The 136,860-nt window shown below is 39.2% G+C and overlaps 2 protein-coding genes across 9 annotated transcripts; both read left to right on the top strand.

The window, feature by feature from the left end:
- Positions 1 to 15,705: 15,705 nt before the first annotated feature.
- ROPN1 (rhophilin associated tail protein 1) lies at positions 15,706 to 47,801 on the top strand. Its single transcript, XM_027845131.1, has 6 exons — positions 15,706 to 15,777; positions 30,518 to 30,644; positions 33,527 to 33,644; positions 41,105 to 41,266; positions 47,154 to 47,329; positions 47,644 to 47,801. Exons 2-6 carry the CDS (start codon positions 30,529 to 30,531, stop codon positions 47,708 to 47,710), a joined length of 639 nt encoding a protein of 212 aa, XP_027700932.1. The 5' UTR covers positions 15,706 to 15,777; positions 30,518 to 30,528; the 3' UTR covers positions 47,711 to 47,801.
- Positions 47,802 to 51,169: 3,368 nt separating this feature from the next.
- CCDC14 (coiled-coil domain containing 14) lies at positions 51,170 to 98,498 on the top strand. Of its 8 annotated transcripts, none has more exons than XM_027845124.1 (13): positions 51,170 to 51,270; positions 58,589 to 58,644; positions 59,982 to 60,057; positions 62,082 to 62,148; positions 62,247 to 62,381; positions 70,126 to 70,326; positions 70,445 to 70,530; positions 71,624 to 72,140; positions 74,085 to 74,226; positions 85,009 to 85,091; positions 93,825 to 94,043; positions 94,116 to 94,248; positions 97,374 to 98,498. In XM_027845124.1, exons 1-13 carry the CDS (start codon positions 51,199 to 51,201, stop codon positions 98,353 to 98,355), a joined length of 2,769 nt encoding a protein of 922 aa, XP_027700925.1. In that variant the 5' UTR covers positions 51,170 to 51,198; the 3' UTR covers positions 98,356 to 98,498. The 8 variants fall into 8 exon arrangements, with proteins under 8 accessions (XP_027700925.1, XP_027700924.1, XP_027700923.1 ...); XM_027845123.1 differs by having other exon boundaries at positions 58,586 to 58,644; XM_027845122.1 differs by having other exon boundaries at positions 58,586 to 58,644; positions 59,961 to 60,057.
- The last annotated feature ends 38,362 nt before the right edge of the window (positions 98,499 to 136,860 follow it).

The following is a 136,860-nucleotide window of genomic DNA, read 5'->3' as shown; positions in this document are numbered from 1 at the left end:
AGAAAGAAAGAAAGAAAGAAAGAAAGAAAGAAAGAAAGAAAGAAAGATAGACAGACAGACAAGGGGGTCTGGATTCAATCACCAGCTCTATTACTATGTTCAAGAATTTTAGAAACCTCACCAAACTTCAGTGCCCCCCTCTATAAAATGGAGTTGATATAGTTGAGCTCCAAAGTTCCTTCCTAATTTAACACTCAAAAATCTGGACCACTAGAAGAGGCCATGTGACTTTGGGGGAGTCTGATTTAGTCCCATATTGATTGCCAATCGGTTCAGTCATTACAACTATTTCTTGTTTCTGTGAGGACAAAATTTTTAGGCTGATACTATGGCATGAGGAAGAAATTCCTAAGGTTTGCAAATTAGATGATTATTAAGCAACTAAGAGAAGCCATGGGGTCTTCTTTATCTGAAGATTTATGAGTAAGGCTTATTTCTTCTTGGAAGGTGATGAACTTTCAGCCTTTCTCTTCTACAATGCTATGATCTCAGCCTTTGTTATCCACCAACACCTCATCTCTGACCTCCTGCATTTATTGGAACCAGAAGAGAAGATTCCTTCACAGAGAGTCCATGTACAGTCTACAGCCTCTGTAGAGCCATGTAAGTACTCAATTATTACTTCCCATGATTGCCTTGTGCTAAGTGTATCTCTGCTTTAAACTGAAGGACAGGATTGTTTTCTGAGGGATAGATGGAAAACTCACTGCCAGTCTCAGACTTAGACAGATGTTTTTTTCATACACCAGCAGAAAAAGTTATCCCTCCAAGAGCAATATGTACTTGGAGCACTGAGGAGCACCCTAACTTCTGTCCTTAAGATATCCCTCAACCAATCCTCATATGCTGCCTTAAAATTCTACCATTAAATGCATCACTTCTCTCAATTCTTTTTAAAAAGCCAATAGTCCTTGGAGTACTATTAGAGTAACATTAATTGTCTATGAGTAATTTACCCCTTCATGAGACATGAAATAGTATGCCAGATTTCTTTTAACTGTTCTAAGGAAAGCTGAAATGGGGCATTGATATAATGAGAATTTTAATGAAAAAGGAAGAAGTGTAATTTGTATAGCACAAAGCACTTGAAGACTGGTATAGGCAGGGTTCCATAGCAGAAAGATAACACCAAGTAGGGAGATTTGTGAAGAGTTTACAAGTCAATGAGGGGGACATCTCCAGTCATTCAGATCTAGATCTTGCCACTGAACCCAGATGGCTCTGGAGGAGAAAGTAAGGCTGGTGACTTTGCACAGCCCCTCCTCACTTAAATCTAATTCACTTGCAAGTCAAGACATCACCTTTCTGATGTCATGGTCGTCTTTGAGAAGGAAGGATAAATAAAAGCAACATGTCAATGAAGTAGCTGCCAAGCACTCTTGGTCCCAACCAGCTGTGGAGAGGAGAAATGAAAGAAATCATGGGAGATAAATTTGATGGGCTTTGTTATGCAAAGATAAAAGATGTTTGCACTACAAAAAGCTATTTATATATGATAAAAATCTGACATTCAGAATCTACAAGGAAGTACTAAGAAAATTCCCCCAGTAGAGAATTGGTAAAAGAACATGAAGAGATCATTTTTAAGAAGGAAATAAAAGTGATTGATAATTACTTGACAGGTATTCCCATAGCCCTCAAGCTTTCTAATAGCCAAAGAAATGGAAATTAAAACGACTTTAAGATGTTGGCCCCTTGTGTCTATCAAATTGTAAAAGGTAGCTAAAAATATAAGATAAAATTTAATGTTGGGAGGGTTCTAGGGAAACAGGAACCCTATTTACATTATTATTAGTGGTATTACATTATAGTAGTATTATTATACTATAGATTGGTGCAAGTTTTTTGGAAAGTAATCTTACACTATACAAGTCATATAATGATCATGTCTTTTGACTCAGTGACCTTACTGCTGGGCCCATATTCTAAGAGTGTTATAAAAAGGGGGGAAGGAACTACCTTTAAAAAATATTTATAGTTACAACTTAGTTCACATTAGCTCACCTAAGCTTCATCAACTCCATATCATCTAGACCAACGTTGGGAAGTATTGAAGTGGTCTATGCTGCAAAATGTCCTGTCTCCTCCATCCCCTAGTCTTCTCCCCTCTGCCCTATTAGAGAGAATAATGCTAGTGCTGACCTTTGACAGGGAAGAAACTGGAGTCATTAATATATGGCTGGGACTAAAGGGTTAACCAGGTATTCAGGAAGGTTGAGAAGTACTGACCACCAAGCAAAAGAGATTTCTTTTTCAAATGCAAACACAAACAACATGAAGGGAAAATAAAACGGCCTTTTTTCCCTTTCCTTAAGAATTTCTTTTCTTCTCTCAGGTTAAGGTTTCAGTGACTATAACTATAGTTCCCACTTTCTAAACTATAAGTATAGTAAGTATTCTAGTCTTACCCAGAACAAAGCCAGCTATACCTACTCCTCAGCATTCCAGAGGTACTCCTGAGGGATTGTATGTCTTTTATCTAAGTCTCAGTTTTGGTGTGGTTCCCTCACTGGTAATTACCAATGACCAGTACCCCAGTTCCATTTAACCAATTAACCCAGTTAGCTTTTACCAAGTATAATATTTACTTTGTAGATATAGCAAGAACAGAAGTACAAACATGTCCCCCCAACACCTCAGCAGGACACTTTCCCCTATACTATCTCAGTCTTTGGAGAGTGGACTCAGACTTAAAGTTTCCATATAGCATTTTTCCCAGAATGAGTTCCTTTCTCAGTTACTGCTGAATTGGGTCCCAAAGGTCACTCCTTGATCCTGGGGACCTTAAAGCTGGACATATTGGCTACAAACACCAGCATGGACTCTACTCCCAGATCTCTTAGTGACTAGCTCTCCTGACCTTTCAATATTTTCTACATTGTAGCATCCAATAGCCACCATCTTAAACAAAAGGACAAACACCGACGTAAAGAACCAAGGCTCCTGGGCCACATGTTGGCCTCAGCTAGGGAAGGACCCAGGTCTCTCCCTTTACAGCATTCTCTCTTCTCTCACCAGAACATTGCCATGGAAGAAGAAGTCAAATGAAGAAAAGAAATTCTGGTCAACTCAGGACAACTCAAAATGACTGGCGATGGCTCAAGATACAGTGGATGACCCTGGCACCTTCAATGTCTAACCAAACTCTAAACGCTCCAAGCACCTGCTTGCCGCCTTCCTAGCCATTGAAAGAAATTGTTCTCATCCACCCACCCCACCAGAGGAAGTCTTCACATGCTCGAGGTAAACATCCTCCTAACCCACAGGTTTGAGCACCGCCCCCCCCCAGCTCCGCCCCCCCCCCACCTCCCCACTCCCCGCCCCGGTTACCCTCAACTTGGTTTAGCTCGTCTGCTGAAACAGTTTACTGGGGTGTGGCCACTTTGAATGCTACAGTTCTTGGAGCCACAGGTGAGAGTTAGGTGGAACAGGTGGACACCAAAGGTGAAAAGCAGCCCTGAAAAGGGCTCAGTAGCCATCACACCAGAGGTACTAGTCTTTCCTGAACACACTTGAATGCAACCCCAAATCCTGTTAGGCTTTTCTTTACCAGAGTTAGCTGATAGGAACCAATTATAGAATGTGTACACATGCTACAAGATTCATGTGGGGATTACATCAGCAGGACACTCTGCACAGGCTCATCGAGCCTTACATTACTGACCAGCACAATAATAATACATTTTAACAGTGTGCAATTTGCCAAACTTCTGATTGCATCTAAGAGTTTTCTTAAGATCTCTAAAGAAGGCACTCACTTTTAATATTTCATCATTGCAAAAAATACATTATGCACCCATTTGGCTGTGGTGCTGTGCTATTATTTGTAGAGATCAGAGTAGGTCAAAAAGAACATTTTCTTCCCGCAAATAACCACTATCATAACCCAATGAAGAGCTCTGAAGAACGGAAGAAATATCTTGATTCCCTACTGAGGAGTTACCATCATAACACTTCACTTAATGAGAAGACACAGTCAAAACTATAATAGGGTGCCTACAACCCTATCATTACACAGCAAATAACCAAAAATAAAGGGAAAAGTTCTTGGAAGATCTGAAAAAGTGATGACAAAATCCAATCCTTTTATTCCTAGGAGAGCCCTTCAGATCCTTTTGGATCTTATTTAAACCCATTCCAAAAAGTTTGATTATCTGGTGTCCCAACACACATCAATTTTAAAAGAGCCAAGTGGGAAGAAGAGGTATATTATTAGATATAGATATACCGAGAATAGCCTAATAGCAAGAGACAAAAAGAAAAACTAATTTATCCACCCAACAAATATTTATTGAGTACCTATTATTTTGCTAGGTGCTCTGGTTGAGTTTCTACCCTTAAAGACAGGGTTGGGGAACCTGCAGCCTCAAGGCTACATGTGGCCTTCTGGGTCCTCAAGTGCAGCCTTTTGACTGAGTCCAAGCTTTACAGAGCAAATCCTTTCATTAAGGAGATTTGTTCTGTGAAGTCTGGATTCAGTCAAAGGGCTGCATTTGACCTAGAGGGCCACATGAGACCTCCAGGCTGCAGGTTCCCCACCCCTGCTCAAAGAACTTAGAACCTAAAGCAGGCATAAGGACTCTAAAAACACAGGAGTCTACAGTCATTTAGCATGAGGGAAAACTAATGTATACATCTCAATAGCCTCTGAGATCACCACTGCATCACATACATGGTATAAATCAACAAGTCAACAAGCATTTATTAAATGCCCAGAATGTGCCAGGGATACAATGAAAGGCAAAAACAGTCCTTGCTCTCAAGGCTTTCACATTCTCTGGACCATCTCCCGCTATATTGACTTTTGTTTTGCCCTGGACTCCAATGACTCTGGAAGAGAGAGTGAGGCTGATGACCATGTGCAGCTCTGCCTTACTTATATCAAATTCACTCGCCAAGTCAAGATATCACCCTCTCTGGGGCAGCTAGGTGGTGCAGTAGATAGAGCACCGGCCCTGAAGTCAGGAGGATCTGAGTTCAAATCCGGCCTCAGACCAAACACTTGACACTTACTAGCTGTGTGACCCTGGGCAATTCACTTAACCCCAATTGCCTAAAAATAAAAATAAATTAATAAATAAAACATCACCCTCTCAATGTCATTGGTCCTCTTGGAGAACAAGAATGAACAACACTCACATTCTAATAAGGGAAGCAACATGCAAACAACTAAATACAAACAAGATGTACACCAAATACAGTGGAGATAGTCTCGGAGGGAAAGTGCTAAAACTAAGGAAGAAGGTGGGACTTTAGCTGAAACATGAAGAAAGTCAGGAGATAGACATGAGGAAAGAATTCCAGGCGTGGGAGACAGCCAGTGGAAATTCACAGAGTTGAGGGATGGAGCATCATGTTTGGGAAACACGAAGGAGGCCAATATCACTGGATTGGAAAGTATGTGGAGGAGAATAAAGGTGTGAGAAGATTGTAAAGTTAGGAAAGGACCAGATTATGAAAGGCTTTACAAGCCCAACAGAGGATTTTATATTTGGTTCTGAAGGTAATAGGGAGCCACTGGAGTTTATTGAGTAGGGAAGTGATATAGTCAGACCTAAGCTTTAGAAAGATCACATTGATAGCTTCATGGAGGATAGGATGGGGAGAGACTTGAGACAGAGAGATCATTCAGAAGGCTGTTCCAGGGGCTGCTAGGTGGCGCAGTGAATAGCGCTCTGACCTTGAAGTCAGGAGGACCTGAGTTCAAATCCAGCCTCAGACACTTACTAGCTGTGTGATCCTGGGCAAGTCACTTAACCCCAATCGCCTCAGCAAAAAGTAAAAGCAAAAAAACAAACAAACAAACAAACAAACCAAAAAAACCAGAAGGCTGTTCCAATAGTTCAGGCATGAGGGCATGAGAGCCAACACCTAAGTGGTGGCAGTGTCAAAAGAGATAAGAGGATGTATAAGAGAGATATTACAAAGGCAAAATTGACAAGATTTCGCAATTGATTCCAGTTGATGTTCATAAAAACAGCCCAGAGATATAAAGGCATAGGTCTATAATATTCAGAATAGTATATTTAAAAAGGTACGTTGTCATCATCAACAGCAAATAAATGTGCATTATCTACTTAATACAGAAAGCATAGTGCTAAGTGTTATAGACAGCAAGAAGTATAAAATAATGACCCTGGTATGCACTGAGAGGCCTGGTAGCCAGGATGAGGACAGTAATTGTAATCTCTCCATTGTACTTAACCCTCATCAGATATCTGAAATATTCTATTCAATTCTGGGCACCATATTTTAGAAAGAAAATTGACAAGGTGATATGTAACCAGAGGACAGCAACCAGGATAGTGAGAGACCTTGAAAACACATCAACAAAGATTGATTTTAGGACTTGGGAATGTTTAGTCTGAAAAGGATCGAGGGGTGCATGATAGTTCTCTACAAGTATTTGAATGTCTGTCATGTTAGAGTGCTTCAGGAGCCACACTAGAAGCAGTGGGGTTTCATCCATTTTTGTAGGTTTCAGAGAGGCAGATTTCAGCTTGATATAAACTTCTGAACAGTTATGACTACACAAAAGTGGAATGGGCTGCCTTGGGAAGGTAAAGAGCTTCAAGTCAAAACTGGATGACCATTTGTTAGAGAAGATGTTATAGAGGGATTCATGTTCAGACTGTGGTTAGACTAGACAGTTTCCCTTCCAACTCTGAGAATATGTAACATAGTTGCTGGGCTGGTGGATAAGAGGAATGCCCTAGACCAAGGGTGGGGAACCTGTGGCCTCAAGGCCACATGTAGGCCCCTAACATCCTCAAGTGCGGGCCTTTGGAGCCACATGTGACCTCGAGGCCACAGGATCCCCAAACCTGCAGACAGTGAGCCTGAATTTTATTAAGGAGTTTGGCAAAGTCTCTCACAATATCCGTATGGGCAGGATGGATAGATATGGTCTAGATTAGGATAAAACAGTAAATTCAGAACTGACTGGCTATTTGCCCTATTTCTTAAAAACATGAGAAGACACTTCCTCCAATTTCTTTGCAGAGGTAGAAGCCCAGGGTGTGGAACATCTCATATAATGTCAGGATCTCTCCCCATGCCTCCTGCTGCCCAGCAGTTAATGTTTTGCTGAATTTTTTCTCTATTTCTTTTTTTTTAAATTCTTTATTATAAGGGCTAATTCTCTGAGAGAGAGGAGGAAAGATCCATGAGGGAATCTGTAAGATATAAAAACAAAAGATATCAATAAAAATCTATATATTTTTTAAAAGAATTGACTGGCCAGATGCAAAGAGGTCTCTGATGAAGAGTCACTAGAATCTGTGGTTGGTCTTAGTCTGTCCCACATTTTTATCAACGGCTTAGATGAAGACATAAATGACATGCTTATTAAATGTGATTTCATGAAGCTAGAAGGGATAGCTAGCATGCCATGTAACAAAATCTGCACTAAAAAAAACCTTGAAAGTCTAGAATGACATGCTAATCTAATAGGATAAAATTTAATAGGGATCAATAAAAAATCCCACACTTGAGCTTCTTTAAATTGGACTTGTACTTAAAATAAAGGGAAGACATGATTAAGCAACAGTTTATGTGGAAAAGATATGGGGAGTTTCAATTGACTAGAAGCTCAGTATGAGCCATTAGTGTTACGTGGCAGGCAAAAAAAAAAATTACTGTGATCTTTTGCTGAATTAATAGAGACATTGTGTTCAGAATAACGGAGCTGAAAATACCACTGTTCTCTGATCTGGTCAGTTCTCATCTGTTCAGGTCACAATGCCACATTTTAGGAAAGGCATCAACAAACTAAAGTACTTTCAGAGCAGAACAACCAAGAGAGAGAAGGGTCTTGGAATCATGCCACCCAAAGACTAGTTAAAGAAACTGGAAATGTTAGCTAAGTGAAGAGAGGACATGAGGGGTGGAGGTGGGGGTGCAAAAATAAACTGTGTTAGGTGCTAAGGACACAGAGACAAAAATGAAAAAAGAAATCCCTGCCCTCCAGGAGCTTACATTCTGCTGAATGAATACAAGTAACTGCAAAGTATTTGGGGAAGAGTAAGAATTGGGAAGTGAGGGGATAGGGATCAAGAAGGACTTTCCAAAGGAGGTGGTAGTAAGCACAGGCAATGCATGTACAATGATGAACAAATGTTTGTGATGTAACTAAGGGAACTCAGCTGATATGCTGCACCAGGTGAATGACTTTACTAATGATTGTACCACTGTTTTAACATCAGTAAACAGCAAGTAGTTAGGGTACTTAAGAGGATGCCTTTGGTTGTTTCATTATTTTTTTCTGTTTTGTTTTTATTTTATGAAATAAAACATGTATTTCCATAACATAAAAAAGATGTTTGCACATGAGACTGCAAATCTATTATGTACAACTTACTATTTCTTTTAACTATATAATAAAGTTATTGTATCATGTAAAAAAAAAAAAAAGGAGGCGGTACTTAAACTGAGCCTTGATGGAAAATAACAATTCTGAGAGATGGATATGAGGAGGAAGCATATTCCAGATACGGAAACAGCCTGTGCAAAAGCAGTGAGATAGGAAATGGAATGCTAAGTTTGGGAAATAGAAAATTTTCCAGGGTAACTAGGATGTAGAGTTTGTAAGAAAGATTAATAGAAAATACAGAAAAATAGGTTTGGCGCCACATGGTAGAGGGCCTTAAGTGCCAAGCTTAGAAGTTTTAATTTTATACCAAAAATAAGAGGAAGTTACTGAGGATTTTTGAGAAAGAGAGTGATATGGTGAGACCTGTGCCTTAGGAAGATTACTTTGATGGGTGTTTGGCAGATGGGTCGGAGAAGGAATAGGAGGAAAGACCAATGGGGAGACCATTTAGGCATCTACTCCAATAATCCAAATAAGAGGTGATGTATGCCTCTTGCCACATAGGCGTAGAGAAGACAACAGATGTGAGAGATGTTGCAGAGATGGAATTAATAATATTTAATTGGATGGAGAGATGGGACATGGGGAAAAATATTAAAATGACTCTAAGATTTTTCACCTAGGTGGTTTGAAGGATGATGGTATTTACAAAAGATGTATGAAAGTTTGAGAAGTAGAGCAGGTTTAAAAGAGAGAGAAAACAATGAGTTCCATTTTGACATGCTGTGTCTGAGATGCTGATGGGGCAAGCAGATGGATATGTCTAGCAAGAGATGGCAGTGCTAGAGTGTTATTCCAGTGAGAAATCAGGACCAGATATCTAGCTTTGGGAATTTTATGTATAGAGATCACTGAATCTATGGAAGCAGATGAGATTCCCAGGAGAGAAAATGTAGAGAGAAGGGACCTAAGAACAAAACTTTGGGAACAAAAAAGAGATAGATGGAAATGAAGAAAAAAAGCTGGGGTTGGGATTTTCAGAAAGATAGGAGAATTAGAAGAGATCAAAGTCAAATAAGCCAAGGGAAGAAAGAGCACACATACAGGAAGCTGTTAAGACATCAAGCAAGACAATGACTTTAAAAAAAAAAGCACTATTAGGTCTAACAGTCAAGAGATTAGGAGAAAAAACAAAAAGAATCGTTTTAGTATGGTGGAAAGGATGAAAAATCAGGTTGCAAAGAACCGAGAAGTAGATAGGTGATGAAGACGTTGAGACAGTGAATAAAGACAACTCTAGGAGCTTAGCAGTAGAAAGAGAAGAAAGATATAAAATGATATTACCATCACATGATGACTTTTAAAACTAAGGAAGACCTGATACTGTTTTGAGGCAGCAAAGGAGAAGACTTCAAGTAGGGTAAGATTAAAGAGAGACAGGGACAGACAAATAGAGAAAGAGACAGAAAGACAGAAAAACAGAGAGATAGAGACAGATACAGACTAAGAGACACATAGAGAGAGGGAGAGACAGAGACAGAGAGAGGGAGAGAGACAGAAAGACAGAGACACAAAGATAAACAGAAAGAGAGAAAAGAGACAGAGAGAAAGAAGGAGTACAGAGAGTACAGAGTAGACAAGATGGGATGGACAAGTAAAGGTGTACTGAGAGATGTGTAGCCCAGAGGATATTAGGAAGCTTGGGAAAGATGGTCTTGATTTTCTCAGCTAAGTAGAAGATCTGCTAAGAGAATGGGGTTGAAGTTGGCATCGAAACCTTCAGAAGAGAGAAACTGTGAGATAGCCACTACCAGTAGTATGACAGTCAATCAGGGAAAAATAAAAGGATTGTTGTACAACAGTGAACACCCCATTGAGATTAAATAAAATGAACCTGTACTGGGCCCCAACCAGCTTGAGTTTGTGATTTCTTTCAGTAGTATTCAGCAGTTCAGAAGTAGGAGTGGAAAGGCAGATAGATGGTGGCCTATTTTGTGTGTACACATATGAGGAGCAGGGGGAGCAAATCTGGAATTCGGTTCTATAGAGTGAAGACTGTTGAAGAAAAAAAGTGAGGTCGGGGAGAGGGCAATGGACAAGAAGAACTGGAGATCATAGTGTTGAGGAAAATTAGCTTTCGGAGAAGTGAGACACAGGAAGAGGTGGAAGAGCTAGCTATTATGATCAGAGTGGTGCATTTCTGAGTTCTAGATCATGGAACTGGTATAGTTAGGGGTAGAAGTAGCAGCAGCAATTCACATTTATATATCTCCTTAAAGTTTGCATAGCACTTCACATGTTGTCTCATTTGTTACAACAATCCTATAAAGTAGATGGAAGTATCATCCTCATTTTATAGAGGAGGATACTCAGACTCAAAGAGGTTCAGTAATTTGCCAGGGTCACACAGTTAATAAGTGTCTAAGGTAGAACTCAAGTACAAGTCTTCCTGACTCCAAAACCAGTATCCCATCTAAGCCACATTGCCTCTTTCTTCATTACCTTTTGTGATGGTGAAGTCTAGAGTCCTGTCGGTGCACGACATGGAATAAAGATGACGTTCACAGGATTCAAGGAGGCTGATTAATTTGGAGCCTTGGGTGTTTGGGGCAACAGTGTGAATACTGAAGTCCCTAGGCACAAATGCAAAGTGTTAAGGTGGAAAGGAAGACTGTAACTCCAATACTTTTTTTTTTAAGGCAATTGGGGTTAAGTGATTTGCCCAGGGTCACACAGCTAGTAAGTGTCAAGTGTTTGGTCTGAGGCCAGATTTGAGCTCAGGTCCTCCTGACTTCAGGGCCTGTGCTCTATCCACTGCGCCACCTAGCTGCCCCTGTAACTCCAATACTTTGAGAAAGAAGGGATAGTGACATGGATGTTCATACATGTAAACATCAAGGCTATGGATAAGAAGTTATAGATGGATGGAGCACACCAAAAGGAGAAGAGACGGTTGGCCAAGGGTGAAAGAAGAAGGGCCTGGAAGTGGCAGTAGGGAGCAAAGAGTACACCCATTATTATTCTTGGTCTATTGTGTTAAACAGCCTAGGAGAAGGAGCAACCAGAAATATAGAAAGTGAGGAGGTACCATCTGGAGAAAGCTAGGCTTCTATATGCACAAGAAGATAGAAAGAACATAAGAGGAAGAGACCCACCATAAGAAGGCATTTGTTAAGGATATCATTGGGGTTCCAGAAGGGACAATGTTAGAGGAAGGCAGACAAAGACAGGGATTGGGCAAGAGTAGTACTGAAATGGATGGAGACAAGATGTACCTTGGAGAGGGGCTTGTACTTTGGCCGACAGTGCCTCTGAATACCAGATTTAGGGGAGCAGGTTGGGGAAACTTACTACTCAGAGGATGAAGTAAATACAAATTGATCAGGTTATCTCAACTGACTAAAATATGGGAAGTCAATGGCAATGGTAATCAAGAAGATCACATGGTTAAGAATCCTGAATACTCAGCTAAGGGAACCATGTTCCTCCCCATCACAATCTTCAAGGGGGCACAGTGCTGGTGCTGACCCCTGGTGGCTGAGGGCTGAGGGCTGATATATAAGCAAGTAGTTAAGGAAAGAGGATTTGTCTAATCTCTGGGGTGTCTTTGGTCAGATGCTGTGATTCCATGACATATCGTCCTCAAACAGATAAAGCACAGCACAAGGCAGTGCCAAGAATGGTAAAAATTGATGCTATGGATTAGAAGTTCAGAAGAGAGGATAGTCACCGATGGTTGATCTGAGAAGGCTTCTTAGAAAAAGTGACATGTTTGGGACTTGAGGAGAAAGTCTTAAACAAAGACAATTAAAAAATATTAGGGGAAAGAAGACAATCTAGGCTAAGAAAAAGGCTAGAAGCAAAGGTAGAGTTAGAAATCTGAGTGGTCTATTCAGGGAATAATGAATAGGTTGTGTTCAGCTGTTTGTGTAGAAGAGCATCAGGGAGGTAGCTGTAAACACTCTTCAATGCCAGGCTCAAGAGTCTGGACTTAATTGCGTATTAACAGAAAACTATTGAAGCCTTTCTTTATATTCCCAGGTGTTATTTAATACCCCCTCCCAAATTGCTTTGTGCATAATTTGTATTTATTTATCTATGCACATGTCCTATCTCTTCCTCTCTTCCCTACATGAGTAGAGTATAAATTCTTAAAGGACAGCTGCTGCTTCATTTATCTCCAGTACCTAGAAAAATGCTTCACCAATAGGTGTTTGATAAATCCTTGAACTGAATTATTGAGGGGTGGAGGGGAGGAGGAATAGGCAATGATATCTGCCAAGTAGTGTTTCCTAATCGGGTAGATAGAATGGACTGGATTATTAAAATGTAAGCTCCTTGAAGGCAGAGAGGAGTTCACTATTGTTTAGTACTGCCAGCACTTAGCACAGTGCCCAACACATAGCAGGTGTTTAATAAATGCTTGTTAATTAAGGATAGATGTTGTTTAGGAGATTACTGTAATAGTTCAGGATGACAGAGACTGTGAAAGAAGTCAAAATAGAACTTTATAACTGATTAGGCAGATGAGAGAGAGAGAGAATAGTTGACTCTAAGACTTTAAGCCTGGGTAACTGGGAGACTGATAACCACTGACAGAAACAGGGAAGCCTGGAACTGATTTAGGGGGAAAGTTAAGTTTGGCTTTAGACATGTTCAGTTTGAAGTGATGGCAGGACAACAAGGTGAAAAGACTGGTATTGTGGAAAGAGCACGGAATTTGTAGTCAGAGGACCTTGATCCAAAGTCTGACTCTGCTATTAATTACCTATGTGACCTTGAGCAAATGATTCTTTGGGCGTCAGTTTCCTCATCTGCATTATGTACAAATTGGACCAGGTGACGGCTAAGTTTCCCTTTCTCTAAATCTACGATCCTATGAAGCATTGAGAAATGAAGGCTGAACCTCAGGAGCTATATCTGGGTGTAGGAGTAAATCTGTAAAGAAATGATAGTTGAAGTAGATAAAATCTCAGACTAGAAAGTGTCAAGGGAGAAAAGAAGACTGAAAACAGAGTTTAAAGAATTCCTCATTATTGGGAGTCAGGAGAAGACAATGGAAGGCAAAGGGAAAGAAGTGGTCAAAGGGAAGAGGAGAGTAAATTGTCAAGAATCACAAAGAGGATCTTGATTTTCTAGTGGTTGGTTCAGTTGTTTCAGCTGTGTCTGACTCTATGTGACCCCCTTTCTTGGGTTTTCTTGGCAAAGATATGGAGCAGCTTGCCATTTCCTTCTCCAGCTCATTTTACAGATGGGGAAACTGAGGCAAACAGGGTTTAAGTGACTTTCCAGGGTCACACAGCTAATAAGTATCTGAGACTGGATTTGAACTCTGGTCTTCATGACTCCAGGCCCAGAGCTCTACTTCACCACTTAACTGCCTTTTTTTAGTTGTTAGATGCCTAGTAAAATGATTAAATTTTTTAAAAGGCTAGGGCACTTAAAGGGAAAGATAAAAAAATGTTACTCAGATGAAGGCAGCTTGTTATAGTGGAAACAGTATTATATTTAGAGTCAGAAGACTTTTTCATGGCTCATATCTGCTACTTACTTACTTCCTTACTCACTGGGAGATCTCAGGTAAGGCACTTTCTATGTCTCAGTTTCCTTATATGTAAAACAGGGGTGAGGCAGTCCTTCTAAAGTCCTTTTAGCTCCAAGTTTATGATACTATGACCTGGTAAACCTCATTTCTTACAAATATGATGTTAAATGAGTTTATATACTTACGAATGGAGGGAAGACCTGGTCATAATTACCATTTTCAACAACATTTATAAAAATTGTAAAGTCAACAAGTATTTCCAATGACTGCTCAATATCATGTAAATGAGCAAGCTGGGCACATAGCAGGCATTCAGTAAATCCTTGTTCATTGAAGATCAATCAAGAATAACCCCTACCTATCCCCTCCCAAAGAAAACTATGATCCTCCAAACAAGACGTCTAGCTTAGTCCAGTTTCTCATAATCCCAACAAGAAATTGACTTAGATCTAGCCTAAATTCTTCCTACTACAAAAGTCCAAAAAGAATTAAAATTTCACACTAGAGAAGAGTCTTAAAATATACCCTTGGGTAAAATAGAAACGGATTTACACTAAATTCAAACTAAAGTATAAATGACTTGAAAGCCAGTTTAAGCAGGGACAGCTGGAGAGGAGGAAGAAGAAAGAACCTCCCCTTTAAAGAGGGATGTGTAGGGGAAGGCAGGGGGGAAGGATAGGGCAAGGGAAAAGTAGCTTGGGGATATCTTGACTACTTCCAGACTTGCATATTACCACGCTTTACCTCCCCCCTCAACTTCCCACAACTCTTATCATATTTACCCACCACCTCCAACATACTCTAACATAAAGTGTGAGCTCCTTGAGAGCAGGATTTTCTACTTGTCTCAGGGATGCTCGGCATGTAGTAAGTACTTAATAAGGGGCCTGGGCTTTGCTCCACATCTGCCTTCCATGCCATTGGACATGCTCAGGGGCGTGCTGGAGCCAGCTCTAACCAGATTGTTAAATTTTTCATCTACACCTCCAATTGGCAACAGGGCTTGATTTATTGTTGATTTGATTGTCTAGATTTAAGTATTAGCAAAGCATATTAAATATAATAGTGTGTCAGGAGGGTGGTTTTTTTTTTAATCCCCAGAGAGACAGTTGTTAAACATTTACCAGCACACCCCTAGGCACAATGGTCCGTTTAACGGACCTCAGAACAATTGGATTCTTGGCTCCGCTCTGAGAATTCAGACCCATGGAATCTCGGAGGCAATGTGGGGCTCAGAAGCCATCCTGTCCGTCCCTAACCACTGACTCTCCTCCCACCCTCGGGCAGGTGACCCCTCTAGGTTCATTCCCCGATCTCGAAAATCCATCGCCGCTATTACCGCTCTCCCCGACGCCGGGAGTCTGCTTGCAGCTCTCCGGCCTCAGCGCCCCTCCCCGAAGATTCCCCCTTGCCCAGATTCGGCCCGTGCACTCGGCTGCACTTTAGTCCTTTCCAGCCTCAAACCTCCAGGATGGTTTGCACTCCTCTAAACCCTTCCCTTTAACTACCAGCCCAATTCCTCTCCCAGCGGGAGCCCTTAGGTAGTTTCCAGGTTCCCCCAGGTGCAACGCTCCCTCCTGGGTCGCGGGTTCGAGAGTATCCCCATTGCCTCTCTTTCCCCTAGCCAATCTGAGCCCTGCCCGACGAGGAGGGGGGCGTTTGTGACGTTTCCTCCAACAGGCCTCGACCCCTCCCCCACTGGTTGCTAAGACAGGCGAACCCGCGCGCTTGGTTGTCAAGCGCAAACAAAGGGGTCCCTCCCCGCCCCGCCCCCACCTGTGCCGCCCTTCCCTCTAAGGTCTTGCTGCTCTTCTTCCGCCTTGGGTGCGAAGCACCTGTCTCTCCCCTCTCCCACCCCACCCGTGGCTTGGCGCCGGTGCAGCCAGGAGTGCGACTGAAACGGTCTGGGAGCGAGCCTCAGGTAGCAACTCGGGGAGGGGTCGGGGCGGGTCTAGGGAGCATCTTCCCGACCGGAGAGCTCTCCCCCCTGAGCCAAGCTGCTGAAGGGGCCTGCAAGACTGACTGGGTGGGCATGCGACCCCAGGAATGAGTGCTGGGGAGAAGGACCCCAATCCAAACCCAGTTAGTAGGGCAGAAGGCATGTATCCTAAGGGTGTCCCATTATTGTGATTTTTTAAACACGATTTTTCTATTGTTTTGACCTCTCTCTTGAGCTACAGGCCTGAATCTCCAACCACCTACAGGACATCTCCACCTGGATGTGACATCAGCAACTCAAATTCAACATATCCCAACACTCCCTTCCTGACCTTGTAATTTCATCACTCTCTTACTATTCAGTGGCTTACATGTCTTTAAACCTTGGGATTATCGTTGGCTCTTCTCTATCGTCTAGTGTTGTCAACTCTACCTTTTCAACTTCTTAGATTATTCCCCACTGCCTCTCTCTTCCCATTAACCTTACAGTATCTCATTACCACAGCAGCTAGGTGAATAGAGTGCTGTCGATGGAGTCAGACTCATCTTCCTGAGTTCAAATCCAGACACTTGTTAGCAGTGTGACCCTGGGCAAGTCAAGTAACCCTATTTGCCTCACTTTCCTCATCTGTAAAATAAGCTGGAGAAGGAAATAACAAATCACTCCAGTATCTTTGCCAAGAAAACCCCAAATGGAGTTACAAAGAGTCAAAACTACTGAACAACAAATTTCATTACCCCTTCCCTGTACAATTGCAATAACCTGTTAAAGGGTCTTCAATCTCCCTTTCTGGACCCTCCAACCAAGCTTTCTTACCACTCTAAGACAGACCTACTACTTCAATGATTATCTTTCTTCATCATAAATGTGGTCATGTCCTACTCAAAAATCTTCAGTGGCTCCCTACTATCTCCCAAGTAAAGTTGAAAAATGCCTTTAACACCCTCTACAATCTGGCACCAACTATCTTTTTCAGTCTTGTTTCCTTAACTCCCCTCCTCAGACTTGTCTATATGTTCCCTAAAATGGACTGTTCTTTGCTCCCCAGCCTCTTCTCCATCTCCACCCTACGGATCATGGTGGTCCCTTCTCCCTTTGAGAACAACTCAGAAATAGCTCAGGATCTCAGAGTTGTTAGGGACCTGAGAGGCCATGTAGGACCGAGATTCTTTAGTTATGGGTGAGTGAGATAACCCCCTTTGGCAGTCTGGTAAGTCTATGGACACCTTTTTAGAATGTTGATTTTTTTTTTTAACTATTTGAATGAAATGCTAAATTTCAATTAGAGGATAGTGAAAATAAAGATGTATTTTCCCCCCATACAAAGTCTGTGACCTTGGAGGGATAGAAAATACATGTTTTTTTGTGAAATTAGACTTTCTGAAATCTATCCACAGATCCCATGGGGGCCTATGAATCCCAAGTTAAGAATCTCTGATCTAGAATGAACATACACACATGCACACACACACACACACACACACACAAACACACACACACACACACCCTGAATAAGAATTCCCTCTACATCATACTTGACTAGTATACAGCCTTAGCTTGAAGACCTCTTGTGAAGGGAAACTCACTGTACCTTGAGGCACTCATATCCAGTGTTGTATAGCTGTAATGATTAGGAAGTTTTTCCTTATATTGAATCTTCTTCCCTATAACTTCTTCTTATTTCTGGCTCTACATTTGCCCAAACATGATCTCAAAGCCCTTCAACGGGTTGCTGTTGTCTGAACTCTCCAAGTCATCAACCTGCTTCCTAAAATGTGGCCCCTACAAATGAAAACAATGTCCCAGATGGTGTTGGACCAGAGAGCAGGATACAGCAGTACTTTCACCTCTCTGATGCTGGAAACTATATATTTTGTAGCAACCTAAATTCCATAAGCTTTTTTGGTTGTCATATCACACTAGTAAATCATATTGACTTTGCAGACCACTAAAAGCCTCAGATCTTTCCAGACAAACTACTGTCTAGCCCCATCTCCCCTTGTCTTGTACTTAAGAAGGTGATTTTTCGGTAACATTCTGCACCTGTATTTCAGGAAGATGGGTTTCCCTGTTGTTAATGTCAGGTAACTCAAATCATCTCACCAAGGAAGATTTCCCTGATTGACCCCTATTGGTAAAGACCTTCCCTTTGGACTTTAGCACTTTTTTTTTTTAGCACTTCCTTAACTCATTTATCACGTAATATTTTGAATTTTTATCATCTGATTTGTGCTAATTCCCATCCTAGGCTATAAGATACATGAAAGGAGGGACCATGTCTTAGGTAAACTTTCTTTCTCCGCCAGGGCTAGGAGCTTAATAAGTATTTGTAGAATGAATCAAAGAACGAAAGAATCAAACTCTCCCTATAACTGTATCAAGTCATCAATTATTCTCAGGCTAGCTTCCTCATTCCATCCAGCACACTACTGTGTCGTCATCTTCCCTGCCCTAGGAGCCCAATGAAAGTTTGCTTATATCAAGCACAGCCAAAGGTAATGAAAAAGGCAAAGCTGTTAAGTGGTGGGTAGACACAGAATCATTCCAGAGCCAAATTCAATTGAACAAAGGTTTATCAAGCACCTACTATGTGCAAAACACTAATAGGAATTTAAAGATAATTAAATGCCAGGATAAGAAATTTATGTTTTATTTTCTGTATGCAATTGGATGCAATTGAAGGTTTTAGGGATGAGGGAGGGATGTGACTAAAGATGTTCATTGGGAAGATTAACCTCATAATACCATACAGAGTGTATTGTGAAGTTAGGGGAGAGGCTGGAGACAGGGATACTTCTAAGAAAATATAATAGTGGGCCATCGCAGGCAGAACCAGGGCTTTAACTAGGGTCATGGAAGTGGGGACAGATAAAGGAGATTGTAGAGTCAATCAGTGGGATTTAGCAATTAGTTGTACTGTGGGAGGAGAATAAAGGAAAAGGAAAAATAAAAGGTGACTGAAGTTTGGAGGAAGTGGAAAATTAGGGGAGGGGGAAATAAAGCCTCAGTTTGGGATATTTTAAGTTTGAGGTATCAATGAGACATCCAGGTGGCAATAAATAGCAAGACAATTGAAGATGCGGGTACTGAATCTCAGGAAAAAGAACAGGGGTTGGAAATATAATTTTGGAAGTCATCTGAATCGCAATGAAAATAGATGAAATGTCCCCCTCCCTCTCCACCTCCCTCCCCAAGATGGTGTGCAATCTGATATAGGCTATACATATACATTCCTATTAAACATATTTTCACATCAGTGATTTTGTAAGTAAGAATTAGAACCAATAGGAGGAACCACCAGAAAGAGGAAACAAAACAAGAAAAAAATAGCAAATAGTATTGCACTACTATTTTCAAAGCTAGTTCTGAGGATTTGGGAAGTTTTCAGCGCCTCCAAGGTGTGATCTGGAAAGCAGTGTGGTCACTGTTCTGGTCTTTTACCACTGTTCTTGCCCTTACCCAGTAAGGGCCTGAACCGTACTACAACTTAGAGACTTGAGGAGATACGTGGAGGGACTGAAAGGATAAGTGATTTACCTAGTGACATGCAACTAGTATGTGTCAGAGGTGGGACCTGAACCTTCATCTTCTGAATTCTGAGGTTGGCTCTCAAACCATTATGCAACACTGCCTGTAAACTGTTTTTATAGCTCAGAATAATCCTATGTTACTAGCTAGCGCATTGGTGACAAATTGTGATAAAAAAATGTAACAATAAAATGACCCAAAAAAAAAGAAAATAGATGATATCAATTAGGGAGAGAATGTAAAAAGAAAAGATTAGCTAAAGATAATACTTTGTTGGGTTCCTATATTTAGAGGATGGCAGAAGAGAGAGGAGCCAGAGAATAATCAATCATTTAAGACAATAAATAGTTTGGGTATTAGTGTTCATTAGTGACTCATTTCTCCCAGGCCTAAATACACAGGGACACCATCTATGTGTGTCTCCCAGAGCTATAACCAGGACTTGTCCCCAACATGCTGAAATTTGGAGGGTGCAGACTACAGTGATACTGATACTTCTGGTAATTAGAAACAACTGAGCTTAGTATTAGTTAGCAAGAGTAGTCCAATGGACCTATGATCTAATTGATTTGGAAGGTCAATTTAACAGTGCAAATCACAACTCATTCTTGTCCAAGTCCTCCTGAAAGTATGGGGACAGGGAGCCCTCCCAATGTGCCAGAGGCCTTCCTCACCTTCTCTTGACACAACAGGAAAGAAATAGTTGAACTCTGGCTGTCCATCTGTCATCACTTACCCATACCACGTGATCAGCCTATCTTCTTTTCCTATTAGACATTTCCTTAATGACACCTTTTACTTCTGATCCCGTCTTTAATCCTTTTTTCCCCCATGCAACCCATAAAATACATTAGCAATAACAATTAGGTAAAATAGGGAGCTCCCAAATTACATGGCTCTTTCTCTCCCTTCTCCTCATCATCCCCCTCCCTCCAACCCCACAGTCCCCAACCCCACCACCAACTGCACCACAGATGAGCTCCTCCCTGGCCTTGCCCCAACTTGAACTCTGCCTCAGTACATACATCCCCAGCAGGGACCTGTGTTTCCAGAATTTAGTGTCCTGCAGCTTCTGTCTCCTGCCCCACTCCCCCCCATGTCTGCACAAGGTAATTTATGCAAGCTTGTCCTGCATGCCAGATGAGTTAATTGCTAGGTTCTGATATCTCCAATAAGCTACTTGCAGAGCCTGGCCTATTCTTTGGCACAACTTTGTTACTCTCACATAGACAGAGAACCTATCTCCTAGGCTAAAGGAGAGTTTGCAAATAGTGGTCTATTTTGGGTTGAGAACAGTCTAAATTTGTTAATCATTTCATACGAAGCAACACACCTATGAGTATCAGTAAATATCTCATGTTACTGACTGCAGTGAGAAGGGACACAGATTTAAGAGAGAATGTATTGATTTTGAAGGATTGATTCAAGAACTGCTAAGCACTGTAAGAAATGACTGGTTAAGGACATGGAATCTGGAGGTCTTTTAAACTTGAGAAAGAACTCCCTTGACTCCTTTTAGCTGCCTGAACTGAATGAAAGGTCATCTTGCTCAGAAGTAAGGAAGCCCAACCAATCTAAGGTGTCTGTAGTATGGGAATGAAAACTACAAGCAAGTTGAAATCCAATGGGAGAAAAAAGGGAGGTGGGAAGGGCTAGATCAGAACTAAGATTAGCTTTCCATACTTCGGTTTACTGTGAAGGGATAACAAGATAACTGTGAAGGTAAAACACAGCCATTCCCCAAGTGTCTCATATAATTCTTCAACTTTGGGGGGTTTGAGATCACTGTTGTTGTTTTTTTCTGTTGCCCCTTGAAATAAACCCCCAAAATGTCATCCCTTGTACTCAAAATCAACATAATCCAAACCAAACCAATTCAATCCAGTCCACCAAGATCCTACTATATGCCAGAGAACATATTAGATGTTAGGGAAACAAAGCCAAAACCAAATCAATCCTTCCATTAAGGAGTTTACATTCTACTGGGGATGGGGGAAGGAGGGGAAATGACATTTAAAAAGATAAGTATATACATGATAACACACTCTCTAATGATCCAATTTATTAAGAATGGGTCAGCTCATCTGAAGCTAACTCATGGCTTTTTCCAAGGATGTTAACATTTTAGTTGGTTTTGAATAATTATATATTTCTCTGAATTTGAGTATATACAGCTAGCATTCCAAAGTATCAATGGGCACTTTTTGCAAATAAGACATAACATATGTAGATATTTATGTTATATATAATACATAGGGGCACAAATAATACACTTAAGTGGTATTTAAGTTAAAAAAGGACATTGAGTTCAATTTTCTCATATTTTAAAGGTAAATTCAGGTCCATGGGGTGGTAAAGAAAGATGTTATAATTAGATCTTTGCCTCTTTTGTTCCCACTGTAAAATTTATTTTTTTTAATTTTTATTTTTTTCGAGGCAATTGGGGTTGAGTGACTTGCCCAGGGTCACACAGCTAGTAAGTGTCAAATGTCTGGTCTGAGACTGGATTTGAACTCAGGTCCTCCTGACTCTAGGGCCGGTGCTCTATCCACTGCGCCACCTCCCACTGTAAAATTAAAAAGCTAACTCAAAGCTATACCAAAAATAGTTGCTTAATTAATGCTTTCTAATGACAATGATGATCTTAATAATTCTGCAGTGATAAGATTAAAGCAGAAACAAAACAGAAAAAGAAATGTGCTTTTTAAGGGAAGTGCTAGATAAGATGTGTGCCCACCTGAGGAACTGCCACTGGGTACACAGGGTTTAGGGTACTTTGTTAACTACCAAATGGTAACTTTGCATAGATCTCCCTCACTTAAATCCAATTCACTTGCATGTCATGGCATCACCTCCCTGATGTCATGGTCCTCTTTGAGAACAAAGGACAAACAATAACAACAACAACAGCTCTATAACCAGTTGTGTAATTTGAACTGGGATCAGTCCTAGGGAGCCAAGCTTCTAAGGAGAGATTAATTCACTTTTTACACATTCTTTGGCTCACTAAAGTTTAGGTTATGCTCACAGGTAGAGTTTTCCCAAAGAGAGAGAAGTAAAAGGGTGCAAACTCAGCATATAATATGTCAGATATAAGAAAAGTAATTTATTTCAGCATACAATATGTCATATGTAAGAAAAGCAGTTTATTTCCACAAAAAAAAAGAAATGCTAGACATAAAAGACTCACAGTGAGTACTAATAGAATAACTTGAAATATATTCAATAACTTCTTATAACTACTGTTAAGGTCTGTTGGGATGCTGACACTGAAATCTCATGAGAACATAAACCAGTTTACAAGACTACTAATTAGGCATCTTATATTTTGTTTTGGTTCTGCATTGTCTAAACAACTCCAGGTATATGTCTGATAGTAAAATGGTCAGGCTGAGGCTGATTCTCTTGTGAGAAGCTGCCCTTATCTAGAATAATGGGGTAACTTGGTGGGACTCCTTGCTGACATTCAGCTCCAACTCATTAGGACTCAGCATTTCCATATGTCTTGAGCTCACCAAGGTTATGTCTAAGTGTGGTTGGACATGGTTGATTTTGATAGATACTAATTCACCTAAGATCAGGGAAGAACAAATGCAAACAAGACATCAGTCTTAGATGCCATGTTCTCACAGCTCCATAGAGACTGGGTTGGTGATAGGGCAAACCACGTCTTTCCCCTACCCCTCTCGGGAAGCAGATAGAAATAGTCTTCATAGCTGGAAAGGAAGAGAGGAGAGAAGACAAGGGAGTAGTCAATCCCTTCTATACATTCATAAATCATCAGCTCTTCAAGTTTGTAGCCAGTAAGGAGACTCTTCATAATCTGGAAATGAAAGCCCTTTGGCATCTGAGTCACACATGGCCAGAAGTTTGCACATGGCCTCATTCCCATAGGAATGACAATTATAAGCATGCTCCATGGGATATCACCTATAGGCCAATTAAATCTTGCTATACCCAGATACATATAACACAAAATGATATAAATGAATAAGAACAATGTCCTTTCAATTCAATTGAAATGTCCAGTGTCCTAATTCAATCCATAGGCCTGGAAGGGCCTTCACTTCTAGTTAGTGGGATTAGGGAAGACTTTATGGAGGCAGTGACATTTGAATTAGGTCTTGAAGGTTAGGTGAGAGTTTAACAGAGATGTAGATGGTTGCAAAAGGAGGATGGCATCCTGAGGAATGTGGTGAGCAAAGGTATAAGAATAGGAAAGTACAAGATATATCCAAGAGAGGCAAATTGCCTAGTTTATGTGGTGCATAGAGAATGTGAGGGATAACTGTATGAGGTAAAGGTAGAGAGGAGGGTTGAAGCCAAATTGTGGAGAGTTTCAAATGGCCCCCCAAGTTATTTAATAAATAGTGGGGAGCCATTTAAGGGTTTAGTAGAAAAGAATGATATGACCAAAGCTTTGCACTAAGGAAGATTAATCAGGCAGGAGAAAGGTCAGTCAATCAGCTTTGATTAGAAAGACAATGGAAAGGGAGCTAGCTCTCTGTGTTCATGTCCCTCCTTTGATAAACAGGCTGGCTATAAGACCCTGTGCAAGTCATTAACCTCTCGGTGCTCCAGACAACTAAGACTATAAATTGCAGAGTAGGTGCTAATCTGTATTGGAAGAGGGGTTTCTTCCCTCTCGGACCAAGGAAATCACAGGTCCAGTCCCCCAAAAAATCAGGCAGCAGTGCAATGGATGGCTGAGAAAGGGTTAAGAGGCTAGGGTGGAAAGATAGGAAACTATTGTAATGTATATTAACAAATTTATGTGCTTTATAGTTTACAAAGCACCAGTGCTCTGTGGTTTTTATAAATAACTGACTTAGTTTTGCTACTGAAGAAATAGTTATCGATGCACAGCCTTGGCAGGCTGCTCATGGCTACACAGCCTGTTGGAAACCCACATCCAATCAGACAAACCTTCACAAAAGTCTCATCATTATCTGTTTTAACAAGATTTGAATCTGCCACATTGGTGTTCTGGGGATAAAGTCTACTCTCCATGAAATGGTAAATTGGTTTTCCTTTATAGGTAAACATGCTAGTTCTGTCAGCTGTTAGGCCTTGATCAGAAATAGGAGTTTTAATTTTGCTTTTCCTTCAGAGAGATGATCCTCTTGATTTTTACACAGAGATTCAGGCAAAGGCTCAGAGAGAACTTGAATTTCCCACAGTGAAGTATGTGAAAGGGGATAACTTTGTTACCTGGCGTGAATTTGGACAATCCTGGCCCAATGCTTTCAATAATCCTTGCTCTGTCATACCCAACGGTCACTGGGAAAATAGTCTCCTTAAATTTGGGATTTGTAGCACTGCCAGCAATCTGAACCCAAATTCTACGGGCAAAATAATTCATTCTTTTCATCATATTTTCATATACATTTATTTGATCCTAATATAATTCTGTGAAATAGGTAGAGGAGTATTACTCACATTTTCAGATGAAGAAATTAAGATACTGACAATGACTTGCCCAGAGTTTACTAGATATTAGTGACAAAAGAGAATGCAAGCTTGTAGTCAAATGTATTTCTCCATACAATGTATACAGCATTCAACGGCTGCCCCATTTTATGTATTCTTTCTACCTCCTTGATGACCACTCAAGTCTTATTCTCATGTCTCACCAGGTGGTGGAGGTGACTCTGGTCTCCAAAAGGCAATGTTACAGGAGTGCAAGCTCTAACTGGTCCTACAAAGATTAAAAAAAAAAAAAAAGCCATCAAATATGGGCCTGGTGATAGATGCTCTGCTTGTTGTTTGAGGGTCTGCAGATGAGAAAACTGAGACACAGAGAATTTCAATAACTTGTCCACAGTCACAATCAAGTTAGTGTCTGCATTGGGATATGAACCCAGGTCCTTTTGATTCCAAGTCTGGTGCCCCGTTGACTATGCCATTAAATTCTCCTAGATGTTAGTATCGTCTTTCCCTCGTGAAATTATATTGCACTTATTTGTGTAAATGTCATATTCCCTCACCACCCCCCAAGTAGAATATAAGTGCCTTGAGGGCAAAAAATGTTTTTCATGTTGTCATTATCTCTTCAGCTTCTAATACCCACCCTACACATAGTAGAAGCAATACATTGAAATATCCACTGATGGCAGCAGACAATAGATTTAAGGGCTGGACTAGATAGAGGATCTTAAAAGTCCATTCCAAATTGAACATTCTCTGATTTTACAACCATAGGCTACATTATGTGGAATAAAGAGTGAAGTAGTTTGGAAAGGCTTCATGCTGGATGGGGATTGAGTTCCTTTTTTGTGAGGAGGAATTATTCTTCATTTCCCTTAAAGCCTTGAGTTGATGGCATAGAAGACAGGAATAGAAACAATAGCAAAGTCTCTGAATGGATATGCATTTGGTGGGGTAGTAGAAGAAGATCACTGTTGGTTATGCCGCCCACCCAGCACATCACAGAGAGGCAGGGTTGTGCTGGTGGTTGTTGTTTGTCCTTCATTCTAGAAGAGAACCATGACATCAGGGAAGTGATGCCATGACATGCAAGTGAATTGGATTTAAGTTAGGAAAGGCTGTGCAAAGTCACCAGCCCCAATTTCTCCTCTGCAGCCATCTGGGTCCAGTAGCAAGATATAGATCAGGAAGACTGGAAATGTCCCTGGATACAATGGGAGATCTTGGCCTTTTTAAGGCTAAGGTCTTTAACAGGTCTCAGTTTCACTGAGGCAATGCCCATTCAGTGATTAAGGCTAGGCAAGAAATGAGACAGGGAATACTTAATCAAAAATAAATAAAATAAATAAATAAATCAGGGTTTCCGGCCAAAACAGAAACAATTGCTATTTACATTCTCTCTGAGCCAATCAATGAGAGTCAGAGTGATTTGGATTTAAGGCAGAGGTGCTTAGAGATCTAATATATGGCTTTCATATGTACTACTGGATTAAACTCTTCTAATTGGATTGCACTAGACTAGATGCTCTCTTAGGCCGTTACAACCCTAGAATTGTATAATTCTTTGATTAGAAAAAAAAGAAAAAGAAAACCTCGGCTAAAAGCCTGTTGCAGTGATGCAGAAAGAAGATCAAAAGGGCCTAGACCAAGTAGCAGATGTAGAAATGGAGTGAAACAGACTGCTGATAGAGCTATTTCAAAGGAAAACTTGACAGGATTCTGTGACTGGCTGAATATGGGGGATGAAGGTCAAAGTTGAGTCAAAGATGATTCCAAGATTTTTACAACTAAATTATAAAAAATGATGGTGTTCCTGACAGAGTTAAGGAATTTGGGAGAGGAAGGTAAACCAGAAGGGTAAGAATGATGATGAAGTCAATGTCATTTTGGAGACAGAGGAATGGAGCTTATATAAGAGGACACATAATGGGATATCAGGTTTGAGGAGTTTTAAAAGAATTGATAGTTGAAAACATTAAAATGGATGAGCTCTCTGAGGGAGAGAGGATGCAAGGGGAAAAAATATCAGGTTAAGTACTGAGCCTTAAGGAAAGCTTATGGTTACAGGGTAGGAGGAAGAAGGAGAAACAGAAAGGAAGCAAGAACCAAAAACGAGCAGTTTGAGAAGGAAAAGGAAAAAGACAGAAAGATAGAGTCACAGAAGCCAAGAGAGAGTTTCATGAAGTGTGGTTAACACAAAGTGCACCAGAGAAGTCAAGGGAAAAGAGGGCTGAACAAAGGCTATTTGATTTAGTAATAAAAAAAGAATCACTCATGGGTGACTTTTGAAGGGCAGCTTCAATAGGGTGTTGGGGATGGAAGCTAGATTGAAGAGGAAGGAGTTGGTGGAAGTGGAGCATTAAGCAAGCAGGAGTAGAAGAGAGGAGCTGGCAAGAAGTAGGATCAATAGCACAAATTATATTTAAACAGAAGGGACAATATCTCCTTCTGAATGAAGGAGGAGAGGACATCAGCTGAGAGTAAGACCGAGAGGGATAGAATCTATGCTTGAGAAATGGTCAGGAGCAGTCATTGTGGAGATTCCAGTAACAAATTAACTGCCATCTATCCATCTGGGAGGCAGGAGAGTTAAGTGACTTGCCCCTGGTCACACAGTTAGTCTGAGGCCAGATTTGAACTCAGGTCTTCCTGACTTCAGGGCCAGTGCTCTATCCATTGTGCCTCCTAGCTGCCCCTAAATTTACAAAATATAAAAGGATTGCTAGTCAATTGGCATGGGTCCCTTAAAACATGTAATAGGGGAAATTCTAAACAGTTTTGCAGTATAAGAGAAGATAAAAACAGACAGTGGTAAAGAGTCACAACTATAGAGAATAAGCATGGAAGCCAAGAGTGTTGAAAGAAAGAAAAAAAAAGAAAGGAAGGAAGGAAGGAAGAAAAAGAAATAAAGAGAAGAAAGAAGGAAAGAAAAAAAAAAGAAAGGAACCCTTACACTATTAACAAAAAAAGTTTAAGTAATTGGAATATTTAAAAAAATTAACACATAGGTATAATTTTGCACCTTTCATATTAATATTTATCAAATAGAGGTTAATCTAATCCCTTTTTTCTGCTTGAAAAAGATCCTTTCTTTCTTAAATATTTTATTTTTCTTATTTTTTAAGAGTGAAAAAACCCTTCCCAGGGAACTGCATAGCTCTATAACTTCACCAGATTTCAGAGACCTTTCAGCCTTTGTAAATGGTTAAGTGCTATAATACAAATGTGAGTTAGTGTTATTTCTTGGGCAAGGCAGCAGCTAAAACTAGTCCATCAAGTGAGACTTAACTGCCTGCATACGAACTAATCAAAAGGCAGCCATTGGTTTGCCTTTTCTAAGGATCCCTCTTTCCCAAGAGTTCCTGCCAGGCTTAGGCTTCTTTTCTTATCAAACTCTCAGCTCTTGTTTCCTCCAGAAAGAGGAAAATTACTTAGCACCAGGATGCCACTATGTATTCTATTTGAAACTCCATGGTTGCTCCTTTTTTTGCAATCAAAATAAGTTTTCAGTTGCTTTCCTAGCTTGCTTCAAGCCTTCCCTCCTCCCCTCTGATCAATACTTTCTCTGTGTCTAATGTGAACTGAAATTTGAATTTAATTATTCCCTTAGCAACCAGTACTTTTACAGCCTCCTTTCTAATACAGAGTGCTTTGGAGTTACATAATTTCAGTTTATAGCAAAAACTCTTTTCTCAAAGGGCCAGTTTCCAGAACAAGCTTTTAAAAAACAACATTTAAACAGAATTTAACAAGGCTTTTTTGGGTGGATTTCTTTTTTAAAAAGTGATAAAGTGGTTTCACCACAGGGAGACAAAGCCCTTATGTGAAACTTTAGTGAACAGAACAAGATGGAATCTAATTAAGGGCCAAAATCTGTGGTACAGATAACAGGTGTTATGGGAGGTCAGAAAAGGCAGCGATGAGTTGTCTGAGGAGGTTAGATGAGGGCAGTAGCTCCTTCAAGAAAGGATAGAAATTATATAGGTGCAAAGGAATGGGAAAGGAGGAATAGTATGAATAAAATCAAGGAAAGAGGGAAAAATGGAATGAATATAATAATGCTCAGTGGGCTGACCCCTTAAGGCTGAGGGTATATGTTGCCTAGTAATAAGAAACTAATTTAAATAGATCATATCAGGAAGGGTCTTGAAAGTCAGGTACAAGAGTTTTGACTTGATATTTAATTTAACCTTTCCTGAGTATAATAGCAAAAAGAACCACTAGCAGTTATTGAACAGAACAAAGATATGATAGAAACAATTTTAAAAGAATTAGTCTGATGGCTATCAGGACTACAGTTAATCAGGATGATGAAGTTCAGAGAGAACAGGGGGAGGTAGATCAATGGTGGGGGTGGGAGGTAGGAGATGGGAAGGGGGCAGCAAGTGTGCTAAGTAGAAATCCGATTTGAAGTCATGAGGACCAAGGACCCTATACAGAGGAGATATGGATGGGAATTCAAAGAAAGGGAGCAATCTGATATCAATTTGGAAGGAGGGATATGTAGGATTTTGTGACAGATTTAGTTAAAGGAAAATGAAGACTTAAAAGATTTCCAAGTAAAAATTTTAGCCTCGTTGACTGAGGAGCAATTGCAGTGGACAGAAATAAGAAATTTAAGATGGAAAATTAATCTGTGGAGATAATAAGTTTGGATTTGTATGTCCAAATATAGAAAAAGCATCTTCAGCTTATTACTGCAAGGGACCTTAATAGTCATCTAGTACAATCCTCTCATTTTACAGGTAAGCAAACTGAAAGGAAACCAGAAAGGTGAAGTCCCCAAGGTCACACCAGTAAAGCCCAGATTCTAACCCAGCTCCTCTGACTACTAATCTATTGCTCTTTCCACAATACCATATTACCTCCCCAATATCTCGGAGCTACTAAGCTGTAGAAAAGATGGGATTGGAGCACAAAGTGAAGAGGATCAGGATTGTAGAATTGGGGGGAAAGCACTGAACTAGGGATCAGGAGATCTGGGTTCTGGTACTGACTCTGCCACTAACTTGCTAAGTGACCTTAGAGAAGTCACTTTAGTACTTGGAGCCTCAGTTTAAGCAAATGTAAAACAAGGAAGCAAGATGAGAGGATCTCTAATTATTCTTGAGGCCTTCACATTATCCTTTATTCATTTGCCTTCTTTCTTTCACTACTTTATGAAATGTGGCCCCAAGCTTATTTGGACATGCCTCAGAAGCCTGGGTTATAGAAGACTCTCATGAGGGGTTGATCATTCACATGAGGTTCTATGAGACCTCAGAATAGAAAGAAATTAAATGTTTATGCAAAATAGCCAGGATACCTATACCACCACCTCTCCCCAGTCAAGACACATACAGCCAACACGAGAAGAGACAAAGAACTGTTTGTTGACTGGAATTGAAGTTGCCACCACAAAGAATAATCAGTAGAGCATTGTTGGAAACATCGTCTGTATGCTAAATTTGTATGTTAATTATAAGTTTTCTTAGTTTGTTGGAATTTATCCCTGAACTTGTCACAAACTATTGCCATTTTTATCTTGTCACATATTGTATTTGTTTTCTCTCTTTGTGTCCCGAGAACCTAGTACAAGTGTGGTCACTTGGCAAGTATGAGTTAAAATGAATGAGACTTTTCAGCTGAGTCTATACAGACAACTGCTCCAAAAAATCCAAAAAATGTGTTTTGAAAAGTACCAATTACCTTCTTAGCCATACCAAACGTATTTTTTAAATAAATTCAATATATTTCCGTTGTTTGTTTGTTTATTTCTCTCTAATAGGACAAGTAACCATGCCTCAGACAGATAAGCAAATATGCATCCCTCTGGAGCTTCCAGAATTGCTAAAGCAGTTTACCAAATCTGCCATCCGGACCCAGCCTACGGATCTGATCCAATGGGCTGCCGAGTAGGTTTCTTTTCTCCAAGAGACTCCATCTTATCAGTCATCCCTTATATCGGGTTCTAAAACTGGAGGTGGTGGGAAAATTCTGTAGAGGTGGGATGGGTCAGCAGGAACTGGAATTAGGGAGTTGGGCACCATTTATTACCACAATCTTTGTGGCTTTTGCCTTTGCGCCTTTAAAAATTACAGAAGGCAGGGCAGCTGGGTGGTGCAGTGGATAGAACTCTGGCCTTGAAGTTAGGAGCACCTGAGTTCAAATCTGGCCTCAGACACTTGACACTAGCTATGTGACCCTGGGCAAGTCACTGAACTCTGATTGCCTCACCAAAAAGCAAATAAATAAATAAATAGATAGATAGATAGATAGATAGACAGATAGATAAATAACAGAAGGCAGTATCGAAATGGTAGGGTGGGGCGCCCTCTGAAGCCAGCCAGGCATATCTCCCAGATGCCAAGCTATGAGGTAGTGTCCTAAGGCTCAGGCCACTAGTGGTGTTTCATTCTCCCTTGGAAAAGTTCAGGCTACTATTGTGAGTTTCTGTCCGTTCTTGAAGAAGAGAGGGAAGAGTAATATGTGGATGGAAATGCTTCTTGAGCTTTATAGCAGTCAGTGTTGAGATCCCTTATTTACAAGGCTTTCATCCATGAATTCATTCTCCCTATCTAGCAGCTATATCTAGCAGCCATACACCAGGAGAGAATAGTTGGCAAGAATGTATTCATCACTCTGAATGTCAGTGAGAAAAAAGAAAATTGATTGTGGGAGAAGCAAAGAATAGTCCACTATATTCCCCTTATCCCTGCTAGCTATTCTCTGCACTTCAGCTGCAACTCATACTGTAATCAAGAAGGCACTTTTTGATAGGGGTGGAGAAATTTTTTATAGAAAGGAGAAATTTTTTTTGTTTGTTTTGCTTTGGAGTTTTTTTGTTGTTGTTCATTTTGATATTTCTTTGTCATGATGTGACCCCATATCACATAGCCATACAACATGTCTACTTATCTAGGCCTAGACAGCAAAACTGATTAGATTTGAGACAGACCATGCCGAGAATGGCACACTTTTAAGGCCCCATGATGGTCTTGAGAAAGCACTGACTGGAAATGAAGGAAGTAGGTTCGAAGCCTGGCACTCCTTCTGACTACCTGTGAGACATTAGGAAATTCACTTAACCTTTCTAGGTCTCAATTTTTTCATCTTAAAATAAGGAGACTGGGTTGTAGATGATCTTTAAATTCTGTGATCCTATGAACATACACTTACTTCCAGAGACACCAGAGGCACCTCAAATAATCTGTCAGACAAAATAGCTGTTGTGGAAATAGTTTGACAAAGAAATCAAATCAACTATGAAATAAGTGCTTCTTAGACGCAAGTGTGAGGCTAGGTCTGGTAGTAAGTGTTTTGAGTGTATTGGGAGAATTTCATTTCCTGAAACATTTTTTCTGTCTTTTGATGCATAATGAGGATGTTTTTGTTGTGTTTCATTTTGGGGAGAGAGGTATGAGAGCATATTATGGAAGGAAAGGTCTAGAGGCTGTAGATGTGTATTTGTAAAAGATAAGGAGGGACTGACAGGTGCTGTGGAGATTGGATAATTTGTGAGTGGGGGGTAAACTAGATATAGGAGTATAAATATGCTTGGAGTGGGGAGAGGAGTTGGGCAGTGCTAGGGGAAGGATGGGGTTGTAAAGGTACCTCTGAGGAGGTGTAGGGTTTAACCCAGGCCTTACAGAATCTTTGGACTCCTGCCTCCAAAGTGCTCCAAGTAGGCTTAATGTTCCTGGGTTGACACCAGGCTTTTACAAATAAAACAAATTAGCCAGTAATATTTACTCAAGAGGCTTCATCTGCCAATAAGAAATACTGTTCAGTTTTCCCAACCTAAATTGATATATTACATTGAGGCTAGAACTTTTAGCTTCAGGAAACAAATTTTCTCTGGCATAATCAGATAATATTTGTTATGTACTGTGTAGTAGCTTTAAATTCTATTTTATTTTGCCTGTGATGCCATTCTATAATAACATAAATTGCATTCTTCTTATTGTCCCTGACATTTACAGCAGAAATTTTCTCTGTTGTAGCCAGTTTGATTTGGTACTGTATCATATATTTTAGCTCCTTGAGATTTCCCTGGAAATCAATGTGCCGTTTAAATATGACAAAAGAGAATGAAACTTTATTAACATGTAAAAAGTGAAAAATACTTTAAAAGTAATTAATTTTTACTCCTAGACCTGGGGTACATTAGAAGATACAACCACAAAATAATTGCTAAAACATTCATATTTAATTTATTGCAAGCAAGCATTTCACAGTGTACATACACACAGAGAGACATACAGACACACAGACACACACAGGAAGGGAGACTTTCCTAAACGGAACATGGCCCTAGATACACTCAGGGTTTATTCTAGCCCTGTATCAATTTCTGTTTCAATGCTGGTAGAGCTTCTTCAAGAACTTTATTCCTTTCTTGTTCCGTCCTCAAGAGGGTAGGGTTGAGTAGTTTCTCCTTCCCTCTGTAGTGTTACTTATAGAGAGGCAAAGAAAGTACTAAAAATAAAATAGAAGAGTAGAAGTTTTGGATCCTTGATTAACCAATAAGGAAATTTTCTCCAGGGAAAAGTCCCTTGCAAGTAACAAAAATAAATCTTAAAGAAAGTCTGTGGGGCTGGCTGAAATCACATCCATATGCACCACTGAGCTCTAAACAAACATTGGCTCAATTCCTCTGTCCAGAGAGTCAGCCTGTCTTTCTATGTATTAAACAAAGGAAAGAAAAAAAAAAAAGCCCCCCTCTCTTCCCCTCAACAGGTTCCCAATGTAACTATCAGTCTCGAAAGTAAAAAACACTTGTCTTTTTTCACCTTAGCTATTTTGGGGCTATGTCCCGTGGAGAGATTCCTCCAGCGAGAGAGCGATCTGAGCAGATCCCATTGTCTAATTGGGCTGAACTCACGCCTGAACTGCTAAAGATCCTACATTCTCAGGTAAGAGGTCCCTGATGAAGTAGGCAGGAAAATACATAGGCTGTTTAAAAGCTGTGTGGGTCCAAGCAGTCAGACCAATTAATCACAATTCTAAAATACATGACCATGAGCTATGACTAAATCTTGCTTTGAGAAACGGGAATGTTAAAAACAGAAATAATGCACAGTAGTGTTATGGTCCTGCTCCAAGCTATTGGTGCTCACGACAAGGTGAGAGCAGGCTGGGCACTTTTCCATGATGTAAGTCACTGAGTTAGCTTGCCCAGGAGCTTATCCAACTAAGGTTTCCTTCCTCCACATGCTCCCCTCTCTCTACCTCCCACTCCTGCAAAAAAAAAAAAAGTATAAAATATATTCATATTACTCCCTAGGTCTCTGAACACACACACTATAAAGATATACTTCTGAGGAAATCTAGGAAACAAATTGGTGGAGCATGGTAAAAATCAATCGAGTGAAGACAATGGGCACAAAAACCAAAGAAATATTGTCATTAGAATGCTCTACAAACCACCTGAGCAAAAAAAAGAACTAAATGAGTTTGGGAAACAGATCATAAGCCTGGTACAAAGAAATGGTATAATAGATGGGGGAGGGGGAGGGTCTTTCTATTATCTAGATATAAACTGAGGCTCTTTCTGCCCCACAGCAAAGCAGCTAATAATTTCTTGGCTTGTCATAATAATCGTTTCATTGTTCAAAAGGCAGAGGAAAAAATGAGGGAAAATCACATTCCAGATCCTAGTCATACCAGGGAGGAACTAATGGGGAAAAGTAAGAGTTTCATCTTAAAATTTTCTTGGTAGAAAAGAAAGCTAGGTATAGTCTGACAGGAACCCTAGTTTAAAGAGAAATTTTAAAAAGTTCAGAGAAAGGATGGCAGTATCTCATGGACTAAAACCCTAAAGGGGAAGTCAGCTCAGGAAAATGGCAAGTTCTTAAGAATGAAATTCTATGAAGACAAAGAAAAACAATTCTGTTGAGGAAAAGGGAGAGTGGTCTAAAGAGTCTGATGTGGATGAAAGGAGAACTCCCCAATGTCAACCAAGTTAGATTTCCAAAAGGCAAACACAGAAGAAAGAAATGAGGGTAGGCAACAGAATACAGTCACAAAAGCATGACACAGTCCAGGAAGAGCAAGGTCATTAATGAAGAGCATTATTGTTCAAAATGAACTGAGGCTAGTAGGGAAAAACTGAAGACAACATAAAGGGGTGCTGTAAAAAAAAACTGTATATAGTGAAAGGGAAGGGAAAGAGATAGAAATCCTTCTGAGGGTGGATGGGAATGTAAGTAAGCTCTCTGATGCCAGGACCTATTTAATTTATGTCTTTTGTATCCCCGATGCCTCGAACATATATGTGGATAATGTTTGTTGAATTGAATAATAGATGACAGACAGCAGGATTATTCTACTCTTATTTTGCTTCTTTTCTCTAGAGAAAAGGGAAATTATTTTTGGACTTGAATTAAGAGAATAAAATGGCTAATATGGGAGTAGATAGCAATATAAATTAATAGGGAAATAATAAAAGAGCCCATCTCTCACCTGGAAGAATCCAAATCACCAGGCCAAGATGAATTACATCTCTGAGTACTTAAAAAACTGGTATAACTTTTTTTTTTAGACAATTGGGGTTACGTGACTTGCCCAGGGTCACACAGCTAGTAAGTGTCAAGTGTTTGGTCTGAGGCCAGATTTGAACTCAGGTCCTCCTGACTCCAGGGCTGGTGCTCTATCCACTGCGCCAATTACCTGCCCCAAGAACTGGTATATCTTAATGGAAGTCACTGTTGGAGGCTTATGAAAGATCATGGGGAAGGGGACTGGGGTCACAGAACTGGAGCAGAGTAAATGCTATCCTCCTTTCCAAAAAAAAAAAAAGGAAGACAGAGGAGTCTGTCAGTGAACTCAGTGAACTTGATTATGATTTCTAGCAAAATTCTTGATCATGATAAAGGGATCTAGAAAAGGAAGCAGTGATCCAAAGACCTAGTTTGAGAAGATTACTAGAGTAATTGGAAATTTTCCATATATTTTACCAAAAGTTTTGACAGATTCTCATATTCTTCTTGACAAAATGGTGAGATGAGAACTAGTCAATTGTACCATTAGGAGGATTCAGGACCTAATTGTAGTGCGAGATCAAAAGCCTATATGTCAGTTCAGAAAAGTCTAGTTGAGTGCCCTAGGGATCTGGCCTTGTTTAGCCTTGTGTGATGTTGGACTTTTTAATCTATGCCTTCCATAAAGCCACAGATTATATACTTATCAAATCTGCAAAATGGCGTAAAACTAGAAGGAATACCTAACATACTAGATGCCAGGCAGGATCTGAAAAGATCTCAATAGGCTACAACACAGGGCTAAATCTAAAATGATGAGTTTTAATGGGGATAAAGTCTTGCACTCAAGTTCAGAAAATCCATTCCAAAAGTAAAAGATGTGAGTGGTCATGGCTAGAGAGCAGTCCTTATAAAAAGAAATCTGGGCATTTTAGTAGATTGTAAGCTCAGTATGCATCCACAAAGTGATAGGGTGGCCAAGAAATGTTTATGTGATCTCAGGCTGCATTAAGAGAGGTGGTATTTGTTTCTAAGGCCTGAGAAGTGAGGGTCCTGCTTACTTTGTCCTGGGCAGCCCTCATTTGGAGTAGCATGTTAGGTTCTGGATACTACATTTTAGAAAAGACATTAATAAAGACATTTTTTTTAAGTGAGGCAATTGGGGTTAAGTGACTTACCCAGAGTCACACAGCTAGTAAGTGTCAAGCGTTTGGTCTGAGGCCGAATTTGAACTCAGGTCCTCCTGACTTCAGGGACGGTGCTCTATCCACTGTGCAACCAAGCTGCCCCAGAAAGAGGGATTTTCAGCGAGACTTCAAGGAAGTCAAGAAAACCAAGAAGCAAAAATGAGGAGGGGGAAAATTCTAGGCTGGGGGATACTTAGTGAAATGCACAGAATGATGAGATGAAGTGTCTTATAGGAGGAACAGGAAGGAGACCAGTTCACTGGATCAAAAAATACATTAAAGGGAGTGAGGTGAAAAGGAATAAAAGTAGGAAAAGGCTAGGTTATGAAAGGCTTTAAAAGCCAATCAGGATTTGATATTTGATCCTGGAAATAGCAAGGAGTCACTCGAGTTTAGGAAGATCACTTTGATAGTTAAGGAGAAGACGAACTCAAGTAAGGAGGACTCAAGGATAAGGTGACTAGGAGACTGCTGGTACCCTGAATAGTGACTGAACTTCAGAAGAAGGGAGGGTTTGGGGAGAAAGAGAATGAGCTCTGACTCAGATGTGTTGAGTTTAGGATGTCTATGGGACATCGAGTTTGAGATGTCTAATAGATAGGTGGAGGTGTGAGAGTGGAAGTCAGAAGAGAACTTAGAGCTAGATAAACAGATCTGGGAATACAGATGATAACCGAATTCATGGAGGCTGATGAAATCACCAAGAAAAACAGCATAAAAGGAAAAGAGAAGAGGCCTAGTACAGAATCTCAGGGGACATCTACCATGAGTGAGCGTGACCTACATGAAGATCTAGCAAAGAAAACTGAGATGGTTACAGTCCCTCATTTTCCAAGAGGACCAAAATGACATCACTACATTGGGGTTAAGGTACAGTGTGTCCAACTGGGGCTGATCAGATCAATATGAGCTTGGAAGGCTCTGCCACAGGTCAGGCACAAATAGTCCACATGGACATTTAGAGCTGAAATGAAGATCTAGCAAAGGAAACTGAGTAGTGGTCAGACAGGTAGGAAAAGAACTAGGAGAGAATGGTGTCATAAAAACCTCGATAGAAGAGAATACGAAGAAGAAGGAGTGATTGACAGTGTCAAAATCTACAGAGGTCTAGAAGGATATGAGGATTGAGAAAAGGCTATTAAATTTGGCATCTGGGGAAAGCATTTCCAGTTAAATGATGAGGTCGGAAGCCAGACTACAGAGAGCTGAGAAGAGAGTGATAGGAAAGGAAGTGTAGGAACCTTCTCTAGGAGTTTACTCACAAGTGGGAGGAGAGCTATAGAATGATAGCTAGCAGTGCTAGACAGATCAAGCAAAAGTTTTTTTTGAGATAGGGGAGATATAGGTGTATTTGTAGGCATCAGGGAAACAGCCAGTATTCAGGGAGACATTGATGATTAATGAGAGGAGTGGGGATGATCAACTGGAGAAGATGGGATGAAATGAAACACTTGTACAAGGCAGAGGGGTTTGCCTTGCCGAGGAGGACCACATCTTTGTATGAGAAGAGTGTGAAAGAGAAGATGGTGGGGGAAGGCATGTGAGTGAAGTGAGGTAAGGAGGAAATGAAGGAGCTCTTAAATATGACCCCAATTTTTCCAGTGAAATATGAGGCAAAGTTCTCAGCTAAGAGGGTGTAAGGAGGAGGAAGAATGAGAGATTTGAAGAAGGATGACAAGGTTTAGAAAAGCCATTATGGTGAATGGGTATATGAGATAATTAGGGAAGTATAAAAGGACTGTCTTGCCACAGTGAAAGTCTAATTGAGATTATTTAACATAAAATTTGGAGTGGACCCAGGCAACTTGGTTTCACAATTTTCTCTAGTTTGCTGTTTTGCTTTTTTGGTTTTTTTTTTTCCAGCAGCAGATGAATAGGGGCATAAGCAGTAGATGGCGGGAGACTGAGGCTTGGCAGGGCAAGATGAACATAAGATAAGGGGGCTAGGAAGTGTACGAGGCCAGATTTAAATTCAGGTCTTTCTGATTTGGGGCCCAGGCCTCTACCTAGCTGCCTGCAAAGGAAAAAGCTATCAATAGTCAGCTGAAAAAATGTTCTAAATCACTACTGATTAGAGAAATGCAGTGAGGTGGCACAGTGGAGAGAACTCAGAATTTTTAAAAATCAATGTCAAATGTTAAAAATAATTTTTAAAAAAGGAAAAAAAGAAAAAAAATCCACTATCCAGAAGTCATACTCTCGCAACTTCAGGACTCCAGAACATAGGTCATAGTGCTAGAAATATTTTGTTACACAACTCCTTCGCCAAAGGTAGAGATGTTATTCCCTTCCCTGGGACCTCATTTAAGAGGTTTAAAGATTCTTAGTTGACCAATCTTAGATAATAGTTAATAAACATTCGTAAAATGCCTACTAAGTGCCAGGCACTATGCTAAATGCTGGAGACACAAAGAAAGGTACAAGACAGTTGCTGCTCTCAAGGAGCTCATAGTCTAATGGGAGAGACAACTACAAACACAATAAACAACTATGTACAAACAAGCTATACAAGATAAATTAGATAATCAACAGAGAGAAAGCACTAGAATTAAGGGAAATCAGGAAGGGCTTCCTATAGAAGGTGGGATTTTAGTTAGGACTAGAAAGAAACCAGGGAAGTCAAGAGGGGGAGATGAGAAAGGAGAGCATTCCATGTATGGGGAACAGCCATTGAATGTTGAACATCCTCATGTCAGGAGACCAGTCATAGAATCACAGAATATATTGGGGGGGGAGTAATACGTTGTAAGAAGACTGGAAAAATGGGGAGAACAGGTTATAAAGGGATTTGAATGCAAGAGTATTCTATTTTTGACCGTAGGGGCAATAACTACTGGTGTGACATAGTGAGACCTGTACTTTAGGAAGATCATTTTGACATCTGAATGTAGGATGGACTGAAGTGGGGAGAGACTTACAGCAGAGAGAAGAACCAGCAGACTATTTTAATAGTCCAGATGTGATGTGGTAAGGGTCAACCCCAAGGTGGTGAAAGAGTCAGAAGAGAGAAGGGGGTGTATGACAGTAACGTTATGAAGATAAACTCAACAGGCCTTAGCAACAAATTGGATGAAGGGGGATGGGATGGAGGTTGAGAAAGAGTGAGAAGGTGAGGATGATACCTAGGTTTCTAGCCTGGGTGACTGGGGAGATAGTAGTGCCCTCAACAGTATAGGGAAGTTTGGGGGAGGGGGAAAGAGATGAGGTCAGTTTTGGATGTGTTGAGTTTAAGATGATTACAGAACATCCCATTGAAGATGTCTAATTGGCAGTTTGGTTATCTGATTTCTCAGTCCACAGTATATTAGAAGCAGCAAATCACAAGGGAGATGAGATGAGGAAGAAGGCGGTCCTATTAAAAATAGGCACAATAAAGGGAGGAGATTAAAAAGTACATATAGAACTGTTAACTCAAGATACAAATATGTTCATAATCCTACCCCTTCAGTCATCAAGAAGTAAAATATTATGTATAATGGATATCATATTGCTTGCCTTCTCAGTGGGTGTGGGAGGGGATGGATGGGAGAGAGGCAATTTGGAACTGAAAATTTAAAAAGAAAAGAATGTTAAAAATAAATAAATAGAAATGTTATTAAAAAAAGTAAAATGTTACATATGTTCCATTTAAGAAAATAAGTGGGTAATATATTTAAGAAAATTTCCTTTAAAATAATTAATATTTAGAAAAAGTTATGGTGTTTAAAGGTATTAAGCTTTAGTTACCTAGAAAATTCATCCAAATAGAATGTTTTGTTCATCTTTCACATCAGATAAGTGAGGTCTTAATGTATGACAACTTAGGTCTCTTTGGCCCAGAATGTCACAGCAACTTAATTTGAGAATACAGTTTAATTTTATGTGGTACGGCAGTTGTCTAAAAGCACTAACTTCTCTACTTACAGACCAAAACACAGCCTCAGCTCCCAAGGTGTCTCACTATCACATGTGAAGCTACCCCTCCTGAATCCTTAGCAGCCTTGTAGACACCCACTAACTCTGAGGACCCAAAAGCCTGATTCACTGACCTAGAGGTCAAAAAGGCTTCTTTAAACCTGTGTTGGTAAAGCAGCCTATATGCCTGTAGGAGAGAAAACATTCTCTCCCTGTCCTTTCATGTTATCCTGCTACACAAGGGTACATACTCAGAAGTCGTTTAGTAAAAAGATACCCCAGAATTCTCCAGGGGGTGCTGGCATCCATGAGGTGTTATTTTAACAGGTTCTCAAGCAGCTTCCAAGTTGTCTTGCAGGTGACTATCTTTTGCATGTGAGCTCTGAAGCCCACTTGTATCATCCCTGATAAATAAGCATCTGGATGACTGATGACCACTAAGAGAGCTCTCACCTCTCCCCTTGGTGACCTAGTCTAAGATTTCACATCCTTTTAGGAAGTTCTTATTGCTAAGCTATCTCCCTTCTGTCGTCTGAGATGGAGAAAAGTTTCAGACCATTTTCTAACAACGTCTAGACACCATTATTAAGTCATTACCCAGCTTTCTCTTCATTGGGATAAAGCTAAAGTCCAGTAGGGGATTCCCTTCCTCCTTTCCTGATATGCAGAGGCTCAGGCTACCATCTCTGAATGCCCAAGTTGATGAAAGGCAGGGAGACAGCTGGGGAGTGGGATGGGGGCAGGTCCCCAAGCCAATGGATCTTAGACTTGGGAACCTGCCTCATTCTCTGGTTGTGTTGTTCTTTCCCACAGGTGGCTGGCAGGCTGATCATACGTGCTGATGAATTGGCCCACATGTGGAAGGTGCTGAATCTCCCAACAGATCTATTTAACAGTGTGATGAATGTGGGTCATTTCACTGAAGAGATTGAATGGCTCAAGTTTTTAGCTCTGGCTTGCAGTTCTCTTGGAGTTGTAAGTTACCTTTAGTCTTTTATTTTTTGGGGGCGGGGAAGAGAGGGATTTCCCTCTCTGGAGTGATGCCAGGAAGGTATGCGGAGGTGGGGAAGGGAGAGGAGAGGAAAGGAAGAAAAAGGAGGAGTAATAATCTTTTTATATACTGTCAGTTTTCCATCTTCCAATCAGGGGATGCTGCTGAAATCTGATTTATCCAGGTACTCTGGCTTCTATTTCTAGCTTGCTTCTAGGCTCAGCAACCAGAAATGGGAGAGAGGAAAAACTCAAACTAGGCCACCATTTTGGAAACTGAAAGTGGTTAACCAAGATTGAACATGTCCTTTAACGGCACCTTAAAACCAACCACAGCTGCACTGGGATATAGATAGATAGACGATAGATAGATGGATGGATAGATGAATAGATAGATGTATGTATGCATGTATGTATCTATGTATATATGTATAGATACATATATACACATATACATATATATGTGTGTGTGTATATATATATATATATATGGATATATATGGATAAGTATATAAAATATAAAGTTGGACTTGGAATCAGGAAGACCTGGATTCCAATCTTGCTTTAGATATTTAAAAGCTATGTAACTTACACAAGTCACAACCTTTCTGTGCCTCAGTTTCCTCATGTGAAATGAAGTAGCTGATTTTGAAGACCTCTGTTGTCCCTTCCATTTCTAAATCCATGAACTCTTATGTTCCTGTGCCATGAAATGAATGAATTTTTAAAAGTATTTGAGTGTTTACCATGTGCTAGACTTCCCAATGATGCCTCTGGGACCAGGTTGTCTCAATAGTCCATCCTTTATCATTGGCACTATAAGAATAAAAATGATGTGTCCAGTGGTACAATTAGTTTATAAAATCATCCCATACCAGGTTCTTGCAACAGGTATCAGATTACCAAGAGGTTCTTTGGAGGATGTAACATACCATGCTGAGCATACCATTAGGGAAGAGAGATAGTGAAAATAATTTCAGAATAGTGCCACGTGGAAAACAGCTTGCAAAAACAAAATTTATTCCATATAGAAGGGGCCAGTCATAAGCTCCTAGTTTTAAGATGCCTAATTTGACCCTCACAAGCTCAAAATAATATTACAGGTTAACTGTAGCAAATCTCACCCCTTTCCACATTCACTCTTTCATTCAAAGATATGCTACCTTTCTTTTCCCATAATCCCCACCCTCAAGGAAGAAAAGATTTTTTATTTTTAATTTTCCCAACACTTCAGGATTTGAAAGCTACCCCTTAAGAAGTATAGACTTCTACTTGTGTCTCCCATTATATGTTACTCCATTCTTCCTCTTTTCCTCACTGGTAAATCCTTCCCATTCCCACTTCCTTTTTCCTTTCTCCTTTTAAGATCATAAAAACATTTAAAAAATCATTCCCAGGTCCTCCATCTTATTTAACTCCCTTTATAACCCCTGCTCATTCTTGGGGAATGCTTGTATCATTCCCCTACCCCCACTAGAATGCAAACATTTCATCTTTATATTTTCCAAGTACAAACTTGTATTTTAAAATTTTTTTTAATGTTTCTCTTGACTCCAATGTTTGTATTTCAGAATTTCTATGCAGCTCGTCTTTTAATCAGAAATGTTTGGAAATCCTATTTCATTAAAGTCTGTTCCCCACCCCACCCCCCATGGTAAAACTATTATTGTTTTACTGAGTAAGTTATTCTTGGTTAAGCTTGTAACCTTTTCCTTTTAGAATATTGTGTTCCATGTTCATCATTCCTTTGAGTGGCAGCTGCTAAATCTTATGTGATACTGACTGTGGCTCCTTAGTACTTAAACTTTTTCTTTCTAGCAGCTAATGTAGTATTTTTTTTTCTTTGACCTGGAAGCTCTGGATTTTGGTTATGATGTTCCTAGGAGTTTTCATTTTGGGGTTTCTTTCCAGAGGCAACTAAGGGTGGTATAGTAGAGTGTCAGACTTGGAGTCAGGAAGATTTGAGTTCAAATATGAACTCACTTACTAGCTGTATGACCCTGGGCAAGTCCCTTCGCCTCTGTTTGCCTGTTTTCTTATCTGTAAAATGGAGATAATATTAGCACCTACCTCTCAGGGTTGTTGTGTCCTCCCAGATGGTTCAGGAGGAGAGAGTGAGGTTGGTGACTTTTCATAGCCCTGTCTTACTTAAATCCAACTTACTTGCAAGTCATGACATCACCTTCCTAATGTCATGGTCCTCTTGGAGAATGAAGGACGAAGAACAACCTGTGAGTAGTAGTAGCTGCCTCACTGGGGACCCACCTGGCCAGTTCCAGTTGGGCAATGCAACTCCTTCCTTCCTTTCTTCCTTCCCTCCTCCCTCCTTCTCTCTCTCCTTCATCTCCCTCTGTACACAGAGGGAATCATACTTTTACCTGTGGATACTCTGCCCAAAGGTATATAAATTTTGGAAAGCTTGCAAGATATCTTGGGGTTTATGGGCTACATTATTTTTTAAGGACCATGCCTTAAACCCAAGTCACTCTGGTCCTCAGTGATTGGTCAACAGTAGGTCCCAGCCCAAGCCTCACTGGGTCATTATTGGGTTCTGATGGCTCAGAGTGAGTGTAAATAGCAGTTGTTTCTGTTTTGGCCAGAAACCCTGAGGGTCTTCCCCTCTCATATTGATTTTTTGTTTCGTTTTTGACTAGGTAAAAGGCCATTCTTTGCCTCATTTCTTAGGTAGCCTTAATCACTGAATGGGTGTTGCCTCAGACAAACTGAGACCTGGGGAAGACCTTAGCTTAAAAAGGCCAAGGTCTCCCACTGCATCCTGGGCTATCTCCAGTCTTCCTGATCTATATCTTGCCACTGGACCCATATGGTTCCTGAGGGGAGAGTGAGGCTGGTGACTTTGCCCAGCTCTGCCTCACTTAAATCCAACTCACTTGCAAAGTCATAACATCACCTTCCTGATATCATGGTCCTCTTCAAAAAGGAAGGACAAGCAACAACAACTTGGTCTTGTGATAGCTCTTTATCTTTTGTTTGTTTCTTCAGCTATTCTTCCAGGGATCTGCTCTAAGCACCTGGTGTTGCTAGCCTAGGTGGTGCAGTGGATAGAGTACCAGCCCTGGAGTCAGGAGGACCTGAGTTCAAATCTGACCTTAGATATTTGCCAGCTGTGTGACCCTGGTCACTTAACCCCAATAGTTGGGAGCTAAACCTATAATCTTGGCCCTTTGGGAGACCCCAATGCACTGCTTTCCTGGGCTGGAGACAATCTGCTCTGAGAGACTATTTTCTTCCAACACTGTGTGGAGGGAGGCAGTAAAAAATTGTATTTTACACACACACACACACGCATTTTGTATTGATGAGCTGTGAGAAACCTATGTCTAGGAAAGCTTCAGTACAAGAAGTCTTTCTTAAAAAAAAAAAAGTCTTTCTTCCATTCATCATTCATTTAACAAACATTTGTCGAGCACGTGTTATATGCAAGGCACTACACTAGACCTTGCACATTTCAAGGAATTGTTTGAATGATGAAAATGAGTTTTAGTGTATAATGGTGGAAGGAATGGCTTGAGGACAGCCGTTAAGAGTGGTGCAACTGGACAAAAACAAAAGATTAGATGAGCTTAAAAGGAACTGAGAAAAGCAGCTAGTAAGATGATTAAGGAAATGACACAATCAAGGTTACCTCACATTCATTCAGATTTAATCACACCTGCTGTCACCTTGATCTATCATGCCCACAACTCTGCATCCTCCTCTTCTTTCACCCAGTCTGCCCTCCTACTAAGCTTTCATCCATCTTCATACTTCCCCATCCAAAAGAGCTTACATCATTTCAGAAGCCCAAGAACAGTATACATAAAGGGCAATGAGGCCAGTCCTCTGGACAATTACAACCTGTTATCTGGTTGGTCACTCAGTACCGCTAATATTTCACTTGTCACTGGATTGTGGGAAGTGTTAATCTGCACACCTGTTTTAATAGGTATATCCCTACCTTAGAGTGTGTATTAGCCATATTTACTAGACCAGGGTAAGTAATCCTTTGGCATATTTTCTTATAATTTTTCCGCCTCTGCTCCCGTTGTTTCATAACTTTTGCTTTAGTAACAGTTCCCATTTGTAAAATTCTGAGACAAGTCATAAGTCAAAAGCTAGGTTGGTCTGAAAAAATATAAAACAGGAGCAGTCTCAACTCTGAATGAGTCTCTTAAATTTTCTTTAAGAAAAAAGTTTTACTCTGATATGACAACCTTTCATTCAAACTGCTGGCAAAATCATTCATTTTCTATTTGGTTTTTCCCTTCAGTCACACAACTTGGCACAGCATCTCATAGGATAGCATTTAAATTCAGAGCCTGTATTTACTAAGCATACTGAAGAAACAACTGGCTTCCAGATGCTATCACTACATTACTACATAATATGTCCAATAGAATGGATTGTGTCCTAGATTTCAGCATTATTTATGTGTTAGTGCTCATCCCTAGAAAAGTAACCCTTCCCCTTCAGTTTTCTGTCATAGCTGACTCAATAGTGACTTTCCCGAGTATTCTTTACAGAATCAGCTGTATAACAAATGAAATAATACTTATAAAGCACTTAAGGGTGCCTGGTTCATAGTTGGCGCTTATTAAATGTTTGTCCCCTTCCCCTGCATCTCTTCATAGCAACTTCCTTTGGGCTAAGCTAAAAGAGAAAGGAGCAAGAATGCATTGTACTGTAAAGTCAAGGAGAAATTCATCCCTGCCCCTCCCCTGGGCAAAGAGGATGCTCTGTTAGACCAGGGTAGATGGGAACTCCATGCTTGCCTCGTCATTCTGTGACTCCTGTTGACATCCTTTCATAAATTATCCAGAGACCTGCCCAAGGTGTTGGAAGTCGTCTTCCAAGTCTTACAATTTTCTCCTTATCAGTGAACATTTAATCTGCTATTCTTCTTTCTCACCATATCACCTGCCTTTTCTGGTCACACGTTGCCTTGGTGTGTTGCCTTTTTTAACGCTTCTTGCACAAAAATCATTTGATAATGTGTTGCAGTCTACGTAAACCAAACATGTCTCTTCATTTTCCTTTAGATTATCCCCAACTTTAAGACTTCTGAGATCATGGTATTCATATATTCAACCATGCAGCATCATCAAAAGCATACTGGCGTTTAAAAAAAAAAAAAAGCTGGTTTTGTATGAGGGACGAGCTTGGGATCAATAAAAACACTGTGTGATCTTCCAGATGCTATCTAGCCAACTCTCTCCACCTTCTATTTAATTTGGAAACCAACTCATTGTAATGTTTGTCCAAGTCTGGAGTACTAATGGACTATTTTTCATTGGGCTGCCTCTCCCAACTGCTTGTGATTGAATCTTGGTAATACAGAAGGGTATCATCTTTTTCTTATATAACTGATTTAGTGACAGGACCTAGAGCATGCTTTTAAAATATACAAAATGTAATTACAATAAAATTTAATTATAATATGTAATTATAAGCTTCATTTCCAGAATGCCAATAAAGAAAAGAAGCATGTTGTAGATACTAAATAATTGTGAGATAGTATGAAACTGTTTTAGATATAAGGATTATAATCCCTCTAGAACAGAAGTTCCTAACCTGGGATCTGTGAACTTTAAAAAAAAATTGATAACTTTATTTCAATATAATTGATTTCCTTTGTGATCTTATGTTTTTTATTTTATTTATTTAAATATATTATTCAAAGAAGAGGTCCACAGGCTTCACAAGTCAAAAGGATCCATAACAGAAAAAAAGGTTAAGAATTTCTGTTCAAGAATGTGATGTCATTCCCATACCATTTGATTGATACAGGTGATAACTCTATTTGTCATCACCTTTCTCCTGTCTAAGCTGGCCTCAAGAATCTAACCACCTATTTTTATCTTCCTTTTAATAGACCATAGCCAAAACCCTCAAGATTGTGTGTGAAGTTTTATCACCTGAACATGATGGCGGACCTCCCCGAATCCCTTTTAGCACTTTTCAGTTTCTTTACACATATATTGCTGAAGTGGATGGGGAGATTTCAGCATCCCACGTCAGTCGAGTGCTGCACTACATTGAACACGAAGTGTAAGTACATTTTCATAAGCTGAGTGGAAGAATAATGGGAAAGTGATTGTAGCAGGACTTTGATTTATGACAGAACATAGTAAATTACAGTGTTGGTATAAAAATAGGGGGTATCATGGAGAACAAAGAAAAAGAAAGAGTAGGATATGGCAAAGGAAAAACAGGAAGTGGGGGAAATAAAAGGTGTTAGAGGATTAGAAATAAGGCTAGAGGAATCATGTAGAAAAGAGGAAGTATTTAATATATTATGCTTCTTGATAAAATAATGAGTCTGTTAAATGAATTAACTAAGAATATATTTTTGGCCCAAACAGAATCGGTCCAGACGGTTTAATCAAGGTGAATGACTTTACCCAAAATCCCAGGGTAAGGCTGGAATAAAAATGCACTCCAGCAATTTTAAAGGAAGGAAGATACAGAGATAATTGTGCTTCAGAATGACTGCACCCCATACAACATCCAATGTCAATTTTCTTGTACAACTGGTATGCTAATAAACAATTAGGCAAACATGCTAGCTACAAATTTGTGTGTGTGTTTATGTTTAAGAAGTTCTCAGAACACTAATATTGATGTGAGAACTCCTATTCTCTCCTTGCTTGGACCAGGTTCTACAAATAGATAATGAGGTCAGGACTGGAAAAATACTGAGACAAGTAAAAATGTTAAATTTCAAAGAGGGAATGTTTATTTAACACCATTAATGATATGCATGATTTTTATTAAGTTGTATCAGCATGTCATAAATGACAAGTGTTTGTTTTTCACATTCAAACACCATTTTTAATTTATCTTCTCATTTTATTACTTCTCCATTATCTGTAATGTTGACAATTTTATTGGCCCATACATCTTGTAGAAAAGCTGGAGGAATGTGGGCTAGATGATAATATAATTGGATGGATTCAGAACTGGCTGAATGTCATCTTGGCAGGAGGTCCACGGTAGCATCCCCCGGGGGACTTGTATTTGGCCCTTTACTGTTTAACATTTTTTCTTAATGATTTGAAAAGAGGCAGAGATGGCATATTTATTAAATCTGTAGATGATAAAAAGCTGAGAAGCAGCACTCAGACACTGGATGACAGTCACGGCCCAGATCTTTAGAGTCTAGGGCACTGGGTTGAATCTAATTAACTGAAATTCAATAAAGAAGGATGTCAACTTATATTCTTGGTCACACAACATCACCTTCACAAGGCAGGAAGGTATGATTAGACAGCAGTTTGTCTGGGAAAAAAAAAAAGAAACTGGGATTTTCAGTGGTGGCCTGAAAAGTCAATAATGTGACAGCAGGGTGCCCACAAGAGTAAATGAGATTTTTAAGCTGCACTAAGAGGTATAGACAAACACCTCTTATCATGTGCCACGATATCCAAATGTATAAGTAACCTAGATATAAAAGGTCACATCACAGACAAATTGGAGGAGTAAGAAATTATCTTGCAAATCTATGAATGGGGAAGAGTTTCTGACCAAAAAGGAGACTTAAAAGGGTCACAAGAAGGAAAAAAATGGAGGCAGCTAGGTGGCACAGTGGATAGTGCACCAGCCTTGGAGTCAGGATGACCTGAGTTCAAATCCAGTCTCAGACGCATAATACTTACTAGCTGTGTGACCCTGGGCAAGTCACTTAACCCCACTGCCTAGCAACAAAAACAAAAAAACAAACAAAAAAATGGACAATTTTGATTACATAAAATTAAAAAGTTTTTACTTTAATAAAAAATAGGGCCAATGCAGCTAAGATTAGAAAGGAAAGAGCTAGGAAAAATCTTGGCAGCAAGTTTGTTAAAGGTCTCATTTCCAAGATTGTAAGGAACTGATTAAAATTTGTAAGAATTAGGGACAGCTAGGTGGCACAGTGGATAGAGCACCAGCCCTGGAGTCAGGAGGACCCAAGTTCCAATTCGGCCTTAGACACATAATACTTCCTAGTTGTGTGACTCTGGGCAAGTCACTTAACCCCAATTGCCTCATTTAAAAAAAAAAATTAGGAATTAAAGACAATTCCTCCAATAGATAAATGGTCAAAGAATATGAACTAGCAATTTTCTAAGAAATCCAAGCTATCTATACTTATATAAAAAAATTCTCCAAATCACTAATAATTGGAGAAATATAAATTAAGGTAACTCTGATGGACTATCTCACACCCACAGATTGGTAATATTAGCAAAAACGGAAAATGACCAGTGTTGCAGCAGCTATAGGAAAACAAGTATCTTACTACACTGCTTGGGTAGCTGTACATCAGTACTACTATTCTGGAAAGCAATCTGGAACAAAGCCCCAAAAGTCATATCCTTTTGACCCAGTGAAACCATATTTAATTTTTTTAAAGAAGAGTTTAGAGATTAGAGGTGGAAGTGTATAAACACTTGGGAGTCATCTGCATAGAAATAATAACTGCATTCATGGGAACTCAGAGTATAGAGATACCAGAGAGATCTCAGTAGAGTCTCCTGAGAGAGTCTGGGACCCAGTGCCTTAGGGTACACCCATGCATAAGGGAACAAGGATAATGAACTTACAAGAAAGACAAAGGGCTCAGTGCTACAAGTAGAAACAAGAAAGCAGTTTCCTTAAAACCGTGGGAAGAAAGGGTATGCAGGAGGGCATGGTCACCAGTTTCAAACACTGCAGAGATGAAGTATAAGAACTGAGGAAAAAATAAGTCTTTAAATTTATTTTGCAGTTTTTATTCTTTACAATTCATCCAGGTACTGATTGTGGGACCGTAGAATCACTTAAGTAAATCACTTAATCTCTCTGAATCTGAATTATCTCATCTGGGAAATGGAGTTAATACTTGTATATACTGTAAGCTAGCATTTAAAAAGTGCTTTAAGATTTGCAAAACGCTATACAAATCTTATCTCATTTGATCCTCACAACCACCCTATAAGATAGGTGCTATTCCCCACCCACCCATTTTACAGAGAAAGGAACAGGGGCCGAAAGAGGTTGTTACTTTCCCAAAGTGACAAAGCTAAGTAGTGCGTGATACAGGATTTGAACTCAGTCTTATTGATTCCAAGTCCAGGACTGTATCCACCGTTGCCCAATAAATCATATGAGAGTCAACAAGAACACATGAGAGTTGTAGTGGAAAGACAACTTTGGTCTCTAAGCCAGAAGAATCTGGGTTTGGGTCACGTGGATAGAGTGAGCAACAGAAGACAAGGCTAGAAAGGTTATGACAGTGTTAGACTGCATAGAGCCCTGAACGCCAGTCCAAGGGAAGTCTAGATCATGGGTGGGTCGGTCACACATAGGGATGACGAACGTTTACATTGCGCTTTAAGGTTTGTCACGTGCTTTGCCTATGTCATTTCATTTGATAATGGGGTAAGGGGCCATAGGTGAGGGGTGAGGAAAGGCAAGGTAGATGGTTTCCTGGCAGGGAGATTTAATTCAATCAGAAAGTCAATTTGGGGCCGGAAATAAAGAATCTTCGATTTCACTGAGTCCAGCACCCTTATTTTGCAGAAAAAGAAACAGGCCAGAGAGGAAAAAGTTCATAGATTCTGGATTCGAATTCACGTCCCCAGTGGCCGCCTCCTGTGGCCTGTGACAATTTCCTTCCTTCCGTCACCTCGATCCCACTTTACCCAATCCGGCTCAGAGAAAACCTCATCCGAAACCCGCGCACGCCCCACTTACCTCAGCTCCTGGCGGAAGTAACTTCCAGGGTGGAGGCTAACTGAGCATGCCCCCAGATCCACGCCTGCGCAGAAGCCGCGGGGGAGGGGGGAAGACCCGATTGGTCGATCACAGAAAATCGAAGCGCCGTGTTCGGCGGGAACCAAACCGGAAGCGGAAGCCCAAGGAGCCAAGGAAGGCGGCCCGAGAGGGTCACGGTTCCTATGGCTGTTAACTCGATCAACCGCCTGGCTTCTGCCCGGAGGGTCGATGGACGCCTCAGGACCCGAGAGATGGTGAGACCCGGGCCTCGGCCGGCTCAGGTGAGGGGATGGGGCTCGGCCGGGGTCTGTATTCGCATTAGGCTCTAAGCTCCTTGAGGGCAGGATCTGACCCCAAACTGGGAGTCAGGAGACCCGAGTTCCAGCCCGGACCCGCCGTGTGACCCCGGGCAGTGACCAGGAGGAGGGAGAGACGTGCTTGGGGGCCGCGGGTAATGGTGACCCTCACGCGGCCCGTGATATCTCGGTGTGAGCGCTGCTTTCCCCGGCCCCCGAAGTCGTGCAAAGGCTTTGGGAGTTGCTGAGATTGAAAAACCCAGTCGTTTTTCCTTCAGACTTCACCCTTCTTGACTCCATGATACCCCCCTCTCACTTGTTTTCTTTCTTTTTTGTTTGTTTTTTTTTTTGGTGAGGCAGTCGGGGTTAAGTGACTTGCCCACGGTCACACAGCTAGTGTCAAGTGTTCTGAGGCCGGATTTGAAGTCAGGTCCTCCTGACTCCAGGGCCCGTGCTCTATCCACTGCTCCACCTAGCTGCCTGTTTTTCTTTTTAAAAAAAAATATGTATTTTAACATTCATTTTTTAAAAATTTGAGTTCCAAAATTTTTGCGCCAGTCCCTCTCTCTCCCATTGAAAAAGCAAACAGTATGATCCCAATTATACATATCTCACCTGTTTTCAACCTCTTTCTTTGCTGTCAGCTTTCTTTTTGCCTAAAAACATGCCCATATTTCCCTCCTCCTCAAAACACTTCATCCGTCCATCCATCCATCCATCCATCCCTGTTATGGTCCCATATTCTGCCCTTTGTGGGTAAACTTAAAAAGAATATGTGTGTGTATATGTGTGCTCATACATGTTTGTATATACATATATTTCGGTAGTCAAATCTACTTATCTGTATATTGTGTGTTTGTGTGTATATATATGTACACACATACACATGTAAATAGATAAATATATACATACTTATATACACACAAACAGATAGGTATGAATAGATTTGACTATTGAAATACCCTGCTGATGGGTTTCCCTCACCCAGGTCTCTTCCCACCCCACTCAATTCCATCCTTCACTTATCTACCAAAGAGATCTCCCTAAAGTACAACGCTGAATCTCTCTCTCTCTCTCTCTCTCTCTCTCTCAAACTCCAGTGGTTCCCTATGACCTCAATCGGTCTCCAGTATATGCTTCAGCTTCCTTTTTTCTTATTCTCTTATTAACTCTGAAGTCTGGCTTCCAACTTCATCATTCAACTAAAACTGTTCACTTTTAATTGGCGAGTCTAATATCCTCTTCTTTATCTTCATCCTTCACTACTCTATCCTGGCTCTCTTCCCCTCCGTGTGACTGACTACTCAGCCCCCTTTGTTGAATCTTCATCCAGCTAACTGGTTGTCCGGCCCTGTCCTGCGGCCTCTTCTCCTTTTATACTATTTTACTTGGTGATAATCATCAGTTCCCATGAATTCAGTTATCATTTCTTTGCTGTTGATTTTCAAATCTACTTGTCCAACCCTAACCTCTCTGCTGACTTCCAGTCTCATACCTCCAACTGCCTATGGGACGTCTCAAACTGATGCCCTATTGACAACTTAAGCTCAACATATCCAAAACTGAACCTGTTATCTTCTCCCCCAAATCCCTCCCCTCTTCCAAACTTCTTTATTACTACTGAGGATAGCATCTTCCTCCCAGTTACCTCCCTATGTATTTATACACAATTTTCTCTTCCTCATTCTCACCCCCCATATCCAATCTGTTGCCCAGGCCTGTTGATCTTACCTTTGTAACATCTCTGGAATATGCCCCCTTTTCTCTTTTGACACTGCCACCACCCTAGTTCAGACCCTGATCATCTCACACCTGAACTGTGGGAATACCATGCTGGTTGATCTCCCTTCCCCAAGTCTCTCCTCATTCCAGTTCATCTTCCACTCATCTGCCAAAATGATCTCCCCAAAGCAGAAATCTGACCATGTTATATCACACACACACACACATAACACACACTCACAATCCAACTCCAATGATTCCCTGTCACCTCAAGGATCAAATATAAAATCCTCTTCCATTCAAAACTCTGCATTATCTTTCCCTCTCTTCCCACTTTTCTAGTCTTTTACCTCACACCACTTCCATCCTGTACTCTACCAAGGAGACATAAGTCTCCTTGTTGTTCCTAGCACGTGACTATCTTGGGCATTTTCACTGGCTATCCCCCATATATAGAACACTCTCTTCTCGTCTCTACATCCTGGTTTCCTGTCTTCAAGTCCCAGGTAAAAATCCTGCCTTCTACGGGGACTATTTTCCAGTCCTTCTTTATCCTAGTGCCTTCTCTTTATTGATTATTTCCAATTTATCCTGTACCCCCAGCACTCAGCACAGTGCCTGCACACAGGAAGCACTTAAATGCTTGTTGACTTCACTTGTTGATTTGTTCCTTGATTGTATGGGTTAAGGAGAAAGAAGAGGCAGCCATTATGAAACACTCATCCAAGGAGTTTGGATATTAAAAAAAAGAGAGAAAACCTACTATGTGCAAGGCATTGTGCTGAGTGCTGGAAATGCAAAGAAAGGCAAAGGATAGTCCCACAAACAAGTTCTGTATAGGATAAATTGGAGGTATTCTCAGAAGTAAGGGACTAACATTGAAGGGGGATGAGAAAAGCTTCTTGAAGAACAAGATTTTAGCTGAGATACAAAGGAAATTGGGGAATCCCGAAGTCAGTGACAAGGAGGGAGAACATTCCAGGCATGGGGTACAGTCAGTGAAAATGCACAGGCATTTTCTCTGGGACCACATTTCAACTGCTGGGGATTAGGAAAGGTCTCATACTTTTTTCTCTCAGTCCTCACCCTCTGCAAACTTTCTGCTGCATTGGACACAGGACACACAGTCACCCTCTGTTTGAAATAATCATCAATTTGTTATTAATTCCCAAATCTACATCTCCAGGTCTGACTTCTTGTTTGCACTTAACTCCTATAACTTCAGCTGCCTGCAAAACATCTCCAATTGCCTTTTTTTGTCTTGTCATTATTCAAGCTCAATTTTAGAATAAAGTTTCTTCCTATTAAAAATTGTTCTCCTTATCAATGGACTCAGTTCTGTCAATGGTACCACCATTCTCCTGATCTTCTAGAGTTATCTTTGCTTTCTACCTCTTCTTTTCCAACTGCCACGAGTCTTTTTTACTATGCTGTATTTTCTAGAGGTTGTTTTTGCCTTTACATTTTCACAGCCACCAGCTTCATCGTATAAATTCTTTATCGATCTCTACCTTTGGCCCTTCCCCACTCTAGTCCATTCTACTTAATATTACTAGATTGGACGTCTTAAAATTACATTTTCATAACATCTTTTCTACCTGATCAGGAACCTACAATGGCTTCATAGTATATCGAATACAATTCACCCAGCCTGGCACACAGAGTTCTTAAACAACTGGTCCGCCTTTATATATCAGACATTAGCTTAGCTCTCTCACTGTTCCTAAGAAAGGTCCTTTCAATTCCATTTAAACCAGTTTTCTTATCTCCTAAACTAACCCTGCATTTTACTAATTCTGTTTTCAATTCTTCCCACCTGAAATTTCTCCTCCCTCTTCATTTGTCTAAATGATACAAATTTTCTTCCAGGACGCACTCAAGAATAACTCTTTCATGAAGAGTTTCCAAAATAACTCCATACTACAATTTTCTTTCACCTATATTTAATTTCCTTATCAGTTATGTGTATTCTGTTCTATACTATCTTACTCTCGTTTGCATGAGATCCATTAGTAATACCTGATGTAAAAAAAAAAAAATCAAACCAGAACTTGTATCTAAGTGACTGTTAACCCATTTGTAATAGTCATGCTGGGAGGCTCTCTCCTTTTTCCATCAAAATTCCTTTTTTCATTTGGAACTATGTCCCCAAAGCTATTAAACTGTACATACTATTTGACCCAGTGATAATACTAATAAGTCTATATCCCACAAAGATCAAAAAAAAAAAAGGCAAAGAACCCATATATACAAAAATGCTTATAGCAGATCATTTTTGGTGGCAAAGAACTGGAAATTGCTGTCAGTTGAGGAATAGCTAAACAAGTTATGGCATATGAATTGGATGGAATACTATTGTTTTATAAGAAATTATGAAGGGCATGGTTTTAGAAAAACATGGGAAGACATATGAATACAGATTGAAGTGAGCAGAGCCAGAAATAATAATCTTGTAAAGACAAATAACTTTGAAAGACTTGGAAACACTAATCAGTACCATGCAATGACCACAATTCCAGAGGATTCATGGTGAAATATGCCGCCTCCTGATAAAGAGGTGATAGACTCAGTGGAGACTGAGATATTTTGAACATGTCTAATGTGAGAGTTGGTTTGATTGACTGTACATGTTTGTATGAGGGTTTGGGGGGTTCTGAAAGGTTCTCCTATCAGCATCCTAATGATGACTGTTCCCCAAAGCTTGGTTTTGTTTTCTTCTTGTTTTTCTCATGAGTGGAAGGAGATAGGAGGGGGAAGAAGCAGATTTTCATTTGGGAAATTATTTAGTCTGTGATCTGAATAAATGTCATAATAGCAATGAAAAAAATGACTATCAAACATTTTGGGAACCACTAGTCTTCTGAAATTATCTTTAGAGCCTCAGGTCTTATATTCTAAATGAAGGCAAATCTTTACCTTCTCTCAATGGATTTTGGAAAGAGCTAAAAAATCATTGGAAGATCCTTGTAGTGAATAGGATCATAGGATTGTATCTTTGACCTGAGAGGCCATTGGTTTGAGCTCCCTCATTTTTCAGATGAGAAAACTGATACCTAGAAAGATTAATTGATTTACATAGGGACCCAGAGTTAATAAGTATCTGAGGCTGGGCATACTGTCTCCTGAGGCTAAGTCCAATAGGAACAGTGTAGTACAATGGAAAGAGCCCTTGATTTGTCGTCAGATGACTTAGGTTCGGACTCTAGCTCTGCTTCTCACTGCCAGAGTGATCTTAGGCACGCTACTTAAGCTGTCTAATCTTCACTTTCTTCATCTGTAAAATAAGAGTTGGACCATATGATTTTTAAGATCTCTTCCATCTTTAAATCTGATCCAACGATGAGTGAACAATCTGGGTAATGGCAAATTTTGGTTTAAAAAAATGAGTTGTGTTTACAAAGTAAGAAGTATGATTTTCTTTTGTGGTTTATAGTTGGCCTTAAAGACTTTACTAAAATGTTTTGAGTAATAGTAGTGTCATTGGAATGAATGAATAATCTCACAAGGTGAGTACTTTCAAAGAATGACACTTACTTGGATGTATAAATTCTGTTAATGTATAATGCGTGTCTCATTGCTGTATAGTTAATGCAGTAATAGTACCTTCAGTTTGTTTCAGCTAAATCGTCAGATAATCCAAGGTCACTTCTACCTTTTGTTTTCTGCATTGTACCTAACAAAGTGTTGAGTACATGGCTTTTTTAAAAAAATTTAAATATAAAAAAATGTTACTAAATTAAAATAGATGTGTATTTGGGGAGGAATTAAGGAATTTATTGTTGATTGTACTTAGGAGATTGGGAATTTGGATCTGTGCTTTAATAAGATACTGTTCACTGAAATCGTAGTGTAGTTAATGTAAAGTGGTTTGGAGTAGAGTCCTTAATTTGAACTAGACTTAACAGCCAAAATAGCACACAAACAGCCATCACAGACAGTAGTATCACCTTTGAATTATTTTGGAAGGATAGTAATAGATACTTTAAAACATTGTGCTCAGTATGCCCAGCAAAAATGCTCCATTAGTCTCCTATCCAGTAGGCGGTTGATCAATCTAGTAGGTCAATTTACATCCAGGGACATGACTTTCTTGCTTTTCTTTGAACAAGATACTCCCTCTTGACTCTGGGTATTTTCATTGGTTTCCCTCGTGCCTGGAATGCTCTCCTTCCTCATCTCTGCCTCCTGACTTCCCTAGCTCTTTTAAAGTGTGAGCTAAAATCCCAAAGGAAACCTTTCCCAAACCCCCTTAATTCTAATACATTCCTTCTGTTGATTATTTCCAGTTTATCCTGTACATAGCTTGTATATCAAGAGTTTTTGTACATTGTCTTCTCTTTTGACTTTGAGCTCCTTGAGAGTATGTGCTTTCTTTTGCCTTTCTTTATATCCCAAGTACTTAGCACAGTGCTGAGTATGTGGTGGTGATGGTGTTGGCGGTGGCAGTAGTAACGATTTATATAGTGTCCACTGTACAGTAGGCACTGTGCTAAATGCTTCACAATATTTTCTCATTTGAGCCTCACAACAACCTAGGAGATAGGCGCTACTATTATCCCCACTTTACAGATGAGGAAACTGAGGCAAATATAGGTTAAAGTGTCTTGGCCAGAGTTGAACAGCTGGTAAGAGGCTGAGATTGAATTCAAACTGGTCTTCCTGACTCCAGGTACAATGCTCTGTCCACTGTTCCACCTAGATAGACACTTAATTTTTATTGACTGACATCCCTGGATACATGACCCATTGCAGTGGAAATTATGTGTATGTGTGTGGGTATGTATGTGTATGTCTGTATTATTTTATGTTCTCATTAACAAAGGAAAAAAATGTGCCTTATAGTACTTCTCTACTGAAATTCTACTGTGCAATACTTCATCAAAGCATAGAGGTGATCCTGGGTTCTCACATGGAGAATAGGCTTGTCTCATTCTTTCTAAGCTAGAAAGGATCCTGGTGATGAACTGTTTGTCTGTCATTTAGGGACTTTTAAGTTCTATTTGAGAGGTAACCTCAGGATGTTGGATTTTTCTGACATAGCAACTCTTCAAGTCAGTCTACTCATTTGTAAAGGGGTTACAGTCTGTATGGGTGGCAGAACTTGCACCAAGGATATAAACCCAGACCCCTGAAATATAGCACTTGCAAGAGGAATAGGCTTCATAAAAGTAATCAAATATAACGTGTTATAGTGTCCAGAAACAGATTGGGAAAGCAGGTAATTAATTTAGAGATAAACGCTGAGAGACAAAGATGAAGACATCTTTAGAACCTGCTTTTCTCAATTATGTAGAACAGCATGGATTGGTAGAGGATGACAGTATATTACAAATTGGACACTTGTGGTTCAAAGTTTTCTCGTGCAGAAGTCTTGCTATTAATCACTTATCCTATACACAAGGGGTACTTAATATGGTATTTTGATTCAAAGGGTTTTTTATGTATGTGAAAACTGTAACTTTAGGGTGGATTTAATTAATTTAAAAGAGAAATTACTAATGCTATTAATATGCTGTAATAAAAATATTTAGACAATTACTTTAATATTCAGCAGGTGTCATCATCTGGAAGACAAACTGGATCAAGTAAATTAACAGCTGGAAAGAAAAGGTAAGAACTTACATAATTAAGGGACTTCAGGGTTCTCAATAGGTTACCTAGTCCCCGGTCAAGACTATAATCAAATTCCTTCAAAAAGATAGATGGCTTTCCATTCATTAAGAAACTCTCTGGTTAATTAGGTTCCATATCCTTCCTTGTTTATATGTTTCATTGTTTCACAATTCTGTCATTATTGAGTGTTTCATCTGAAAACTTTTTGCTATATTGTAAATGTATTTCTTCATTTCTGCTCCTAAAAAAGAAACATAGTGGCTGCTTATTATCACCTTTCATAACCACTAACAGATTTGAGTACTATTACTAAGTTCCACCTTGGCCTTCTCTTTTCCATACTATGGAACCAGATTACATTAGTCTTTTCTTTTCTTTTTTTTTTTTTTTAAAAGGAAATTGGTGTTAAGTGACTTGCCCAGGGTCACACAGCTAGTAAGTGTCAAGTGTTTGGTCTGAGGCCGGATTTGAACTCAGGTCCTCCTGACTTTAGGGCCGGTACTCTATCCACTGTGCCACCTAGCTACCCCTACATTAGTCTTTTTTTATAGGAACTCTAATTGAAACTGTATTCTGAATTGGCTCTGAGTTTTCTTTGCCATATATCAATGGGTGAGTGGGGAGGATCAGAAATTTGTCTCTAGTAAATTTTATAAAATTTTGTAAATTTCTTATCTAGTAAAACATTTGTCCATGTTCTTTCAGACATTAAAAGGCCTTTACTTGCATCTTTCCAGGTTAACTACAGTCTTTCAGAGGACAATCTCGAACACCCTCAAATTGTAATAAGCAGTATTGATTTACATTCAGCAAAGTACAGGTTCATCAGCCAAAACAGAATATACAGTCATCAAAGGCAGTAATTTTACCTTTGAATTTGCAATGATAATAATAAATATTTAAAAACCCAATGTTCAGTATGCCTAGCAAAGATTTTCATCAATGTTCCTATCTAGTGTGCAGTATATCCATCTATATCGAATGACATTGTCTTCCTTGCTGTTACTTGAATAAGACACTGCATCTCTTGACTGGCTTCCTCTGTGCCTGGAATGCTCTCCTTCCTCATTTCTGCCTCTTGACTTTTCTAGCTTTCTTCAGGTATGAGCTAAAATCCCATAGGAAGCCTTTCCCCATTCCCCCTTAAATTTTTTTAGTTTTGAAGATCTAAAACCTTCAAAGAGATTTTAAAGATGGCTAAGATAGCAAGTGTATCTTATTATAAAATTAAGTGAAGCATCATTTGTTCTTTATTTTTGGTATTTGAGAAGTAAAAAAATGTATATTTAAATTGATTTTTAAAATCCCAGCAGTCTAATGCCCTTGTTTTCCAGGATCCATATGAGAAAAATAGCCCATGCTGATGTAGATTCTGGCTACTCCCTCTATTCTACTGATTCTGATGAGCAGGTAGGAATTTTTTGTTTTAATTGATATTCTCTTACAGTAGATAGAAAAGTTCATTTAATCTGACCATTTGTAAATCCTAATAAATGGAAATATTTACATATGAAATATGGACAATTAGGAAACATGATTTCTCCTTTTTGATTTATTTCTTATTATCTTGCTTCATCCCTTGTCTTGTTTCTAGCCTACCAGACATGTTTCAAGAAGAGTAAGCGTTCACAAAAGTTACTCCAGAGTACGTAGCTTCGGGTGAACTTGACAGTTAGAAAGCATTACAGACCAAATCCTTAATGGTCTTTACTGTGTCCAGCCCTCAGGGCAGTACAACAACTTGATTCTCGACAAAGTTGTTGTTCAGTCATTTTTCAGTCATGGCTGAATCTTTGTGACTCCACTTGGGGTTTTCTTGGCAGAGGTACTGAAGTGGTATGCCATTTCCTTCTCCAGCTCATTTTAGGCAAACAGGGTCAAGTGACTAGTACGTGTTTGAAGCCAGAATTCAGGAAGATGAATCTTTCTGACTCTTAGCCCAGTGTTCTAATCCACTGTGCCACCTAGACACAGGAGATATCCTTAAGGGAGCAGAGTACATACCTTTGGATCACCTCCCCAACACATGCAGTATTTCCATAAGATAGCACAATACACACAGAAGGAAGAATGGCCACATAGTCCAGGTCACAACTGTTGCACATCACAGCTTATAGTCTCCTTTCTGACTTCTTTCCTTTCCTCAATTACTTAGAAACCCCACAATTGTAAGGTCCACTCTCAACTATACCAAAATTGATGTCATTGCGTCTCTTTTTTAAAGGATGCTCTTAGACTTCAACAAGACAGGATAATATTACAGCTTGGTCCAGCATGAAGAGCTCTCCCTGCACAGATATATCAGCTCTCTCCACTCTAGGTTTTTGTGACACTGCTCCCTCCTTCTCCTCCTATCTGTCTGACTGATTCTTCTCAGTCTTCTTTGATGGTTCTTCATCCATATTGTACTCACTAACTGTTGCTAACCCTCAAGGCTCTGTTATGGACCCTCTTCTCTTCACATTCTATACTACTATATCACCTATCAGCTCTCATGAATTCAGTTGCCATCTCTATGCAAATGGTTCCCAAAATCTATATCTACTCTAGTCTTTTTCCCCAAAATTATGCATCACCAATTGCCTCATAGGCATCTAACTGGATGTCCTAAGTCAAACTCAACATACACAGAACAAAATTCATTTTCTTCCCGCCTCAAAACATCCCCTCTTCCAAACTTCCTTATTACTATTAAGGACATTGCCATCTTCCCAGGCTTACAGCCTTAGTATCATTTCTTACTCTTACCCCGCATAGACAGTTCATTATCAAAAATTGTCATTTTTACCTTCATCACATAGCTCTAGAGTATATCCCCTTCTCTCCACTCACACAGCCGCAACTTCAGTCCATGCCCTCATCAACTTTCCTCTGGACTACTGCAGTAACCTTCTAACTGGTCTCCCTTGGCAAGTCTATTCCCACTTCAGTCCATGTTCCTCTCAGTTACCAAGGTAATTCTAAAGTGTAGATCCAAGTATGTCACTCTCCTGTTCAGTGAGCTCCAGCTTCTCCCTATTACATTCAGGATCAAATACAAAATACTCAGGCATTTAAAGCCTTTCCTGCTCCCTTCTCCAGAACTAATAGTGCCTTCCCTTCTGAGATTACCATCTGTTTACTCTGTATGTGTGTGTGTGTGTGTGTGTGTGTGTGTGTGTGTGTGTGTGTGTGTTTGTTCATTCATTAGTTCTGTATGCCTCGTTATTTACATGTCCTCTTCCTCTATTAGAATGCATACTTCTTGAGGGCAGAGACTGTTTTTGTCTTTCTTTGAATTCCAGGCTGCTTAGCATATAATAAGCACTTAATCAGTGTTTGCTGACTGAGTGAACCCTGGTAGCTTTATTGTCTTCTGTCTTCTTAGTGCAGTGTTTATTTTCTTTAACTAGAGACTCATATTAACCTTATTCTAAAAAATATTCTATTTACAGGTTGGAACAGTACCCCAGGGACTTGAACGTTGCGCATCTTTACTTCAGGACATTTTGCAAAATGAAGGTTCAGATTTTATTTTTATAATGCTTTCTTGGTGATCATTTTTTATTGTGTAACTTGTTTTGTATTTTAATGACTTTTTGATTTAAATTAATCTTCAGAGGCAACCTGTGGGAATCCAAGCAAAGGATCTTCTGGGAAACTTGGATCAAGACCTTGGGAATACAAAGGAAACAAAACAAAAAAGAAAGAACATCCCAAAAATGTTGTTCCTTCATGTGTCCATAAAGAAATTTGTAAGCACTTTTCTTTTTCCTGATTTAAATATAAAGCATATATCTAGGATTTTTATTCATTAGCAGATAATACCTTTTTGTTTGATATTATTGTAATTCATTCTATAACAGTTCTCAGAGTTGGAGAGGTGATTCTTTTCTCTGTCCTGCTTTCCAACCATTCACCATTTCTATGCTTATTAGCATGTCTCTCCCCCCGCATGCTTCCCTGTCTCCCCCTTCAAATAAGAGATATCTGGTATAAATCCTGTAAAACAGCTCTGATTAAAATTTTTTAGTAGGGCAGAAGATAAAAATTAGATTTGAAGATATCTGGATTTCAGTTCTCTTTTTCACTCTAGTGAATTTCACTCTTACTATTTTATAAATATTCATGCATTTACTTTAACTATATAACACAAATTCTTTTTTACCCAAATTCCATTCTTTCCACCAGAACCACCCACTAAAAATGTATTTTCATTAAACGTAGCTAGATGTACTCTACAGAGAGAGCACATAAAACAAAGAAAGAGAGGAATTATACCTAAATGAATAGACTTTCTGAGGTCCTGATACTGATTACCACTGGGTCCAAGCAAATTTTTTTGATTCATCTTGTTACATGCATGCTCAGTTAGAGAATTTTTAATATTTGTGAATTTACTCAGTGAAATTATATATCTATATCAAGGTAGTATAATCTAATGACAGGACAGAGCAGGCCCAAGATTAAGAGTATGCCAACTGGAAATTTCCCTATACAGGGGTTGGGGGGAGAACATGATGCATAGGTGAGGTCAGGGAGAAGTCAACGCAAAAAAAATCAGCTAAGGAGAAACAGGTACATAAGGGGTCAGGTCTAGGAAATGAACTAAAGTAAGGATCAAGAACTCCCAGGATGGAGATTCAAGCAAATAAAGTAAGGATAAAGATGTTTGAATACCACCAACAAGAGTGATGCTGAATCAACTGCTCCTTGAGATCAGGGAACCACATTTTTGCCTTATTTTGTATCCCAAGCTCTTAGCACAGTGTCTGGTACATGGCAGATACATAATAAGTGCTTACTGACTGACTAACTGACAACATCTTGAGGAAAGAGGTTCCTTGTATAGTTCCTTTACAAGGCCAGAACTAGATTTAAGACTGTCTGAGCTCATAGTTAGAGGAAAATAGGCTGACCTTGGCTGAAATAGAGTTATAAAGAGGCCGAGGTGTCGTCTTCACCTCTGAGGTCCCAGTTCTTTACTCATGATTCTATGATTCTGTGATTCTTTGTTATACCCCCTTTTTTGTGTTCTCCGGCTTGACAGATACACATATATATATATACATACACTCTGTATATGTGTGTGTGTATGTGTGTTTGCCTCATGATCAGATTTTCAAGAATATATCTTTTTATCTCTTTAGGTATATTCTTATGTTTAAGTAACTTCAATAATTTCCTGTAGGGTAAAATGTGAACCCATTGATACTTGGAGCCTTTTGCAATCATATTCCAACTATCTCATTTCGCTTTACACTCCTTCACATACTATGTCCTCATCAGAATGGCCAGCTTCCTAGTCCCATTATACAAGTTTCTGTCTCCTACCTCCATGTCTTCACACTAGTTGTGCTACAATGCTCTCCCTCTTCCCTTCTGCTTCTTGGAATCTGTAGCACACTTTGAAAAGCTGAGCTGAAGTGCCACCTACTTCCTGCATAGTGTCCTAATGAATTTAAAAGGAAAATATAGGGGCAGCTAGGTGGCGCAGTGGATAGAGGACTGGCCCTGGATTCAGGAGTACCTGAATTCAAATCCAGCCTCAGACACATAACACTTACTAGCTGTGTGACCCTGGGCAAGTCACTTAACTCCAATTGCCTAAAAAAAAAAAAAGGAAAACATTAATATTTTTGTTTTGTAACTTTTCTCTGCAGAAAATGTGAGGTCCAAGTTATTATAGTGTTAAAATGTTTCATGTTTTAAGAAATATTAACAGGAGACATATTTTTTACTTTGTCAGTTAAACTCAAGTACCACTTTGAGACTTTTCCAGTGTTTAGTGCTCTGACCTCCCCAAATTACTTGGCATGTATTTCACATTTATTTATCTGTGTAGATGTTGTCCTCCAATGTCATATTCATAGCCAGTGTCACTTTTCCTATCTACCCCAACATCTTATTACTTTCCCCCCAACCCCTTTTACCCCCTGCCCAATAGTCTGCATTCACACACTAATATGTACCAAACTCCTTGGAGAAAAATAGGAGAACTAAAAGGAGTCAAACTCTAAAGTGTCCCACATACCAGGATTAGCTCAGAATCACTAATGGGGCCAAGTGCCTTCAGCTGTTCTCAGTGATCGTACTTATATTTGAAGAGGGAAAAGAATTCTCAGTTCTTCCTCAAGGAGCAAGGCCCTCTCCTGTTCCTCCCCTTCACCCATATTATTTTAGAGCTGAGATTCTTGACCGCTTTTTGGGTCATTGACTCACTCTGGTAAAACCTATGGACCCCCTCTCAGGTTCATGTTTTTAAGTGCATAAGATAAAATATACAGGATTTCAAAAGACAGCAATCATGTTGAAATACAATTGTAAACATATTTTAAAAACAAATTCACAGACCCTAGGTTAAGAGTCTCTGTTTTAGATTGTGACACTTGAAAGCTGGCCAGAGAAAACTCAGCAAGGTTACATATGCAAAGGAAATGAAAATCTGAAAATCTCCTTTACAATTTAGGAAAAGACAAGAATCCAAAAGAGCAAATTAACAAAGTAGGCCTTGCTGCAGGGGTTATGTGTTTCAATAGCACCTATTTCAGGGTAGCTTTAAGAAAATATAAATGCTTTTCCATCAGACCTGCTACTCCTGTCAGCATCCAAAAGACCAGGAATGTAGCTTTTTTGCATTTTATAGAGTACTTATCATTTGATAAAATGGCTCAGTTTTCAAATTCAGCTAAGCAGTCTAATTAGCAGTTTCAGTTTTCCCACAATCATTTCAACAACCAACTACCTGATAAGGGAACCATTTGCCAGGTTCTAAATGAATGCCTAATCAAATAATATCTCCCTGTTCACCCCAAAGACCCAGCTTTTCTCCAGGAGAAATGTTACCTAAATATTGAGGGAGTTGTGTATGCTCAAAGACTGCATGGAGCTTGAAATAAGGTCTGATTCAACACATGTCTTACTTTCACATTGGTAGCCAAATGATGGTAGCCAAAAAAGGGAGCTGGAGGGTTCAGGATGTTTAGTGTGGAAAGGTAAATTTTCAATAGTTTCCCAAATTTCTTCTCTTTTTTTTTTTGTTTTTGTTTTTTTTGGCAGGGGGGACGGGAGTAGGCAATGGGGTTAAGTGACTTGCCCAGGGTCACACAGCTAGTAAGTGTTATGTGTCTGAGGCCAGATTTGAACTAAGGTCCTTTTGACTTCAAGGCCAGTGCTCTATTCTCTGTGCCACCTAGCTGCCCCTGACTATCTTCTTAAGAGATTATTTTATATATATTTTATATATAGTCGTGAGAGTACCGAATAACATGCAGATCTTTGACCTCTTTCATTTTTCTATCTCAAATTATATTTTCTAGCATTCTACTCTCTTTTCCTGTGCCCACCTTTATACTGAAGTTACCATATATTAAGATATATTTTGACTCTGTTAGTATAAGAAAGAACTGGAAATTATAGGTGTATATCTGTCAATAGGGAATGAACAAATTAAGGTATATGATTGTAATAGAATTTTAATGTACTCTATAACAAATAAAAGGGACAGTTTCAGAGAAACCTGTGAAGATTTGTGTAAACTGATCTGATATAAAGTAAAGTGAGTAGAACTAGGAGAACAATTTATAAAATAACATTATAAAGAAAAATAACTCAATCACTTAACTGTGATCAATGCAATGACCATGATAATTCCAGAGAATCCATGATGAAGCATGTTGCTCACCTCCACAGTTAATGTGGAAATTCATTTTTCTTAATTGTATATTTGTTACAAAGATGTTGTTTTCCTAGTTTGTTTGTTTTTTTTTAGTAGAAGAAACAGAAGTCTGGGGAAGGAAGAGATTAGCAATACAGCTGCCAAAAGAAAAAAACAAAAAAAACAAAAAAGAGGTTCATTGAAGCATTTAAAAAAAAAATTCACCCAAAAAGAAGGCCATAGCACATTGGCTGAGTTTGTCTTCATACATCAGTCTGGTGTCAGGGCTGTACTTGAAGCTTCTACAGCTTGGGAGAACCTGCCAGAGCTTATTTTCCACTGGCAGAGCCTCTGAAGATACAGTAGTACTTCCCTACCATGATGAGCCATCAAAATAAACCTTGGAAGAGAATACCCAACTTTAGGAAATCTGTTTTGCATTTATTCATTTGAAAAATATTCAGCATCTTCTCTCTATGTATACCTTCCACCTCCAGGCTCTAGCAGATAGAAAAATATCAAAAACAATCCCTTCCTTATCTCACAGAAAGAACTTGTTGGGAAGACAAGACATTCACGGGAAAACATATATCTTACTTTGCATTGTTATTAAAGTGCCAAATGAGCCACAAACAGTAAATTCTCTAGCATATGGAAAAATAACTTTGAACTGTATTGGTGATTATGGAAGATTTTGTGGAGAAAATGGGTTTGAGTTGGACTTGGAAGTGTTAGAAATATTTGAATAGGTGGGAAGGGCATTCCATGTAGGAGTCCCACCATAAGCCAGAGCTGGAGGTAGGAATGAACCAGGAACATTTGTGATTAATAAACCAAACTTAGGAGTAAACCATCCAGCTAGAGTAAATTTGGGGAGTTTGGGGACAGTGGGTAGATAAGGATGAAAAGGTAAATTGGGATTGGATTGTGGAAGATTTGGGGTTCCAGGTTAAAGAATTTCAGTGGTCTGTTTTATAGGTTCATTCTTCCTGTCTATTTCCCAAACATGCCATCTGTATTCTGTCCATTCTCTTTGTTGCTCTCTCACCAGAACTTAGACTTTGTCTCTGGAACCCTGGGCTCTGATAGAAGAATTTTCACTTGATTTTGCCCCAAAGCAGGCAAAATTTCCTGGATACTTACAAACCAGTGGACCAGGCACATAGTCTCCTCCCTTTTCTAGTTTTCTATTTGTTATCTTCCCCCATAAGGACACAAGTTTCTTGAGGGTAGTACTGTGCCTGACACATACTAAGCATTTATTTTGCTTTTTTCATTTATTCACTCTTCCTTCAATCCAAAAAAACTTTTTTAAAAAAATTACAGAGTCTAATATTCTTTAGGGGCTATCATGTGTGTGTGTGTCTGTGTGTCTGTGTGTATGGTTTAGAACCACACTAAATCTTCCGGGATACTCTATATTCCCGTTCTCAGGAAAATGGATGATTTTAGTGAAACATGAAGGCACTAATTTTTAAGGGTGGTAAGACACCATATATCAATGGATATATCAGTGAGAAATTATAGGGGCAGCTAGGTGGCACAGTGGATAGAGCATGGGCCCTGGAGTCAGGAGGACCTGAGTTCAAATCCAGCTTGAGACACTTGACACTTACTAGCTGTGTGACTCTGGGAAAGTCAGTCAACCCCATTACCTACCCAAAAAAAAAAAAAAATCCTAAAACTGAATGCTGTATAATTTCAATGACTAAGCTTGTTTCCGGACAATAGATAAGAAAATGGATCTATATCCCATCTTTACAAATCTGGCCTCAGACCAAACACTTGACACTTACTAGCTGTGTGAACCTGGTCAAGTCACTTAACCCCAATTGCCTAAAAATAAAAATAAATTTTGATAAAATTTTGCATCAAAAAAAATTGTAGGATTTCTTTCCTTGGAGATTTTCTTTTTAGTTTTTAATAATTTATTTTTAGTTTTCAACATTCACTTCCATAAGACTTTGAGTTTTAAATTTTCTCCCCCTGCCTCTCTTCCCTCTCCCCAAGATAGCATGCAATCTGATAGAGGTTCTACTTATACATTCATATTAAGCGTATTTTCACATTAGTCATGATGTAAAGAAGAATTAGAACTAATGGGAGGAACCATGAGAAAGAAGAAACAAAAGAAAACAACAAAAGTAAAGGAGACCAGATAGTATGCTTCACTCTGCATTCAGACTCCATAGTTCTTTCCCTGGATGTGAATAGCATTTTCCATCATGAGTCTTTTGGAATCTTAGATCTTTGCATTGCTGAGAAGGGCTAAGTCTGTCAAAGTCAGTCATCACACAATGTGTACAATGTTCTCCTGATTCTGCTCACTTCACTCAGCATCAGACCATACAAGTCTTTCCAAGTTTTTCTGAAATCCTCCTGCTCATCATTTCTTAAAGCACGATAGTGTTCCATTACTTTTTTTTTTTTTTTAGGCAATTGGGTTTAAGTGACTTGCCCAGGGTCACACAGCTAGTAAGTGTCAAGTGTTTGGTCTGAGGCCAGATTTGAACTCAAGTTCTCCTGACTTCAGGGCTGGTGCTCTATCCACTATGCCACCTAGCTGCCCCCTTCATTACATATATATATATATATATCACAACTTGTTCAGCCATTCCCCAATTGATGGGCCTCCCCTCAATTTTCAATTCTTTGCCACCACAAAACGAGCTGCTATAAATATTTTTGTACATGTAGGTCCTTTTCCCTTTTTATGATCTCTTTGGGATTCAGACCTACAAGTGGTATTGCTGGGACAAAGGGTATGCACATTTTGATAACCCTTTGGGCATAGTTCCAAATTGCTTTCTAGAATGGTTGGATCAGTTCACAACTCCACCAGCAATGCATTAGTGTTCCAATTTTCCCACATCTCCAACATTTATCATTTTCCTGTTTTATTATGTTAGCCAATCTGATAAAACAATCAGAGTTGTTTTAATTTGTATTTTTCTAATCAATGGGGATTTAGAGCATTTTTTCATATGACTATAGATAGCTTTAATTTCTTCCTCTGAAAATTGCTTGTTCATATCCTTTGACCATTTATCAATTGGGAAATGACTTGTATTCTTATTAATTTGACTCAGTTCTCTATGTTTTAGAAATGAGGCCTTGGGCAGCTAGGTGGTGCAGTGGATAGAGCACTGGCCCTGGATTCAGGAAGATCTGAGTTCAAATCTGATCTCAAACACTTGACACTTACTAGCTGTGTGATCCTGGGCAAGTCACTTCACCCCATTGCCTCGCCAAAAAAAAAAGAGAGAGAGGGAAATAAGGCCCTTGTCAGAAACACTGGTTGTAAAAATTCTTTCCCAGTTTTCTGCTTCCCTCCTAATCTTGGTTGCTTTGCCTTTGTTTATGCAAAAATTTTTAAATTAATGTGGTCAAAATTATCCATTTTGCATTTCATAATGTTCTCTATCTTTTGTTTGGTTATAAATTCTTCTGTTTTCCATAGATCTGACAGGTAAACTATTCCTTGCTCTCCATAGATCACTGACTTGATCAGAATTGCTAAGTCTTTTACAGTTGATCATTATTACAATATTGCTGTTACTGTGTACAGCGTTTTCCTGCTTCTGCTCACTTCGCTTTGCATTGGTTCATATAAGACTTCCCAGGTTTTTCTGAAACCATCCCTTTCATCATTTCTTACAGCACAATAGTATTTCATCACAATCATAGACCACAGCTTGTTCAGCCAAAATTATACCTATTTCACATCCCCTCTAACATTTGGAACAGAAGATTGTTACAGCTCCCATCTAACCATATCTAATATCATAATGTAATCATATAGCATGAAAGTCTGGGATATTCTTTGTTTCCTTCTCCATTAGTGTCTTCAGGTCATAAGAAACATCCACCTCATATAGTGTTTACTGAAAATGAAAAAGACCCTTCAAGCACAAAACAGACTCAACCAATCCAAGTACCTTTCAACGTTGACTTTTACACGATGTACAGAACCTTCTGTGAGCATGTGCAGACACAGATGTCTCTGATCAATGCCCAAAGTTCTCAAAGCATTTCTGACTCTGGTTAGTATGAATGACACATTTTTAAAAGTGTAAGTAAGAATTATAATTAAGCTGTCATCTTATTCTAAAAACAGTGTAAGGTTTTCTTTCCTTCCTTTTTGTCTTTTAAAATGTCAAGGTCCTCCAGTCTTTAATTATGGCATACCCACCTCCACACCCATTCTCTCTTCTCACGATCCAGCTCAGCCTTCTGATGTTCAATCTGTAAGTACAGTTCATAGTACCATAAACATCAATTGTCTGTTAATAGATAACACTTGCCCTACAGGGAAAATTAAATTGGATTTCATGAGCTTGTGTCTTAATGTTAAGCTCCTGATACCTTCAAACTACTAAAAAGGTGTTTATAAATTTCTTATTTCCACTAGCTTTGTAATATTCACACAGTGTGTAAAGAGCCAAACAATTCTAAGTCATAAGAATCCTTGTACCATAGAAAAAAACCAGCCCATATGCTTATACTTTATGTAAGTGGACTGTTCCACAGACTTCTACATAAAGCAGTTTTTTCATAATGTAAATTTGCCCACAGATGTGGGCGAGAGAGAGGTGGGAAGGGAGCTGCCTGCTGGTGGGGATGGGAGGGGTGGGAGGGGTGGGAGGGGGAGAGCAGTTCAAGAACGTGTGGGGGCTGAGAAAAGAGAAGTGAGAGCAAGATGAGGAATTCACCGGGACCAGAGAGAGCCATGTAGGGCCTGACTGGCACCAAGAGGGGGAACACATGCAGGCAAACAAGGATACAACAGGAGAGGTCAAGTGACAAACTGGGGCTGATGACAGACACTCAGTAACCTAGCTCAGACAGATGGAAGACAGACAATGGGGATGGGTGGGTGGGGTAGACAAAGGTCTTCTCTGTCATCACTGGAGGTCTCAAGCCAAGTGAGGCAGCAGTGGCAGTGGTGGTCTTTCCATGTGTCCATTCTTTCATTTGGAGTGGGTTCTTTTAGGGTTTTGTTGGGTTTTTTTTAGGGTTTTCTTTGTGGGGGGGTAAGGGGGAGGCCATGGAGGGCTTGGCTGAGGGCAGGAGCAGAGAGAGAGAGAGAGCACAGTATTATACAGTAAAATTTACATAGTTTTTTTGGAATGGGAATTTCTTTCAGAATTCTTTACATAAAGTTGAATTTGTATAATGCAAATTTACATAAGGCAAGAACTATCTATAAGCACCTCAGAGAGATGTAGCTTCTAATAATTCTGATTTTGATTTATCTCAATGACTACCTTGCAGACAATTGTAATTTGCTTTTAATTTTTCAAAACTTCATTTATACACATCCTTTTTTCCCCCAATCAGGAGGTTCAAGTTCCCCTACAAAGTGGAACAGTTCCTCTAACCTCTACTAATGTTCCAGTGCAAACCAGCATCACTGATCCTCCTCACACATCTTGTCTACCAGCATCTGGGGAAAATAAGCCAGCTGTTTCAGTAGTTCAGCCATTAGTCCATGATAATGGAATTCTAGCAGCACAAGGAATCTCTGAGCAGCTGGGCAAGGAAATAAATTTGTTAAAGTGTATTCAGGCATCCCTAGATCTGTTACATCCTCATGGAATAAAAGCCAATGAGAAACATCAAAACCCTGATCCAATACAGCAGCCTTCAATCTTGACCACTGAAGAGGACTCTTTAGAACATATTTGGGAGTCTGATGATGAGGATTTAAAAGTAGTTGAGATAGCAGCCATGCAAGACCCAAATTCTGCCAAGTGTATACAGAAGACAAAAAGTACAAGTTCAGAAGAAGCATCCCCCAAAATTAGAACACTGAAGTATTTGTTGGGAGAACTCAAAGCACTGGTTGTGGAACAAGGTAGGTACATCCTTTCTTTTAGAACTTTATTATTCATTGTACTGTACAACATAATAAAAGGCTAAATGCCAGTTTCAGGTTGTTGCTAGCATTAGTAATTATGTAAGTTAGAATAATTAACTCTGAATCAGATAATATTGTGTAGAAATGTCTTTAGCCATCAAGACAAAATTCTGTACGTTATTATAAAAACTTAAATTTTTAAAGAAATTAAACCTTAATACTATTTCTATTCATTTCAAATGTTTTAGAACCACATAGCATTCAGATTTTTATGATTCATCAACAAATACTTAAGTACCTGCTGGTATTGTGTTCCAGGCATGTGTGACTTTACATTACTGAGTCCAAATACATGAATCATGATGGTCTAGTAGAAGGAGCATTGGGGTCAGAAATAGGAGGCCTTGGTTTTGGTCCTATCCCTACCATAAACTTAATTTGTTCCCAGAAGCTAGTCACTTAACCTCTCAGAGTCTCAGCCCCTTACCTCTAACATAAAAGGGTTGGACTAGATCATTTCTCAGCTATCTTTTGCAGTTTTTAAATTCTACGATTCCATGACTTTTAAAAAGCTTAGCTTCCCCTCCATCCCCACCTCAGCCAAAAAAAAAAAAAATTGATAAAACTCATCCTAGAGATGAGAAGAATTTCAGTAGATTCCTCTTAGTATCATATATCAGCGTTTATGAAACTTCTATGTTGAAAGGACTTTCTAACCTAAACTTCTTTTTATGTCCTTTTCATTCATATCTAATAAAGGAAAAATCTTGGGGGTAGAGAGACTTGCTATTTCAGTGAAGCTGTATCCAATTACTGTCATTATATGTTTAGCTCTTACATATTTTCTCAAATAGTCCCTTCTATGTAGTGCTTAACAATCTTAATCTCAGTAAACAGATTTCTGGCAGTGGAGACTGAATAACTAATGTCTAATCTATGCATATGTCTATAAAAATACTTCGTTAATCTAAAACATCATTTTCATTGTGGCAAATTTGTTGTGCTATTGAATCTATCAACTCATGTTTCTCTGAACAGAAGCAACTGGTAGGTGTACTGCTAAATAAATTTGCACAATTATCTAATTGCATGTCTCCCAGATTAGAGTGACTATTATAAATACCCTCAGCTTTTCAAAATTGTTTTGATGCTTAAAATATATTTTCTACTTATTACAAACTTTGGATAGGTAGTGTATCAGTTCTCATATTTTTTCAGTTCATAGATACCATAGGTGATAATGAATGAGTTGGGTAAAAAGTGGCCAACAGAATTAATGATGCTACATTTGATGACATACCAAGGAGGTAATGGCTGGTTTTTTAAATAGAATCGTAGAATTTTAAAGCTAGAAAGGGCCTCTGAGATCACCTAGAGTAAGCTATTAATTCATACCAGAAACAAAAGTTGTCATTGTGACATAATTATGACTTGTATATGAGACTAGCCCGTGGACTATTTGAAGGACCCTTTGAGAATTACTAATATAGAGTAAAGGTAAATATAATTAATGTAACCATTATTCAGTATAGTCATTTCTCAAAGGCATAAATGGGAAAAGATTTAGTATAGATTTCCTACCAGACTCTTTTTTCCCCAAGAAGTTTTATTGAAAGATTAAAAAGAAAACAATGCAAAATAAAGCCCCTTGAAAAGAAATAGACCCCTTCCAGTGAACCACCTACCATAGTTTTTATTTATGATGATCACTAAGATCAAAATGTGTTGATTTGAGTGTCATCTCTTACATTGCTTAACATTTCATAGAAGTTCTAATGGGAGGACCTCAAGGCCTCAAGGAAGGGGAAATAGTAGTCCTGGGTAATTAACCCCTGAATAATTGAGTTCAAACTTATGTATACCACCAATATATGTATTTGTGAAACATCCCGTTTTAGGGACTAAGTATGTATAATATTGCTTTTAATGCTTTTTTTCTAGGGGATTCTGAAATTCAGAGGTTGATTAAAGAAGTGGGAGAGTGCATAGCTCTGCTTCCCGAAGTAGCCGAAAATGCTCAAGTGGAGAGTGAAATAGCTTTAGCTATGCAGACCCTAAGGAGTGAAAATATTCATTTACGAAGGTTAGTGGGTTTCCTTGATAAAGCAAACATTTATTGAATGTAACACTGTAGTGGGGAGGAGTCAGGAAGATACAAAGGTGAACACAATATAATCCCTGCCTCAAAGATCTTCATCCCTAGTAGGGAGGATAAAATATACCCGGATAATTCCAACATATAGTGATTAGTATGATAAAAAGACAAAATGATATGGATGTTCAGATAAAGAAGAAATTCCTTTTGTGGGCATCAGAGAAGGTTCATATTTGAACTAGGCCTTGAAAGATAGGTAGAATTTGGACAGGGTGAAATGGAGAAAGGGCATTGCAGGCAGAATAACATTAAATAAATTCTTTATGGTTATACCTCATTTTTTTATTAATCTTTTTTTAAAAAAAATATTTCTTATTTTTTAATCACCTACCTTTTCCACTAGACTTGATTCCACATTTCTTTTGGCTACTTCTAAAATTTAAAAAAAAAAAACCTACCCTCAAAGGCCAAAGATTTGCAATTAATGAGAATATTCAAAGAATGTGTCGTATAAGTCCTGAGACTTCCAACTGTGGGCTGTTGCCCATGACTGGAATTCCCTCTCTTCTCTCGCTTTTTGTCTCAGCTCACATCCTACCTCTGCACAATGCCTTTCTCAGTTCTCCTTCATCTTAGTGTCTCCCTTCTGAGAGTGTCTCCAGTTTACCCTCCTTGTAGCATCTTTGTACAGAGTTGTTTGCATGTTGTCTTCCCCAATAGACCGTGAGCTCCCTGAGGGCAAGAAATGTCCTTTGTCTTTTTTTGTAATCCTGATACTTAGCTCTGAGTGAGGCACATAGAAGGTGCTTAATAACTGCCTGTTGATTTACTGACTTTACTGAAGGTGCTTCTAGAAGAACTTGTGGAGTAAGGGAAAGAAGCCTGGTCGCCAGTCCTAGTTCTGCCACCAGATTCCAAAATTCTGGGACTTTAACCATAGACTTTACCTCTCTAGATTGCAGTTTCACATCTTTAAAATACAGTAGTTGCATTATAAGTTTTTGAGGGGCTCTCTTCCATTTCTAGCACTGGATAACTGCCGCTCCATGTTTAAAGTTGATATGGGTAATTTGAAATGAAGCATTTGAAGTAATAAAAGACCTGCTTTTTTGAGTCCCCCCCCCCTTTTTTTGTAGTTTGTGGAAGAGGATAATTTTTGGAAGTAAAACAAACTACATGTCCTATTTTGTTAGCAGTATAATTGATGTACATGGAGGCTTTTCTTAACTATATAGTAGGAAAGAGAACTTTTTTTGTGGTCATTCAACATTGTTTCCAAAATATAGTAAAAACTTTATTGCAAGAAAGCCCTAGTTATCCATACTTGGGAAGTGCATTCAGATAGGCCAGTTTAGAAAAAACAAAACAAAAAAATCTGAGGGTTAACACCTTATACGTTGAAACTGTTGATTTTTTAATTGTTGGATGTGGTTTTTTACGGAAATCTGTCTAAGATGGACTTCACATTGTCTTCCTTTTTTTATATACTGAATAGAGTTAATCTTGTAAGTGTAACTTAGGGGTCTCATTATGAACAACAGCTATTCTACTCTGCTCTAGAGATAGAGCTATAGATGTAAGAGGGCAAGGCCACATGCAGCCTACTTGAGCACTTGAGACACTTGAGATAATCATTGATTGCAAGTGGATACCACTAATTACAAATGTTTTATTCATTAAAACAGACCTCCAAAGAGACCCTCCTTAGAAATAATTCACTAGAAATTTGAGACAAAGCTTGTACTAGAATGTTTTAAAACATTTTTTTTCTTAATACTTTATATGAGCAAATTCTCTCATTGAGTAAAGGAATAAAATTTTGTGTCAAAGGAGCACAAATTCAGGCAGGTCATACTTAACTTGAAAGGCAAAATATGACCCCAAAGATTTTTGGGGGAAATAGAGCAGGGGGGTTGTTTCCTCTCATCTTCAAGGAACAGCTAAGTTCAGAGATGTTCATCACCAAAAGGCTTGACCCAGGTTGGTGAATGTTTTGACTTTGACAGCTCACAAATATTGATTGCCTTAAGGCATAGTGATATTGCAGTCTCATTGACGAAGGGACCTGCTTCCTTTTTAAAATCTTGGATCTCAAGTACATGTGTATTATCTGTTGGATCACAGAATCATAGATTTAGAACTGGAAGGAATCTTAGAGGTCATCTTATCCCACCATCTCATTTTAGAAATGATAAACCCAGGCCTAGAAAAGTTAGCTGCCCTAGCCAAGATCATAGAAGTGGTAAGTGGCAGAGCCAGCATTTGAACTCAGGTCCTGTGACTTCAAGTTCTCTGTTTTTTTGTTCTTAATGTCTCTTTCCAAATTAGATTTCATATTGAAATAGAAATCACAATTCTATTAAGAGGGGAGAAATAGTATTAGACCCCATCAATGGTAGGAAACTTATGGGTGTGAAAATGCAATGTGATTATGTCAAATCCAAAAAGAAAGCTTATTTTCATATTTTTAAATTTTGGAAACAAGTTTTTTCATATATCATTGTAATTTCATTGCATAGCAATTTTCAGTGCATTACATTTTAAACAGTTATATATGTGAATATGAAAATAATAATGAACATAGCATTCATTTTAACTGCTTACATAATGCAAATCAACCATTTAGCCACCATATCAATTTAACAAAAGTGCTGTTATTTGGAATGACTGCCTTGTGGCCAATAGCTTCAGAACAGTCTATCTGCAGTCTTTCCCAATTTAACAACCAGGTTGTATTATAGAAGTTCATCTATAAATAGGTGATCTGAAACTTAGAATGTATTTTCCCATAGACAAAAATATAAATTAAGTTTAGGCTTCCAGGCCAACCCAGAAAAGCCTATATTGTAATTGAAATTGTATTAATTGGGCCCTTAGTCCAAATCGCCAAGCCTTTTGTATTAGATGGAAAGCCGTAGTGTGAGCTAGGGAGTTTGGTTGTAGAAGTATTAGGGCTTTGGTGGCTGCAGCTTATTCTGCAATTGGGGAGGGCCAGGCTGGGCCAGACTCTGGGTGTCATGGAAGCTATTCTCTCTTTCCTGCTGCCAGTAAAAGCTTGACCTGGTTTATGTGGCCTGAGTGTAGTTGAAAACTCCTTTAATTAGAGAAATTAATTTGCTAAGAAATTAAGGGGAAGAAAGTATAAAGCAAAATGAGATACCAAGTTTGAAAGATGGTGAAATTCATATAGTTGTGGAGAGAATGTTTTATTTAGCTTTCTCTGACCTTCTTTCTCCTGGTTTCTTTCCACCTCACTGACAGCCAGCAGGGTCAAGCTTAAGGAACCACAGCAGGACTGGGGACCACCACTTACAAAGGAATTTTTAAGCCCAGAATATCTGGTATATGGGTGTTTCAGAGTTGAAAAAAATCTTAGGGAGCAGGTGGCCAAGGACTCAGCTGATAATACTGTCCCTCCATGGACCTGGGGTCCATGGGATCAGAGACAGAGAGCTGGAAGGGACCTCAGAGGCCCTCAAGTTCAATTCCCTCATTTTAGAGGTGAGAAAAAGTTATTTGCCCAAGTTCACACAGTAGTAAGTGGCAAGGCTAGATTCAAACCCAGGACCTATGACTCTAAATCCAACACACTTTCTTTTGACTGTGCCTCTTGTTTTTTAGAGTTGGAAGGGACGTTTTTCTGTTGTTCAGTCATTTTTCAGTCATGTCCAACTCTTTGTTACCTCATTTGGGGTTCTCTTAGCAAAGATACTGAGGTGGTTTGCCATTTCTTTCTCTGATTCTTTTTACAGATAAGAACTGAGGCAAATAGGGTTAAGTGACTTGCCCAGGGTCACCCGACTAGGATGTTTCTGAGGCCAGATTTGAACTCAGGAAGATGAATCTTCCTGACTCCAGGTCCTGTGCTCTGTCCACTCTGCCACCCAGCTGCCTAGGAAGGGACCTTAGAGGTCATCTAAACGAACCCTTTTTCTTTTACAGCTGACAAATTGAGATCCAGAGAGAATTTGTCATATACTCAAGGTCACATAACTAGCAATTGTCTGAGAGCATTTAGAATTCATTCCCTCTTGAATATAAGTTGAGCCTTCTTACCCCTGTATCAAGCTGTTGTCTCTCTAGGTTCGAAGTGCACTGCTTTTTCAAGTATCAGAATCAGATTTGCAGAATTACTTTTCATCAGTCAATTAACCTATAACCAATGTAAACTATTCAGAACATGCTGTGAAGTTATTAGTTATAAAACTGAGTATTTTTACTCCAAATCTGGGCTACTTCCATTGCTTTTTATATAGTGGAGTGATATACTCAAACACAGCCTGCAGAGAGGGTTTATAATTCTTCAAGAAGTACCAGAAGAGCAGTGATGAGGTGAGCAGATAGGCCCACTGACCTATGCCCCTGCACTTGGGAGGGAGGTTTTTTTTGTTTTTGTTCTTGTTTTGTTAAGATAACCACCTTAACGGAGTAACAGAACTTCTCAAATATGAGGGTCCTTTTGGCTAAATGTTTAATTCAGTAACAAATATCAGTTCTTTTACTTACATAATTAAGTTGGCAGAGAGTAAGTAATTCTGGAAACATTCTTAGAGTAGTAAAGCAGTATATTTTTCCTCAAATGGCATTGCCACATGTTCAAAGCGGAGCTATACGAAAAGGCTGAATTGTTGTTAAGCATAAGGCCAGCAATTGTCCTTTTTAGAAAAGAAACAAGTAAAAAGTTTAAGTCATTGTTCCCTCTCTTTTTTCCTTCTATGTTACACATCAGAATTCTAATTTATTTGTGACATAAGAAGCAGGTGAATGTGGGGAGCAGTTAGTCCCATGAAGGGGGGTGGTGGTTATGGATTGATCTGCTGTTGGAGAGAGAAGAATGATGGGCCTTTGAAGAGTATAATATAGTTACTGAGTAAAAACAAGGGGAGAATTGGATAAATAGGGGGGAAAAAAGGAAGCTAACAATGAGGAAAGAAACAAAAAGGTGGAACAGGAGAGGGAAATAATGAAAAAGGGAAAAGGAGGAAAAAAACGAGTGATAGAAGGAAAAAGAAAAGTGAAAACAGAAAGGAAGTAATAGAATACAAACTTGACAGTTGTGCTTTTTTTCATGCTTAAAATAAATCAGAGTTTGGTTAAGGAACTATGTGACCCTGTGCATAGAGCAATGGATCTGGAATTAAAAAGACCTGAGTTCAAAACCTATCTCATACATTTACATGTTGTTTGACCCTGAGGCAAGTCAGTTAACTTCTGTCTGCCTCCATTTCCTCATCTGTAAAATAGGGGCAGTTGGGTGGCACATTGGAATAGAGTACCAGGCCTGGAGTCAGGAAGACTCTTCTTCCTTAGTTGAAATCTGGCCTCAGATACTTCCTAACTGTGTGACCCTGGACAAGTCACTTAACTGTTTGTCTCAGTTTTCTCATCAGTAAAATGAGCTGGAGATGGAAATCGCAAAGCACTTCAGTATGTTTGCCAAGAAAACCCCAAAATGGGGTCACAAAGGCATACACAACTGAACAATGACTGAGCAACAAAAGTGGGGTAATAATGGTACCTACCTCTCAGGGTGGTTGTGAGGATCGAATGAGGTGTTTGTGAAGCACTTTGCAAACCTTGAAAGCATGAAAAAAAGTTAGCTATAATCATTATTATTGTTGTAGTTATTAAGGACAGTTAACAGTGAGTGCCCCCATGTCTGTGTCCTACACTTCAGATGGAGCTTTAAAACAGCTACCTTTTAAATGTAATGACAAGGTCTCCGTCACAGTCCTCTTGGTGTCTCCTCTTTGTTCAAAGGCAACTCGAGGTTCTCGAAGTCCACGCTGTCAGAGCACAAGCTTTGGGACGTGCTGTGAAACTGTCTGTCAGTCAGTCAATGTGGATTAGGCACCTGCCATGTGCCAGGAACTGTGCTAAGCACTGGGGACACAAAAAGAGACAGTCGCTACCCTTGAGGAACTTGCAATCTTTTTTTTTATTATTAATTTATTTTGATTTATCAATAATCACTTCCATATACTTCTGAGTTTAAAATTTTTCTCCCCCTTCCTCCCCAACACCCTCCCCAAGATGGCGCACAATCTGATGTAGGCTATACATTTACATTCATATTAAACATATTTTCACATTAGTGATGTTGTAAGTAAAAATTAAAACCAATAGGAGGAACCATCAGAAAGAGGAAACAAAACTCAACAGAAGAGAAAAAAAATAGCAATTCAACTTCCATAGTCCTTTCTTTGGATGTGGATAGCATTTTCCGTCACAAGGCCTGTGGAGATATCTTAGATCCTTGTATTCCCAGGAAGGGTTAAGTTTATCAATATTAGTCATCACACAAAGTGGCTGTTTATTGTGTACAACGTTCTCTTGGTTCTGCTCACTTCACTCAGCATCAGATCATACAAGTCTTTCCAGGTTTTTCTGAAGTCAGCCTGTTCATCATTTCTTATAGCACAGTAGTATTCTATCACATTCATATACCATAACTTGCTCAGCCATTCCCCAATTGATGGGCATCCTCTCAATTTCCAATTCTTTGCCACTACAAAAAGAGAAGCTATGAATATTTTTGTACATGTAGGTCCTTTTCCCATTTGTGTGATCTCTTTGGGATATAGCCCTAGAAGTGCTATTGCTGGGTCAAAGGGTATGCACATTTTTATAGCCCTTTGGGCATAGTGAGGAGCTTGCACTCTTAACAGGGGAGACAACATGCAAACAGATATATGCAAAGAAACCATACAGGATAAACAGGAGATAATGAACAGAGGGAAGGCATTGGAATTAAGAGGGTTGACAGAAGGCTTCCTTTAGAAGGTGGGATTTTAGTTGCAACTTAAAGGAAGCCAGGGGAGGTAGGTAATCAGAGCAGAGGAGGGAAAGCATCTCAGACATGGGTGTCAGCCAGAGAAAATGCCCAGAGATAGAGCGTCTCAGGGGGCCAATGTCACTGGATGGAGCAGTACATGTCGGGGAGTGAAGTGTAAGAAGACTGGAAAGAGGGGACTAGATTATGAAAGGCTTTGAAAGCTAGATAGAGCATTTTGTATTTGATCCTGGAGGTAATAGTTAGCCACTGTAGCTAATTGAATAGGAGAATGACGTGATTAGACTTGTGCTTTAGGAAAATCACTTTAGTCCCTGAGTGGAGGATGGATTGGAGAGGGGAGAGATCTGAGGCAGGCAAACCGACCAGCAGGTTACTGCAATAATCCAGGCATGAAGTAATGAGGGCCCATACCATAGTGGTGGCAGTGTCAGAGGAGAGAATGGAACATGTTCAAGAGATGTTGCAAATGGAAAATCAAAAATCATTGACAACAGATTGGAGAGGATAGGGGATGAGAGGTAGTGAGGAATCCAGGAAGACTCCTAGGTTGCAAAACTGGGAGGATGGTGTTGTCTTCTAGAGTAATAGAGAAGGTAGGACGGTAGGGAAGATTTAGGGGGAATGATAGTGAGTTCTGTTTTGGACATAGTGGGTTTAAGAGATCTACTGAACATACACTTCAAGATGTCTGAAAGGCAGTTGGAGATAAAAGATTGAAGGTCAGCAGAGAGATTGGGGCAGGTTAGATAGATTTGAGAATCATCACCATAAAAGTGAAAATTAAATCAATGGGAGCTGATGAGATCACCAAATGATGTATTGTTGAGGGAGAAGAGAAGGCCCAGGACAGAACCCCCAAGGGACACCTACAATTAGAGGGTGTGACCTGGAAAAGAATCCCTCAAAAGAGACAGAGGAGTGGTCAGATTGGTAGGAGGAAAACCAAGAGAGTATCAAGAAAGACAGAGTGATCAACAGGTGCCATAGACTACAGAGAGTTCAAAGAAAATGAGGATTGAGAAAAGGCCATTGGATTTGGCAACTAAGAGTAACTATGGAGAGAGCAGTTTTGATAGAATGATAAAATCTGAAGCCAGATTGTAAAGGGTTAAGATGAAAGTGAGGAGAGAAAATGTAGGCACTGTCCAATTCTTTGGTAGTTTGATTGTTATGGCACTGAATAAGCCTCAATTTTTTCTGTAAAATATGAAGCAAGGTTCTCAAGGGAGGAGGAACCATGAGAGGTTTGGGGAGAGATGAAGAATTTTGGAAGAGCCCCTGGAGAATTGATGAGGGAGGGTATAGTTGGATTGCCCACAATCAGTGACAGCCCAATTGAGGTTGTGTAACATAAATTTGTAGGTGATCCAGTCAGAATGTTACATGATTTTCTCCGTCTTTGTTCATCATCAGTGTGGGAATGAAGACTCCATTGTTGAGAATGATCTAAGCTTAAGGCTTGGATGGGCATAATCAGTGCTGTGATAAGGGGCCCAAGGACTCAGGAGAGGACAGTGTAGAGTTGAATTGATTCACCAAAGAGTCAAGATGAGAAGGAAGATACAGTGGCTAGTACATAGAGAGATGGTTTGGGAGAGAGTTGGGGGCCCAATGGATTGGAGGTCAAATGTAGATGAAGAGTAGTATTTTGTAAGGGAAGGCAGAGGGAGAAGTGAAAAGTCAATAGGTTATTGTCAGGTAAGGGGATTTGGGGATTTTGGACCTAGACGTGGTACACTTGTGGCTTATGGCAAGATCCTTTGAAGGTATGACCATCTTTGTGTGTAGCTGATTTGGGGTGGGGGAGTGGCTCATGGGAAGTGGGTAGGTTGAGGAAACCAAAAAGGATTCTGATACGGCAAGGGGATAGGTTGTATTATAAACCTGTAATCTGAGTCCTGGCCTAGCAAACCTGAGAAGGGTTAATCCCCAGAGGATTGTCTACTAGATGCTTCATGTATTTGGCCACAACATCTCATTAAACAGGAGTTTCTAAGGCAATCAGGATTTGTGATTTGTACAAGGAATACACACAAGAATTAAATCACAGATCTTTAAAGTAATTAAAAATTAGTAAATGTTAATTGCATTCTGTCTTCATGAAGAATTTGAATTTTTTTGACAGTACAATTTGACATTCTTTTTTCTGTGACCGTTGACGCCATTAACAATGGGGATATGGAAGTGGAAATTAGCTTATACAAATTGTAGACTTCATTGAATCATAAAATAGAAAGGAACCTTAAATATAATGCTGCTCAGGCTATCTTACCTCATTTAAGAATTTTTAATAAATTCTTAAAGAATTCTTAATTTTGTTATTTTTAATGAGAAGTTTCTGTTGAGTATAGGGAGAGTCATAAAGAAGTGACAGATATTGGGGGGGTTTTGTGTGTGTGTATGTGTGTGTATGTGTGTGTGTGTTTAATGAGCATCAGTTAGACATGAAAAAAGAAAGAAAACTAAAGGAAAAATACTTATAAAATGATGATAAACATCACAGCAGTAGTCAGATCACATTTTAACAGTTATATTGCTTGAAAAAGGCTTTTTTTTTTAAACAATTGATTTCAAACTGTACATTCTAGAAGAGCAGAAAAACTATTTTGGAGTATAGTGGGGAATCCTACAACTCCCCACAAATGACAGGAAGATTAAGAGAGGCTCCATTTTATCCTTGAGAATTTTGTCTATACATAGAGGGAAAAGGAATGATGCCTTGATGTTTCTTTACAACTTGGGGGTTGTGTTCCAAATGAGTCCTGTCCTGTAGATACAGAGAAACACCAAATGTGTGCTCTTCTCTCTTCCCTTCTATACTCTCTAACTTGGTGATCTCATCAGGTGACATGCATTCATTATCATTTCTATACATGTGACTCCCAGATCTCTATGAAACCCTAGTGTCTGAGCTCAGGCCTCCGTCACCCACTGCCATTTCAACACCTCAAAGTGAACGTTCCAACATTTCAAACTCAGCATGTTCAAAACACAGCTCATTGTCTTTCCCCAGAAACCATCCTCTTTTCCAAACTTCTATTACTGTTGAGTATAGTATCATCCTCTTATCACCCAGGCTCACAGCCTCAGCATCATCTTTGGCTCTTCATGGTCACTCACCATTCTATTGTGAAATTTTGTCATTTCTACCTTTACAACATCTTTCATGTATCACCCTATCTCCATTCTCATAGCCACCACCCTCACTCAGGCCCTCATCACCTGTTGCCTGGACTATTGTAATCACTTCCTAATTGCTCTCCCTTCTAGTACATCTCCTCTCAGCTCCCAAAGAGACTTTTTTCTAAAGTGTGTGTCTGACCATGGTATCTCTCCTACTCTGTAAATTCTAATGGCTTTCAGCATTGGTAGAGCACCCACTATGTGCCTGCCCCTGTTTGACATTTTCAAGCTCTTCCTAGCTTGCCTGCTTCTTATGTTTTATTCCCTTCTATGCAACTATACTGTCTGCCTTGGTGATCTTTGCATGTGGCCTTCCATCTCCCATCTCTTGTCTTTGCAGTCACTGTCCCCCCATGCTTGGGATGTTCTCCCTCCTTACTCTGCCTCCTAGTTTTCCTCCTTTCCTTCAAGCTTCAGCTCAAACCCCACCTCTCTGCAGGAGGCCTTTCTTGGAGCTGCTACTGAGTGCCTTTCCCTGTGAGATTCTCTTCTGTCTGCTCTGTGTACATCTTAAATGTGCCTAGCCCATTGGAGTGGAAGCTCCCTGAGGGTGGCTTTTCTTTGTATCCTTATTATTTAGCAGAGCAACAGGCACCTAGAAGGAGCTTATTTTTTGACTGACCAGCTGGCTGACTGACTTAGAAGGGTGGGCCTGGGTTGATGTGTACAGCCTCTTATATACTCCTAATGTCTGATTTTATTTCTTCTTTTTTGATAAATGTGTCAAAGACATACATTCTGTTAAGCAGCCTAGTCTTTTTCATTCGTGTTTTTTCATCATTTCAACTTAGGCGATTGAAATCTGTAAGCCAGCGACTCAGAGAACAAGAAAAAATAATGAAGTCATCCGATTGCCTGGATTGCAACTTTGAGTGTAAGTAGTGTGACATTAAGAAATTGTGTCTAATGACATATGTATGTGTTTAGATCTGTTAGAGAATTAGAAGAATGACATCATGTTAGGGAAAGAGAAAATGTCGGGGGGGGGGTTGTGTCTTTAGTACCTCTTCTCAGTGCCTTTAACATGCTTATTTATTTATTTATTTTGCTTTTTGGTGAGGCAGTCAGGGTTAAGTGACTTGCCCAGGGTCACACAGCTAGTAAGAGTCAAGTGTCTGAGGTCACATTTGGACTCAGGTCCTCCTGACTTCAAGGTCAGAGTTGTATCCACTGTGCCACCTAGCTGCCCCAGTGTTTAATTTTTTAATAAAATAATAGACAATATTTGGCTCTTTAGGGAAAATATGAAATAGCAAGCATAAATTTTATAACAATATTCTGAAAGTTACAGTTGCACATTGACTACAATATATCCCTTACTCAGCAAAAATGTATATTAAATAGAGTTATGTAATGCATTATCAATGTAGCTAAGTGGAATACTGGATAGAATGCCAAACTTGGAATTAGGAAAATCTGAGTTCAAATCCTGCCTCGGATTTACCAGCTGTGTAACCCTGGGCAAGTTACTTAACTACTCTGTGCTTTGGCTTCCTCATCTGTAAATTGGGGGATGATAATAGCACCTACCCTGGAGGGTTGTTGTGAAGTCAAATGAGATAATACACGTAAAGCATTTTGTAAACCTTAAAGTGCTATCTAAATGCTAACCTAGGTAGTAAGATGTATTACTACCTAAAACAAAACATGTAGCTAGTGCCAGGAAGATTATCTTTCAAAAGGCATCTGTAGAACTCAGCTGTATATACTACCATATAAATGAGAGTAATAAGTTTTGTAAAGTGTCTGTTATGTGTCAGGCACTGCTCTAAGTGCTAGAAACACAAATACACGGATAGAAACAGTCTCTACTGAGAAGGAACTTAGGTTCTAATAAGGGAGGCAGCAAGTATGTACATTTTATGCAAAGTAAATACAAAGACAGTAAAATGTTACAAAGTAGCTGAAGTTTGGGAGGAAAGGAGAGCGCTAGCAATAAGGAGATTGGGGAAGGCTTCATGTAGAAGGTGATACAGTAGAAGGCTGTATCTTAAAGAGAAGGATTCTGTGAGGTGGAGGTAAGGAGGGAGTATATTCCAACATAAAACAAGAGGCAGAACGCCACATGTGAAAAACAGTAAAGAGATCAGTCTGGCTATAATTCAGGAAGGGAATAATATACAATTAGCGTGAAAAGATAGGTTGGGACAGAAGATGAAATAGACAATTTTGATTATATAAAATATAAAAGTCTTTGCACAAACAAAGCCAATGCAGCTAAATTTAGAAGAGAAGCAAATTAAACTGGGGAAAAAATCTTGGCAGGAAATTTCTCTTCTCATTTCCAAGATATATATGGAACTGATTCCACCATATAAGAATAAAAGACATTTCCCAATTGACAAATGGCCAAAGGGTATGAACAGGTATTTTTAGAAAAATAAATTCAAGCTATTAGTAGCCATTTGAAAAAGAAGACAATGTTCCAAATCACTAATTATTAGAGAAAAGCAAATGAAAGCAATTACCTCACACCCATCAGACTAACAAAGGTGACCAAAATGAAAAGGAAAATGGCAGATGCTGGAAGGGCTGTGGAAAAATAGGTACATTATTGCTCTGTTGGTGAAGCTATGAACTGGTCCAGCCATTCTGGAAAGTAATTTTAAACTCTGTCCCAAAAGTTGCTAAACTGTGCATATCCTTCAATCCAGCAATAACATTACTGGATCTATGCCCCAAAGAGATCAAACAAAGAGGTAAAGGATCCATGTGTACAAAAATATTTATAGCAGCTCTTTTTTATGGTAGCAAAGAACTGGAAACCAAAGAGTTACCCATCAATTGGGAAAAGGCTGGACAAATTATGGCATATGAATGTAATGGAATAGTATTGTGTCATAAGAAATGAAGAGGACTGTTTCTGAGAAACCTGGCAATAGTTGTATGAACCTATGCATAGTAAAGTGAGCATAATCAGGAAAATGATTTATACAATAATAAAAACATTGTTCAAAGACAACTTTGAAAGACTTCAGAACTCTGACTACCATAATTCCGAGTCATGATAAAGCATGCTGCCCACCTCTTGACACTTTGAAGGTGCAGAATGAGACATTGTTTTGAACGTGGCCATTGCAAAATGTGCTTGTTTGCTATTTATTAAAGAGTTCTGGGTTTTGTTTTGTTTTTTCCCTATGAGAGGGAGAGATGACTTTTTTCATTGAGAAAAATTTAGTTAAAAAAGAAAAAAGATAGATTGGGGCCAGATTGGGAAGGCCTGACCTATTTAAAAGTTAAATAGAGGAGTTTCTTTTTGTTTTCTTAGAGGCAATAGGAAGCCACTGGAGTTGATTGAGAGTTCTGCACTTAAGGAAAATCAGTTTGGCAGCAATGCAAAGGATGGGTTGGAGTAGGGGGAGACTTGAAGCAGAGACACCAATTAGGAGACTTTCATCTAGGCAAGGGATCAAACTAACATAGTAACTCTATGAGTAGAAAGAAGGGATAACAGGGAAGAGAAAATTTATCTGAACTGTACAGGAAGCATGCCATCCTATTTGTTTTTTCTTTTTCCTTTTTTTTCTGTATTAAATTTTTTTTAAACAAAAAGTAAGGAAATCTCATTTTTTTAAAAATTTCCTGCCCTTTTTTCATTGAGGAAAAGAAACATAATTGATAAATACTCTTTTCTTGTTTATGAATAATACTTATTTAAGTTTGATAATTACCGAAGTCTCACATCACTAGACCTTAGTTGGCAAACAGCCCTCAAAACGAAGGGGCCTGAAAACATGTCCCTAAAAGTTACTGAGGCCTAATACCTTCATGTGTATAATTTGCTTTGAGAGGAAGGTAATACATGAATGTAATAGTTAAGTCGATGGTGAATTGAGTGCCGAATATGGAGTCAGGATGACCTGAGTCTTATTTTGTCAAAGATATTTATTAGTTGTGTGACCCTGGGCAAGTCACTTAGCTGGTCTTAGCCTCAGTTTCCTTATCTGTAAAATGGAAATGATAATAGCATCAACTTGACAGGGTTGTCATGTGAAGATCAAATGATAAATATGAAAAAAATGCCTTGCAAACTTTAAAGCACTTTATAAATGATAATTAGTAATGACTAGCTCAAGTTGGTGCAGTCTTCTAAGCATTCCCTTAATAAAAAAAAAATTCGTTTTTCCTTTGCCATAACCTTTGTTCAATATTGCTTATTCTCAAAGCATTTAGAAGCTAGGGTCCCAACAGGTCCATTGTCTCTCAATTGGACTGTGGATTTTCCATAGTCCATCATTTCCCCATGTCTTTCTTTATCATGTGAAAACCCTATTGAACCCAGCATTGATATTAATGTTCCCCACCTTCGTAGTAAAAATTGTAGGGGTTTTGGCCTAGTTTTTGCAAGGCCATTTCTTCCATCTCCCTGTATTCCAAATATTACCAGGTCTGTTGCTTTCCCCATAAGGAGAGCAAATCAGAGGTAAATTTCAGAGCAGAACTATCTCTGCTTCCTTAGTCTTTTGATTCCCCATAGGTCATAAGAATTTTTATTTCCATTCAAGGAAATGTCTTTTAGAAAATAATCTATATTCCGTTGGATCCTTATATGTGGAATCTCATGGGCCCACACAAACCGAAGAAACACATATAGTTGTATGTGTGAGCCATAAATATTAAAACAGTCCAAACATTTGAGCACCTACTGTTTATAGTGACTCAGAATTTATTCTGAATTTATATTTCTGACAATCTTACTTATTTCAGTCATTTGGCAATAGAGGAGTGCATAGTGATCAGGCTATAATAATAATATAATAGGCTATAACATTACCACCAGAGAACTGCCTAGGAGCAGTGGTATAAAGATCATTAAAGATATATAAAGGGGTGTATGAGGTGTTCAGGGAGATCTAGCACCTCTGGTGTGAGGGCTTGCTGAGCCCTTCTCAGGACTCCTCATCCACCTTTGGTGTCTACCTGACACTCAACTCTCACCTATGACTCCAAGAAGCTGTAGCATGTGCAGTGACCACACCCCGGCAAAACTGTCATGGCAGATAGGCTAACCCAGGTTGAGGATAACCAACAGGCCTCGTCTGTGAATGAAGGAATGTTCACCCCAAACATGTGAAGACTTCCCTGGACAGAATGAAAACAGTTTGTTCCAGCATCTGTGAAGGCAGCTGAAGCAGGCACTGTGGAGCACTTAGAGCTTGGCCAGACATTGAAAATGCCAAGGTCATCCTCTGCATCCCAGGCCATCACTAGTTATCTTGACTTTTGTCTTTCCACTGGGCTTTGATAACTCTGGAAGAGAGAGTGAAGGTGACAACTTTGTGCAACTCTTCCTCACTTAAATCTCATTCGTGCACAAGTCAAGACATTACCCCATGATGTCATTGGTCCTCTTGGAAAACAAAGAACAAACAAACAAAAATCATTAAAGAGTTGTGTGACTGGGAAAGGAAATGGGCTGATCTTGTAGTAATGTACAGAGCTCAGAAATGAGCAGCAGATAGCTTACCACTTTTCTTCCTATCCACACAGTCTCAGGATGTTGGGTGTTAACCTCACATAGAATGAATAGGTTATGATCTTTGCTGTTGGAAGGAGTTACCCACATTGATTGATCACAGATCCATCAAAGGATTCAAGTCTCTGCAAATCTCTTTCATTTCATTTCTATTGTCCTCCCAGTTTGGATCTTAAATGCCCTCGGGGATGATCTGGCTTAATTTGGTTTCTTGACCAGTTTTCCATAAACATTTTCCCCTTACTGCTTCTTGCTGTTTTATAAGGTGATGCTGCTGTAATCACCTGCCTTCTTCCTCTATGTTGATAGACAAGTTCATATTCTAAACAAGGGATTGATTGTCATTGACTTCTATTTCTCTCCATTCGGCAAAGAGATAAATTGTTTAGTCATTTTAATCATGTTCGACTCTTTGTGACCCCATTTGAGGTTTTCTTAGCAAAGATACTGGAGTGGTTTGCCATTTCCTTCTCTAGCTCATTTTACTGCTGAGAAAACTGAGGCAGACAGGGTTAAGTGACTTAACGAGGGTCACAGCTGCAAAGTGTCCTGAGGCCAGATTTGAACTGAAGAGGATGAGTCTTCCTGATTCCAGGCCCTGTGCTCTATCCACTGCACCACCTAGCTGCCCATAAGGGATAGAATACTTTCTGGCTAAGATGATTTCTAGGCTCTTTGGTCTCTACATTGTGGTGTATGGCTTGAACTTTCTAAGAAAGTGTTGGTAGTGTCTGTTATACCCTATTCCCAATTTTCTACAAAACAAGTTTGTTTGTTATAGATCTGATATAGATTGTCTCACATACCATATCTTCTCATTTTTACTCATCTAATTTCACACTTAGTTAAATGTAATTTGTCAGTAAAATATTACATATAACTTTGGACACAAGATATTTTAGAAATCGTTCCTATTTTTAGAACTTGTCTAAGAGACTTTTAATGGCATAGTAGATAGAGGACCGGAACTGAGGTTAGGAAAACCTCAATTTAAGTCTTGACTCTGACTCATACTTGCTCTGTGACCAATCACTCAGTGCCCAAAGCAAGTCTGTAAGCCTATTAAGTTACAGACAGGTTGCTGATTTGAATCAGTGAAGGGAATTTCCATTACTAGCAATTCCCCACACCAATGAAATCAGGGGACTGAGCAAAAAACTTTTTTCATTGCCTACAGTTACATAGTTTTTGCTGCTGGCCTTAACTATTATCCATTTCTGATCTCTGATCTTGAGCCCTTTTAAGGACTGCTCATCCACCTTTGGTGTCCACCTGGCACTCAACTCTCACACAGGCTTCTGCCTTTGCATTTATGCTCACTGTCCCCCTTCTTTCAAGGCCTACCCCTAATGCCACCTCCTCAATGAACCGATTAACTTGGTTCTCTCTGGAAGTGACTATTCCCACTTCTCAAATTCTTCGTGCCTATTTGAGTTTTCCTATGCACTTATCATATTCTTGTTTGAATTACAATTATTTGCATATATGTCTTATCTTCTAGTAGATTATAAATTCTTTAAGGACAGTTATACATACATATACACACACGTTTCTTATCTTCAGCCTCTAATATTGTACCATGGCAGTATTAGGTAGTGTTTGATGAGCTGGATTGAACTATAGCGAATGTTTCCTGTGTTTTCTGTACCTTCTCTATATCAAGTTCCTCACTAGCTTGTAAAACTCTAGGTAGTATAAAAGGTTTTGGACAAGGCTATTACTTACCTTTCCATGTGGCCATACTTAAAGCCTGAGTCCCAAGGTTTTGAAAGAAGAGAATTGACTTTAATTCATAGGTAATGGAACCCCAGTCTTCTAATGGTAATAACCATCCATATGTGGCTTGGATACATTGATTGATATCTTAAGTAGATATTTCATATTATTCTTTTCTGTCCTTAAAAAAACAGCTGAAAAACATCCCCCCCCCCAAAGCTGATAAAATTGTGGTCAATAAAAAGAATTGGGATTATTTTAGAAATACCACTATATTCATTGTTCCTTCTTTTTTTTATTTCACTTAATTTTTAAAAATAAAATATTTTGTAGGTGTTCTTAAAAAGTTAGAACAGACTTTGTGGTAGCACAAAAACAGGAAACATAGTGGGTATTGGGGAATGGCTGAACATTATATAATTATGTGTTTGTCATATATATACATATATGTACACACATACTGTGTATGTGTTATATAATTGAAATGGAATATTATCATTCCGTGAGAAACAACAAATTTTCAGCATCAGAGAACCCATGGAAAGAGCTGTATGAACTGATGCAGATAAAGGTAAGTAGAAGAAGTAGAAGGTGTAAAGTAAATGAAAAGAATATTAAAACAAAGCCAAACACTGAGTACTTAAAATAACCAATCTTAAGAGAAGATAGAACAGTCTATCTCCAGACACTCATACTTTTTGACCCAGAGATACTACTACTAGACAACAGTTCCAGAAAAGACCTATATATACAAAATACTTATGGCAGCACTTTTTATTGTAGCATAGAACAGGAAGTAAAGCAGGTACCCATCTGTTGGGGAATGGCTGAACAATACGGTATATGTGTGTAAAGGATATTATTTTGCCATCAAAAATGATAAAAGGGATAGATTAAGAGAAACCTGGGAAGACTTGTATAAATAAATACGTAATATGATAATCAACTTTGAAAACCTCAAGATCTTTTATCAGTGTCCTAACCAATTAGGACTCCAAAAGACTGATGACAAAGCATATTTCCTATCTCTTGGCAGAGAGGCAATGGATAATGAGAGGTGCAAAATGAGACATACATTTTAGGACAAAAAAATGTGTGAATTTGTTTCACTTTATTTTACTTAATTATTTTATTTGGAGAGGGGATGTGGGGAAGGTAATGATAATTTTAAAAAGAAAAGAAAAACATCAATCATACATTAAAAATCCACAGACTAGAGCAGAAGGAAGTTTAGAATGGGACACATACAAGCATGACAGTGTTGGTATTATGTTTATGTTTATACATATGTTAAAGCTATATAAGAGATTCATATATAATTCTCTTTCTGTTCTTTGTATATGGAAATGTTCATGTTTGTTGAGATTTGTCAAGCTTGTAATAAAGAAATTTTTAAAAGAAATGCATCTCCCTCTTTTTGGTAAAGGGGGTGAGGAGTACAATGTCTATGAAATGTCACCTTTGCTGTCATATAAGGTCACTGTTATCAGTTGCTTTTTTCTTTGTTACAAGAAAGGGATCATTGGAGAGAGGGTAATATATCGGAGTATATATAGAAATGGCTGTGGAACAAGTCTTCATATAACTTTTTTCATTATTCCTTTATTGCAAGGAATCCAAAAAAATTAGCTTTTTTTTGTGATAATGACTAGAAACAGGAAATACCTGTTGTTTGAGGAATAGACAAATTATGGTATATGGATATACTTAAATATTTTTACGTGATTAAAAAAAGAATATGAGAAATTCAGAGTAACATGGGAAGATTCATATGAACTGATACAGAAAGAAGTAAGCAGAATCAGGGGAATAATATTCACAAACTATAATAGTGTTGAACCTGGTTGGTGTTGATTTACCAAGTTTTGGGGTTTGTTTTTGTTTGAATCTTTATTATGAGGGAAGGTGGGCAAGTTGGGGTGTGTGTGTGTGTGTGTGTGTGTGTGTGTGAGTGATATTTTCAGAATTGAATTTGGTATTAAAAAAGGCATCAGTGGAGAGATTTTTTCAAGTAGCATTATCTACTTTAAAAAACCTGAAGTGATATAAGGACATAGTAGTTCCCTTTAACCAAAAATACCCCCTAAATTTTTTTAAGTTTTATTATAATTTTGACAAAATCCATAACAGTGGTGAATTCTAGTCTCCATATGTGGGGTCAAATTGGTCATCCTTGGAATATATTATTTTTAGGTTAAGAAAATAAAACTATCCCTTTAAAATGTGTGAAATACTCACTGGTGATAGAAAAACCTGACTTGTTAAATGTTTTTCATTATATGCAGAATTTACACAGAACATAAAGTCGTAATGATGAAAATTTTAGATTTTATTTACTTTTCCTTTTGAATCTCTACCTATATGCATGCATACTTTAAGCTTTAAAAACACATTTTGGACTCTTTGTCCTAACAGTAATTTCTACGCAGTCACTCAACATGTCCCTGCAGACCCAGCTGAAGGAGTCATTAAGGAATCAGAAGTTACTCAGGAGTAAGAATGACAAGCTCTTACAGGTGATTGAAAGCCAGAAAGAAGAATACAGGAAGTACGTCAAGATATTTCAAGAGAAAGACAAAAAAATATTTGAAAATAAGAAGCATTTTGAGATGGAGACTGCAAAGATTAAAATTGGTATGTATTTGACCTGTAGTAAATGATCATATTTTTGTTAAAAATGAAAACTAAAACTCTTTTATGTTTTAGAATTGGAGGAAGCCTTGGCCAATGTGAAAACCTACCAGTTTAAACTAGAAACATCTAGAAAGGAAAATAAGATCTTGGATGTAACATTACATCAGCGTGAAGCTGAAATTATCCGGCTAAAAGAACTAACCAGGTAATCTTCACTCTCATTCTTAACACGGTAATTGTCATATCTGACTATCTTATCAAAAGTCAAGAGTTGAAAAAAAGGATCTCAAACCCTGACTGTCTAACACTTACAGCATATCTTTAACTATTCCCAGCATCCTTCTGTCATTCAATTCAGTGTATTTATTTTCTCCTTCCACTGCTCAAGGCTGTTTTTTTGTTTTGTTTTGTTTTGGTTTGGTTTTTTGCTTTTTGGTGAGGCAGTCAGGTTTAAGTGACTTACTTGCCTAGGGTCACACAGCTAGTAAGTGTCAATTGTCTGAGGCCAGATTTGAACTCAGGTCCTCCTGACTCAAAGACCGGTGCTCTATCCACTTTGCCGCCTAGCTCGCTGCCCCCTCAAAACTGTTTGTGATATCATATGCCCTCTACTTTTGTATTATCATCAAGAAAAGGAGGTGAGATCTCCTTGACCTGCTGTTGAGGAACTCTTTCTGGATCAGCCTCTGTGCCTGCTTATTCCTGAGAGATCTCCTTTCCTATAATGGTAACTAGTAATAGTTACTAGTAACAACAACCTTGGTTTTTAATTCCCACTTAGTGACCTTCCTTTTGACAAGAATTACCTTGGCATTCTCATCTGTGATGTGTACTTTGTATCTGTGCACCAAACGGGATACTAAATAATCCACAGAAAAATACATTCCTCTCTGTCTCACTCCATCCCTAGCTGCAGCCAACCTTTAGGACTTAAAACATCTCAATGAGAGGGTTATTGTTCTAGGATTTTTTTTAAAGACCTCCTCAAAAGGAGATTCCAGAGTTTGCGTCAGTCATCTTCCCTAGTATTTAGTAGCCTTTTGCACTTTGCTTTTCATGACTTCCAGTTAACCTATGTTAATTTGGTAAATTGGACCTTTTAATGACTCAAGGAGACTAGCAGATACGCTTAGGCACAGGTATACATAGGATTTGGCGCAACTCCAAAAACAATTGCAGGTTACTATACACACAATTTTTAACATTATTTTGGGTCTAAGGTTTTTTTTTGTTGTTTGTTTTTGAGTCTGGGCTTAGGCATACTGGGCTTAAGCTCATGTTAATCTCAATAGGGTCAGTGACTTTATGGTATTTCGGTAATAGGCTTGAATCTACAAATAGTTTGTTGGTTTGTTTTTTTTTTTCTTCAAAGCTACTATCTTGAAACTGGCCCCTAGTTTTGTTTTGTTTTTTTAAACACTGGTGGTCAAGATTGATTTGTTTGTTTTGTTTTGTTTTTCAGTTTTACTTAGAAACTAAGAGATGCTGAAAATGGATGGAACAATAGCAATCAGTGTGTCAAATAAAATAAGTGTTCAAGCCCCCTCCTCAGTTTCTTGGTCAGAACTGACCCCAAGTAGACACAAGTGTTCTGTTTTTACTAACCTGTAGAGAGTAACTCCATACAATTTTTTGGAATATCTTTCCCATTTTTGTCAGGAGTGGTCAGAAACTAATATGTGAGGGCTGGCAAACGTCTCAAGCTTTTACTTACTTCATTCACCCCCATCCTACATAAACTTTTAAATGATTATAGCTATCATGATCACTCTTTTTAGATTCTCATGTAACTCGTGGTTTAAAATTATGCAAAAAGGGGTGAGAAATGGAGTGTAAGTAATAGAAAGTGTTCTTCTGAGCACTTGAATACTGCACCTGGTGGTTCATATTTAAATGGAAATACTTTTAATAAGTAGCCTCAGTGGAAAATATCGATTATTATGGAAATAGATAACTTTGTTTTCCAGATCACCATCCTTTTGTTGTTTGTTTTAAATTGAGAAATCTGTAGCTTTTGCTGTATGATCAAAATATGGATAATGTCTTTATTGGAATTATTTAGGGACGTTCTTTTTAAATGTGTAGAGTTTTTTGACTTTTAATTTGTAGAGTAAGTATTAATACTTTACATGTTAGCTTTACTGATATCCATTAAATTACATTTCCACAAATTATTTTTGATGATAGGATTGTGTCCTGTTCTCTTCCTGACTCTCAAATTTGTAACAGTATAATTTCCCAGTGCTTGATGACTAGTAGGAAATATATAATAAATGTTCCCTATTTTAAGAAAATCTAACATAGCAGTACAGAACTCCCAACCTTGTTAGTTAGAAGGTTCTTTAAAGATATGCTCCTCTAATTTATTTACATTTTTATAACTTTTTAAGCTATTTGGGGTTAGAGGATCAAAAAAAATTGCTGCTACTTACATAAAAATTAATCAGAAATAAAGAAAAAGCATTTTTGAAATTATAATGTAGACCAAGTGGAAAATGTTTGAATTTACATAAAGTTGGTTTATAGAAAACCAGATTCACCTGCACATAAGCCTTAGCCATGTTGTTCTGATAATAACCACTAGAGGGTAATATATTTTGAATGTATACTTCTAGTGGAAGGAAATAACATGCGTTTTGTTTGAGGTACCGTGAAAAAATTTAAAAAAAAATAGTATCTTAGAAATGAAAACTAGAGTGCCTTCTATCCCAACCCCCATCTGAATTATGAATTTTGTCTCATATCTGACAAGTTGTCATATAGCTTCCCACTTCCTGTATTTTAACCAAGTATGCAATTACAAGCCAGGCACTGCACTGCGGGTACAGGACCTGAATTCAGATCCCATTTCTACCACTTAGCACCTGTGTGACCTTGGGCAAATCGGTTCATTTCTCTGGGCTTGTTTTCTTATCCATAAAAGGAGGTTGAACTAGATGACTTCTAAGGGTCCTTCCAGCTCTACATAAACATACATGCATATATATATATATATATATATATATATATATATATAATCTGTGAATTCACATTTTACAAGAGATTATTTTCTGAATCTGTTTTTACATGAAAATATTACAGTTGAAGTTCTGTTGTCATATAGTCATTTACTTTCCCCTGCAAAGTCAAAAACATTCTAGAAATTCAGTGTTTTCCTTTATACTTTTAACCTATGTGTGGTTAAACTATCTGGGGTAAATTATTCCATGAAATCCAAATTAAACCTAAGCCATCTGTGACATTTTATTCAAAATGGAAATGAGCTATTGCCAAAGGAAAAATATACATTGGCCAGGAAAAATAACTAATATACCTAATTTCTCCCAACAGAACTTTGCAGAACAACATGACACAACTCCTCACAAACCTCAGTGTGACCAACACTCTCTATAAGCCTGAGAAAATGCTTACCAGATCCCTTCTAGACATTCATGAAAAACACCTACAGCATAAAAAATCTCCACCTCAGTTTTCCATGAGTCACCTTAAAAAATTAGAAAACAATCAAATTTATACTCACACAGAATCACCATTTTTAAAAGAAGATCGAAAAGGGAGAGTGCCAGTTGTGCCTTATGAAAATTTCCTAAACCCTGAAGTCTTTAAACACAAATCTCCAGGTTCAGCTAATGAATTAGACCTTGGGACTGTACCATATCATTCAAAGGTACTTTCAGAAGTAGGGAGTGAGATGGACACCTTAATAGATGATGAATCCGGACTGAATGATGAGACAGTTTACCTCCCATTTGCTGTAAGCTCCTCTAAAAAGAAATCCACTCCTGAAAGAGGAAGTCCATTGCCACAGAATAACGTCTCTAACTCCAAACTATCTGGCAACAGTGGAATTCTGGGTTCTGAAAAACAAAATGAGCCGCTTAAGCCCATCTCTTTATTTGCATCCTCAGAAGATGCAAAGGCTAGTTTTGAAAAGTTCCCTAATACTTCTCTGAAGAGCGAAACAGAAGCTGTATCTGAAAAGATAAGGGCAGTTAATGTAGAAGATGAACAACTCCTAATGAAAATAAGAGAGGTAATCAGTAAAATACCTGCTGACTTTGTGGACAAGTCTATGGGTCATCATAATACCTTGGAATGTCAAACTGCCACTTCGCTATTAAAAAATAGTACTCTCTGTGACTATAGCTTTTTAAATTCTGATTTAATGTCAAGAATGTCTGACTGGAGTATGTCTTCCCTCTCTTCATTCACTTCACATGATGAGCAGGACTTCAGAAATGGCCTTGCAGCATTGGATGCCAACATAACTAGGCTACAAAAAACTTTACAGACTGGCATGCTGAAGAAATGAATCTAAAAGAAAACAAAACTGAGTGTGTCCATTCTTCATTTGTTGCAGAATATTTTGATACCTTATGCTCTGTTTTTGGAGTGTCTGTACAATGAGTGTTTTATATTAGTTTAAATTATGGGTGGAATTAACTTATCAGTGGAATAAACTAAATTTATTATTGCATTAAATTGACACTATGAAATTTGTGAAATCTGTCATCTTGAAGAATTAATATTTTAGGGAACAAATATCCTAATTATCCAGGAGAGATTTGTGAATTGTGTCCAGCATTTAGCTGTTAAATGATTAAATTCAAATGTACCCATATGATTTGGGTAAATATGACATTGGTGACCATTAAGAATACATTTTCAGTTATGGTGGAGGTAGAAGCCAGGTTTCAGAAGGCTAAGGAACGTTAAGCTCGTGAGGAAATGGTAGTAGTAAGGCTTTTAAGCTTGGCAGAGGAATGGAAATAAGAAAAGGGAAATAAGTCCCCATGGGGACTTTGGTAATGATTGTTCCATTCTTCAGTTGTTAAACACTATGAACATTACTTGCCCTCTTAGAATAATTGTGACAGTTTGGACTACCTCTCTTAAATGTTCCAGTGGTTAAGGGTATGTTCCTGCATTGTCCACTGGAATCTTGCCTGAGAGCTCCAAAGTCAATACCAAAAGAAGAGATAGACTGTCTGACCCTCCATCACTAAAGGCTGGATAGGAAGCCAGTCACCTTACTGACCTACCACAGTGTGAGAAAGAAAGTTTAAAGGGAATTGCTCAGCTGACTGGGGTTCAAGTAATATGGTATGAAACTGAAATCGGGCTACAGGTTTCCAAAGGAAACATAAGGGTTGTAGTGGAAGGGAAGAGAAGGGGTATCTAAAGGCAGGGAAGGGAGAAAGTACTAAATAAAATCCTAGGGATGATGGGCAGTAACTGTACCCCTTGTCCTCTTGCATTCGTGGCTACCAAGCTTTGTGAGCTCCTTGTGCAGTCTTAGTCTGTATTTACTTGTTCTGTAGCGTAAAAGAGAAGGAAGAATATTTGGTGGAAAGCCCAGTTACTCAAAAGACAGCTGAAACCAGACAGGGTAGCTTATTAAGGGAGGAGAGATGATTGCATGTGAAATTGCTGGGGAAAGATAAGTGAGAGAGCAGAAGGGTGAAGGAATATTCTATGGTGGAATATATGTTGGGGTCAAGAGTGGAAAAGGGAAGCATAGGTGGGCAGAAGAGAAGCAAAAGGTGATGGGGAAAGAGACCAACAAGAGAAAAATAAGCAGGACCAGCCCTAGACAAAACCGAAGAAGTTAAATCTTTTGAGAGTTCCTACCTCTCCTTTACACCATCCTCATCCCCTATGACACCTCTATATATACATACTATGTTTCCATAACCCTCCTCCATACCAAACCTCTTACTGAGATGTTATTTGGTTAAGATCTGATTGAACCAATTCCATATAAATAATTGATATGTATACATAGCATCAAGGTTTTCAAAGCCCTTTACATTATCTCATTTGATTACATTTAAACCCAAAGTCATGAATAGTGGCATTTCAGATATCATGAGTACATTGAAGGATAGACCTTCTTTGCATTCCTCAAATTATATCACATAAGAATCCCAGCACATAAAGATATGAACAAGGTTGGGTCTGGAAAATATTGGGGAAGAGGGAAAGGGGACATGTATTTTGTGGAATATTTATCTAGCCTACTATTTTTCATAAGCTTGGCCCATCAGTGCAATAGAATTTGAGACTCCCTGATTTAAGGTGGTCGCTCATAAAGAGCATCAAGGCTTTTTTGACTCGTTCCTCTACAACCAACAGGGCTGGTTGCTTTAGTCAGGATGTGTGTTCTGAACTCCCCCTGCTGGTTAGACTTCATTACTTTGTGATCAATGCACCAAAATGGGATACTAATTAATCCACATAAAAATACATTTTTTATGGACTGATTACCCAATTTGTAGATTAGTTAGGTCTCTGGTTCCTCACCCTAAAGGTCTTGTACATTCCTTTTCTACTTATTATCACTAGTATAGGCTCTCACTGTCATCAACTGTTGGAATATTGGAATAGCTCCCTAACAGATTTTTGAAACACTGCTCCAGAAACCATGTCCCATCTTCCTGGAGGACTTGACCCACTTAATTTTGAAACTCTTGCCCTGGGACTAAGCTACCTTGATTGGTGAGAGTGAAAATGTAGCTGGCCCATTATATCTGATTGCCTCAGACCATGCTTCACATTCCATCCAGCTATCCCTATCTTGCCATATGCCCTGCCTCCATGCTCATACCCCCTTGCCACCTCTTGCTCTAGGCACAGTAAATCAAATCAATTCTCTCTCTGTGTTTCCACAGAGCAAAACTCCCTTCTCTGGTCACCACTCCCCTACAATGTGTTATCTTCCCCCATTAGAAATCGAGCACCTTGAAGGCAGGGACTGTCTTGCTTGTATTTGCTTATATTTGTATCTTCAGTGTTTAGCCTACTGTCTTAAACATAGTAAGTGCTTCATAAATGCTCTATATATTCATTCTCTCTCTCTGTCTCCTCTTCTCCCTCCTCTCTTTCTCTGTGCTACAGCCAGACTGAGTTGCTTACCACACATAACAGATGATGTGCTTTTCCACTGACGTGTCAGAGTTTCACTGATGCATCCTCTCAACTCAGCCATGCCTGCAAGGCTTGGATGCTGCTGCTGTAACAGTCTAAATTTTAGGTTTGACTTTTAAGTGTCTTTGATTCAGGTCAGCATTCCCCAACTGAGGGGTCCTGACATTGATGTACAAGGAAGGATAGAAGTGACAGTACTGGCCTGAAAGCCTCAAGCAAAAGTAGAGTCCTTAATGCCTCTCCCTACTCAGATGAGAGAGGGCAGTGAGAACAGAAGTTGGAACTAAGCAGCTCTGTGGAAAAGAGTTTAGCTTGGTGGTTCAGGTCCAGGTCCTCAGGTTCCTAAGCAAGTTTCAGAAAGAGAATGTTTTTTTTTTTTTTAGTTATAAAAGAAGAACCTCCAATTCTTTGAGTGGTATACACTATAAAATCTTTTAAACTTTTAAGGTTTTTAAATGCACTAAGACTTTTGAGTTACCCTGTATAAGCCTATGAAGAGGTGTTGGTTTTTTTAAAGGCAACTCACAATTTTGAGCAATTTAGAGGGTTTACTGTTTAAAGGGAGGCTTTGGAGGTAAATTATGAAAAAGGAAAATACTATCTATATGCACCAAAATATTTATAGTAGCACTTTTTGTAGCAGCCAAGAACTGGAAACGGAGCAGATGCCCAACAATTGGGAAATGACTTATCAAGTTGCAGTACTTAGTGGTATATAATATTACTGCATTGTAAAGAAACAAAAAATGTTATCCATGCAGAGGAACATGGAAAAACTTATAAACTGATGTAAAGGGAAGTAGGCAGAACCAGGAAACCAATACATACAATGACTACAACAATAAAAATGTAAAGATCAACAATAACAAAACAATTGAAACTAAATACTGAACTAAATTCAAACTATTGTAACCAAATTAGGTCCCAAAGAAAAGATTTGAAAACCCATCCCTTTTTTTTTGCAGAGGTAAAAGACTGTGGATATAGAATAATACATAAAATACCAGTCTTGGTTGATGTATTGGTCAGTTTTGATTAGTTTTTTTTTTTGTCTATATTATAAAGGTATGGCTCTGTGGAAGAAGGAACAGGGAAAAGTTTATTGTGAAATATGTGACATAAAAATGAATAGTAAAATGAAAATTAAATAAGACTTTTGGGTTCCTAGGGGGGCAAGTCTCAGGTTGTTTCCATCTAGTCCATAATTAAACATCTAAAAGCTTTACAGTAAATTGTCAGTGATTTCCAAAGTCTCATGTAAACTCCATTTATATATATATGTGTGTGTGTGTGTGTGTGTGTGTGTGTGTGTGTGTGTATATATATATATATATGTATATATGTAAAACTTTTTCCCTACATCAAGCATCTGTGATTTTGTTGGTGTGAGCACTTAACTCCACTGATGTAGATTGCGACCCTTCCACGGTTTAGATGACCTTCAGGAGTCACTTTGGCAGCTGATGGATTGAAGTGGAAAGAAACTGGAGAGACTTGAGCAATAAGCTGTTGCAATAATCCAGGCAAGAGGTAATGAGGGCCTGCCCTGTGGTGGTGCCTCTAAGAATGGAGAGACAAAGGAATGTATTCAAGCATTATGTGATAAAATATTACCTCTTTTGTGAGTTACATATAATTTATATTTTTCAAGCTTATCTCTGTGAATTACAACAAATTTATTTTGCCAATTGTTTTTTCCCCAGAGAAACAGGCTTATAAATGACAAATAAATATGCAGAATAGTCCATAAATACTTGTTTAGCACATAATGTAGTTGAAATATTGTAAATTGGCAATTTAAAATTATAGAAAACAATGCTGTTGCAATGGTAATAATTAAATAACAAGAAACTAGTATTAAATGCATTTTTGATCTAAGATGTTGGTATTTTTAAAAAAGTTAGTCTGAAAATAAGTGCCTCAAACCATTTGAAAGATTCAGATAATTTGATGCTCCAAATTATTAATGAAGAGAGGTAATGATGGTTATGGTCTACAACTTACAATGGTAATCATAAACAAATGGGGAGAACTCACCCATAAAATGAAGAAGAGTAGTAAAATGGAATTAATGTGTTATTTACAGGACATACCTTTGAAACATAAATATTCATACAGAGTTGAAATGGTGTGGAATAGAACTTCTTATAACTCCATTAAGGCAAAAAAAGAGGCAGCTAGGTGATACAGTGGATGAAGCACCAGGCCTGGAGTAAGGAAGACCTGAGTTCAAATCTGGCTTCAGGCACTTACTCACTGTATGACCCTGGGCAAGTCATTTAACCTTTTTCTGCCTTGGTTTCCTCATCTGTAAAATGATCTGGAGAAGGAAATGGCAAACCACTCCAGCATCTTTGCCAAGAAAATCCCAAATGAGGTCACAAAGAGTTGGACACAGCTAAAATGACTGAACCAAAGAACCAAAAAAGCAGAGGTAATAATCATTTCAGACAGGGAAACAGTAAAAATAAACATGTTTACAAAGGATAAGCAGGGAATTTAAATTATGTGTAAAGGTACCATAGGTGATGAAATAATATCAATAATATGTAATCAAATATAGAAAGAAATAGACAGCGGAAGTAACTAGAGATATTTAGCCTGAAGAACACTATAGGGAGACACATAGCTGTCTTTAAATATTCGAAGAGTTATGTTTAGGAGTTTAGATTTCTCTTCCTAAACCCCAGGAGTCAGAACTAGGAGCAATAAGTGGAAGTTACAAAGAAGAAACTTCCTAACTTCCCAAGAATCAGAACTATCAAAGAGTTGAATGAGCTGTACCCTGGTAGGGAGAGAGAGTAGATTTGACAGACCTAACGCATTGTTAGAAGGTTATGATCAGAGATAAGGCAAAAAAAAAAATTCTCAAGTGAAGTTGTGACTTGTAATAGATGTCTAGCACATAGCCAGCTTGACATGGAATGAAAAGGGAGGCAACCGAGTCAAGAAAAAGGTAATTTAAAGTGACCTGAAGGGTTTTTCAAATAGCTGCTGAAGTCACGGAGGTTGATAAGAGGTAAGGAAGAGAAGAGGAAGTAACTTATGCTGAGTGCTAAAAGTCACCCAGGAAGATATAATTGTATCCTGAGAGGAGGGAGAAGACAGGTTCTGTGATTTAAAGAGACATGGGGGACAGGGCTATGTAGCATAGTCTAGAGAAGAGTAGACTTGGAACCCTATCAGACCAAGTGACAGGGTTCAAATCCCAACTGGCACTGAAAAGAAAAAAATGGAGAAGAAAAGAAAAGTCACCAAAGGTGGCTTCAAATAGACTCGTTTATAAATGAGCAAAGAATATAAACAGGAAGAATCCCCAGCATGTGGAGCAGAGCCCCTGTAGAAAATTCACAAGATGCTGTGGATAAGAGTTGCATAGGATGGATAGGCATTGGGGTGGGGGATACAGAAGGAAGGATCAGTCTGCAGATGGAGGAGATTGCAGGGTCACTGAATTATCAAAGAGAATATATTCTTCACTATGTGACTCCCACTCACATTCCTGGGTCTCACTTTTAAAAATTATTTCTGAAATTTCTGTAAGTTTCACCAAAGCCTGCTCCCTGTGGCAGATAGGCTGAAGTGAACATCACAGAATCATGGAATTGGAGAGTTAGAAGGGAATTCAATGGCCATCTATCTAGTCTAACCCAAACACAAAATTTCTAAGTAGACAAAGTTGTCTCTGGTATCCTACTGCCTCCGTTTCTATGTCTTTTTTCTACTTCCTGATGTCCTCTTATTCTAACCCTCAGATATCTGGTGCCCTTATGATATCCTCTGGCTATTCTCACTGCCCTGCCCTTTCCCTAGGACCCTGTGCTCTAAAATGAGCTCTTATGAAAGCTCTAATTCTCAGACTCAGAATGCTAGATCTGAGAAGAACTCTAGGTATTACCTCATCCAGTGGTGTCAAACTCAAAAAGAAACAGGCCATGAAACCATATATAAGAATCCCTGTGAGCTACATTGTTTTGTTTTGTTTTGTTTTCAGTTGTGTCTGACTTCGTGACCACATTTGGGGTTTTCTTAGCAAAGATACTGGAATGGTTTGCCATTTCCTTCTCTAGCTCATTATATAAATGAGGAAACTGAGGCAAACAAGGTTAAGTGACACCCAGAGTCACACAGCTAGGAAGTGTCAGAAGCTGGATTTAAACTCAGAAGATGAGTCTTCCTGACTCCAGGCCCAGCATTCTATCCACTGCACCACATAGCTGCCCTGTGGGTCACATACTGACTTAGAAAAGTGCATATTAACATTATTTATGTTTGTAGCACTGGAGCTTTTACAAAAGAATATTTACTTCAGAAGGTATAATTACAAATATACAAACTTACTCCCCACCCCCAACACAGGGGCAGCATAATCTTCATCTCCCCTTATACCTCAGATTCTGAGTTGGGGAAGAGGATTAGATTCATAGCTTAGTTTGGGTCCCATAGAATACAGTGCCAGGTCTGAGTCCAAAAACGTCTTCAGGTTTGAGTCCCAGACACCCTGGATTCTCAGAGCTTCCATGCAAGGCTGGCCGACTAGCTATACCACCTTGCCTGCAATCCTGGCTCCAAAGTCTCCATGGCTTCAACTGCCATCCCAATGGAATCACCTGTGGCACCTGAACCTGAGGAAAACAAATAACATAGAATAGAAACAAATACTCCAGACCCATTCCTAGGAGCTGGGATAAAAGAGGGGGTAACAAGAGAAGGCAAGTCTTTCCTCTCTCATTGGTTCAGTTCATAGCATCCATGCTAGATAGAGCAGATGGGAGTTGTCAAAAAGAGCACAGCCGAAAAGATGGTGGAACAGCTCACTCTCACCGGTTTTAAAGATGCTGGCAGCCAATCAAAGGAGGCTATTCCCATCCACAAGTAGGAGTGGGGGTAGGAGCAGAGACAGATTTTTGCTGATTGAAAAAAATAAAAATTAATTTTAAAAAAGAGGAAAGATCATTAAATTTGGCAATTAGTTGATCACTGATAACTTTGGGAAGACTAGTTTCAGTTGAGTGGTGAGGTGGGAAGCCAGACAGCAAAGGATTAAGAAATAAGTGAAAGGAGAGGAAATGGAATCACCAACTTTTCTCAATGAATTTAGTCACAAAGGGAGGAGAGATATAGGATGATAGCTAGCAGGGATAGATGGATCAAGTAAGAGTTTTTTAAGGATGGGGAGGCATGAATATGTTTGTAGGCAACAACGAAGCAGCCCTTAGATAGGAAAAGATTAATGAGAGAATGGGAATAATAAAGAGGCAATCCACTGCAGATGGAATGGAACAGGATTAAGAGTACAAGATATGTCTCGGCAAGGAGAAGATCCATCTCTTCCTGTGAGACAGGGATTAAGGAGATATAGATAGACAGAGAGATAGGATAGATACAGGTAGGTAGGTAGATAGATAGATAGATAGATAAATGTTAGATGGGTAAGTGGATAGAGAGATGATAGATAATACCAGCTTATAGATGAGAGGGAGGGAGGGAGACACACAGAGGGGAGGGGGTCCTTTATTAAGCTCTTATATGCCAGGCATTATCTAAGTGCTAGGGATACAAAAACATAGAAGGGGTGGAGGGGGGAGTGTATCTATACCATGGAAAAGCAGCTGATGTGGAGTTGGAACCTATTTGAGAATGATCTGGAGGTCAAGTGAGCAGAGTGGCTAAGGTATTATCCCAGACAGAGATTGACCAATCTTTGAGTAATTGTCAGGAGAGAGTCATCCTTTGGTGCTCAAGTGGAACCTACCAGACAACCAGCTGGAAGTGAAGTGAAGGAGATAGCAGTTGAAGGGATTTGAGTGATGTGAGAGGAAGAGGAAGAGAGAAGAGGGAGCTCTCAGCAAATGCCCTCAGTTCTTCAGTGAAGTATGAGGCAAGGTTCTCAGCCGAGGAATGGGGAAAGGGAGCCACAGGAGATTTGAAAAGGAAGAGAGAAGTTTGGAAAAATCGTTGTGGTGAGTGGGGTAGTGAATGAATTAAGGAGGCATAAGAGGATTGCCTGGCTGTCGTGAGGGACCAGCTGTGATTATGTAGTCAGTGCAGGGGGAAGAACTGGGGTTAGAAGGACTGAAAGGTATGGTGAGGATGAAGAAAAGGATTAGGAATTATAAGGTAGAGAAGGAGAGTGACAAAAGATTATGATCAGATAGTGGAAGCTCAGGTATCATGAGCATGCAAGTGGAACACTTGTGGGTGGTGGCATGATCAAGGGTATGGCATGACCATCTCTATGTGTAGTTGAGGTAGAGTGGAGGTCATAGGAAATGAGTAAATTAAGGAACTGGGAGGTTAAGGTATTTGAGGGACTGTCAGTGCATGTGTTGAAATCCTTTAGTATAAGGGGTTGGGGAGGAGAATAAGACCCTAAGCCAGCACTGAATTAATTGAGGAGGAGTAATGGGGAGTGGAGAGGGGAATGACAGTAAAAAAGTGGGCAGTGGTGGATAGGGAATGGGGTTTGTGCAGTGGCAGCCAAGGGTTCAGAATCACTGGGATGGGGAGAATTAGGATAGAGTGGAAATGTTAACCACTGAGGAATGATTTCAAGATAATCAATATCTGAAGAGAAGCCCATTGAGGGAGACAGGTAATTGGATTATTTGAGGCTCTTTTTTAATGTCTCACCTTGTGGCAAGTGGTGATGTTGAGTCCTGTGAGGCCCAGGAGGTTCCATTCACAACAGATTGGAGCAAACAAAAGAACAGCCCAGGGGAGTATGGGACAGGAGGCTGGTGCATCTCATCCAGGAACAGCCTCTGAAGCCCTGGAAAAGGACCAGTAAGAATCTTGATCTCAGCTCTACTACTACTTTGTTGTTCAGTTGTTTCAGCAGTGCCCAACTCTTCATGACTCCGTTTTTGGAGTTTCTTGGCAAGATACTGGAGTGGTTTACCATTTCCTTCTCCAGATCATTTTACAGATGAGGAAATTGAGGCAAACAGGGTTAAGTGACTTGCCCAGGGTGACACAGCTGGTAAGTGTCTAAGGCCATATTTGAACTCAGGTCTTCCTGACTCCAGGCCTTGCTGCACTCTATTCATTGCACCATCTAGATGTCCTACTTTACTACCCATATGATAAAAGGCAAGTCAATTCCTTCCCTGAATTTCTGTTTCCTCATCTGTAAAATGAAAGAGTGGCATTCAAAGGTCCCTTTCAGTACTATATCTATGATCCTTTTCTCTCTATTGGATATTCAAGAGGATAGGGAGCAGACGCTAAAATGCACACATATAGTATACACCGAGCCCTTTCCTGATGGCTCCTCGGGGACATAAGCCAACACCGAGAACTCAGCCTTCCTAGTCCTGGCCTCCACACACACTATGAGGTAGAAGATCTCCTCAGTATCTTCTGAAAGCAGCCAGAGGGATTGTCCTGAGTTTCCCCTTCTTTCTCCTCAGCTGACCCCGGGAGAAGTGCTGTTTGACTATGTAATTAAAATCATTTACATGAGCTGCTAACTATTTGTGCATTATCACCAATACCACGAGAACTATTAAGCCTCTCATTAAATGTCGAATTGAGTCTTGTAAGTTTCATTTGATTAAAACACTAAACTGTTCACATATGCTCAGTCTTCATAATTGGTTGCTCACATACCAGGGCCATCTGCTCACAGCTCAAAGAAGTCAGAAGCAACTGATTAAAAACTGAGACACATCAGGCTCCTGTCAAGAAATGATAACTACAGTCATTATAGCTATTTAGTTCATAAAGTGTTTTGCATTCTTTATCTGATGAGAACAGTTGTACCAACTCTACAAGGCAGATAATGCAAGTTATGAGTATTTCCATTTTGCAGATAAGATAACTGAAGCCCAGGAAGGTTAAATAAGGATCAGGAAGACTAGACTTCAAATTCTGCCTCTGATTTCTAAAGCCGGAGTTCTAGCCATTCGCTGGCAGCCAGGTGGTGCAGTGGATAGAGCAGAGGCCCTTCAGTCAGGAGGACCTGAGTTCAAATTCGACCTCAGACATTTAACTAGCTGTGTAACCCCAGGCAAGTTACTTAACCTCAGTTTCCTCATCTGTAAAATAAATTGGAGAAGGAAATGGCAAACCATTCACATAACACTCACTAGCTGTGTGACTCTGGGCAAGTCAATTAACCCCAATCACCTCACCAAAAAAAAAAAATTAAAATTAAAACAAAAAACAATAATCTTTGCCAAGAAAACCCCAAATGGGGTCATGGCTGGAAAACAGCATCAACACTCATTATGCCAGAAAGACTAGCAGAATAAGAAAAGTAAAATTCTTCTTTGGAAAAGTAAACTCCTTCACCCACACAGATGCAATGGCTGCTCTGGGCCGTTTATGATGAGTGAAGCAAAAATAGTGAGAAGTCAGGTTGTTATTTCACAACAGGGGTGTAAGACCAGAACTACCTTGGGTAGGATGCAATCTTACAAGTAGGAAATTCCTAATTAACAAACAAACACATAAATTATATTTGTAACCCCCTGTCCCAAGGCCATTGGCACAGGACTCTCTCTACACTAATAGAGATAAAGGCCATGGTCTGCCTGAGGGGTGGGGTGGAATTAGTGAGAGATAAGAGCTTCTGTTCTCAGCCAATCACCCTCTGGGGACTTTTCAAGTGGGAGTCCTCCTTGGAGACTCTCCAAGTCAGGCTTCTTCCAGTGTCGGGTCCCAGTTTTAAGAGAAAAGAAAAGGGTGCTGATGAAAAAGACTCTGAGAAGAAGCTAACATGAGAAGAACTGGCAGTCTCCATCATGTCCCTATTCCTATCTGGTTATACTAGAGACTTTGGGGAGTTTCCCCTGGGTGAGATCTAGGACTTTCTCTCTTGGTTGAGCTGAGTTATCTCACTCCCAGAGGGAGAACTCCTTCACTCTGTATTATCTGGTATATATTGTCCTATGTATACCTTCTCTGATTTCTGTTTTGCTATGATTTGGATAAATGAGTTTCTTTGCAATTTGTGCTCATTGTGGAACTGGTATTAGGTAGAAAATGTAGAGCTTGGGGTGCCCTTTCCCCCAAATGACAAAGCAATAAAAAATTAGATAGAACCTGATCATGTCCCCTACACTAATAATATTTAAGGGAGCAGGCAGATATACTTCTAGCCTGATGCCCCCTCTCTCTCTAAGGAGAACTAGAATGGTCCCTCTGGGCCCAACTCCTGCTACCCCTCCTGGCAGGAATGAAATTCTTCTGTGAGGAAGGGTGCAGGGAGAAGAGTTGTCCATTCTGCCTCCCTTCAAGCCACACACACAACAGCCCTTCACCACATATGGGACCTCTCTCTACATATAGGGCTCACCACTCATATCTTTACAGAGTCATAAGGTCACTGAGGCATCATGGTGTGGTCAATATGTTCACTGGATTGGGGTCAGAAGGACCTAGGTTCATATCTAGCCTAAGACACTTACCAGCTGTGTGATCCTGGGCAAATCACCTGTCATCTGAGCCTCTATTTCCTCATCAATAAAATAATAACATTCCAGAAGACAGATGATATAGCCTGCTACTCACCCCTGTCAGAGAACTGATGAACTTAGGTTGCAGAATGAAACATATTTTCAGATGTGACCAGTGTGGTAATTTGTCGTGTTTGCCTATGGGTATTTGTTATAAAATTTTTGTTGTGTTTTGGTGTTCTTTTTTATTCATCGGAGGGAATTTTGAGGAACACTGGGTCTAGGATTAAGACTACCAAAACAAAAAAGAAAAAAGGGACACTGAAGCACTTTTTTAATGTACAGAAAAGAATGGGGGGGGGGAGGAAGAGCAGCAGGAGTAATAGAAAAAAGGCAGCTTTGAAAGCTGCATGTTGAATTATATAACATATATGTGTATATGTGTATATTTACATATACACATTATTATATGTATATGTACTCATTATACATATTAGACTTATATATACTTATTATGTACTTTAAAAAGAAAAGCAAATTGTACATAATAGATTCACAGTTTCCTGTAAAATCCTCTTTGCCTGTTCTACTGTGTATATAGATGTGCTCATTTTAATTGTATTTTGTGAAGATTTTTAAAAAATAAAATAATGGCCTTTAAGATCCCTTCCAACTCTAAGATTCTGAGTCCTTTGCTAGGGATGGGAGAATGGTCCTGGGGACATGATTCCCCTTAGGTGAATGGAATCAAACAAATAAAAATATGTACAAATAAAAATAAATCAATAAACAACTGATGCATAGTACTTTAAAGTTTGCAACGTGTTTTTACGTTATCTTATTTGATTTTTACAAGAACCCTGTGAGATATATACCACAATTTTATTGTCCCCATTTTACAAATGAGCAAACTGAGTCTCAAGGATGTTAGTGACTTGTCCTTGGACACCAAGCCCCTGGTTCCAATCATTTTCTTACCTCTTCTGTGTAGAATAATGGAAAAGACCTAAAGAAAGAGTCTGCAAAAGTCATGAGCTGATTGATTTGAAATTAAAAGAATTCAAAGTATTTTCAGTCATTTGGTTGTTAATTCACCCAATGAGGCAGGTCAGTATTAATCTTTGTGTCTATTTCTTCATCTGTAAAATGAGGCTAAGCAAACAATCTTCATTTAGGCTGAAAGTCAGCTGAAAAGCACAGGACACTGAAATCATCCTCCCTAATGCCCAAAGTTGGTTCTAAAGCTTGGGGTTGGCTCTCATGGAGAACCAGCTAAAGAAGAGAATTTTGGGGCCAGTGCACTTGCACTTCACCCTGTGTGGCAGGCTTGGGACTTGAGGCAGACACACTAGATGAGGTTATTCTTACCATCCAGCCTGCCACTTAGCATCCTCAGCATCCCCATCAAAACACAGGCTGAGGTGAAATAGGCTATAGCTATTCCAGGCTCGAGTTAGAAACTGGTTGTTATTGTTCGATCGTTTTCAGTCACACACAACTCTTTGTGACCCCATTTGGTGTTTTCTTGGCAAAGACACTGGAGTGATTTGCCATTTTCTTCTCCAGCTCATTTTACAGATGAAAAACTGAGGCAAATCGAGTTAAATGACTTGTCCGGATCACACGGCTAGTGAATGTCTGGGGCCAGATTTGAACTGTGGGTTGAGTTTTTCTGACTCCAGGTCGAGTGCTCTATTCATTGTGCCACCTTAAAGACAAAACTTCGGCACTTTCTCCCTTCTGTGTTCTGTCTGTTTCTTCTACTTCCTCTTCCTGCCTATGGGTCAGAGGCAGGCTCCTTCCATCTCTTTCCTGGTCCTTGAGTACCCATTCAGAGAAGGAAATTCCTTAATCTCAAGTCAGTTAGTCTTTTCTTTTGTTGTTCTTTGAGCCCTGGCTTGTTTTGTTACACTCCAAATTGAAATTCTTTAAGGAACTACTTGGAAAGGTTGAATTGAGGTCTGTCTCACTTGGAAAAAATGGAAATTCCTACAGACTAATTAAAGCCATCTAAGAAGCTTTAAATTCATTGAATCAATAAATCAAAAAAGCATTTACAGACTGAGTTGAGAACAATACACACAATGACTACAATGATATAAATGAAAAACAATGCTAGAAGACAGAAGATTCAACATAGTGAACTCTAACTTCAGTGGCCAATCTTGTTCCCTGCAATCAGATAATGAAACACACTTCTCACAGGAGAGAGGTAAGAGACTGTATGTTGCCTATAGTTTTAGACATAGTCATTCTTTCAGATGGTTTTATTTAACTTCAGATGGTTTTCTTTGTTACAATGGAACATTCTGTGATGGAAAAGGGGATATCAGGAAACAACCGGTATATAAAAAACAAAGGCATCAAAATATTTTTTTTTAATTGAATGGTCAGTATTCACTGGACAAAGGGATCACAGGTCTAAAGCTGGAAGAGACCTCCAAGGCCATCTATCTATTCCATTTCCCTCCAATTACAGATGAGGAAACTTAAGGGAGGTTAAGTGATTCACCCAAGGTCACATTAATAGTGAGTATCCGAAGTGGGATTTGAACTCTGGTGTTCTAACTCTGGGTGAATCCAGTTGGCTGTTCCAAGATGGGGATTGGTGGGGGTGGGGGTGGGGGGCGGGGAGGAATGGAATACACTTAGCCTCAAAAGACTTTTCCCAGAGCACTGCTTTCCCTGCTGGGGAGGTGATATATATAGCTGCTTTATCATTGTCTCAAAAGGAAAAAATTACCCCCAAATCATGTTTCATGTCAGAGCTTTTAAGATATTAAAGTTAATGAGAAATCAGTTTGCTGCTGATGACCCCTTTCCCACAAGCTTTTCCTCTGACATAGCAGAGGCTATATTACAGTTCCTCCTGGTCATGCAGACATACAACAAACAAGGTGTTAATCACCTCTCACACACGTGTGACTACTATATATTTGCTTTTTCCACAGTGTTATTTGTTGGAAGACTTCCTAGCTACTATTCTCTTACCTAGTTTGCCTTTCTGTTTGACTCCTGTATGGAAGCAGGCAGGACACTTTCTGGGTGGTAGCTGAAAAACCAAATGTCATTAACAGCTTTATTTCTTTCATTTCAACTCAAGAATAATGTATTTTCTCCTTCCTTTTCCTCACCCTAATATGGGTGGAAGCTCTGATGGAGTTTCATTCCCTTGGTTTTATCACCTTCTTATAGCAACTTGTATTAGGTAGATAAACTAAACAGTTGTGATATACTCAATCACATATAGCACATTGCTTCCTTGTTTGACCAATGAGGAAATTCCACCCAAACATTTTCCTACTTAATTATCCAGGACCGATGGCCAGGAGCTCATCTAATCTTAACTAGGCCCTTACTGCTCCATGGGTAGCTAGGAGGCAAAGAGGATAAAGAAGTGGGTCTGGAATCAGGGAGACTCGACTTTCTGAGTTCAAATCCAGCCTCAGACACTTAGTTGCTGTGGGTCCCTGGGTATGTCACTTAACCCTGTTTGCCTCAGTTTCCTCATCTGTGAAATGAGCTGGAGAAGGAAATAGCAAACCACTTCAGCATCTTTGCCAAGAAAACCCCAAATGGAGTCACAAAGAGTTGGACATGACTGAAACTACTGAACAACACTGCTCCATAGTCCAGCTGACTCTCTCCACCTCCATAGACACACACACATTTTCTCTTCTCAAACCACTTACACCAACGACTTCCTACCTCCTATCTCTTTTTTTTTTTTTAATTTTTAGGCAATTGGGGTTAAGTGACTTGCCCAGAGTCACACAGCTAGTAAGTGTCAAGTGCTTGGTCTGAGGCTGGATTTGAACTCAAGTACTCCTGACTTCAGGGCCGGTGCTCTATCCACTGCTCCACCCAGCCTCCTATCTCTTAATAAAGGAAGTCATGTCTTATTTTTCCCAAAGAATCAGAGCCATCCATTCTCTAATTTTCTTTCAATAGCACCCTCAGTGCTACCCCTGCCCTCCTGTAGCATCTCTGTTCTCTCCTCCATGATAAATTACCTGTTTGTTCTAATCTCAGAGGAAGAAGCATTCCTCCTCCTTGTCAACGCTATGGTATTTGTGCCTTTGATCTACCCCTCTCCTCCCCTCCTTTGATCACCGCCCCCTCCTCCTGGATATTCCCTCCCATTGGCTTTTGTGCAGTTCAGTGATACAGTAGATATAGCAATGGACCAGGAGTCAGGAAAACCTGAGTTTAAATTCAGCCTCAGACACTTACCAACTGTGTTACCCTAGGCAAGTCACTTAATCGCTGTCTGCCTCAGTTTCCCTAACTGTAAAATGGGGTAATAAGAGCACCTATCTCACAGGGTTATTGTGAGGATCAAATGAGTTAATGTTTGTAAAAAAAAGCTTTAGCACAGTGCCTGGCATGTAGTGGGTACTATATAAAATGCTTATTTTCTCCTCCCCGTTTTCTTCCTTCTCTGAACACTCCTCAGACAAATCTATATACAGTATAAATTGGAAGTAATTAACAGGTCCTGGAATTATGAGGAGTTAGGGAAGGCTTCCTGTGGGCAACAACAGGAAGTGGCAGATCAAGAAAAGATGAAGCAGGAAGTCCAGCCAGGAACTAGATGTCTAGTGAGTTGTAATGAACTCTGATTAACTGTAATGACCAGTCTTCTTTCCCGAGATTGGATGATGAAACATCCTTCCCACTGCTCGGAAGGGAGGCAGGTGACTACTGGTGTAGAATGTTCCCTGCAATCTTAGACGTGGCCATTCTTTGCAGTGAGCAAAGGCCCATTGGTAGGACATTGGCTACTACAAGGAAGAACATTGTAGTACTAAAAACCCAGAGGACTGGTTCTTAGCAAACCGGTACTAGTTCTTGGTGATTTGATCTCTCTCTCTCTATTTTTAACCCATGTGCTCACAAATTACCTGTATGATAATCTGCTCTAACATTTCCCCAGAAGTTGCTAGAATGACTTCTCAGCATTGTCCCCTCCAACTCTAGTTATTTCTAAAAGTTTAGGTGAGGAGAAAAGTAGCTCTTCACCATAAAAAATTGGAGGAGGGGGATGATTTCTGTGATAAAGTATGGGGATTTTCCTAAATGATCATTGCCAGCCCCAGAGAGGATGGGTAGGAAGAGGGGCCTAATATTTAAATCTAGTAGCTGCAGTATTTCTTTCCTCTTCAGATCACATATGCTGTTCCAAATCCTTTGGGACTTCTGGAATGTCTATTAAGAATTCCTGATATCCCAGGAATAATTCGAACATCACAATTTCCATTAACATGCCCTGCTTAGTGTCTTATGAAGTTCCTGGAACAGAGATACCTTTTCCACTATTGCTTTCACAAAGGATCATAACATTTTGGGGATATTAGCAATAGTCTAATCTCATCTAGTTTCATTTTACAGATGAATAAACTGGCAAGTCTTATTTAACCTCTATGGGCAGCTAGGTGATGCAGTGGATAAAGTGCAAGGCTGGAGTCAGGAAGACTTGAGGTCAAATCCGGCCTCAGATACTTAGTAGCTGTGTGACCCTGGGCAAGTCACTTAACCCTATCTGCCTCAGTTTCCTCATCTGTCAAATGTGCTAGAGAAGGAAATGGTCAACCACTCCAGTATCTTTACCAAGAAAACCCCAAATGGGGTCATGACTGAAAAACAACAACATTTAACCTCTCTAGATTTCAGTTTCTTCTTTTGATTTCCAGCCTGGTAAGTACTCCCATCACTGCCTTCCTGATATCAGCTGGGTCTTAATACAACCATTCAAACATTTGAGGCCCAAACTTTCTTTCTGAATCTGATTTGTTGCCATCTGCTCTCTACTAGCATGGGTTAGTAATTAATGCTCAGAGAGGTTAAGTAACATGCCAGTAGTCATGCCGCTTGGAGTCAGGATTTGAACCTAGATTTCCCTAACTTCTAGTCCAGTGCTCTTTCTACCACACTACACGAGGAACAATAATTACATCTACATTTGCCATTTATGGCTTATGGTCTTTGATAGCAAGGACACAATGATCCTAAAAACTTTCAGCTAGCTTGTGACAAAATTTCAGCAAGATAGAAGTTTCAGGATGGTCATCAATAGGTGGCATAAGACCAATTTGTTCATCAATAGGTTTATGATTGCCTCCAGACTGAAAACTGTTCCAGGCTAAAACCAGGTTTAAAAATAAAAAAACAAGGGGCAGCTAGGTGGCACAGTGGTTAGAGCACTGGCCCTGAAGTCAGGAGGACCTGCGTTCAAATCCAGCCTCAGACCAAACACTTGACGTGTACTAGCTGTGTGACCTTGGGCAAGTCACTTAACGCCGACTGAGTCACTAAAAAAAAAAAAGCAATTATAAGGTCTTCTTCCCAAGAGCCCCTAGAGTTGGGGTTCTCAACCTGAGGTCCATGGACTTGTTTTTAAAAATATTTTGATAACTGTTTTCTGGACTAAAGTTGTTGAGAAAGCTGTCCACAATCAATACCTCCACTTCTCTCACTCAATTCTAAACTCTACAATCTGACTTCTAATCTCATATTTCACCTTAAATTGCCCTCTTCAGTTACCAGTGATCTCCTAATTGCCAAACTTACTGCTTTTTTTCAATACTCATCCTTCTCAGCCTCTCTGTTACCTCTGCATGGTCACTCACACTCTTATTCTCAGTATTCTCTAGGTTTTGTAACAATGCTTTCTTCTGGTTCTCCTACTTGTCTGACCACTTCTTGGCCTCCTTTGCTGGGTCTTCATCAAGGTCACTCTCAATATCACTTGGTGTTCCCCAAGTGAATGTCCTTGGCTCTCTTCTCTTCTCCCTCTATACTATCTTGCTTTGTGATCACAACAGCTCCTATGGATTCAATTAACATCTCTATGTAGATGATTTTCATATCTCTTTATCCAGCCCTAACTTCTCTCCTAATCTCTAGTCACTGACTGTCTATTGAATATCTTGAAATAGATGCCCTATAGACATCTCAAACTCAACATGTCTAAAATAGAGCTCATTCAGATTTCAGAAAAATCTGGAAAGCCTTACATGAACTGATGCTAAATAAAATGAGCAGAACCAGGAGAACAGGTACATAGTAACAGCAACATTGTATGATGACCAACTTTGATAGACTTAGCTATTCTCAGCAATACGATGATCTAAGACAATTCCAAGGGACTCATGATAGAAAATGCTATCCACATCCAGAGAACAAACTATGGAGTCTGAATGCAGATCAAAGCATACTATTTTCTCTTTTTTATTGTTGGTGTTTTTTCTTTCTTGTGGTTTTTCTCTTTTATTCTGATTCTTCTTTCACAACATGACTAATGTGGAAATATATTTAATATGATTGTACATGTATAGCCCACATCAGATTGTATGCCATCTTGGGGAGGGAGAAAAAAATTTGGAACTCAAAATCTTATAAAAGTGAATGTTGAAAACTATTTTTACATGTAATTGGAAAAAATAAAATACTATTAAGTGGGAAAAAATAAAAATAATAAAATAGAACTCATTTTCTTGCCCCTTAAACTCTCCCCATCCCATTACGAATTTTCCTAGCACTGAGGGCACCACCAGTCACCTAGATTCACAAACCTAGGTGTCATCCTGGACTTCTCACTCTCACACACCCCAAATAGTCAATCTGTTGCTAATTTCTGCTATTTATAACTTCAAAATATCTCTTGCATTTGCCTCTTCTTCTGGAATGCTGACATCACCCTCGTGCTGGCTCTCATCCCCTCATGGCTATATATTATAATATCCTGCAGGTTGCTTTCCTTGCCTCCTGTCTGTCCCTCCTTTCTATCCTCCACTCAGCTGCCAAAGTATAGGTCTGATCTTGTGCCCCCTTGTTCAATTAACTCCATAAGCTCTTTATTATCTCCAGGATTAAATATAAAATTTTCTATTTGGCACACACAGTCCTTTACAACCGGGACTCTTTCCAGAGTTCTTACACTTTATTTCCCTCTACATATAATCTGGTTTTCTTGCTGCTCCTCATAGGGAGCATCCATCTCCCAGTTCTTTGCCTTTTCACTGGCAGTGCCGCATGTTTGGAATGTTCTCTCTCCTCACCTTCACTTCCTGGATTCCCTTGCTTCCTTTCAGTTTCAATTCAAATCCTACCTTTCACAAAAAGCTTCTCCTAGTCTCACCTGGCATGCCCCAAATGCACCTAATCACACTGCTAATGCCTTCCTTCCAAGATTACCTCCCATTTATTTACACTTGTATGTGTACATAACATACATCTTGTGTATATGCATGTATACATATACCATGTATATACAAAGGTGCTTATATGTGTCTCCTCGAGAGCAGGGACCATGTTTTTGCTTTTGTTTTTATCTCCAATGTTTAGCACAGTGCTTGGCACATAGAAAGTGCTAAATAAATGCTTATTATTGTTGTTGTTGCACTTCAATACAATTGGTTTCCTTGATATTCCTATGTATATTACCTTAGGCATTTAAAAACTCCCTCCTCATTTCTGCCTGCTGACTTTCTTCAAATCTCAGCTAAAATCAACTTCTGCAAAAGCCTTTCCCAGCTCTTCCCTCTGAGACTACCCCAATTTACCCAGGGTATAGCATATCTGTACATAGTTGTTTGCATGTTCTTTTACCCATTAGACTGTGAGCTTCCTGAGAACGAGGGCTGTGTTTTTCTTTTCTTTACATGCTCAGCCCTTCATACAGTGCCTGGCACATAAGAAGTGCTTAATAAATGCTTGCTGATTGATTATTCTAAGAAGGAGTCCATAGGCTTCACCAGACTGTCAAAGGGGACTGTGACACAGAAAAAAGTTAAGAAATTGCCCTAGAGGGAGAAACTTATAGGAGTCCTGCCTGTAAACTCTGAAGTTCATAGTGTGGAATTTCATGGTCTCAGAGATGACTTTTTTTTTTCACTTAACAATTATGGAACTTTGAAGTTGGAATGGACCTTAGAAACTATCAAGCCCCCTCCCATCCCCCTCATTTCACAGATGTGGAAACTGAAGCCCGAAGGCATGAAGCAACTTGCTAAAAGATACACAACTTGTAGGTAGCAGAATCAGGATTTGAGCCCCAATCTTCTGGACTTCTTTCAATCATGCAATGCTATTCCCAAAGCTGGCCTGAAGAGAGAGCTAAGAGGAGCTTGAGCGATGGAGGCATCACAAACAATGCCAGAGGACAAAGCTGGAGACTTGAGGATTTGTTCCAGTCCTTAGCAAGGAATGCTTGAAGCTCCACAGCAGGGAGTACCCGGCCAATGCACATATTTTTACACCATCAGCCTCTCCCAGACTGCTCTAGATTTGGCTGTGAGCGCCAGTGCCAGAGCTGGAATGGAACCCAATAGTCAAATATTTTCATCGGTAGCAACTCCAACACAAGCAGAACAGAGCTGCTTTGGAGAGTTGCAGTTTATTTGTGGTTTGGAGAAGGAGGAAGGGAGAAAGGGAATCCAAAAAGCAAAGAGTCAAGGTTCTGCCTTCTCAATGATAGGGAGAGGAAAGGCATCTGCTAAGTTTTCTTTTAAATAACCTCACTGCCTGTCTTGCCATGCCCCCTTATTAAACTTGACTGTATTGGGGGGGTGGTAGTAAGGAGAAAAGGGGGGGGGTGGAGGGGAAAAAGGAGGCACGAAGAGCAAACCAAGAGATAGCATTTGTAATAAGTTCGTTGACCTTTTCCAGTGGGGTCACTGCTATTGTCACCCCATCTCTCCTCTTTTTGTCCCTCTCCCCAATTTAGAATTTAAAATGCAATCTATTCAGAAGTTCTCCACTCAAGTAGCAAAGTTTATCCCCTAAGGACAAGAGAGCCTCAGTAGTGTAAGTCCTTTCTACATCAACCTACACACAAATGTTGTTGTTCAGTTATTTCAGTCATGTCCCACTCTTCATGACCCCATTTGGGATTTTCTTGGCAGAGATACTTAGAGTGGTTTCCCATTTTCTTCTCCAGCTCATCTTATAGATGAGGAAACTGAGACAAACAGGGTTAAATGACTTGCACAGGGTTACAACAGCTAGTAAGTGTCTAAGGCCAGATTGAAACTCGGGAAGATGAGTCTTTTGCACTCCAAGACTGGAACTCTATCTACTACAAGACCTAGCTACCCTTTACATACAAATAGTGAGAGGATTAACAGTAGTTGATGTATCTTGGTGTAGTAGATAAAATTGGTATGATCTGGGTTCCTACTCTTTCTCTAACATACACTGGCTAGGAGACCCTGGAAAAGTCACTTGATATCTCAGTACTCTAGGCAATTCTCAATACTCTGGAGTCTAAATTGCAGAGAAAGTGCTACCTGTATTGGGAGATAGGTGAGAGCCATCATTTTCTTATCATACCAACCTCTGCTGATTCCCTCTTTTTTTCCTAGTTCCTATCACATGTATATATAACAAAGTTAGAACATAATGCTAGAACTGAGAGAGATCTTAGATTATCTTCTCCATTTCCCATCTTTAGCTTTAAAGAGGGAGAGAGAGGCCCAGAATGGGTCTGTAGTGGAACAGGGTCTAATACTCAGGTGTCTTATTCCAGGATGGTCCACCCTCCAATTAGCACTGATTTTGTAATGGAGTTTTGCACTTGCCTAGACCACCCAAAATGGCATCACCCACTTGGGCGACCTATTTTAGGTGGTCTGGGACTGCACAAGACTCATATCATATTATTAGACACATATTGCTTAGGCATTGAATGTGAGTGGTTTTGTGCTCCTAATTAAATTGTAAGTTTGTTGCAGACTGGGGCCATGTCTTCATTTCTCTTGTACCCATAGAGCAGCTGACAAAATGTAGGGTATTTATTGAGGGATATAGTTTAGATTTAAAGGTTTTTAATGCTTAATAAGTAGAGACATAGAGAGAAGCCTCAGGGAGTCACATCTCAGAATATGGAGAGAGATCCAAGTAACCCAGGAAAGATTCCTCTCACCCAGGCTTAGTCATCAACACAACATCTGGTTGGGGAACATAGACAGGTGGAAGCAGGTACTCAGTAGAGTATTTCAAAACCACTTTCTCTTTGACTAATGACACATCCAAGCATGGTTCCCAGAACATTTTGGCAAGGATTCTGCAGTGGTGCATTTCTGCAAAGGAAAGCATTGTAAGTCTGTCCTATGGTGGGAGGGCCAGGAAGGCAAAGGCTCATAAGGGAATTCTGACTCAGGTTGGGTGAGGAGGAGCCCAAATTATTCCAGAGTACAGATTTTCAGGATTGAAAAAATTAAACTGTAAAAACTTTTTTTCCTTTTCTAACTGACACAGCTTTTGCACAAGAAGTGGGGATAATAGTCTTCACGTAAAGAAAGGTTCAGAGAAAGGGATCTGAGAGCTTGAGCAGCTGATAAAACATAATTGTAATATCCTGACCTTAAGTTTGTCTGTGAGTGAGAGAGGAACAACTTCTGTGTGTTAACCAGAGAATTAGATGTCCTACAGAGCTTGCTGCTCCCTAGCCTTTAAGTAGAGTACCTAGAATCATTAGGGTGATTTCTAACCTCTGTCCCCACCTCTTCTCTCTTTTACTTCTTTGAATGACAGAATAACAAAATTTGAGAGTTGGGAGGGACTTAAACATTTAATCCAACCCACCCCCAAAGGAATCCCTATGGTAATATACCCTCAGAACATCATACAATAATGCCTCTCAAAACCTGGAGCTAGGGTTAATAACAGATAAAAATGTGTATAGACTTTATAGTTATAAACCACTTTCACATCTAATTCTGACTATAAGCTGTGAGGTGAATTATGAAAGATTATCCTTGTTTTACAGATAGAGAACCTAGGGTTCAAAGTCAGTGTACCTCCATGAAGAAGACTGGGTACATTTCCATGGAGCAATGGAGAGCACGTCTGTGGAGAATGTTGGAGTCAGCAGATCTGGGTTAGAAGCCCAGCTAGGCTACTTACTGAACCATTCTGGACCTCAGTTTCCCAACCTCTAAAGTGATTAGGGTTAGACTAAATGATCTAGAATATCTTTTCCAGCTCTGAATCTATGCTATTATGTTGTATCGCTGGGTAGGTCACACAGAGATTCAAATCAATGCAGTCTCTTCCCTTGGGAGAAAGAATGTAAAGTTACTCTTCCCTTGGCCCATGTGCCCTCTGAAGGAAGTTCCTCACACTCCAAAATCTAGCTTTATCAGTTTTATCAATCCTTTGCTGAGACAAGGTGATATAATTCAATTTTATGTTTATTAACACCTACTATGTGCAACTCATTTGCTAGGTTCCTGAGGTACAAAGACAGACATGAAAAAAGTCCCTGTCCTCAAAGAGTTTACATTTCTAAGAAAGGGACATAAATACACACTGAAGTAAGTATATAAGACAGAGAAAATTAAGAAAGAAGAGAACATTAACAAGTGGGGAGAGGCAAGGATCAGAGAAGACTTCATGGCAAAAGTGACCCCAGAAGCTGCACCTTCATACATTGTGAGAATTCTGAGAAAATAGGAGAGGAGAGAGTGAATTCTAGGCATGGATCATGATGGCTTGTGCAAATGCATGGAGGTTAGAGATGGAATGCCAAATTTGGGAAACAGCTAGTAGAACACTTTGGCTGTAATGTAAAGTACATGAAGAATACAAAGAAAAGAGGACCAAGTCTAGAACCCCAAAGAGCATCTACAATTTTGTGATATAATGATCACTATAATGTTGTTAAGTCAGTCAGTCAACAGTCAACAAGCATTTATTAAGTGCTTACTATGTGTCGGGTGCTATGCTAAATACTAGGAATACAAATACAAGTAAAAAAAAAAAGATAGTCCCTTCCCTCAAGGAGCTTAAATTCTAATGAGATAAGATAACTCATAAAAGAAAGCTGAGAAGTCTAGAGTATAGCCCAGAGAGGAATGAGACAATGCTTGGCCTGGAGGCCCTCTTTAAATGGAGAACCCAGCTGGGGTGGCAGGGAGGGAGAGGAAAATATTTAACAGTATTTGCTGGACTTGGCCAGTAAGATCCTAGATAATAGACTTAGTATCTCAAGGCTTAAATAAAAAGAATTATACTTATATCTACATAGAGCTTTTTGATTTACCAAGCAATTTCCCCACATCTACCCAGTAAGATAAGTCATGCAAGTATTTCTACTCAATATATGGATGAGGAAGCCACAGCTCAGAGAGATTACATGACTTGCTTATGGTCATACAGAAAATAACTATCAGGTTCAGGGCTCTAGCCCATACCTATGACTCTGGAGGTCACTGCAATAAAACTGGGCTGAAGAAGAGCTGGTCAGACTATTTACTATTTTTAGGGGACAATGTTTAAAGAATTGTAGCACCAAGGAGAGCTCCCAGAGAGCTTATTCCAAAGAGGGTCTCCAAGTTTTCTAGACTTTCCGTCTTTGACTTGCTAGGTTAGTTCTGCTCTTGGGACAGAATTCTCTAAGCCTTCAACAAAAAATGTATTTAGCACCTGCTATCAGTAGAGGACAGGACTAGGTGTGATATAAACTTAAAATAAGATGGGATGATATTCTGTTCCCTAGCCAAAGTCATCCGTTTTCCTCTCCCTAACTCCACCCAAGTCAATTTCTTCTTGAAATAGAAGCCAGGAGGAATTAAGAGACCCATTTTTTAAGATTGCTTTTGTTTTGTTGCTGTTGTTGTTTTGGAGCAGATTTGTGATTTTATTGGGATAGAGAAAACCCAGTAAAGAAGTGAATCCCTTTAACAAACAGATCAGTATCTACTTTTCAATTTCTAGTACTAGAGATTTATCTTCAGGCACTGAATAGTTAAATGATTTGTCCTGGGTCATACAATCAATATATGTCAGAGGTAAGACTTGAATCCACCTCTTAGTGACTCAAGAAACCAGATTTCTATCCACTACACAATATTGCCTTTAAGATACACCTTATAAGACAAAAATCTAATCTTAAAACTTTTTCTTTTTCAATTTTACCTTGTACCCTCAATAACCTACAGGGGGAGGGGGAGCAGGGGAGAGACAGTGCTAACACCCAGGTTATATCCTTATCCCCATACAAAGTCCTATTACATGGCCAAGGCTTCCAGAATTCACACTTATTCCTGTATACAATGACTTATCCAAAAAATCCTACTTCAAAACACCGTATAGAGCCAAGGTGGCAGAATAGAGAAGCACTCAGTCAAACTCTCCCAAATTCCCGTCCAAGCAACTAAAAAATAATGCCTCAAATTGAATTCTAGAGTAGCAGAACCAACAGAAGTTCACATGAAACAATTTTCCAGCCCAAGACAACTTAGGAGGTCGACATGAAAGGTCTGTCTCATGGGGCAATGAGTAGAGCCTGGAGCACAGCATAGACCCACAACATAGGTTTCACTATAGGCCCAGCAATAGGCCTTGGAGGTGGCTGCATTGGCAGATGCTAGCAGCTTTGGGAGCTCTCAGACCACAGACAGTGGGGCAGTTGGACAACTTTGAACATTTTGCTGGAACTGAGTTCAGGACCCTGTTGTATTACTCATATGCAGTTCTAGGTCACAGTCTCAGAGCCAAAAGGAGTGATAGCCCTCACAGCTGCAGGGGACCAGGGCCTCTGTTTGGGGTTCCAGGGTGGAGAGGAGTGCTTGTGGCCTCATGGGGGAGTAGGGACCTGGTCTCAATTGGAAGACAGAGGAAAGCACTTACTATTGTGACTGAAGGAGAATGGGGGACCTGGTCACAGTCCCAGAGCCAGGAGGAGTGTTAGTACTGGTGGTTACAGAGGAACAAGGTCTCTTCCTAAGACCAAAGCACAGGCTAGGAGAGCAATGACCACACCTCTTCTTAGATCATACCACCTTTGAAGCACCAAAAATAATAGACCTCTGCCCAGAGCTAGCTTTGAAAACAGAAGCAAGAAAAGCTTGGGACAGTGATCTTTCTACCCCAAGGGCAGAGCCCAACTTTTACATAAAGTTGAAAGTCAAGAAATAGGCTGGAAAATGAGCAAACAACAACAACAAAAAAGAACCTGACCATAGAAAGTTACTATGGTGACAGAGAAGATTAAGACACAAATTCAAGAAAGACAATGAAGTAAAAAAAGCTACATGCAAAACCTCAAAGGAAAAAAAATGTGAATTAGTCACAGGCACAAAAAGAATTCCTAGTACCCAAAAAGGATTTTAAAAATCAAATAAGAGAAGTAGAAAAAAATTGGGACAAGAAATTAGAGTGATGCAAGAAAATTATGGGAAAAAATAATCAATAGCTTGTTAAAATAGACACAAAAAATACTGAAGAAAATAACACCTTAAAAAACAGAATTGGGCAAATGGTAAAAGAGGCACAAAAATCCAGTGAAGAGAAGAATGCCTTAAAGAGCAGAATTAGCCAAATGGAAAAAGAGGTACAAAATTCACTGAAGAAAAGAACTCCTTAAGAAGTAGAATTGGCTAAATGGAAAAAGCAGTATAAAAGCTCACTGAAGAAAAGAATTCCTTAAAAATTAGAATTGGTCTACTGGAAGCTAATGACTCCATGAGACACCAAGAAACAATAAAACAAAATCAAAAGAATGAAAAAGAAGAAGAAAATGTGAAATATCTCATTGGAAAAACAACTGACCTAGAAAATAGATCAAGGAGAGATAAATTAAGAATGATTGAACTACCTAAAACTCATGATTTAAAAAAAAGAATCTAGACATCATATTTCAAAAAATTATCAAGGAAAACTTCCCCGATATCCTAGAACCAGGGAGTAAAATAGAAATTGAAATAATTCACTGATCACCTCCTAAAAGAGATCCTAAAATGAAAACTTCCAGCAATATTATAGCCGAATTACAAAACTTCCAGGTCAAGGAGAAAATGTTGAAAGCAGTCAGCAAGAAATAATTCAGAAACTGTGGAGGCACAGTCATGATCACACAAGATTTAGCAGCTTCCATATTAAAGGTGCAAAGAGCTTGGAATATGATATTCTGGAAGGGAAAGGAGTTAGGAATACAACCAAGAATAATCTATCCAGCAAAACTGAGTATAATCCTTCATGGAAAAAAAGGATATTTAATGGAATAGAGAACTTGGAAGCATTCCTGATGAAAAGACCACCAGAGCTGAATAGAAAATTTGACTTTCAATTACAAGACTCAAGAGAAACATAAAAAGGTAACATAAAAGAGAAATCATAAAGGAATCAATAAGGTCAAAATGTTTGCATTCCTGCATGGGAAGATGATAATTGTAACTCCTAAGAACTTTGTCATTAAGGCAGTATAGGTAGACAGGAGGCATGATATAAATTGACTATGATGGGATGATTTAAAGAAAAACAAAATTAAGGTGTGAGAAAGAAAGATGCACTGGAAGAAGGGGGAAGGGAAAGGAAGAATGTGGAAAATTGTCTCATATGAAAGAGTAATAAAAAGAAAAGCTTTTACAATGGTGGAGAAATGGGGGGGGGGAATAGTAAGCAACACCTGAACCTTATTCTCACTGGAATTGGCTCAAAGAGAGAATAACATATACATTCAGTTGGGTATAGAAATCTATCTGACCCTACAAGGAAGTAGAAGAGGAGGAGGATAAGAAAAAGGAGAGGTGGGCTGATTAGAATGGAGGGAAGGAAGATTAAGGGAGGTAGTGGTGAGAAACAAAATAAACTTTTGAGGAGGGACAGGGTAAAGAGAGAGAGAAAGAGAGAGAGAGAGAGATAAACATGGGGAAAATAGGATGGAGAGAAATACGCAGCTAATAATCATAACTGTGAATGTGAATGGGATGAACTCACCCATAAAATGGAAGCAGACAGAATGGATTAAAAACCAGAATCCAATAACATGTTGTTTACAAAAAACACACTTGAAACACAGAAACACACATATAGTAAAAAATAAAGGTCTAGAGCAGAATCTATTATGCTTCAGCTGAGGTTAAAAAAAAGAAAGTGTAGCAATCATGATTTCAGACAAAGCAAAAGCAAAAATAGACCTAATTAAAAGAGATAAGCAGAGATATGACATTTTGCTAAAAGTTACCATAGGCAATAAAGCAATATCAATACTTAATACTAAAAGTAATATCAATACTAAACATATGCACCAAATGACATACCATATTTTACTGCATAATTGTCACAGATTTTATGCCAAATATTTTTTTTTTGCAAAAAAAAGTGGGGTGTGACCATTATGTGAAGCTTTTAAAAAAATTATATCAGTATTACTTAAACATCATTTATCACTAAGCTGTCTTTGGTGCAAGATGAGGATGCACAGAATACTTGTGAATATACATTAAAATTGGGAAGATGCAAGTCTTGCTATATCATGTGACTTACTTATGGCAGCTTTGCCTGCCTACCGCTCCCCTTGTACCTACAACTTTTCATTGGGTTGAGTGACAATACCATTAGTACTACAGTGCTCTAAACAAACCACAAAAGTCTGCTGTTGGAAATATTCTGACAATGCGGGTACACTGAGAATTCTAGGCTCATGGCTCACAATGTGTGAGAGATAAATGTATATCCATATGCCACTGGTGAATACATTGCTGCTGTGTTTACCTTTTGAGCAGTGTGATGAACAGAATTACACCAGGCAATGATTACATGATAAAAGGTAATAAATAAATTTTTGGACTAAAAAAACAGGGTGTGACAATCATGCAATGAAATACTGTAGCCTCCAAATTCTTAAAGGAAAAGTTAAATGAGTTTTAGGAGGAAGTAGAAAGTAAAATTGTTGGGGGGGAGGAAGCTCAACTTTCCCTTCTCAGAACTAGATAAATCTAACCATAAAATAAACAAGAAAGATGTTAAGGAAATGAACAGAATTTTAGAAAAGTTACATATGATAGACCTCTGGAGAATATTGAATGGGAATAGAAAGGAATATACCTTTTTTCTTCTCAGTGGTATATGGCACCTACAAAAAAAATTGAACATGTATTAAGGCATAAAAACCTCACAAACAAGTGCAGAAAAACAAAAATATTAAATTTTTTTTTCAGATCATGATGCAATAAAAATTACATTCAATAAAAGGCCATGGAAACATGGATTAAAAATTAATTGGAAACTAAATGATCTAATCCTAAAGAATGAGTGACTCAAAGAACAAATCATAGAAACCATAAATAATTTCATTAAAGAAAATGAATGACAACTAAAAAAAAACTATAAAAAGAACAAATTAAAAATCCTTAATTAAACACCAAATTGAAAATCCTGAAAATCAAAGGAGAGATTAATAAAATTAAAGAAAACTATTGGACTCATAAATAAAACTAGGAGCTGGTTTTATGAAAAAAAAAACTAATAAAATAGATAAACCATTTGTTAATTTGATGAGGAAAAAAAAATTTTCAATACCCTAACACCTAAACATTACCTAAATAGACTGCTCTCATAATCCAACCTCCTTTAGAATCCCTAGCTTTCTCCAAAGCTCAGCTTTTTTGGACCACCTCCTAATAAAAAGAGGCCCTGATTCCCTATTAGTCCAGCTAGATAAGCATGTCTTTCTGTCTCTCTGGTTCAAATCTATGATTAATTGATGTGGGGAATTCCCACTGAGGAAATTCCCTCTATCAATGTGGATTAATATCTTCTCTGCCAATCTAAACAGTTGCTGGGAGTACTAAAAGTTTAAGCAACTTGCCCATGGCTGTGCAACCGAGATGTGTCAAATGTAGGACTTGAATCCAAATCTGCCTAATTCTTTTTTTAAAATTTTAGACAAATGCTAAAACTTAAATACATAAGAAAGAAACATTATAAACTTAAATATAAAGTAATAAAAAAACAAAAAAAAGTTATGTGCACAGCAGAACATAGGAGGGGATTCAAATTATATAACAATAACTTTTCATTTCAAGAAAACCTATGTATTAAATACTGTTCATTATGTTGAAAGCTGTCCATCTATTCTCTGCTTCCTTGTAGGTTTTCTTTTGTTCTCTGCTGTACACTTTTTACTTTGTTCTTCACCCCCCCTAGGCTACAGTTGAGCATTGGATATATTTATATATAGGTATTGATATAAACATATACTTATACACACACACACACACACACACACACACTTTCCCTAAGAGATTCTACTCCTAATCTTTGTTTTTATGTTTGTGCACATCTCTTTATTTTTCCTATCTCTCCTAACTCCTCTACTTCTACCTGCTACCTTACCCTCCTATTGCTTAACCTACCCCCACTTCAGCAATCCCTCCCTTATCCTCCCATTCCCCTTAATCTAAACCCTCTTCTAGATCCTCCTTTTAAGCTATTCCCACATCCTCCCCTCTAAAAATCCCTCCTTTATCCTCTCCCCACTCCCTATCCCCTTAGAGTTTTATTTCTTTCTAACTTTAGAAGACTTTTATACTCTTCTAAATGTATATGTATTTTCCCCTCTTAAACCCATTCCCTAAGAGAGTAGATTTCCAGAACTAATAGTCTCCTTCCCCCATCTAATTCCTCTGTATTGGTTCTTCCTCTTGTACTTCATTTGTAAAAGATAATTACTCTTTTAGCTGTACTTGAATGGTTTTACTTTTTGAAGTCATATCATACTCAGGTCTACCCCAATCTTCCTTTAAGTTACCTAATTACTAGTAACAATCTTAGACATAGGTTTTACATTTTTCATACACAAAAGGTAAACATTCTATCCTTATTTAGTCCCTTGTAATTGGTCATGTACCTTGTATTTCTCTTGGCTCTTGTATGTTAAATCTTCTATTGAGTTCACGGTTTTTTTGTTGTGTATGTATTTTTTTTTAACAAAGACCTGAAAGTCTGACAATTGATCAAATGTCCATTTTTTTTCTCATTCAGAACTATTCTTAGCTTTGCTGGGTATGATATTTTCGGCCAGAAGTCCAGCTATTTTGCTCTTCAATACACAGTGTTCCAAAACCTGCGATCTTTTAGTGTCACCACTGCTAGGTCTTGTGTGATTCTAATTGTGGTATCACCATATATAAATTGTTTTTTTCTTGTTGCTCATAACATTTTGTCCTTGATCTGGGGGCTTCAAAATTTAACTATAGTATTCCTGTGAGTTGTCTTCATAGGATCTCTTTCAGGTGGTGATTGGTGGATTTTTTCTATTTCTACTTTCTCCTCTTGTTCTAATGCTTCAGGACAACTTTCTTTAATTATTTCTTGTATTATTGTATCAAGATTCATTTTTTGATCAGAACTTTCTGGTAGTCCAATTATTCTTATGTTTTCTCTTTTTGATCTGTTCTCTAGATCTACTTTTTTGTTATTAGAAGTTTCACCTTCTCTTCTATTTTTTCATTCTCTCTCTATATATTCATCTCTTATAATTTTGATGGCTTCCCCTTGCCCATTTCTGATTTTCAAGCACTCATTTTCTTCCTTAAGATTCTGGATCTCCTTTTCTAATAGGTTGCCTGTCTTCTCATAATTTTGTTTCTCTTGTATTATTCTTATTTTTCCTTTTAGTCTTTCCTCAGTCTTTCTCATTTGATTTTTTAAAGTCTTTTTAAAGTTCTTCAGTGAGTTCTTTTTGGGTAGGTGACCATTTGACATAACTCTTTGGGGTAGAACAGGGTTTCTTTGCTTCAGAATCCTCCTCTGAAGACGAACCCTGATCTTCTCTATTCACATAAATAGCTCTCTATGGTTGAATTCTTTCTCCTTTGCCTGTGCATTTTTAAAAAAAAATAATTTAGTTTTTATAATCACCTCTAGTCTTGGGGTTTGGGGGAATGGTGCCCTTAATCCTTTTCAATTCACCCTTCTGACTCTGAACTCAAACCAAGACCCCCAGCCCCCTGTAAGCGCCCGCAGCACAGGCGTCCCCATCCCACTGCTTCTGCACTCACCTGGCGTATGCTGGTTCCTTCTCACCCTCACTGTGTCTCTGCAGCACAGCTGGATCTGGCGTTCCTTGCCAGCAGAGGTTCCCTCTACAGGTCAGAGACCCAACTCCCCTCACTGTCCCGGGGGTAAAAGTTCCTGTGGCTGGAGCTGAGGCAGCATCCCAAACCAGCTAACTCCAGGGCTTTTGGCTTGCTTAAGCAACTTGCTGCTTATTGTAGAAGCAGACGCTAGCCTGGAGGTGTTTACTCTTCACAGGGAGGAAATCTTGTCCAGGATTTTTCTTCAGATCTTCTCCAATTGTCCCAGGGGGACCCCTTCTCTGCCCTCACTCATATTTGTTTTCATGGCTCTATTTTGCCCAGAGGTGCTATTTTATCTCTTTTGTGGAGGAAAATATTTTTTTTAAGTGAGGCAATCAGGGTTAAGTTACTTGCCCAAGGTCACACAGCTGGTATGTGTCAAGTGTTTGGTCTGAGGTCGATTTGAACTCAGGTCCTCCTGACTTCAGGGCCAGTGCTCTATCCACTGTGCCACCTAGCTGCCCCTGAGGAAAATCTTGAGAGCTCGGAACTTTCTGACCTACTCTGCCATCTTCCCAGAATCCTCTCAAATCTACCTAATTTTTGTGAGAAAGATTTAGAAGTTAGGCTTCCACAACAGAACCAGGGGATTCTGAGGAGGTCGTCCAAGAGTTTGTGGATAGTCCCTCAACCAATCAGAAAGTGCCCCAAACATTCTGCAAACAATTAGTTCCTTAAGAAAGAGCCCCTGAATGCTAAACCAGTTGCAACTCATCAGGGTCAAAAATGGAGCAAAGGCTTTTCTCCACTGCAGTTTGCTTAATAAGCTTATTGAATATTAACTGACACACCCCAGGGTGGAGGTAGCTGCCATTTTTGAACATGAGATGCACAGGGGACACAACTAAAATGACATGGAGGAACACGGGATGGGTGGTTCAGGAAGAGTGTAACTCAGATGAGCTAGTCCAATCCTGGGCTCAGGTGGGTGGAGTATGGATCTTACTAACCATTTAAAAGTTGATTCTACCGCTATACCAGCACACACATGCCACTAGAGTGTGGTGTGTCCGCTTCTGTCTACAGGTGTAATAAAGGCTTTCCTTCACTCACTCCTGTGGTAGACTTTTGTTTCAGATTTTTCTTCTTTTTTTTTTTGGCTAGGCGATGGGGTTAAGTGACTTGCCCAAGGTCACACAGCTAGTAAATATTTTGTGTCTGAGGCCAAATTTGAACTCAGGTCCTCCTGACTTTAGGGCCAGTACTCTATCCTCTGCATCACCTAGCTGCCCCCAGATTTTCCTAACATTCTTAAGCCCACTTTATACCTACTATGCCTTACTGCCCCTCTAATATGTTCCCTTACTTCTCAAATAATCATGTATATAGTTGTTTATATGCCGTGTTCCCCTAGTAGAATGTAAGCTCTTTGAGGGCAAGTCCTATTTTTCCAATTTTTTGTTCTTTGTATTCCCAGCACCTAGTACTTTGCAGACATTAGATGCTTAATAAATTTTTTATTGGATTGAATTGGTACCACTTCATCCAATACAACTCCTCCTAGGTTAAAAGTCATACAGGCTCCCCTGATTTGCTCTAGACAGCATATGGAACTGAGTCCCATCAAAGCAAGGGTCTCTCCTCACAATACTATTAGAAAAGTGGGGATAGAATCACTGGCTCCAATGAAGCCATTGGTACTGAGGGAAGCAGTCAGCATCAACTGCACAATTTTATTGTTCTAAGAACATACTAGTTAAGTGCTGAAGACATCCTGGCAAGGATGGAGGGAAAGGTTGCCATCCTCAGACTGGAACCACACCAATCCACCCATTCAAAGGGGCTGGGGAGCAGGGGAGGAGCCTGCTCCACTGAAGAATTTGGTATCATTTTCAGAAAACCCTATGCCCCCTTCCCAAAGGAGTACTCTTCCCCAAACAGAAACCAAGAGGAGGTCAAAAGTCTGTAATGCAGAGGATGTAAGAGACAACATCTTCTTGTGGCCTTTTCTTATTACTTGTGGTTTGCTGGTATGTACTCAGGGAAAAAGCTGGGTGTTGGGGGAGAGGAAAAGGGAGAAGAAGGCCAACCAGCACCCAGGTCACAACCCTACCTTCAAATACACTCTTTTCTCACACCCCGTCTCATTTAGAGCCAGGATTCTCTTGCCCAAGCAGGCACTGACTCACCCACTCTCAAATCCACCTGCATTATAAAAAAAACACCCTCACACTGAAAGCATTTCCCAAACATACTACTCAACTGCTTTTCTAATCCAACTTCAACACACTCTCTAACTCCTTTTACAAGCTACTGCCTTTACTGATCAAAGACCAGACTTTCAACCACCCCCTTTCTGATTCCTAAATAGCCCTGAAGAATTTCAAGTATCTCCTTCTTTGCAGCCTCCAGGACACACCTATTTGTCTTCTTCTGTCTCAGCCTCACAGTATCCCCAAGCTCTTGACAAAAGGCAATATTCTTTCCCTCATGGAGCTTATAGTCTGGTAGAGGAATATGAGATATATACAATGAGGTAATAACTACAATGAAGTAATTAGATATTTACATTACAAAATTAAATGGTCTTTACTAGTTAGCCTTGTTCCTCTAGTCTAGAGGTAAGGTCCTCACCTCCAGAGGATTCAGAGATTGCTTGATTCAATTACCCAAGAACCTATGTTCTTTTTCCTTTTCTAAGCTGATTTTTAATTCAATTTCACTTTATTTTCCATTCCAAATTCTCCCCTTCATCCTTCCCTGCCAGCTGAGAAGGCTAGAAAAACAAAGCCCATTATAAATTATTTATATATGTATGTATACATATATATAATACATATACATACATACATATATTCATGCAAAAGAAATTCACACATAAGCCATGTAAAAAAAAAGAAAGAAAAAAAGAAGAAGCTTTAATCCATACTTCGAGTCCATCAATTCTCTATCTGGTAGTGGACAGCATGCTTCATCATGAATCATTTAAAACTGTAGTCATTTATTGATCAGAGTTTCAAAATCTTTCAGGGATGATTATCCATATAATATTGCTGTTATTGTTATATTTTTCTTCTGATTGTGCTCATTTCGCTCTGCATCAATTCATACAAATCTTCCCAGGTATTTCTGAAACCATCCCTTCTTCATTTCTTACAACACAATAGTATGCCATCACCTTCATATACCATAACTTCTTCAGCCATTCCCCACTTGATGGGCATTGCCTCAGGTTCTAATTCTCTGCTACTACAAAAAGAGCTGCTATAAATATTTTTGTACATCTGGGTCCTTTTCCTCTTTCTTTAACCACTTTGAGGTATAGGCCTAGTAATGGTATTGCTGGGTCAAAGAGTATGCAGTTTAAAATGTTTTTTGGACATAGTTCCAAATTGTTTCACAGAATGGTGGACCAGTTCACAGCTTCATCAACTGTGGATTAAAGGATCTATTTTTCTCACTTCTCCTCCAGGATTTATCATTTTCCCTTTTTGTTAACTTAGCCAATCTGATGGAGATGAGGTGGTACCTCAAGTTGTTTTAACATGAATTTCTCTAATTAGTGATACCTTCTATGTTCTTGTCTGAAACTAAAACCATATTCCCTAGGCAGATTTGGGGGCATCTATATCCCATGTAAGCCATTTGGGGTCAGATCTTAGGAGATATTCTCCTGGTCTCTAAGACATTTTCAAATATAGGGCTCTAAGCTCTTCTTTAGCAGAGCTCTCTTCCTCATGTTCATAAGTTGAAAGTTAAAAGGAACTTCAAAGATTGTCTCTTCTCATTTTGAGATGAGGAAACTGAAGTGGTTAAATGACTTGTCCAAGGTCACACAGGTAGCAAGTATCCAAGGCTAAATTCAAAATCATATTGTCTGACTTCAGAGTCAGGAATCTTTCCACTCTACCATAAATCTAGCTGTACTCCAGGGTAAGAGCCTACTCTGTAATGTAATATTTTTTTGTTGTTGTTGTTCAATAGATCCCTTTAAGTAGAAAACTTCCTCTCTGCAGAGCAAGCTGGTGGCAATGGATGGAACTTTGGGCTTGAAATCAGGAAGACTGGATTTTAAATCTGACCTCAGATACTATGTTTCCTGGGCAAATTACTTAACCTATGTTTGTCTCAGTTACTTCGACTGTAAAATGAGGATAATAACAGCACATGCCTCCAGGGTTATTGTAAGTATCAAATGAGATATTATTATTATTATTATTATTATTTTAAGGTAATTGGGGTTAAGCGACTTGCCCAGGGTCACACAGCTAGTAAGTGTGAAGTGTTTGGTCTGAGGTCAGATTTGAACTCCGGCCTTCCTGACTTCAGGGCCAGTGTTCTATCCACTGCGCCACCTAGCTACCCCAAGATATTATTTTTAAAAAGCACTTAGCACAGTGCCCAGCACATAATAGGCATTATCTAATTTCTTATTCCCTTTCCTTCTTCTTCCTCACCCCAGAATTTCTAGTTGCTAGTTTACAGATAATTTATCTGAGATGTAAAACTGTACAAGTATCTACGAAACAACTCAACCAGAAATGAAGGAAAAAAACTTGTTATCATATGCAAGTTAATTGGAAACAAGGGAAAATGTGGCCTCGCTATGGTATCACTGATTGTTGTTAGTGTTAGTCCTTTGTTCTCAAAGAGGACCATGACTTCAGGAAGGTGATGCCATGACTTGCAAGTGGACTGGATTTGAGTGAGGGAAGGCTGTGCAAAGTCACCAGCCTCACTTTTTTCTCCAGAGCCATGTGAGTCCAGTGACTAGATATAGAGCAGAGATGCTCCCCCCTCCCCCTGAGGTTCTGGGAGGAACTCACCAAAGGAAGAAGGAAGGGACTGCAGGGGTATAGGGCTAAGGCAGCTGAAGAATGGTGGCATTATCTATAGAATATCAAGGAGAATAGTTCTGTCACTGATAGAGAAGCAACAGAAGAGAATAGAAAGGAAAGGATGGGAGAGAAGGAAAGGGAATAAAAAGAGGGACCATATCACAATCTCAGGTCTCAGAAGTGTAGCAGGGGGACCAACTGAGAGACTATTTTGCTTGACAAATAGCAAAAAATTTTATGTAATTTCCAAGCAATGTAACACACAATTGTTTCAGGAACACAGTTCTACCTTAAAATTGTAAACGATGGATAAAACTCCACTAGTGGCTTTCCTAACATAAAAGTCACAAATAAAAAAGACTAGAAAATAAAAACTTATCATAAAATTATTCAGCCTAATGAGGGGAAGTGGTATTGGGGGAGATCAGTGAGCCTCTTCCATATCCCTTGAAGGCAGAATAACAACAACAACAATAAAGATTTAGTTTAGACAAAAGGAAGACTTTTCCTGACAGTTGTTACTCAATTGTATGGATAATCAAGAGTTCTTTTATCCAGATATCTCAAAGGACTTCCACTTCCTGAACTTTGGGTTCAGGGAGATGGACTCAGTGATTTCCAGATGACTGACAAAAGTTGGTCAGTGGATAGAGCCCTGGGACTTGTAGTCAGAAAGACCTGAGTTCAAATCTGACCTCAGACACTCACTAGCTGTGTGACCCTGGGCAAGTAATTTAACCCTATTTTCCTCAGTTTCCTCATCTATCAAAAATGGGCTGGAGAAGGAAATGGCAAACCACTCCAGTGTCTTTGCCAAGAAAACCCCAAATGGGGTCACGAAAAG

Source organism: Vombatus ursinus, unplaced genomic scaffold (assembly GCF_900497805.2).
Source record: "Vombatus ursinus unplaced genomic scaffold, bare-nosed wombat genome assembly UNPS02014959.1, whole genome shotgun sequence".
Taxonomy (NCBI): Eukaryota; Metazoa; Chordata; class Mammalia; order Diprotodontia; family Vombatidae; genus Vombatus; species Vombatus ursinus.
This window is presented reverse-complemented; position numbering and strand designations above follow the sequence as displayed.

Bases quoted from the DNA above. Each gene is read 5' to 3' on its own strand.
- ROPN1 (XM_027845131.1), top strand. From the start codon at position 30,529: ATGCCTCAGACAGATAAGCAAATATGCATCCCTCTGGAGCTTCCAGAA. The intron at 33,645-41,104 runs GTAAGAGGTCCC...TCTTTCCCACAG, and splicing joins TAAAGATCCTACATTCTCAG to GTGGCTGGCAGGCTGATCAT. The intron at 47,330-47,643 runs GTAAGTACATTT...TGGCCCAAACAG, and splicing joins CACTACATTGAACACGAAGT to AATCGGTCCAGACGGTTTAA.
- CCDC14 (XM_027845118.1), top strand. From the start codon at position 51,199: ATGGCTGTTAACTCGATCAACCGCCTGGCTTCTGCCCGGAGGGTCGAT. The intron at 51,298-58,585 runs GTGAGGGGATGG...TTTAATATTCAG, and splicing joins CCGGGCCTCGGCCGGCTCAG to CAGGTGTCATCATCTGGAAG. The intron at 74,227-85,008 runs GTTAGTGGGTTT...ATTTCAACTTAG, and splicing joins GAAAATATTCATTTACGAAG to GCGATTGAAATCTGTAAGCC.